The sequence below is a fragment of the Leptidea sinapis genome, chromosome 26 (genome assembly GCF_905404315.1).
Source record: "Leptidea sinapis chromosome 26, ilLepSina1.1, whole genome shotgun sequence".
Lineage (NCBI taxonomy): Eukaryota > Metazoa > Arthropoda > Insecta > Lepidoptera > Pieridae > Leptidea > Leptidea sinapis.
The window spans coordinates 1,503,539-1,647,717 of NC_066290.1; the positions used below are offsets into that span (position 1 = coordinate 1,503,539).

The 144,179-nt window shown below is 34.7% G+C and overlaps 1 protein-coding gene across 2 annotated transcripts; it reads right to left on the minus strand.

Annotated features, from left to right (window-relative positions):
- Window positions 1-6,854: 6,854 nt before the first annotated feature.
- LOC126972297 (putative autophagy-related protein 11) lies at window positions 6,855-62,790 on the minus strand. Of its 2 annotated transcripts, none has more exons than XM_050818952.1 (12): window positions 62,592-62,790; window positions 61,693-61,815; window positions 59,856-59,955; window positions 58,231-58,328; window positions 47,975-48,114; window positions 46,893-47,067; window positions 36,913-37,095; window positions 34,782-34,932; window positions 31,570-31,741; window positions 10,344-10,476; window positions 9,299-9,429; window positions 6,855-7,067 (listed from the first exon to the last, which is right to left on the minus strand). In XM_050818952.1, the coding sequence occupies exons 1-12, from the start codon at window positions 62,670-62,672 to the stop codon at window positions 6,872-6,874; spliced, it is 1,683 nt and encodes a 560-aa protein (XP_050674909.1). In that variant the 5' UTR covers window positions 62,673-62,790; the 3' UTR covers window positions 6,855-6,871. The 2 variants fall into 2 exon arrangements, with proteins under 2 accessions (XP_050674909.1, XP_050674910.1); XM_050818953.1 differs by lacking the exon at window positions 62,592-62,790 and adding an exon at window positions 60,868-61,018 and having other exon boundaries at window positions 61,693-61,764.
- Window positions 62,791-144,179: the final 81,389 nt, after the last annotated feature.

The following is a 144,179-nucleotide window of genomic DNA, read 5'->3' on the forward strand; positions in this document are numbered from 1 at the left end:
AACACAATAATGCTTACACATTTCTGCTTCACGGCAGAAATAGGCGCCGTTGTTGTACCCATAATCTAGCCGGCATCCGGTGTAAAGGAGCCTCCCACTGGTAAATTGAACTACAAGAACGTTGGAGATCTGTTAAAGCAATATATGAATTGGGGCACCTTGTTGAGGGTCTAGGGTTCTAATTACTGCTTGATGGTAGAAAACGATGATGCAAATAATCTGCACCTAAACAGTAAAAAAAGAAAGTGTTTACGGATAGGATATCAATGATCAGAGATTGGAACTTGTGGACACTACTGTCTTCTTGGGTATCACGTTAGGTAAAAAGCTTCAGTGGGGTCCACATATTGGCCAACAAGCAGATAGACTCAGCTCTGCGGCATACGCCGTTAGAAACAGCTCAGAAAAAGAATGCTGGGAGAGTTTCTTGCGCCGCTTCTTCTGTCTCAGAGCGCCATTTGTTTCCGAAGCGGTAGTAGTATCTAGTATATTAGAAATGATATCAAAAATAATTCTAAAGGAATAAATTTTTAGAAAATAAACGCTTTTTATGCCTTTTAAGGCATTGAGTATATTTTGACGTAAGAGCAAGGGTCGGCATAAACCTAAAACTACTTGCCCTGCGTTAGTGTAAATGTTGACTTAAAAGAAGAGCAGTTCTTGCCACTTCTTCTCATTAAACCTCAACCTTTACCGAAGTGAATATGGCCGAATACGCTCATAAGAATCTGCAGAATAAATTGACGAACATTGTAACTGTGGCTACCGCTATTGATTGGAGTATAAAAGAAGTGAAAGCGAGACAGCCCTAGCAGAGTGCCAACTACGTCTTGTAAGAAAAGTTAGCTGCTTGAGAAAAGTGACCTCTTGAACAATAAGCATTTAAAGTTACGACCGACATTTCCTTTAATATTAACGAAATAAACGTAATTGGATCGCGCATAAATTCGCAATGTCGTGCTTTAAATGTTTATTTTAATTAAATGTTTTAGAGATGGCCGTTCTAAGATCCTTTTGTCCGCCATTTATAGCCTGAATCGGATTTTTTTTGACGAGAGAGATATTTATGGGACTAAGCTGTCTTGCTCGGCTATGTAACGGTATAGTCAGCTCGGTCAAAGACGGTGATGTAGCCGTCAATCACTCAAATAATAAGTCTAGTCAGCTATGAGTGTCAGTCTATTATAATCAATTGTATAATTATACTAGCTGACCCAGCAAACGTTGTATTGCCGATATTAAAATCGCGATAGAAAAGTAACTGTTGATCGTAGATGGGTGAAAATTTGAAGTTGTATGTATTTTGTAATGCTGACTCATAATCAAACAAATTAAAAAAAAATGTCGAAAAAATTAAAAAAAAAATATTCGTGTGGGGCATTTAGGGGGATGAAAAATAGATGATGTCCGATTCTCAGACCTACCCAATATGCACTCAAAATTTCATGAGAATCGGTCAAGCCGTTTCGGAGGAGTTAAGAGTTTAACATGACACGAGAATTTTATATATTAGATTTCGTATTATTAACCACGTCTTGGATATCTTTTTACTCCTTTGTCTGGTCATTTAAGCACCAAATTAATTACTTCTTTTGAAAATCGTATTCCTGATTGTTGCCATTATAAAAAAAGCAACCAAAAGTTGGAATCAAGGTAATTTTTGATTTCCATAAGTGAAATTATATCCTACTTTGAATAAAAAGATTTTATGTAAGTATTTTAAGGAACTTTTCGATGTAAGTATTTCAAGAGTAGCGATAACCGATTACAACCATCTAACGGCTGTTTTCAATAACCTATCCATCCTTAGTTTAACTTTCTAGAGGTAGACAAATCTATCCTTTCACGCTTACGTACATTTCAATAACCTATCGACATAAAGCATTGGACTATAACTATATTGGACATAACTATGGATAGATAAGATCTTGTCATTAAACGGTGACAGCAATGTATCCGTAACTAGAGATATTTTATTGAAAACGGCCGTAAATTAAAAGGGTTCTGACAGAAATAGTACAATTATTGCACTGGTCACTTAGGCATCTAAACAATTTACTGAAGCCATATATCTTAGCCGTTTATAAGTAACAAAAAAAAAGGAAAATTATATAAAATATTAGTACCTAAAGTTTAAGCGTAGATAAGAGGGGGTGTTATGGTAAAAATTAAAGCAATTAAAAAAATAACATCAAATAGCCATATTAAAATATAGGAACGGGATACAGTTAAAACAAAGGGACTTAATAATGCTAAAATAATTAAGAAATTAACATAAAAATATATAAATATAATAAACATATAACAACAATAGCCTAGGCCTCTAATTTATTTTCCCCAGAAGACAACTCTATACACTTAAAAACATTTGGAGGTGAAACACCTGGCTGCAATATGTATTTATTAGCAGCAAATGAAGATTTTTTTAACATTTAAAAAGTGCAGTCAAATTTTACCTGTTTTTATCAGTTTAGTTTTGTTCAATACTTAAATTTTTATTATAAATCAACGAAATTTTTAAAAGAAATAATAAAAAGGTAATATATAATATTAAGAGCAAATCGTTCTAAGGTGAAAGAAAAATGTGGGAATCCAATTCTCTATATAATAAAGTCTTTATGCCACCTAGAGCGTTGTGCATTACATACCACTTGCATATAAATCCAATTTGTGATTAGTTTTACTTGATCCGCTTCAGTGTATGTGAAAGCTGTGACACAGCATAGAAACACACAGTTACTAGTTATGGGGATACAGTCCTAAGCATGTTCATAATGAAGCAATGGGTATGTTTTTTTCAAGTAATTGTGACACAGTAGATCAAATTTGACTTACATAAAGAGTATTCATAAAAAGTTTGAAAAAATTAACCTAATAATAGTTGATCACAGTCATGTTATTATAAGACGTTATTGATAAGGTTTATAAAAGCTGTAGATGAACAAGCCTCATGGCTTAAATGTTAATAGCTGACTATTCTTGCCTGTTTGAATAAGAATAATAATTACAAGAAAAATTTATTTCATGCCACACACATAAAAATACAATCCAAATACTTAATATATATTCCTAATCCTAACTTAACTAAATATGCTGTGTGGCAAAAGAAAAGGCCGATGCTCAGCTTGTGCTGTAAACCAATTCTGGCTGCAGCGCTGATTTTCAGCATTTACCTTACCTTAACTGTCGGAGTGCCAGTAAACAATTTTTAAAAAAGAAAAAATAAGACACATTAAAATTCATATAAAAATTATTTTGTGAACATATATTCGTAAAATACTATAAATTTAATGAATGTGATAGAACCAGAAACATGTTTATATTAAATAGTGTACAGTGTATCTGCGACTAAGGTTGGTTATTGTACTCGGTATATATGTTTTTATAAGATTGTTTAAATATAAATACTGTTTTCGAATTTGCACCGTGATAATTTAATACAATTAAAAATAGTAAATATACATTTCCCTCTCACGTTTGTCGTTATTCTTAATACAGAATGTATGTAAAAAAAAAGTGACGGTTCTGTATTTTATAATAAGAGACAAGGTATGAATACTGCGGGTTATGTAATCTACATAAATCTATAAGCAAAACAATTTTTTTTTCTATTGATGAATCTTTATGTGTTTGATATTATTATAAAAAAAACATTTCAAACACAAACCTTTGAAAGAAAATGTCTTACGTATTGACATATTAACATAACACTGTTTCACAAGCAGATCTCAACACAAAGAAATTATATATGTCAGTTTTTAAATTGTCAAACTGATTTTCATTTATCTGTGGCATCATTGAGGATCGACACGTGTCGATACATCGAGTTTAATTTATGAGAAGGTCGAGGTTGCACTTCGTCAAGTCCAGGGTTAATTACATTGCGATACCGCTTTACACTTACGAACACTTCTCGGTAAGCGAAGTAATACTTTAATAAAGTCCGTATTACAAACTCGTCCAATACGTGCCTAATATAATGTGATGAAATGTATTTTGCCATTTTCTTCATAATCCAAGACAAATATTTTTTTACACGCTTTTTAAAAGTTTCACCTGTGTGTATGTTTGTTTGTAACCGACTCATTTGGGCGCGATTATTAAACAGACAGATTTAGTTGAAACTTCGTAGATTTATCAAGGACCGATGACAATACATTAAATTGATAACATTATTCCATTTTTCAATTTGCAAAATAAGATTTTTTAATATAGTTTTCATTTATCGTCTAAAAGGCAGGAATTGATGTTAATTTTTTAATATTATTCACTATTTTTAATTCGGTTTTCTATAAAAAGCGACTATTTTTATTCACATTTAAATAGCCTGAGAGTGGTTGCTCAATTTCTATTCATATTATTAAGAAAGTCATTTGTGCTTTTGTGCCTATCAACATACATAATATTATCCAAAATATATTAAGAGAAAAACAGTTAAAATATTTATTTCTTTAATTTTTTTTTTATTGATTCTTTTATGGTAGCAAAAAGTTGATATTAATATTCGCTGCTTTGCCCTATAACATTTATACCATGGGACATAATACTATGAAAACAAGTAAATTAGTCGTGCGTTTGCAAATGAAACTGAAACTAGGTGGGCATGGACACCTTTTCACCGCAATAACAGGTAAAAAATATAGCAAGTACGAAAATCCACCCAAATGCAAATTACGTAAGCGCCATTTAACATTTTTTAATTTTTTTAAGCTAAGAAAATATTATCTTGTAAAGTTTGAGTAAAACACAGTTGTTACAATACTGTCAAACTTAATTAAATTCAAATATTGCACTTAAATGCAGTGAAATGCTAAAAACATCTTAAATATTATATTTATTCGTACGTGTATTTCATTTTTTTTAATTACGGCAAATGTCGCAGGTATATTGTCAATGCCGTGATCATAATCACCAGTGAAATTATAAAAAACCGGAAGTTGGTCAATCGAATTCTTTTCTTACAATTTATGTTTATATATATTTATTTTTATATTATTCTTATAATGATATTTTGACAATTTTACTGATCGATAGCTTATGAGGCCGTCTCTGATTGGTCTGTTTCTATCTGTTATGCATTAGTGTAATCAACAAATTATTATCTTATTGAATGCGCCTTTGTTTATTAGTAGGTCACAAAAACAAATTTAGACTGTTGACCACAACGCACGAGCCGAGCGTAGCGGGCCGCGGATGCGACCGGCGAGTGCCAGAACCGTATCGACCCATGTTCACTAGTAGGTCCTAAAAACTAATTTAAATAATAATAAATTGTTTGTCCTAAACACGTATTAATATTTATAAATTGTTTGTTCGGTACCCGTATTAATAGACTCAGTCTATTTTAATTGTATTTCGATTCTATACTGAATATCTTTTTTTAATGAAAATAAAGAAGGAGATGACCGTACATTCAGCTGATGGTAATTGATACGCCCTGCCCATTACAGTGCAGTGCAACTCAGGATTCTTGAAATACCCAAAAATTCTGACCGACATTACAATTGCGCTGGTCACCTTGAGACAAAAGATGTTAAGCCTCATTTGCCCAGTAATTTACTAGCTGCGGTGCCCTTCAGACCGAAACACAGTAATGTTTGCACATTACTGCTTTACGGCCGAAATAGGCGCCATTGTGGCCATTGTATCCATAATCTAGCCAGCATCCTGTGCAGAGGAGCCCCCCTCTGGTAGACCTCTCAGCAGAACCCGTAATAAGATTCTTTTAGACGGTAGTTTAATATAAATTTTCGTAATTTTAAGTTAACTGACTTGCCACCACAATAATTTCTACATGATAATTACTTGTCACCAAGCTTATATTTTGACTAACATCACCAGTTATTGATAGATGGTGCGTAATTCTTCGCGGAAAATTCTTTTTTACACCTCTAAAATATGTCCCTACCTAGAATGTTTGATCGTTTAAGAACCAGCGCTGGTCTTCCGTTAGGCAATTTAGTGACCTCACAGTAACAAAAACAAAAATAAACTATTAAACTTCTATTGTAGTTATAAACTTATAAAGTAACGGATAGTTCATTAAACGGTCATGTCATCCGTAATGAGGAGCTATTGTATAAAAACTTGTAAACTCTGGTAGTTGCGATCGGAGCAACTACCAGATGCCTGCCTGCAACAGCGTCTATTAATATTAGTAAATAAAACGAGTAATACTTTATAAATAATACAAATCTTATAATTATATTTACGGTTACATTAAATTAAAACTATCATTACGCGTATCAAGAATATTTGCAGCATTTTCACGTTGGATAGCTAGGTTGAACTGTTGACCGAAATAGCTGCCAGCGCTTGGGTGCCAATACCCTATTGAGGCGAGAAGATAGTATTTTGTGTTGTCTTGACACCAAACGGCACAAAGATGTAAGACTTACTGAGATCGACATATTTGCGTCTTCGGCAGTCGAAGCAGCTCTCCCAGCACCAACTGACGTAATTTGGGCATGAGAAGGAGCCAGAGCCACCAGCGTCATTCCATCAGAACGCCATCACTGGCGAAAGATCTGTTATATTAAGAGCGGCAAATGCCTTGTAAAGTAAATGAATGAATAGAACAATTATTATGAAGTAGTAGTAAGGTCACACACTATCCAACCTATTTCAGATTTTCAATTATTTTTTAGAATCAACTCCAGGGTGTGCGTAGAATATATTTCTACTTTTTATGGGAGTAAAATTTGTTCGTACTTATTTACAAAATCATCTCAAACGCTGTTTTCCGCGATGTGTTCTCGATCATTTTTCTTCTATCTTAAGTTGGTTTCATGTGCCACCAGCCTTTAATATCTTGTTAAATTAAATTATTCAAAAAGAAAAAGCAATAAGCCAATGTTTCATCTTTATTAAACTATAGGTTCATGTATCTTCTGGCGAGGATAGCCCGGCTTCGCGGCACCCGGCAGTCTACGAGCTGGTGCACGCGGTCACTCCTCTCGAAGGCAGGGTCTGTAGCCAGTTCCCGGAGGGCTGCAAGAGCCATGGTCTTGTTCATCGGCACCTCCGGGGTCTCCGTAACCCTAGACATCCACCGCGCTTCCACGCAACTGTAAGCAGTTAACAGAAAGCTTCTTCAAAATTCACCGGATTTGTCATTTTTAAAGATAAAAAAATATTTGGTTTAATAATGCTTTCAAATGGAAGGCTCAATAGATAATGAAAGTTTATAAAGATCATTGGACTATTGCAGACTAATACTGGGAGTATGCATCACTTACGGATGTCAAATCTTACAGAATACACTTACAATGCATCATCGAGAAAAGTTTAATATTGCCAGAGTGTAATGGATAGGAGCATGATAGACATTAGGAACAGGACAGAGTAAGCCAAATAAGAGCACAAACAAAACTATATGATAATGTTTAAAACTTTCACCGACATGGACAAGTGGAGCAAAACTTACTTAACTAATAATTTGCTGGTGAGAGCGAATGAATTGCGTGATCTTGGTCTACATTTGGACAGAAAGTTGTTTGGGTCATATATTAGTATTATAAATCAAAAAGCTTACAAAATACTAGGTTTTTTTATGCGTATCTCTATCTCTTCAAGATTTGAAGAGCCCACAACTTTTATTTTACTATTTTACTCTCTGCTCTATTCTTGAGTATTGTTCTTCATGTTGGAAATTTCAATAGAAAGTTTTAATTAAAATTATTGAAACAATAAATGACAAATTTCTGCTTCACTTATAGCATTAGAATTCTTCTGTAGACTACATTATCAAATACTTAAACAGTAAAACAATCGAAAAACGCCGTGTTTTAAGAGATTTTAATGTTGTTTGCTGCATGATATTATTGATACTGCCCCGCAAAGTGAATTTTGCGTGTCACAGATTAGATACACGAAATAAACTTCATTTTGCAATACGTTAAGTCAAAATGAAGTAAGTTTAAAATAATTCTATATCTGGTACATATAGCAAATTTAATTTAGAAAGTTGTGAATTAAATATTATCTTCTAACTTCAATATTATAACTTAACTGCTATCGGTTGTATGTATTTTGCTGCTTTTAACTTTTTCTACGACTAAACTTGAGCCATTGTTAATCAATGAAATTAATAAATCCTTAAAGCCTCGCCTAGTATCGGAACACTGGGTCTCGAAATCTCGAGCGATTGCCAATTCCATGGCCATCTGGAGGGCAAAGCCAAACTGGCTTCGAAGAATAGGCATCTGGGCGTCATCAATAGAGCACGTCAATACTTCAAGCCGGCCCACATTCTAGCGCTCTACAAAGCGCACGTCTGGCCACACATGGAGTATTGCTGTCATCTCTGGTCTGGCGCACCGCAGTATCAGCTCGATCCATTAGACCGCGTGCAACGCAGAGCAGCTCGAATTGTCGGGGACACTCTGTGAACGGCTGGATCACTTGGCGTTGCGTAGAGACGTCGCTTCAGTGTGTGTCTTCTACCGCATTTATCACGGGGAGTGTTCCGAAGAGCTATTTAACCAGATTCCTGCAGCCAAATTCCACCTTCGCTCGACACGCCACAAGTTAGGATATCATCCCCACCATCTGGATGTGTGGTGGTCCTCCACAGTGCTGTTTTCAAGGAGCTTTCTTCCACGTACTACAAAGCTGTGGAATGAGCTTCCTTGTGCGGTGTTTCCGGGACGATACGACACTCCCAACTTCAAAAAAAGCGCGTACACCTTCCTTAAAGGCCGGCAACGCTCTTGTGATTCCTCTGGTGTTGCAAGAGAATGCGGGCGGCGGTGATCACTTAACACCAGGTGACCCGTACGCTCGTTTGTCCTCCTATTCCATAAAAAAAAATGTTATGAGTTCAATAAACGTTTTCATTTTCATTTTTAACTGTATAAGTACTTAATTTCTTATTTTGTTGTACCACTCAGTTTCTTTAATATTATTTTTTTATTCATTATCACATCATGGTGGTAAGGTTTTATTATGTATTGTGATGTCTGGGGAAATTTGCTTAATTTTAGAATTAGTTTTATATGTTTCACAATGTAATTACTTAATTGTACTAGTTATTTCAATGAAAAACTAATAAATAATTAAATTGTTTCTAAATTATAATTGGTTAGCCTCTCTGGGATAATTCCTGCATGACAGCATTAGGGTTGCAGCTGGAGATGATCTCCCAGTACTGGATAACTCCAAATAACTTTCAATGTCAATTTGAAGTCAATTAACAAGCAGTTGTGTTAATATTAAAACTTATAAGCCAAACGTGTAAGTTACTATTCCAATGAAAGATCTTCGTGTTAAGTTTCAAGTATGTACTACTGAAACTCACGATGGACAAGGGTCCGCGGGAACCAGCAGGTTGATTGGTATTGGAGTCCAAACGTTGGCTGGTTGAGGATGGACCGTGTACTTCTTCAGGCGAGAGCCACTCTTGTCTACCTTCTTAGTAAGGTGCCTCTCCTGTTGAAGACAATGTTATATTGTGCATTATAGAAACACCGGTGTTTAAGAATTGTAAAATTATATAGAACTTATGTTAATGTTTATTATATCGCAAGCATATAAAACAAGTGTGTTTTTCAATCTTATCTATTTCGCAACCCTATTACATCTCGAAAAATTCTGGTAAGCCCCTTGTCAGTCAGATAAATAATTTATAATTAAATTTTAACAGACTACTATCGGTAATGATTTTATGCACAAGATGTCGATGTGTTTTGGATGAAAAGAAAACAAGAATATCTAGAGCTTACAAGGAGGCTCTAAAGTTTTAGTACCTTTCGCAACTTCATACCTGTGTGAACTGACATTCTTTATAATAGTGGACATTAAGCAAAAAAGAGAAGTAGACTTCAATTAGAAAATGATTTGGTTTTTAACATTTCACAATAGCATCACGATTTGACGAATTTTCGAAAATTAAAGAAGGGCATCCGAGGTACTCATAAAAATATGTAGCGTACCTTGCCTTATTCTTTCTGCTGGCGACTCCCCTAGTCAGGGTTCGCGACCCACACACAGATTGCAAAACACTGCTAAAAAGATATTCTAATATCAAGACGTCTGTAAGGACGTATTTTTTAATTGGTAAATGTGTGAATGTGACAGATAATCGTTTGCCTGGATTTGTAAATCAAGAATGCCCTATTAAAATGCAGATTCAGGATAGATTTTTTATATGACATTTTTGTCCTTACTTTTGTTTTGACATTGTTGTTTTGGTACCTTACATATTTCGTAAAGGCCGGCAACGCTCCTGTGATTCCTCTGGAGCAGGAGGAAAAGGGCGGTGGTGATCACTTACATACACCAGGTGACCCGTACGCTCGTTTGTCATCCTCTTCCATAAAACTAATTTAATATATAAAACTTACATAGTAGTAGGTGATTTGGATATATTCTTTGATCTTTTCTGATATCAATCTAAACGTGAGGTCGAGCTGGTGAAGTGATGGTTGTTTATCACCTAGCAAATTTGTGTACGGCTCCAAGGAACACTCGAGATATCTGCAACAAATTTAATGAAATCTGAGCTATAATAGCTACAATTTGTTCTTGTTATTTGATTTTGACTTAATTGAAGAAAATATTAACTTAGCAGTTTTGTTTTGTCGTTGCCTACAACAAAGTCTCGACATCTAGTCACAAAATATTATATTTAAGGGTTGTCATAAAAATATTCTATAAGATGACGTCGGAAAGCAATTTATAGCACAGGTTAAACGCATATTTAAATTATAAAATAATCATAATTATTTGAAAAAATATTATTAATTCACTAGCAAAACCATGTTGAAGCTAGCAACTAATTTCGTGTACCTGACACGCCTGGTGGGAGTACCGATATTCCATGGAGCGAACCGGTACGACGCGGGGAGTAGGGGTACGCCACTCTCATTCAATGCTGCTACGCCAATGAAAGGCGGCGGTTAGCACTGACTGATTTTTTGGAATTATATAGCAACTATCTATAACACAATTATACCCAACAATACCAAACCCCATCAATGCTCTTTCTAGTAGCGTAGTAGTTGGCTCACTGAAAGGAGAATAACTTTGTGGTCAATAAACACGTTAAATTTGTGTTTAAGCATGCTGAAGTGTTTACGGTTAGTATTTAATATAGTAGATATGATATACTAACTGTTATAGGTAGATAAATATACGCCAAGAGAGTAAATGTCTGTATTACATTATAGGCGACATACAGTGCCTCAATTCGTAATTAAACTCCTCAAAAAAGCAAAGGAGTCATGTAGAGTTGTGAGTGAAACAAGAGATTCAAGCTAAGACTAAGAAAGGCTTTATAGCAGAGTTGAAGACTTTACCTTAAACACCGCGAATGCAAAGAAATAAAAAGAAAAGTCTACAAAAAACTATTTATTTTGATAATAATTTGTTTATCCATATTAATAATATCACAAGTGAAGACCTGGTAAGGAAATTAATTTTTTGCTATACTCTCTTAATGAAAATCAATATAGGCTTTTAGGTTCTTATCTTTTTTATATTCTTATATCAAATGTACCTATTTTGGTAATAGATAAAAAATTTCACTCTATAGGGAGATTTTTCAAAATTATTTATCTCTACATGTTTCCCTCTACCTAGGACTTGATTATGACATTTTATCTCATACAACTAAATATTCATCGGAGGTGGTTTAAGGACCCGCGGAATGTTACTTTCATGGAACAATGGCAGTGAACATTCCCCTATTATCATACAAATCTATCCCTTGTCAAATCTTTCCCCAGCCTTTAAATAAAGATTATCCAATGCGACGTGGCAGGCTTTCTTCTCTGCTATTGAACAAAAATAGGCGTGTTACCCTTTATCAAATCAAGCAAATGTCATGTATAGATTAACACAAAACTAGTGGAGACAATAATTTTCCTGCGCTGATAATAATTTTCCTTAAAATAAACTTCCAACAGTACAAATGTAACTCCTTGGTGAGCTAAATGTACAGAAGCAGAAAAAAAAATGGCTGAAAAAGCTTAGATAATATGTCATTATAAAACATTATTACTTATAAAAAAAAGCTGTTATGTATTCTCTTGTATGGTAGGTATCCCAATTATCTTACGACTTCCACTAACACTTCTCTTAAACCAACGTTGCACACAAGGACTGAGGAATATGGGGCTTTTGTTATTAATTATAATTTAAAATTCAATAATTTTAATAATTTATTTACTTATTTTATCTTAGTTATGTATTAATTAAATCTGTATTAATTAATTGTATTATTATGACATTTAAGTGGGCCATAGTAGCCAAATAAAGAATTTTAAATATATACACAAATTGGGAAAATATCTAAAAGTTCGAAAGGAAAACTCTGTTTTTTTTTTAATAAGAGGTGGCAATCGGCAAGAGGCTCACGGGTTGGGGAGTGGTGAGGCCGCCCATGGACATCCGCAACAACATGTGTCAAGAGATGCCTTGCCGGCCTTTATCAATCTATCTATCTATGGAGAACTCCAAACTGAAATACCTTTTATACGATGGTTCTCTAAATACAAGATTTCGCATAAACTAGTAATTTCAACAGCTTGCCGCTAACGCCTTAAACATGCAACCATTAATATGGCTTAACTCAGAATAAGGGATCACTCTCTTTGTGACTGTGTCCTAGATGAGGGAAATGTGGCCTATATTCTTTAGTTGATCTCTAACGCATTCTTCTCTGTATAATATTATAACCAGTAATTCCCCGACGTACTTCCGTGACATATCTATTCTCACTGGAATTTCATTAATTTTTATATGTTTAATGTAAATATAATATAAAAATAACATTTAAGTGATAATTAACATATCTAACACCACCATAAGTAAATCGCGAACATCTATCTTAAGTCATTTTCTAATGCCTCAAACTGAATGTACATTACAAATGGTAACTATTATAAGACCTCTAGTTACACTGTCTTTTTATTAGAATTTATTTGTAAGTGATGTAAGTATGTACGATAACATACTCACTACCTAGTGGCTAAATTGTGGTTACACTTCCGCATTAGCCACAATAGAAAGAATAGGAAAGCAGGCGTGAATGTATGTAGGTACATTACAAAAATGGTATGGGTGTAGGTGGTGAGATGTAGACCAGCAATATAAATACCATTAATTACACCTTTTTATAAAAACATGTACGAGCTAAAAACGTAATCCTAATCGAGAAAGGCAATCACTTAATTCTTATCTAGAACTTTCTGTCGGGATATCTAATCTATAGCTTCATCTGAAATGGATTGAATCGTACGTGCCGTACGAGCGACGCCGTTTTATAATTACTTTCTAAATTAATGAAACTTAGTTATATATTTATTATTGATATAGAAGAGTGTAGGGCTTTTGGCAACAGTGAACGGTGTTCGGGCTAAGCTAGTAATTTTTACAAGTCCATTTGTCAATCATAACTTTTTAAACGATTATGGTATTGAACACCGAAAAGAGCAATTCGAGCAGTCTATAAAATGCGTTCAAGGGATTCATTGAGAGAAAAGTGTAGTAAAATAAATATTAGGGCAGTACACTGCCAGTACATATACGAGAACCTCCTATACGCTCATAAAAATATTAGCCAATTTAAAAAGTATAGTGATGTACACACAGTGTCAATACTCGAAACAAACAGAAACTCGCAATTCCATCTACTGGGCTCCGTAAAACTGCTAAATCTATTAAAGTGGATTGTGTTATATTTTATAATAAACTCCCAAATGAAATTAAAATAATATCTGTTAAAAAAAATTAAAGTATCGTATTAAAAAATAAATTAACACCTAAGGCCTATTATAATGTGAAAGATTATTTGAATAATAAAGATAGATAGAATTAATGTTCTAAATTTTGTTAATGAATATTGTTATTATCATTTGAATGCTTTTGTAACTTTTGCCTCCTTCCTAATAACATCCTGCCTTGCACTAAATAACTTATAAAGTTTTACAGTGAATAAAGATTTTTTGACTTTGACTTTGATATACTAATTTGTGGCGTGTTGTGCAAAGGTGTAATTCTGCGGCAGGAATCAGATTAAACGTCTGTTTTTCGGTACACTTCCCAGTCATAAATGTGGTAGAAGACATACAATAAAGCGACGTCTCAACGCAACGCAAAGTCATCTAGCCATTCACAGAGTACTGGATCGACGACAATTCGAGTAGCTCTGCGCAAATGGTCAAAGCTACGGCTAATGAAATTACTAAGCTAATGAGACCTACCATGTTTTGACTTAATGGTGAGCGCAATAATTACGACCCTACTCTGAATATTGTACAGAATTCTGTATCACTGACCATCAAGTCGACTTCTTGCTGCTTTCCTCAATTTTTACCTCAAGCAGAAACAGCAACAAGCTCGACAAATAAATTCGATGACAATAAAAACTATTCGTACTCCAGTACGATTTAATATTATAATGAATGTAAAAGAAAACTATTTAAAAAGTAAGTATTTCTGAATCACAAGTACATTTTAAACGAGGTTATTACGCGACGTCTTTGTGCCGCTTTCTCATATTTAAACCTCAATTTAAATATCATTTTGATATTCTTTTGTTATAAGGTACACAGTCTCACCACAGTTTAGAAAATTATAGTTGGCCAGTGCCACAAATATAAAAGAAATTGAGCTTTATTGTGTACCATTTACGTTCGAATCGATTACTGTTTTGTTTGATGGTGAGACGATATTCTCTATCATATGTTTTTGTTTGTAAATTGTAATATTATTAATTTTTCAAAAAGATCATCGTTCAAGTAATATTCAAGTTACAAGTACAATAGTAAGGCTTCCTAGAATTTTGGGTTCAATCAAGAAATCTCACGGTAATGTCTTGCTCGTCTTGTCACTTCTTTCTCATAGAAAAAGCTAAGAATGAAGAATAAAACTTTTTCTTAACTGTTTACAATAAATAAAAATAAATTATCAATTGAACATTAAAAATAACATATATTTGTGAATTAGATAGATATTAGATATAGCAAATATAATTTTATAAATAAATAGAGTTTCTTTAATGTTTACTTTGCACTTTTTATTTTTCAATGTCTGCGGGAGTTATAAAATATGATACCGTATTTTTTTATTTGGTTTCGGGCAACTAAATAACATATTGACCTACTCCGGCAAATTGTCTCCACCAGGCTGACGATAGATTTCTTATAAAAATATTGATTTCTTTATTTCTTACAAAACACACACATAAAAGACAATTAATATATATCTTGAAATTAATTTATTAGTATTAATCTTAATTAATAATTTTAATACTTATATTAATTTACTTTTTTTTTCATTTTTTGACTTACTCATGTAAGCCTTTCAGTTTTTGGCTTTTGAGTATTTTTGTTGCGTCACTTTGGATATATTGTAATTGAAATGATTTGTAAAACAACTAAAATGTAAATCTTGACTTAAAAGAGTGGCAATGAGTTTCTTGCTACTTCTTCTCATTAGCTCAACCCTTTACGAAGTAGCGGTAAATTCAATAAGAAACAATATTTATATATTTTTTTTGACATTCATAAGTGTCATTTTTGTGACCTACATGAATAAAGTGTTTTTGAATTTTGAATTTTATGCAGTAGTGCAAGTTAAATTTGTAAGTCTTTTATTGGGCGATGTATAAGGTTTTATAATATTATGATCAAAAGCAATAAGCCTGGCCTGATTTCATTGGTTGTCTAAATATTTTATTTTATTAAAATAAGTACAAAAAAAAATAAGTTAAAAAATCAACAAAATGATAGTTTCATGCGCCGTTTTTTTCAGTGCTCCATTTGTTTCCGAAAGTTTTTTTTTGATGTCATTTCAAACGCTACCAGCGTTCTATAGTTTATATATATATTTTAAAGGAATCAATTTAATAAAATATATCTAATTTATCTGTGGTTTTTGGATGAGGCTAATGTCGGTTGTTTTGTTGGCTGTAGATCAGTTTGTGGAGAGGTGAGTATTTCTCTTTTTCGTTTATTTTTAGCATTAAAGTTTTCCATGACAATGAGCTTGTCGTGTACTATGTAGGCGGAATTCCCCTTTTTCCGTTCTGCCAGAAGCTGGCCCAGAATGGATAAGAATGGCGAGAGAGAGAGAGAGAACGATGGAAGTCTTTGGAGGAGGCCTATGTCGAAGGACAAGCTGTTAAGAAAATAGTAAGCAATAAGTTAAGGATATATATTTAGAAAATGTTATTGTTAGTAACAGCAATAAAGGCTTATTTTATTTATTTATCTAATTTATACCTAATAATCAAGAAAATAAATGCGTTATCTAAGCAGAAAACAAACAAAATACAATATTTGTTTAATTTGTACTGAGTACGGTTTCACATTAGCCTTAAAAGCATTATTTTGCTATGTCTCTCTTGGTTTAAGTAATATTAAATAAGAATTTCAAGCAAACACTGAAAGTCTACCCGCCGGATATCAGCTGAACTGGGCGGGACCGGAGCGAGTTGATAGACGTGCTGCAGCCAAGAAAGAATAATGTATCAGGGATTGTATTCAATATGGAGCCAGGCCAAACAACGCCTCCCAACTTGTACTTTGCGAGCACTAGATATTATTAATATCACGTATTAATATTACTACTAAGTAAGAATTCTAGTATTTTTAATGGTTAATCGAGAAGACCGCTTTCCATTCACGTCCACCTTTTGTAATCTACAGTTTCTACATATCGAATGCTGTACTGCTATTGTGTGATAGTGAAATTCAAACCAATGAATCGTGTTCATCACAATCGCAATCTTTGAGTAAATCACAAAAGACGCCAAGTGCATCTCGAAACTCCTCCCATATATTATGTGTTAGGTCAGCATTAAATGTTGATCAACGCCCATGCATAAAACCAAACTATTTTAGTCTACAGACAATTATTATTGAAGAAATATAAAGCAATTTTTAATTATTTATTTAATATTCTTTTTTCGAAAAATTTACTGAAAATGTTTTATTTAACATTAAGATTCAGTCTAAAATATATTTTTTTCTAGGGCGTTAACGTCTGGCATTAGGATCTGCATTTTGGATACTTGATATCTATTTACCTGAAATTGTAGTGATAGGGTTTAATTATCACGAGGTAAAGTCACGCCATCTTTATTTCACCACGGCAATTGAGACTTAACGTCTTATACCTGATGGTGACTAGAGCAATGCAATGCCCCTTAGAACTGAAGGTTTGTTTAAAAGTTCTGACAAGTTGATCTGTATTTAATTGACTTGCCATCAGGTGAGCCTTGTCTTGCTCATTTCGTTGACGTGTACGCGCTTTTGTTCTATATGTAGTTATAATAAGAGATTTCTGTAACGAATTAAGTTTATTATGCAATAAAAGTATAATTATAATAATTTGTGCACTTACAAAAAAATATATGCGATATAGTTATATCATGCTACTATGGATGCCAGACAACGATATATTTGTTGTAATATGTGTACATAAATACTAAACAGCAACACACAATATGACTTGGAAATATACATGCATATTCATCATATAATATTAATCTACCAGGATTCGAACCCGGGACCCATAGCTCAGAGTTTAGGGTAATTAGAGATCATAGAAATGATTGAGTAACTAAATGGCTATTATGACTTGAAATTAGTATTTCTTAATTTTCATTAAAATAGGGGCTCCACAGGGTTAAAATTTAGGACCTTTTCTAATCCTAATTTGTTTTAATTATGGCCCTTAATTCTCGCTAAGTATAAATATTGAATTGTGTTGTTTGCTGATACATGCACACATAATTCACTCTTGTCTTAGAAAGTCGCTGTTCAACAAAATTTGACGATGTAAAATACCATCTAAGAAATATCCCTTATCCATGACTGTGTGTGTGCCCTCAATTCTATGTGACTTCAGTTACCAGTGCTACATCTGAAGACAAAATAATTCACCAACCACAGAGTCTACAACTTCGGGTTTTGAACACATTGTTATTGCACCACCGGTTTTTATTGTATTAAGGACGCGTTTACGAATCCGACAAAAATAACATATTTTTCGGTAGAGTTTGTGATGAAATGAAACTAAATCTAACAAAACTAAAAGCGGGAAATATTTGCTTTAAAATTTTGATATTTTATGTCGTAAAAACGATTATCCGTTACCTCTTCACACAAAATTGACGAAATGGGGCTTCATTCAGGATCAGTTTTCTGCTACTAGTTACATAATTTTGTCTCTTAAAAATTACGTAAGGAAAGCAGATATAATATTTTCAAAAACACGGGAAATAAATTAGTGAATATGTTATAAATAATCTCAGAAAAAAATAAAAATGAATCTGATAAGCATGAGCTTTAAAGTGTGGTATTAAGGGCTATTTTATTTTGTCCCTCCGTACGCATTGCACAGAGAGATCTATCGAAACAACGTCAGTCCGCGCTAGGCCGCCGTCGTGGGTAGACACTGTGTCGGTGGTAAGCAGCAGCTCGTACTCGGAAAGATCGCTGTACAAACATGAATATTGTTTATAAGCTCTACAATACTGTCTTTGATTCTTTTCATATTTTGTACGCAGTCAGATTTTAAAAAAATTATGTTTCTGTATTTTTATCAAGAATAAGTGATTTATTTTAATCTCTAAATATAAGGTCTATATTAAATCGAAATCCAAGATGGCGCCTATGAAATTTACCAACTTCTCTTCATGGGTGTCATTTTCATGGTTTTCGGGGTCAACAATAACGAATATCGGGTCAAAATCGAAATCCAAGATGGCGCCTATGAGTTTTACCAACTTCTCTTCATGGGTGTCATTTTCATAGTTTTCGGGGTCAACAATAACGTATATCGGGTCAAAATCGAAATCCAAGATGGCGCCTATGGATTTTACCAACTTCTCTTCATGGGTGTCATTTTCATGGTTTTCGGGGTTATCAATAACGAATATCGGGTCAAAATCGAAATCCAAAATGGCGCCTATGAAATTTACCAACTTCTCTTCATAGGTGTCATTTTCATGGTTTTCGGGGTCAACAATAACGAATATCGGGTCAAAATTGAAATCCAAGATGATGCCTATGAATTTTACCAACTTCTCTTCATGGGTGTCATTTTCATGGTTTTCGGGGTCAACAATAACGAATATCAGGTCAAAATCGAAATCCAAGATGGCGCCTATCAATTTTACCAACTTCTCTTCATGGGTGTCATTTCATGGTTTTCGGGGTCAACAATAACGAATATCGGGTCAAATTCCTGCCGCCGAATTTCACCTTCGCACGACATGCCACAAGTTACGATATCATCCCCACCATCTGGATGTGTGGCGGTCCTCCACAGTGCGGTTTTCAAGGAGCTTTCTTCCTCGTACCACGAAGCTGTGGAATGAGCTTCGTGGTATTCTTGAGCTTGTGCGGTGTTTCCGGGACGATACGACATGGGTACCTTCAAGAAAAGCGCGTACACCTTCCTTAGTCTAATGATACCTATATATTACATAAATGTAACGTATATCTTCCTTAATCCCGCATTATTTTCAAGAGACCAAGGGAAATGTCATGTATCAAACCTGAATCTAACTTTCAAAGACCTATCCAACGATATCCCACAAGGTATGTCTCCAGTATTTTTTTCAACTCCACTTTTAGGGGAGGTGTCCTCAGGGGGGAAGCTACGTCCAAAGCACCAGACAACACAAAAAATCACGTGCGTACAAAGTACACATGTCAGAAGTGAAACTTATTTGTGAAAACCAATTTTTAAATCTCGTTTATATTAATAATTATCCTAATCTGTTCTCTAAACCAATTGATTTTTGTCAATATTAGAAATTATTAGATGTTTTACTAATTATTATTACTCATTAAACCTTCACGATACAAAGCTAGTAGGGAAGATGTTCTACATACTCGCGGCCGCGCGCTAAACCTGCATGATACAACGCTAGCAGTGAAGTTGATTTAGTTCATAGCGGTACCGTCTGCTTCATGCTATATTCGAATTTTCTCACTCTATCTCAATCAGACTCAATCTCCCTCCCCTCTTCTTGGATAAAAACGTCTTTCATTTTCGTGACACATTATTCCGTTTCATCCGTAAAAATTTTACCCTCATGCGGGCAAAGACGTTTCACTTCAAAAATGATCCCAAATTCGTTCTCTGTGCCCTCGAGAACCTCGGATTCGGTATCCATATTGTTGAAATCATAATTTTGCGCGGCGGCCATCTTGGATTTCAAAAATGATCCCAAAATCGATCTCTGCACCCTCGAGAACCTCGGATACGATACCCATATTGTTGAAATCATAATTTTGCGCGGTGGCCATCTTGGATTTCAAAAATGATCCCAAAATCGTTCTCTGCACCCTCGAGACCCTCGGATACGATACCCATATTGTTGAAATCAAATTTTTGTGTGGCGGCCATCTTGGATTTCAAAAATGATCCCAAATTCGTTCTCTGTACCCTCGAGAACCTCGGATTCGGTATCGATTTTGTTGAAATCATAATTTTGCGCAGCCGCCATCTTGGATTTCAAAAATGATCCCAAAATCGTTCTCTGCACCCTCGAGAACCTCGGATACGATACCCACATTGTGGAAATCATATCTTTGCGCGGCGGCCATCTTGGATTTCAAAAATGATCCCAAAATCGTTCTCTGCACCCTCGAGACCCTCGGATACGATACCCATATTGTTGAAATCATATTTTTGTGTGGCGGCCTTCTTGGATTTCAAAAATGATCCCAAAATCGTTATCTGCACCCTCGAGAACCTCGGATACGATACCCACATTGTGGAAATCATATCTTTGCGCGGCGGCCATCTTGGATTTAAAAAAAACAGCGTTTACTGCACACGACGTTATGCGACAGAATTGCCATCTAATGTTCTAATATTTAACTACTAAACGATTACATCAAACAATTATCAAAAATACATAGGTATTAAAAAAAACAAAATTCAAACTTGCTAAAGTATCAAATTCATTTGATTCCCGCAATTAACTTTAATTTCGCGTATGTGTTTGAGCCGTGTCAGTGTTGTGGTGCGATTCGATACCTCTCTGTTTTGAGAACGCGTCCTTAAATGCTGAGGAAACGCCTCTAATTAGCCCCTATTATTTATTTTTATTTTTGAAAGCTATGAATAGACGCGGCTTGTGCAGGGAAAAAACGAATTGGACACTTACGAATCCGAATAGTTTTTAAATTATTCCTTTTATTGATGTTTGAGTATTTTCGTTGCATCACTTCACATAGATTGGAATTAAAATAATCTGTAAAACGTGTAAATGTTGATTAAAAACAGTGCCAAAGATATTCTTGCTACTTCTTCGTAGTATATCTCAATCTTTTCTAAATTGGTGGTAAATAGTAAAATATTTTGACATTCCTAATTGTCTTTTCTTAGTTAGATTTATTTTTACCTAAGACGATTATTCCACCGAGAAAATTATTTTAATTACGTTTTTAAGCTAGTGTGATATTTTGAATAAAATGAAAGAACCAGATATTTTAGTAGTTTTGATAGAAAAAAACTGAATTATATATTTTCAAAACATCTTCACATAAATCTTTGAATTGGCACTGCTTCCTTTAAAAAGCCTCAATTAATAATATTTAGGGACTTTAGCTCGGCAATAGATAAGCATTCAAAATAATTTCTCAACGAATTTCTTAGTATAAATCTTTAATTCAAAGTCAAATTAGTACGCAAATGATAATTCAATTTCCATGATATATTTCAGTGTAATTAATTCAGCAATTTGATGACATCACGTCAGCAGGGACCAACACGAAAGGCGTTGAATGCCTAATGACTTTGTCATGAGTTATATAATTAACTGCCTAACATGGTCCACATTTTGCTATATCTTATTCCTTCGAAATTGTCGAATTGTCTATTTTAAAGTTCAGCCCTCTTTTTTATTATTTCACTCTCCTAGGGTTACATTATGAAAATCCATAGCATTCATTTTTGAATAGTAGCAGTTACATGAAATTTCATACTTCGTACCATGAAAAATGATGTATTCCATACAACCGTTTTCCTCTTATTTTATCCCCAGCGTGAAATGTTCTGTCATTAACGATATCTTTGTGCAAATTTGTAGCCTCAATGGATCGGGCAGTCAGTCAGTTCTTCAAGTCAAATGCTAGGAAATTGATTTGAAATGTCCTTCAAATCTAAACAAATTGTTATGAAGGTACTTCTATTAAACCTACATACGCTTGGTATATGTTTTTTTTGAATGTTATATTAGGTCCTTACATATGAAATTGGCGTATTTCGTACTGGCCACTTTAATCACGATGTTCTCCTCTTTGGTAAGGAATTCCAAATTCAAATTTGTACATCTATTTACTCATGTATTTGTGCTTCGATGACCGTCATTCATTTGTTTTTTTCTTCTGTTTTTTTCTGTTTGCGTCACTCATTTTACAAAATGGAAAACTTAAAGTATCGCATTATTTACGAGTACGAGTTCTACCGTGGCACTAGTTCTGCGGAAACGACTCGAAGGGTGAATGATGTGTATGGCGGTCATGTTGTAAAAGAAAGTTTTCGTTCTGGAAATTTCGACCTGCAGAAGCCCCGTGGACGGCCTGAGACCCAATTTGATAATAAAGTATTGAAGGCTATTGTGGAAGCGGATCCATCGTAAACCACGTCCGAGTTAGCTGCAGGCTGCGGTGTTAGTGATAAAACTGTTTTAATACACTTGAAGCAAATTGGGAAGATTAAAAAGCTTGAAAGGTGGGTACCTCACGAATTGACTGAAGCAAACCGGCAAACGCGCGTCGATAGCTGCGTTACATTACTGAACCGGCACAATAATGAAGGTATTTTAAACCGAATCATTACTTGTGATGAAAAATGGATTCTTTACGATAATCGGAAGCGCTCAGCGCAATGGTTGGATCGTGGCCAGCCAGCCAAATCCTGCCCCAAGCGAAAATTACCCCCAAAAAAGTTACTTGTAAGCGTTTGGTGGACTAGTGCCGGTATTGTTCATTGCAGTTTTCTCAAATCTGGCCAGACTATTACGGCTGATGTCTATTGTCAGCAATTGCAAACCATGATGAAAAAAGCTAGCGGCTGAACAACCTAGGCTGGTCAATCGCTCGACGCCACTGCTACTTCACGACAACGTTAGACCACACACTGCACAACAGACGGCTACCAAATTAGAAGAGCTTCAATTGGAATGTCTAAGACATCCTCCGTACTCACCGGACCTTGCTCCAACAGATTAGCATTTTTTTAGAAATTTGGACAACTTCTTGCAAGGGAAAAAAATTAACTCTGGCTGGTCAATCGCTCCACGCCACTGCTATTTCACGACAACGCTAGACCACACACTGCACAACAGACGGCTACCAAATAAGAAGAGCTTGCTCCAACAGATTTCGAAATTTGGACAACTTCTTGCAAGGGAAAAAAATTAACTCTGATGGGGCAGTCCAAATCGCCTTCACAGATTTTATTGATTCCCGTCCGACTGGTTTTTTTAGTAAAGGGATCAATGAACTACCAATGAGATGGCAAAAGTGCATAGAAAACAATGGTTCATACTTTGATTAATTAAATATATTGTATTTAAAAATATTCGACTTCTTGTTCCTCCCATACAAAACGCCAATTTCATATGTAAGGACCTAATATATCTTTGAGCGAATTTTCGACAACTTCAAAACGTCGGATTAATTCAAATAATCTGTCCCCTTATCCTTATCGGGATCAGGGTTTCCGATTTTTTAACATCCCGTTGTGTCTTTACTGATTTGATTTGATTTGTTGCCGGCCTTTAAGGAAGGTGTACGCGCTTTTTTTGAAGGCACCCATGTCGTCCCAGAAACACCGCACAAAGAAGCTCATTCCACAGCTTTGTAGTACGTGGAAGAAAGCTCTTTGAAAACCGCACTGTGGAGGACCGCCACACATCCAGATGGTGGGGATGATATCCTAACTTGTGGCGTGTCGTGCGAAGAAATTTAACTTACCGAAAATTGTTTTCTAGTTTTTAGTTTGGCTATTAGATTATTATTATTATTTTTGATTATTATTCGGGGTCAACAATAACGAATATCGGGTCAAAATCGAAATCCAAGATGGCGCCTATGAGTTTCACCAACTTCTCTTCATGGGTGTCATTTTCATGGTTTTCGGGGTCAACAATAACGTATATCGGGTCAAAATCGAAATCCAAGATGGCACCTATGAATTTTACCAACTTCTCTTCATGGGTGTCAGTTTCATGGTTTTCGTGGTTCAACAATAACGAATATCGGGTCAAAATCGAAATCCAAAATAGCGCCTATGAATTTTACCAACTTCTCTTCATGGGTGTCATTTTCATAGTTTTCGGGGTCAACAATAACGAATATCGGGTCAAAATCGAAATCCAAGATGGTGCCTATGAATTTTACCAACTTCTCTTCATGGGTGTCATTTTCATGGTTTTCGGGGTTATCAATAACGAATATCGGGTCAAAATCGAAGTCCAAAATGGCGCCTATGAAATTTACCAACTTCTCTTCATAGGTGTCATTTTCATGGTTTTCGGGGTCAACAATAACGAATATCGGGTCAAAATTGAAATCCAAGATGATGCCTATGAATTTTACCAACTTCTCTTCATGGGTGTCATTTTCATGGTTTTCGGGGTCAACAATAACGAATATCAGGTCAAAATCGAAATCCAAGATGGCGCCTATGAATTTTACCAACTTCTCTTCATGGGTGTCATTTTCATGGTTTTCGGGGTCAACAATAACGAATATCGGGTAAAATTCCTGCCGCCGAATTTCACCTTCGCACGACACGCCACAAGTTACGATATCATCCCCACCATCTGGATGTGTGGCGGTCCTCCACAGTGCGGTTTTCAAGGAGCTTTCTTCCTCGTACCACGAAGCTGTGGAATGAGCTTCCTTGTGCGGTGTTTCCGGGACGATACGACATGGGTACCTTCAAGAAAAGCGCGTACACCTTCCTTAGTCTAATGATACCTATATATTACATAAATGTAACGTATATCTTCCTTAATCCCGCATTATTTTCAAGAGACCAAGGGAAATGTCATGTATCAAACCTGAATCTAACTTTCAAAGACCTATCCATCGATATCCCACAAGGTTTGTCTCCAGTATTTTTTTCAACTCCACTTTTAGGGGAGGTGTCCTCAGGGGGGAAGCTACGTCCAAAGCACCATACAACACAAAAAATCACGTGCGTACAAAGTACACATGTCAGAAGTGAAACTTATTTGTGAAAACCAATTTTTAAATCTCGTTTATATTAATAATTATCCTAATCTGTTCTCTAAACCAATTGATTTTTGTCAATATTAGAAATTATTAGATGTTTTACTAATTATTATAACTCATTAAACCTTCACGATACAAAGATAGTAGGGAAGATGTTCTACATACTCGCGGCCGCGCGCTAAACCTGCATGATACAACGCTAGCAGTGAAGTTGATTTAGTTCATAGCGGTACCGTCTGCTTCATGCTACATTCGAATTTTCTCACTCTATCTCAATCAGACTCAATACCCACATTGTGGAAATCATATCTTTGCGCGGCGGCCATCTTGGATTTAAAAAAAACAGCGTTTACTGCACACGACGTTATGCGACAGAATTGCCATCTAATGTTCTAATATTTAACTACTAAACGATTACATCAAACAATTATCAAAAATACATAGGTATTAAAAAAAACAAAATTCAAACTTGCTAAAGTATCAAATTCATTTGATTCCCGCAATTAACTTTAATTTCGCGTATGTGTTTGAGCCGTGTCAGTGTTGTGGTGCGATTCGATACCTCTCTGTTTTGAGAACGCGTCCTTAAATGCTGAGGAAACGCCTCTAATTAGCCCCTATTATTTATTTTTATTTTTGAAAGCTATGAATAGACGCGGCTTGTGCAGGGAAAAAACGAATTGGACACTTACGAATCCGAATAGTTTTTAAATTATTCCTTTTATTGATGTTTGAGTATTTTCGTTGCATCACTTCACATAGATTGGAATTAAAATAATCTGTAAAACGTGTAAATGTTGATTAAAAACAGTGCCAAAGATATTCTTGCTACTTCTTCGTAGTATATCTCAATCTTTTCTAAATTGGTGGTAAATAGTAAAATATTTTGACATTCCTAATTGTCTTTTCTTAGTTAGATTTATTTTTACCTAAGACGATTATTCCACCGAGAAAATTATTTTAATTACGTTTTTAAGCTAGTGTGATATTTTGAATAAAATGAAAGAACCAGATATTTTAGTAGTTTTGATAGAAAAAAACTGAATTATATATTTTCAAAACATCTTCACATAAATCTTTGAATTGGCACTGCTTCCTTTAAAAAGCCTCAATTAATAATATTTAGGGACTTTAGCTCGGCAATAGATAAGCATTCAAAATAATTTCTCAACGAATTTCTTAGTATAAATCTTTAATTCAAAGTCAAATTAGTACGCAAATGATAATTCAATTTCCATGATATATTTCAGTGTAATTAATTCAGCAATTTGATGACATCACGTCAGCAGGGACCAACACGAAAGGCGTTGAATGCCTAATGACTTTGTCATGAGTTATATAATTAACTGCCTAATATGGTCCACATTTTGCTATATCTTATTCCTTCAAAATTGTCGAATTGTCTATTTTAAAGTTCAGCCCTCTTTTTTATTATTTCACTCTCCTAGGGTTACATTATGAAAATCCATAGCATTCATTTTTGAATAGTAGCAGTTACATGAAATTTCATACTTCGTACCATGTAAAATGATGTATTCCATACAACCGTTTTCCTCTTATTTTATCCCCAGCGTGAAATGTTCTGTCATTAACGATATCTTTGTGCAAATTTGTAGCCTCAATGGATCGGGCAGTCAGTCAGTTCTTCAAGTCAAATGCTAGGAAATTGATTTGAAATGTCCTTCAAATCTAAACAAATTGTTATGAAGGTACTTCTATTAAACCTACATACACTTGGTATATGTTTTTTTTGAATGTTATATTAGGTCCTTACATATGAAATTGGCGTATTTCGTACTGGCCACTTTAATCACGATGTTCTCCTCTTTGGTAAGGAATTCCAAATTCAAATTTGTACATCTATTTACTCATGTATTTGTGCTTCGATGACCGTCATTCATTTGTTTTTTTCTTCTGTTTTTTTCTGTTTGCGTCACTCATTTTACAAAATGGAAAACTTAAAGTATCGCATTATTTACGAGTACGAGTTCTACCGTGGCACTAGTTCTGCGGAAACGACTCGAAGGGTGAATGATGTGTATGGCGGTCATGTTGTAAAAGAAAGTTTTCGTTCTGGAAATTTCGACCTGCAGAAGCCCCGTGGACGGCCTGAGACCCAATTTGATAATAAAGTATTGAAGGCTATTGTGGAAGCGGATCCATCGTAAACCACGTCCGAGTTAGCTGCAGGCTGCGGTGTTAGTGATAAAACTGTTTTAATACACTTGAAGCAAATTGGGAAGATTAAAAAGCTTGAAAGGTGGGTACCTCACGAATTGACTGAAGCAAACCGGCAAACGCGCGTCGATAGCTGCGTTACATTACTGAACCGGCACAATAATGAAGGTATTTTAAACCGAATCATTACTTGTGATGAAAAATGGATTCTTTACGATAATCGGAAGCGCTCAGCGCAATGGTTGGATCATGGCCAGCCAGCCAAATCCTGCCCCAAGCGAAAATTACCCCCAAAAAAGTTACTTGTAAACGTTTGGTGGACTAGTGCCGGTATTGTTCATTGCAGTTTTCTCAAATCTGGCCAGACTATTACGGCTGATGTCTATTGTCAGCAATCGCAAACCATGATGAAAAAAGCTAGCGGCTAAACAACCTAGGCTGGTCAATCGCTCGACGCCACTGCTACTTCACGACAACGTTAGACCACACACTGCACAACAGACGGCTACCAAATTAGAAAAGCTTCAATTGGAATGTCTAAGACATCCTCCGTACTCACCGGACCTTGCTCCAACAGATTAGCATTTTTTTAGAAATTTGGACAACTTCTTGCAAGGGAAAAAAATTAACTCTGGCTGGTCAATCGCTCCACGCCACTGCTATTTCACGACAACGCTAGACCACACACTGCACAACAGACGGCTACCAAATTAGAAGAGCTTCAATTGGAATGTCTAAGACATCCTCCGTACTCCCCGGACCTTGCTCCAACAGATTTCGAAATTTGGACAACTTCTTGCAAGGGAAAATAATTAACTCTGATGGGGCAGTCCAAATCGCCTTCACAGATTTTATTGATTCCCGTCCGACTGGTTTTTTTAGTAAAGGGATCAATGAACTTCCTATGAGATGGCAAAAGTGCATAGAAAACAATGGTTCATACTTTGATTAATTAAATATATTGTATTTAAAAATATTCGACTTCTTGTTCCTCCCATACAAAACGCCAATTTCATATGTAAGGACCTAATATATCTTTGAGCGAATTTTCGACAACTTCAAAACGTCGGATTAATTCAAATGATCTGTCCCCTTATCCTTATCGGGATCAGGGTTTCCGATTTTTAACATCCCGTTGTGTCTTTACTGATTTGATTTGATTTGATTTGTTGCCGGCCTTTAAGGAAGGTGTACGCGCTTTTTTTGAAGGTACCCATGTCGTCCCAGAAACACCGCACAAAGAAGCTCATTCCACAGCTTTGTAGTACGTGGAAGAAAGCTCTTTGAAAACCGCACTGTGGAGGACCGCCACACATCCAGATGGTGGGGATGATATCCTAACTTGTGGCGTGTCGTGCGAAGAAATTTAACTTACCGAAAATTGTTTTCTAGTTTTTAGTTTGGCTATTAGATTTAAGTACGTTTATTTGTTTTTCAAGTGATTTTCATTATTGTAGCACTAGACATAAGCGATTCCTTGTAACTAATTCTAGTAGGCTTCACAAGATACATAATAGCTTGAAGGGTAAATGTATAAACTTTTATAATAAAGTCCCAGCTACTGTTCAGGCATTATCTATTAATAAATTTAAATGTTTTATTAAAAAATGGCTCTGTCGCAAATCCTACTACTCCACAGGTGAATATATAAGTGATCCGACAGCCTGGGACTAGATTATGATTATTTTATAGCAATAGCAATGACAGTACAATATTGTATATTTTATTAAAAAGAGCGCGAAAAAAGAACGTTGGGGGAGTTTCTTGCCCCGCCTCTTCTCTCTGAGAGCGCCATTTTTGTCCGAAGCGGTAGTAGTATCTAATATATTAGAAATTACATCAAAAAGAATTCTAAAGGAATCAATTAACGGTCATTGTGTATAAATATATTTGTTTGACTTGTTATTAATTACTATTTGTACGCCACAGCATGCGGGCAAGGAATGGAGAACTTTTATTGTAATTTGAAACATCTATGTATACCCATGACTACAAATAAATGATCTTATCTTATCTTATCAACTGTGAGAAAATAAATGCCTTTTATGCCTTTATGCCAAATATTTTTGTTCACTATGTGACATAATATACAATATATATGTAATTCACATATACTACAATGTTTATCATATTGTCTTTTATTTTGTTATAGTCATAAAAATAGCCCTTATCTATCTGATGTTAAATTTCCAATAATATCTTAATTAATGACTAACTAAAGTACCATGCTATCCGCTCACTCTCTACAATTCTATCAACGATCCATAAATCTTACCAAAGCTTTCATAGTAGATCAACAGTAACGATAATTCAATTGCACGATGTGTTTCGGTGTAATTAATTCATGAGTTTGATGACGTACGTCAGCGGTGACCGACGCGGCTTAATGACTTTGTGATGAATATAATTATTATCACTGATATAAATGTTAATTTTAATTTTGTGTATCAAAATTCAGAGTCCAATCCTACAAATACTTGTGCATCGAGGAAATAGTTCAATAAATTAATATTAAAAATTGATTATGATTTTAGAAAGAAAGAAAGAAAATATTGCCGAGCCTAGTATTTTACTCTTACCCCCTTATTCATAATGGTCCGCTAACTTTAAACAGCCGCTTAGGAGTGTTTATTCTCATTCTGACTTAGGTCAATAGAAGAAGACAGAGTGAGAATTAGCAATGCTTTAAGTAAGCAGACTATTATGAATAAGGGGGTTATTATAACAAATTGAAATTCGCAGACAGAGAAATGATCTATTTCTTATTTTATGTATTTATTTTCGGTTTATGCAGTTATCTCAAGTACATACATCTCTATCCGTCTATCTGACAATGCGTTTATAACTAGCCTGACCTAAAATATTGTTACAACTTAACAACTCCTAATATTTTTTTAATAAAATTTAAGAACGCATTTATTATGTTACAGACTTTGATCATTTCCCGCCATTTCCCTCGCTTCTGGGATTAATTATACACATTATATTTGTAACCAAAATTGACGAGCGATACGGGACTCGAACCCGCGACTCAACCAACTGAGCCAACCGTTCGAGTAACGCATTGTTCGTAAATCTTGTTATTTCTTGTTTAACCCTCAGGTTGTGACTCCATCTACAGGATCTACTTTACAGTTGATAACCTGCTCCACCCCAATAATTGCATATTAGGAAATTGAGATGTCGCTCTTGCTAATCTAAACAATGTGTTATTTTTAAAATGATATCCATCTCTTCTGGGATTAATTTTACAAATTAAATTTGTTGTTAAGTATTAAACTTTAACACTTTTTTTCTTTTTAGCCAGAATTCGCTGAATTCATCCTATGACATGAAGATTCCCGCTAGATCTCTTTCGGGTATTGTCAAAGAAGACCTGAAGCTTGTTGCTCCTCGTAGATATATAAGCTCTCTGTAAATCAATCCCTACATTTATAAGTACAGAAATATCGGTTCGACCTCTCTAGCTCTAAAATTATGCCATTGCTGACAAAACCAGTGAGCAAAATTCCCTATTAGCTCACTCAGTGAGAACAAAATAAGTGACAATCCTGAGCCTGGTGAAGGATTTAAAGGTACAAGAAACAAAATATGCTCTCATCTGACACATACAACTTTGAATCACACTAGCGAAAAAATACAAGACGTAAGAATTTTTAATTTTCGGTCAGTTTCATGGCATGTGAAGGTCCTGTCAGCTTTTAAGAACGATCAAGGAGTGAGAAATGAGGAATACGACATAGAACGAAGCGAAGTTTCTCCGAAGATCCAAGGGATTCAAGCAGTATCGGTTGCAGTCAAATGATTCGAGCTGATACTGATCTTCACCACAGATTATAATAATAATATTTCATATGTGGCTGACCCGCGACTAATAGAGTGCTGGACTAGAACTGGAAATTTCGAGATCCAGTATTCCAAAACAAGCTAAGGCATTAAGGGCAGTGTTGTCAAAGAACGGTGAAACGATAATCTTTCTACTTCCATTTCTTATAAAATTGCTTACCCTAAAATTTTGGAATTATTCCATTTGTACTCTTTTGATTAAAGGCTTAAATCATTCTCGCTTACATTTTAGATATGTGGAATAAACGTTTAAAAGATATTTTAGTTATGCCAAAGTTGGTACTTCAAAAAACTTCTTAAGCTCACTCAACACTTTGTGCAATCAACTTACTTAAAAATTTCGTGAACGTTATCCATTACTCTATTGAGAAGACCATCCTTTTCTTTGTTCTTCTGCCTTGCTTCTTCTGTTTTCAATTTCTGCGTCTCCAACTGTTCTCGCAGATTTTGCAATTTCCTTTGTCTTTGCTCTTCCATATTCTCATTCCAGTCTTTACGGTCTTCTGTTGGGGTTAAATTATTATAAAAATAATAAAGTTACGATGGTTATCACTGAGACAGTAAAGGGCTTATTTAGTATCATTAAATACCAGTACCGTCAGCGTCAGAAAGATAGCGATAGTATTCAAAAACATGGCAACCCTCCGTCACCATATATATCTATTCACCAAAAGTGACCAAATAGATAGAGATGTACATCTCCAATGTTCATTCGGGGCAATACGGCCACCACATCTATTTCTGCCACAAAACAAGTGGTGAACTTATACTATTGCGTCTGAAGGGGTATTTTGTAGTTAAAGGGTAATTACAAGCACTTGCGACATAACATGTTAAGTCTGGTGAAGGATGGTGACATGATCTGGTATCTCATAACCCATAGGTGCGGCAACCAGCGTGAAATATTGTATCGTGCTTTTGATGCACCGATTATGAGAATTTAAATTATGAATAGACAAAATTATCTAAAATGGCGAAACAAAAAAAATAATCTATGACGCAAATCGATATCTTTTCGTCTATCGAAGACTGCAGTCGATACCTAATATTTTTTATTCAGTAAAAGTGCCTTGAAAAGGCTTTGGCACCATAGACCACATACATATGCTGTGGCAGGTTATATAGAAGACAGAGGAGTATAACCAGCCGCTATGCTTGGCGTTCGTGGACTATGAGAAAGCCTGTGATTCGATCGAGACCTGGGCGGTGCTTCAGTCTCTCCAGAGGTGCCACATTGATTACCGATATATCGAAGCGTTGTAGTGTTTTTTTTCTTTTTATGAAAATACGGGACGAGACGAGCACCACAATGCAGTGCCGCTCAGGATTCTTGAAAAGCTCAAAAATTCTGAGCGACACTACAATTGCGCTCGTCACCTTGAGACATAAAATGTCAAGTCTCATTGGCCCAGTAATTTCACAAGCTACGGCACTCTTCAGACCGAAACACAGTAATTTTTACACATTACTGCTTCACGGCAGATATAGGCGCCGTCTGTATGGAAACGACACCATGTCAGTCCGTCTCAACGATCAGATCTCGAAGCCTATCTGCAGCGGGGAGTCAGACAAGGCGATGCCATATTGCCCAAGCTGTTCACCGCTGCGTTGAAAGATGTCTTTTCGTTCTATGGACTGGGCATCAATATCAACGGCAAATACATCACTCACCTTCAATTTGCAAACGATATCGTAATCATGGCAGAGACCATAGAAGACTTAAGCCATATGCTCGATGGCCTCAATACAGCTTCCCAATGAGTAGTTCTCAAAATAAACATGGACAAGACGAAGATCATGTCCAATGTTCATGTTGCACCTACTCCCATAATAATTGGGATCTGTACTCTCAAAATTGTCGACGAGTACGTCTACCTCGGACAAACAATCCCGTTAGGCAGGTTCAATTTTAAATTTTTATCTATTAATAGTAATTGTGATGAATATATTTATCGAAAATGTACTTAAAAACGGCGTTCGATACGCACGTGCGGAATCGTCGTGAAGAAATGAAATACTTCCTGCTTTGTGAATTTGTACGTTCAGTGATTATGTTGAAATGCATTATTAATTTAATAGATTAGTACAAGCTTCATGAAGATAACGTGCTTGTTAGATTGTTAGAAAGCACAATGTTATGTTTCTAAGCCATCACATAGCGAAATGTGCACGATCAGGGGGATCAGTAACTATTTATATAAGCACCTTGATCTATCGATACACGTTGCGCTAGTGTTGGACAGAGAGATGGAATCAATATTTTCTTAAATATATTAACGATTTCATTTTATTGGCAGTTTTTTTTTGATAAGCTTTTGAATAGGCTTTACTCTAAGTTTTCCCCAATTGTGATAAAAAAAAATATTGACTATTCAGTCAATATTTTTTTTTTACATTCGTACCGAAATGAACTCACTGACCCCTATTTTTAGGCATTCGGTTGTAAGATGTTGTATAAATTAGCTAAATAATTTAACGAAAATGAAAAATTAGAACCTTTATTGCCCTAGTCTAAAGCTAGCATCTGCACGTTGTCTTGTTCTACTATTCAAAGCAGAAATAGTCACAGTTTATTTGTGTCCATATTGCTTTTAAACTTAACGAAAATTGCAGGTTCTTTAGTTATGTTATTAGTGTGTCCATTATTTTAGTAATTTTTCTGTTATTTTCCAGTACAAAAAAACTGAATGCATATTTGAGATCTCTTAACTATTGTACATAGCCCTATTTTTTGATAGCTAAACACTAGCAGTTCTTATTAATGCGACCAACCTGGCTCATAACAGATAATATGATTGAAACGTATAAATAATGTAATGAGTAAGTCTTAATAGCAATAACGTCAATTTTGTTAATAGTAAAAGCAAAAATCAAAACTAAATATGTAATATTTTTTCCTTCATCTTCTAACATAGGCGCTATAGTGCTTAAATGAGGCTCCAATCATGAACATTGAAATAAGTACATACTTGATAAAGAAAATAAACATTTTGTATTTGTAATTAAGATACTCTTAATATATAAAAAAAAAAACGAGGTATATGTAACCTTTAATCACACAAAGAGTTTAAACCTTTGCTAACATAAAATACAAGGTGTACCTACTGACCGCTTGGACAGCTAATTAGAAACAATTTATGCATCTTTGGTTCGTTCCATATTTGAATTATAAAACAAATTTCTTTCTTCGCTTTTTCTACGGTTTTGGCGGCAATTGTACATCAATATTTCTTAAGTCAGTAGGTGGTTGCATTGCAATGGTTCAAATACTGACAGTCAAATCGGTTTGCGAATGAATTCAGAATCTGTTGCGGCTACTGCGAATCCTACACAACAAGAACGCGCAACGTTTTACGCATTATTATACAAAAGGAATATACGTGTATATAAGTTCAGTTTTTTTAAGCAATTAACACTATAACGGTCCAATTTAACATACGATCCAAAATGCAGTGACGCTAGATTAAGAAAGTTATTAATTAATATCATAAGAGGATATTTATAACTAGAACAGACAAAAAAGCACCTCTTCTATATACTAACCAATATCCTGACGAATTTTTGTTAAATCTCGTCTACAGACATCGTTTTCCGCACAAATGTCTGTGAATAGCTTGTACATGGAGAAGTTGTTTTGTTCCACTCGTTCAAATTCTTCGATTATAGCGTTTATATCTTCTACCTTGGCATAATCCTTTAAATAAATAAAATATGTCGCTTAGATATTTAAATTTTTATCTTTGATTTTAAATATAGTCTAAAAATTACTTTGAATACTTGTTCAAAATACCTTTATAGTAGACGCATAAAACTGACCGCTTTTTTTTACGAAATAAAAAATTGTCAATGTACATTATAGCATACCATACCAGGTGCATGGCAATAATTGTAGTGCCTACAATTATTGCCATGCACCTGGTAAATAAACGAATTTGATTGACAGATTCCGGTCTGTCTTTTGATTGAACATATCGAGAATTGACATATACTACTAGCTGCCCCGACAGACGTTGTTCTGTAGATAGTAAAAAAACAACTGTTTTATATTTCAAAACATCAAAAATTATTTCGTAAATATGCTCCCTGTTGTTAGAATGAAATTGTTTCACAGCGGAACTGTCAAACCGTGCGTCACTAAATTCTCTCATAGAAAATATATCCATACAAAACAAATATTGAAAATAAAAATATTTATGGGTCCCAAATCGAAATAAAAACTACCCTTTCTCTCAAGTTGGACCAAACTGCACTCCATGAAGTAATCACCATTAAAATCCGTTCATTAGTTTAGGAGTCCATTGAGGACAAACATTGTGACACGAGATTTATATATATTAAGATTGAAATTAAGTTGGCAATTAAAAATCATTTCATCTTAAAACTTGAACTTCGGATATAATGTTAAGTATGACCTTGACTGTTCTACACGTTCGGTGAAATACACAATATAAACGAAAAAATTGGTAATTAATGAGAAGGTTTTCGATTATAGGTTTCCATTCATTTTTTCCCGTATTTTTGAATACTATCATTATCTTTTTCCTTTAAATATAAGATTGATCTAACGCGAATGCTTGCCGAATTTGAGTCATATTCAATATAAAGATTGATTTTTTGTAAAAGAAGATCTATTTATTACATATTTTTTTTTTTTTATATTTTGTAATTGTAAGTAGAGGTATTTGGTGAGTATTGCATAATATGTAGGATTATATGGATGTATTAGAATTATTTTATTGTTGTTTGTTGAGTTCTCGCTTAAATGCCTGCTTGTGGCGGGGACATGGGACGGGTCGTCCCCTTCCCTAAAATATGGTTGAGGGAGGCGATGGCTGGCTCATGCGTCATGCTCGTGAACGGGCGCTGCTTGTGGTGGCGGGATGATCCTGTTGCCGGGGACTCGGTTTCAGATTCTTTAAAGTTATTGTGTATACATATATATGTATGGATATATACATGTTTATTTATTTATAATCGCTTATAAAATGCTCACAGAATACCTTTATTGATTTATGGTGTATGTGGATGATGCAGCTACTGTACTCAATAACTTTTGTATTAATTTACATTTATTTTTTTTTACTTACTCGTGTAAGACATTGACTATTTGACGTTTGAGTGTATTTGTTGCATCATTTTACATTTTACATATTATATTGTAATTGAAATGATCTGTAAATCTTGATATAAAAGAGTGGCAATGAGTTTCTTGCTACTTCTTCTCATTAGCTCAACCCTTTACGGAGTAGCGGTAGATTCAATAAGAAAAATATTTTATTTCTTTCGACATTCATAAGTGTCATTTTCGTGACCTACTTGAATAAACTGATTTTGATTTGATTTATTTATATGGCACTATTGATCATGCAGAAAGTATGAAAGAAAATAGAAATACTGCACAAAACTATTGAGTGTCTATGGTTAGAAATATTGGGAAATTAATGGGTCTCGAAAATATAACAGATCAAGCGTACTTGTAATAAGAATGCTTTGTAAAGGTTGGTTGACAAGCCAAGGAAGCAAATATGGTCCCTTGTAAATAAATGATAAAAAATAACATAATATCCATTAAATCTTTGGAAGATACCCAGAATTTATGTTGTTTATGAATTGAATGTGTATAAAATGTTTGTTATACACATTTGTCTTGTATAATTAAGTTTTCAATACTTACAGTCACTTCGTTTAGTATTTTCACATGTCGGGCTATTTCAGTTTCTATATTTTCTTTTTCTTCTCTCAGCTGTTCTTTTTCCTTCTCCTCTTGTTTTTTATTAATTCGCATTACACCCTTTCTTGCTAAGAAGTTGAAAAGTTTCAATTCGTGATCGTAGGCTTTCTGTAGGCCTCGCATTTCCTGTTAAAATAAAATAATATATATTTATAGTACAGATTGTCGATAGAGATTTATATGCAGTCATATTTATATAGTTATAACTAATATTTTATACTATAGCAATATTTTATAAAGGGTTACAGGTTAGGTCGACCTATTCCCATTAAGTACGTATAGTTTAAATTGTTTCTGACTGATAACTATTATTTGATTTTTACATGTAAAACAAGATGCTTTGATGACCTCAATAACCAATATTGTTCGAAAATGAATCAAGTCGTTGTAGACGATTAAAACGTATAAAAAGTAATAAATGCCCAGAGATCCTCGCCATTGTCGGTCTCCAGTCCATGGCATCTGCTCAATATGACACGGGAACTAGCAGAAAGTGCCACACCACCACATGGCGTGTCTCTATCTCTGCGTAGAATACTCCAATTTGCACATTCAAGCTCAGAAGTCTCCACAGAGCCATCAAGTAATGTTTCCGTAGCGGCTACAATATCACAATTATTCATTGCTAAATTATTCCGCCACGTACGCAATTTCGTTTTCAGACCGCGGACGTTCTGATAGAAGATTTTAACGGTTTTATGATGACTACGCTGAACGAAAGGGCTGTTTCTTGCCTCTAGTAACAGGAACCTTGGTAGCGTCATTGATTGTTGCCTTCTGGTGGGTAACCCAAGCCTTAATTCTGGTGTTTATGGGCCAGGCTTCAGCTGAAAAGCATACCTCATAAGCTGCCACAGGTATACCAATCTTGTAGGACTTATATTCTCGTCTTGGGTTCAACTCCTGTACTGTACAAGTACCGGTGGGGCAAAGCTGACGAAGATACTCTCTTACATCTTCAACACACGACTCCATGTTCCACAAGTGCATGTATTTACGAGGCTCCACTGCTTTGAGATTTGTACTAGCTGGACCGGCAGTACCGCATAACGAAGCTGGGCGATGACTTTTCCTTACAACTTCTATCCACTGGTCATCATCAGGGTCGTTACAGGAAGCCGCTGGAACATTCGAGTCATGTACTGCTGGTTGCGATACTTTTGCATTAGCCTTATTGTTCGATGGACAATGAGAAGGTTTTGGTGGCAAATGCTGAACTTTGCTGCAAGCTTTACCATGATAAGATTCGCGACGTTTCCTGTTCTTTTTAAGATTTGCAGAGTGAACAACCGTGGCAGTGCTAGGCTCATATTGTAGCTGCTCAGTAACACTAACAAAATTCTGTCGTGCGAAATTTATGTTTGCGATACTATTGTCTATTATTCGCGATGTGTACGCATCAAGCTTGTTTCCTAGAGTTGCTAATACAGACACAAACTTGTCAAGACGATCCTTTAACTCAGTGACTTCTTTCCTTAAAAGATAAACTTCGCGAGAAAGTTGATTCGTATCATCAGTTTCGAAGTAGGTGTCATCCGTGCCTTGCGAATCATTTCCGACGGGGTTCTTCTTTCGAATAGTTATATTTGAGCTATCCATGCTGCTAGTAAAGTTGCTGAAATAAATGAAATGAAAAAGAAAATAGAATAAAAAACAACAAAAAAAAATTAAAGATTCCGGTGGCTCGATCGCCGTCCTCCGGGTATCAAAGTGTTACAACTAAACGATTGAGCTAACAGTGACTTGGATGTCGGAGTGAAAAATTCAATTGTATATGGTTTATGACAAATTATTGTCAGAAAGTATTGTACACAATCGTCTTTAGTATCAATAACGAAACGTACAATTTAGAAGTACCCTCGCTATTATTTACTCACTTGCGAACATTAATTATTTTAAAAACTGAGATTAATCCACGATTTTTGCATTGAATTAATTATAACGCACTTTTGTTACTATTAAGGCTTCACTTTAGACACAATTCAAGCAAATTCTTTGACTTTAGCCACTTAAATCGAATTAAAAATGTTGAGAGCGATGTACACGTTACACGGCATGCAAGTTAATCCACTACTAAACTACTACTACATAATATAACTACGTTTCATCAGCTATCTAACGAGATTTAAGGTTCTATCAAGAATTCATAGAAAAAACTTAGTTGCGAGCCCGCAGGTAGCACTTTGAATAGTCCCTCGCGAATAATTGTTCTTTGAGTTTTATGCGGTGCGAGCGAGACACCTTACGATTATTATGTGTGTGTGAGCAAAATAATGCACAAAAGCCAGTTACAACACGTTTTATATTTGGTTGATAACTTGTTATTGTTAGTCTGCTTAAGTGATTTGTCAAATCAATCAGAAACGCTGTAACTTAATGGGAATAGGTCGACTTAACCTGTAACTCTGTGTACGTTGAGAAAAACTACTTTTGGAGATAATTATTTGTCAACTACATGATTGTTTTAATAAATATAAGTACTAGTAATAAAATAATAAATAGGAATACTACACTGCTTCGCTTCACCTAAACAAATACAAAAAATAAAAAATTTCATTTGACATAATATTTAAAATATATTTTTGTTCATTACAAAATTTGTAACTGTTAAATCTTTACAATAAGTAAGTAAGGACTTGTCACAATAGGACAGCAGAACTGTCAAACTGTGCTTTGGCGAAAATAGAGGACAGCAGTTCGCCGTTATTTTTTTTTGACGTGTTCACAGTTGTCACAGTCTATCTAGACGTATAAATTATCCTAGGAGTGTTTTTTCTTGATAAAATTTATTTTGTGTCATTTTCTGTACCTCTCACGCACATTGAGTATAAAAATAGAATTATAATATTAAACTCACTAAATAATATTCACTAAAATGTTTCACATAATCCGAGCATCCCGTGACGGATTACATATTTTTTGTAAATTAAATTCAGAAATTTTGGATACTGTTCTCGTGGGCCCTAAAATTATAATTTGTAATTTGTAGGTTGGTGTATAAAGTCCATTATGAAGTCACGTGCGCCCAATCTCCAGCCACGTAGCCGCAAACCGAGATCTTACCTGAGATAAATCATCAAACTTCCTAACAGTATAATTTACAAGTAGCGATAGTACTTTACAAACATTTTTGTGTAGTTAATAGAAAGGCTGTGAATAATAATATAGTTGGAGCAGTAAAATCCTCGAATGGCGACCACGTACTGGAAGACGCAGTGTTGGTAGGCCCCAAACAAGAAGGACCGACGATCTGGTCAAGATTGCCAGAGTACGTTGGATGAGGGCGGCACAGGACCGATCGTAGTAGAGATCCTTGGGGGAGGCCTTTGTCCAGCAGTGGACGTCTTCCAGCTGATGATGATGATGATGAAGAGACATGCTTATTATGAGAGAATAGCTTTACAAGAGTTTAGTCATAGGGACTGCCGATAGACATGGAAACTGAAACCACAAATTTATAAAGTTTTTTTTTGTTTTCTGCGTCGTGGTAATTTTGGTTGCATATATCTGCTCAAAGAGTCATCGTCGAGAGCCCGAAATTTATGAAAAATTACTTTGCATCAAACTCTCTATTTATTATTGATATCTTTTACTCAGACGTCATGTCTCTTAAGCCTGGTGAACTGGATGCCACTCTTTCCACTCAAAGACTTGGCTAGCTCGTTGGCATGGGTTGTTAGTTTCTCCTGGTACTTCAGGGTAGTTTGGGTTATTTCTTGCGAGACAGTTTTAAAGCCGACGTCTTGGTACATGTATTTATTTATATGTGGGATACTGAACATCAGTGCCGGATTAAACACGAAGCAACAGTAGCAATTGCTACGGGTCCCGCGTGAAAAGGGGCCTCGCATATTTAAGCCTTCTCAATATCTCTGCCTGACTGTATATTTTTGAGCGAATCCCCTTAACATGTGGTATATTAAATTTACTTAATGTCAGAAAAACGTGAAACTACAACTTTTCCTACAAAGACAATCCACATTAGACACTTGGTAACCGACTAGTTCCAAAGATCAAGGGCTCTATGAAAAAATTTGCTATGGGCCCCGCGCTTGCTCAATACTGCTGAACATGGTTCTCAATGTTTTGTTCTGAAATCTTTCTGGTATTTCGATATTACTACTACTGGCAGTTGTATACCGTATGTCCTTATTGGTTTGAGTATTGTTTTATAAATAAGCAGTTTATTGTTGTCATTTAATTGTGAGTGAGGTCCAATTAGCCAATTAAGATTGCTTAGTTTTCAGTCAAGCTGTTTTCTTTTAGTACAAATGAGTTAGTCTCCTGTCTAAGTGCATTCCTAATTCTTTGCGTTGTGTTCTTGTGGTATCATTTTATTATTCAATTTAACAAGGGGGCAAGTCTCTCTCCTGAGGGTGCGTGTTACGTGAGCTGATTTAGTTTAGTTAACTTTTATTCTCCATCTTTTAAACCACCGCTGTATATCGTGAAGGTGGGCTTGCAGATTATGTGAAGTAGTTTCTGGATTGGTGTGCGTTGACATCAACCATCTCATCAGCATACGCCGCAGTTGAAGTGTATTTATTTGTTGGTATATCTGCTGTGAGGAGGAGGTACAGGATTGGATCGAGAATGCTACCCTGAAAAACACCAGATTTTATTCCATGGTAGTCTGAGCAGTCCTCATTAATCTTGACCTGAAAACTCCTTTTATTAAGGTATGACTTAAGTATCTGAAAAAAGCAGTGTGGAAGCGTCTTTTTAAGTTTATACATCCTTATGTAATCCAACATGCCACACCTTGTCAAATGCCTGGCTCATACCAAGAAAAACTGTTGAGCAGTATAGCTTGTTTTCTCGTGGACTTGCTCGATGTTACCATGTCTTTCACGGAACCTAAATTGGTGGTTGGGTAGTAGTGTGTTTAGGGGTTCCTTCATTCGATTGAGGAAAATCCGTTCAAAAAGTTTTTCAATAACTGGCAGCAGACTGAGAGGTCTATGGGAGTTAGGCTCATGTGCAGGTTTGCCTGGCTTTGTAACTTTACGTGTGCGACTTTCCACTGTCCTGGAAAATGTTCTAATTTCAGACAGGCATTGAAGATGTGCACAAGTTTCATGATTCAATCTATATATAGAAAAAAATCACATTCGTAATATGTGATTTTAATTATAATAAATAAATAATCTACTTTTATTACTTGCTGAGGGGAACGCTTCATTATCATAGATATATTTATACTATTAGCGTTAGCAGGTTTATGATTATGGTAACCCAGTGTTGGTAGCGCGTCCGACTTAAACCGTCGGTGCTTGCTATAAAAGGTGTTTATTAATTATTTTCATTTTCTTTTCGAACAAATACTGTGTCACGGCATTCGCGCATTGTGATGAAATAGAAATATATTTATTGACCATAGGGAGTGACAATAACAACATATTGCAACAACACTTGGTAAACATCACGAAGCTACAAGCCCTGATGAGGGCTTTGACGTGGAGAGAAGAACTGATAAGAAACTCCCAGTCCGTCTTTTTAAATCATATAATAACTTCGCCTACTAAATATAATAATAATTTTAGGTTGCCTGTGCAGAACCAGACAAGACCCATGCATCATTATATTCTATATTATAATCTACTATAACTTAGTCGAGTTAGTAAGTCTTTTGTGGGGCGATGTATATGCTTTTACAACAAGATCCCAGAAAATGTTCAAAACAAAGGTGTTACGTTATTCAAAAGAATTGTTAAAAAACGTTTGTGTGGTAAAGTTTACTATAACATAAATGACTTTCTTAATGATACCACAGATTGGGAATGGAGCGACCGCCCTCAGGCTATTAAATAATAAGTTTAATTGTACAATGTTACTTTGTAAATGTTACTTTAATTGTAAAACATATTTTTGATGAAAAAAAGACCCCGATGAGTTTGTTGCGCCCATTCTTCTCAGGCCTGAGGCATTCACTTTGGAATGGGTAGTAGTTTTTTTTGACTTTCAATAAGTGATTTCACATCCTATTTTGAATAAAAATATTTGAATTTGAATTTGAATATACTATAGCAAACCTTCTTTGTCAATGTCTTCTTCTGTTTCAATGAAGCATTAATTTTTATTTTGAATATTTGGTCAGTGAAGTTTAGTATTTGTCATAGTAATGACTAATGTTGAACTCACTTAGTCTCCCATAGTAACCAGCTCTACTTTGAAATATAATCAAATTGTGACGAACACTTTATATTATATGTATATACAGGGCGTCCCAAAGTTATGGGACATGAAGGGAAAATACCTTAAATATCGTAGATAGGGTATTTTACTGAATGAAGACAAATTATAAATTATTATTAAAAATTATAATAAAAATTACTTGCCTCGTCTGGGACTCAACTGACTTAAATGTGAAAAAAACACCCCTACTTTTATGATGCCAATCGAAAGAATAGCTAAAAACTAATAACTCTTCGTAACATAGTATTTTAAAAGAAAGGAGCAACGTAAAATGTTTGAGTCAAATTTCAAGAAAGTTATTTATTGCCGACGACGACGTCCGAAAAGTAGAGATATTATCATTCCATAAATAGCATTGATTCATCTACATATCATAAAAGTAGGGGTGTTTTTTGTACATTTAAGTCAACCGACTTAAATGTACAAAAAACGAATCCCAGGCGAGGCAAGAAATTTTTTGAAAATCTTTGAATGCAGAATTACTAACTTTTAAAAATAACATAAAGTCTTCTTTCAGTAAAATATCCTATCTACGATATTTAAGGTACTTTCCCTTCATGTCCCATAAGTTTGAGACATCCTGTATACTTGTTTTGTTTATTATTTTGCAGTAGACATATAAATATTGTATAAAACGAATATTTGTATTGAAATTTTGTAACGTCGTTTGAAATGCCGCAAGTTCGAATTTTAAAAGCAGTCCACTATTTTTTTTAATGGAAGAGGTGGAAAACAAGCGTACGAGTCACCTGACGTTTACCTTTCATTCTTTTCTAACACCGCTTTTGAAGGTACCTATGTCGTATGAATGTCAAAGTTATACATTTTACCATTTATCGCCTTTACAGAAAAGTTAATTTTAATGAGAAGAAGTGGCAAGAAACTGATTGCCACTCCTATAAACCAATTTTTAGAGCTATCTACGTGAAGTGATGCAACAGCATAATAAATCTTAAATATTAATGCATGTTTAATATAATTAATTCCGGATACCATAATATAGCATGTCATTTTAACAACGCAACAACCAATATCTGTCATTTAAAAGCAGCAAACCAGGATTTCCTTTGTCTCTGTGTGTTATAAATAGTTGATAAGCTCGGAACTGTATTATCACCCGTATTGTCATTAGGTGAAGCGCAGATCGTCATTTCAGATAACTCACTAAATAAATTACTCGTTCAAATATTCAAAAACTAAGTTAATTACGTGTTGGCACGCAGGCTCCTCCGAATAACATTAACTTACTTAGTTTTACTTGCATTTTATTCGATAATTATAACATGATTATATACTTAGACTGGCCATGAATACTGTTACAATTAAAAATAAACAAAATATTACATTTGAATTTGGAATCTGTCATTTTTATATGATTGTTCGTTGAGTTTTCTCATTTTGGCGCCACTACATTGTACAATATTTTGCGATATTATACTGGAGTGGGTGAGTGAGTGACAAAGAAAACCGAATCGCTGTGATTGCATTACGTAAAGTAGGTTTGGAGCCAAATGTAATATTTAAAACTCTCCATACAACTCTTGGTATTGGTAAAATGTTTGTGTACCAAGCTATTAATAGGTACAATGAGACCTCCTCTCTTTGTGACAGAAAAAGATCTGGCCGTCCACGTAGTATTCGTACTAAAAAGGTAGTTAAAGCAGTAAGGGAAAGAATTCGAAGAAACCTGTCCGAATGCAAAAGATTTTATCTCGGGAGATGAAGATAGCACCTAGAACCATGTCGTGTATTTTTAAAGACGACTTAGGACTTGCAGCCTAACTTGCAGCTTGGTTGAAAACGAACGTTTCGAACTTCATCAGAGCTGAAGCCTGGCCGTCGCGTAGTCCCAATCATAATCCGCTGGATTATGATTTATAGTCAGTTTAAGAGAGTACGGCTTACTCTAAACGCCGCTGCCGTGAAAATTTGAAGTCCCTCAAACAATCCGTACGAAGATATTTCCCATGAAAAGTGTGCGAGCTTCTATTGATAACTGGCCTCAACGTTTAAAGGACTGTAATTCAAGCAATTGAAAACCAATTCGAATAAGCTGTTTATATTTTAAAATGTTTTAAATGAATGTATTAAACTATCACACTGTAAAAGTAATAAATGTTATTTGCAATAGAATTTTGTTTCTTTATTTCAGTATTTATGGCAAGACTAGTATATATTTATTATGCTTGCAATTTAAATTTTAAATCATACCCCACAAAAGAGGAGAAAAAAATGGATTCAACAACTTCAAAAACATGAAGATAAAGAATAGATTTTTTCCATCCATCCAATCAAATAATGATTGGTTTTTAGGAAGTTTTTAAATCCATTGAGCGGCTGAGCATTTTTTATATGATTCGGTAGAGCAATCAACAATTTGATAGCCGTAGCCACAATCGAATCAAGAAGAAAAGGTAGGTAAAGCAGTATGGCGAGGAACACATAAAACTGTTGGTCCGTGCGTTATTATCCTTTCTAAAGTATTAATCTCAGATAATCTATAAATACATCTAGATAGACTGTAGTAGCTGTAGTGAATAAGTCGAATAAAATAGCGGCTAACTGTTAGCCTCTATTTTCATCAAACGCACGAATAGTAAAACAAAGTGATTGACGCATGGCGAGTGTAAGGCGTGTCTCGCGCACTAAAGTAATAAGCCTGGTCTATGTATCATGCGTTGCCTTACAGCAAGTGGATCTAGACGTGACCGTGACCTTCTTATGTATAAAAATAAAATATTGATAAAAATACTTCTCAAGTACAGTCGTTGTGAGCGAAGTTCATCACCACGCATAAACCTACACAGGTTTCTGTGGCGCATCTCTGTCTTAAGTTTTCATTGTACCTTTTTCTAATATGAATAAAATAAAATAAAATCGATTTATTTTTGATTTTTTGTGTTATGAGTCATTCGTTTGTTCCAGTACCACAGAGTTTGTAAAACACCAGTTCCGCATATAATTAATCAAATGTTGTACACCAGAGATAACCTTACGTTGTAAGTCAGTAGGCTTCATGGGCATCTTACTGCCAACTACGAGCACAACGACTTCTACTGCTTAATTTTACTATTTTCAATCAAACCATAATATTTTTACTTTATTGTTTTGCTTTGTGTCATTCAGTTGTAAGTCTCCTTGTTGATATCTTTACATTTGTGCATGAATATTGTTGGTTTGCCAAATAAAATAGCATTACTAATTGTAATTAATTTATTTTAACGACCTAAATTTTTTTAAAACGATTTAAAAATAAACTTGGCATAAAGTTGGCATACAGCACGACACGCCATAAGTTAAGATATCATCCTCACCACATGGATGTGTGGCGGTCCTCCACAGTGCCCTTTCCAAAAAAAAGCGCGTACAACTTTCTTAAAGGCCGGCAACGCTCTTGTGATTCCTTTGGTGTGGAAAGAGGATGTGGGCGGCGGTGATCACTTAACACCAGGTGACCGGTACGCTCGTTTGTCCTCCTTTTCCATAAAAATATAGGTTTAAGTTTTATTTTGTTTAATTTTATATAAAGAGTGTTATTTATTAAGTCATGACATGTAAATATTATTTTAATAGTTTTATAAAAAAGAATTAAGAAGTTGTTTAAAATATTTCATTTTCGAGTATGCGAGACATAAGGTCGAGATTACTTTACATTATTTTAGGTTCCTATCGATTTTGTGTCTCTATCAAATATTCATCGCAACCTTCGTAGGAATTTATTTAATTACCTGCATTTGCATCATTTGATCAAGCTTTCCTTTCTCCTGCACAGACTTGAGCTTGCTAACCCACTCGTCACGCTGATCGTACGCGACGGTTGATGACTCGAACAGGTCTGTCAGGAACTTCTTGCCCTTTTTAAGAGCAACCAGCATCTTCGTCCAGGATTCGTTGAACAGCGCCCTACGATAGTTCAGGACGATATTAAGGCTTTTCGAACATACGTTTTTACATCATAATTGAAATTATATGAACAAATACTTTATATACAGTTATACTTCTTTTGGCGCGTTAGGAAAAATTATCAGAGTAAATTTACACGATGCGCGTGCACACCGTCACGCAAATTCGACACCCTGACGTTAGCTGGTCAACTAGACCGTTTGTGTCATACTTCAGCTACCGTAAGCCTATTGTAACTCAAATGTCTACTGAACCACAACCAATGGACGAGAATAAAATAAATTTCAATATATAATTTCAATTTAAATACACGTTTTAAAATAAAAAAAAATGTCTCTATTTGTATAAAAATAATTTAATGATATTTAATTACACTATTATTTTATTATGCTAGTTATTTATCTAAATTATGTGATATTATAATATTTTTATTGGTTGTATTTAATGCCTTCTTTATTACAATATTTTTAAGGATTTTGTTTTTTATGCCAAATAAGAATAATTTCTTGCGTCCGTACATAAATACACACACACATTTACTTATTAATTACAGATTGATTGTATTCTGAATTTAAAATTTGAGTTTACAAATCTGTATTAACTATATGTCCCAAACTCCGGAAATCTATACGTATTAACTTGGCATACCAAGAAGTAATGGAGAAGATGTGATATCTTCTATAATACATTTATCTTAAAGTTTAAATATTAATTTTAAATCAACAATCGTATAATCTAGACTCTTGAAATAATTCTTCTTCTTTTAAAATTTCATATATTTAATTCAGTGTTTTGGATTTTAATACGTTAATTTGATGGTATACAATCATTGCCTCTTGAGTTAAGGGTACTACATGATCGTTATACGATGGACCTATGTGGGGAGAGCTTGCTTCTAGAAATTAACCTGTCATTGAGCATGTGCTCGATTTCCTGTCGGATCTTCTGGTTCTCATAGTGCACGGTGTTGAACCGACGCATCGCAACTTCCAGCTTGTTTTCCGTCGAACTGAGCCGGTATATACTTTGTTCACGCCGTTCTTCCAACTGCAATGATATCACAATATTTTTTATACTATTTGAAGAGTGTAAGATGGCCTTGATACTCAAGTTATTTGACGCGTTATAAAAAATTATTATTTATGCAACTGTTGTGTAATAACGAATGTGGGTGAATGTAATAATAGTATCACATGACTGTTTTAATACCTAATTATCAACAGTTTCATACAAGACTTTATCTACACCCATAATATGAATCCTCGGACCGAAAAGATTCTGAAACAGTTAGCTTACTGCTAACATTAAAAAAGCCAGTTCTAGTTACCATTACATCATACAAACGGGTGTTGTAATTGTAGGCTTTTTTAATGTTTGCAGTAAGCTAACTGTTTCAGAATCTTTAATATAGGATTTAAAGCATGGATGTAGATAAACGTTAAGTTGTTTCTATAATGTAACGTTTATCTTTAACGCGTCCGTCAAAATGACTACAGTTGGCACTGTGTCTATTGTGAAGGCTGCCGAAGATGCCGAACGGCGGAAATAAGTTTTCACGAGATATGCCTTGCTCCGTCAGTTCTGTAGGCCTGAAAGTTTGATATGTTGTTATCGAAGCGGTCGTACATAGTGTTATTAAAACACTAATGGTCTTATTACAAAAAAATAATTTAAACATGGCTTAGACACGTGTTTTGCTAAACGGTGACCTAACTAAAACAACGTCAGTGACCTAACAACAACGACTTCTAAAATGGAGTTTACCTTTTTCTATTACAAAACAGTGTTTATAATAATAATAATAATAATAATAATAATAATCATTTATTTCAGGCATAACCCATAGAAAATACAAATTAAAATCAAAATTACAATTAAATTACAACTAAATCGAATTAACTAACCAAGCAAAAAAATTAAATTAAATAAATTACAAATTACTTACTTATATTAAATATCTTATTTTCTATTTTTATTAAGATGGATGTCCATCCATCTTTTGAAAATATCGTTATTATATACATTGTTAGAGACAGTCATCAGAATTCCGTTGGTGGAGCGTCTCATTCGATCCCAAAAAGAAGCAATTCGTGTGCGAATTATTGCGAAGAAGTCGGGCACTCTCGCTCTCGCAAACATACTTGCAGCACTGCAATACCTTGGAAGTTTCATAAGAGCTCGATAGGAATCATTATATTGCACTCTTAGTGAACTTAAGGTCTTGTTTGAATAATTACACCACAGTTGGCAGGTGTACATACACAGGCAATAAGTTTTAAATAGTGTTGTTTTCACCTCATTGCTGCACTTTGCAAACCTTCGTGCTATCATGTTGCTACGTACCGAGAGCGCCCTTCGCTCCCTCTCAATATCGCAGTCATCTTTCAGATCTTCCGTTAAGATATGACCTAAATATTTGAATTGATTTACAATTTTTACACTATTCTCATTCAGATATACCCCAGGAATATTTTCTGGACCCTTTCCAGATTTAAATACCATAAACACGGTTTTATTAACATTATACTTCAATCCATGACTGTTAGCATAATTTTCGCATATTGATATTAATTTACGTAACCCTTTGATCGATGGACTCAGCAGGACCATATCATCAGCGTAACTTAAATTATTGATGCATATATTTCCCACATGACAGCCTATTCTGGCCCTCCTGAGTTCGACGATCAAATCGTTGATGTAAAGATTGAACAGATCAGGAGAAGTCAACCCTCCTTATCTCACACCGCAATCTAGTCTGTAGCCACTAGATAGGGTGTCACCCCATTTAACGCAGTTTATTTGGTTTCCGTACCAAAATTTTAATAAATTTATGATCTCAGTAGGAGCTTTCGTAGCAGAAAGCTTTTTCCAAAGAATGTCATAATTGACCAGGTCAAAGGCTTTACTTAGGTCAAGAAAACATGCATATACCGAGGTTCTACGTTCTGTATAATAGCTCACACAACTCTTTAGTGTAACGATAGCTGAATCCGTTGACAAACCTGGTCGGAAACCAAATTGTGCGTCATCAATATTGATAAATCTTTGCAATACCGGGTGAATTAGACGCTCCAGAACTTTACTAATAATTGTGCCAAGCGAGATGGGCCTGTAATTTGCAGAATCATTTAAATTGCCTGTTTTATTTTTAACGATAGGAACTACTAATGTTTTAGTTAAAGAAACCGGTAAAAATTCATATTTTATGCATAGATTAAAAAATGTACATAAATGATGGTATACTTTATCTGTACCCCACACTATGTGTTCGACACTAAGACCATCATGCCCAGGTGACTTACCGCGTTTAATAGATTTAACTGTATTTCTAATATCTTCAGGCGTAAACTGTATAAAACAACCGGAAGAATCTAACTCTGACCTTGGTACTTTTTTGGTGTCAACCACACAATTTGTGGTCAGGGGTTTGGCTCTAAATTTAGTTTTAAATATGTTGGCAATATGTGAAATTTCTTTAGACCCATCTATGGATACCGGCCTACATTCCTTACCCTGTAGTCTTTTGGTTGCATTCCAAAATTTTATAAAATTGTTTTCTTTCTGATGTGTTGCTAAAATATTCATTTTAATGGATTCTTCGTTTTGCTGGCTCCATTTAAGTTTATTTTTGAATTCCCTTCTACTTATTTTCATTTTCTCGTAAAGCTCCCCATTACTAGGTTTTCCCGCACTAACCCAGGTTTTAAAATATAATCTTGCTAACTGATGACTGTCTCTGACATAGTAATTCCACCCCGTCACATGTTTTTTTTTAGTATGAAGGTGCGTCGGACGCGAACTTATTAATGCTGCCTTCTGCAATACATCAACGATAAAATTGTAGTACAGTTCTATACTCGAGAAGTATTCTTTATAATGCGAACAAGTTTTATGACTATTACAATTACAGTGAAATACACCTGGGAAATTGTCAAAGTGTTCATAGCAATACTTTTGATATTTATTTATTTGCTCATTACTACGTGACCCCCATTTTACCTTCACTAAACCATCATCACTGCCAGTTACCACCGCAGGTACAACATTTTCAGGGATGCAACATGTAATACATATGGGATAATGATCTGACCACGTCACATCGTATAAAATCTTTACGTCGGTTACAGTTTGTGACGCTGCACAAGTAGTGAGACAGTGATCCAGCCAGCTCTGAGAGCCGCTGGACTCGCTCATAAATGTAAAATGATTTGACTCAAGCCCTAAATAATTAATATCAATGCATTCCAATTCCATATCTTTACAAAATTTTATCATTTCTCTGCCGAAATTAGCCGAAGGGTGGGAATTAAAGTCTCCCAGCACATAAGCACACTCTACATTCGACTCTTCAATTATTGCACTAATCTCACCAAGACAATCTATGAACTCCGACATGTTGTCCGTGTGGTCGACGGGCATAAAGACATTAATTACTAAAAATAATCTTGATCCCATATGTATCTTTACAGCCGCGATTCGATTACTACTACATTCAATCGGAGTTACTGCGTGTAATTTATTATTATTCCATAATATTGCAAGACCGCCGTAAGGCCGACCTTTTAACATTCCTACGGATGTATCAACTGACGATTTGGCAATACTACTAAAATTTTTACTTATCTCATTGACGAAATTAAGATCATGTGGAAGGAGCCATGTCTCTTGAAGAACTACAATATCAGCTCTTATAGTTAAGTTCTTAACACATTGAATCGATCTTTTGATCGATTTACAGTTATACGATATAATAGAAAATTGAGTTGACTTATGGTCCATTATATTTCTTATTACTATTTAGTTTTTCTACCTTACCTTTCGGTATAAAGTCTCGATAAATTCTAAATTTGATCCCCTCTGGCCAAAAGTCCGGTTTCAGGAAGCGATCTAACTTGTTTTTACTTACAATAATTTTATAAGATGTGAATTGCGTTTCATTTTTTTGCGTTAATAATTCCACTTTCACACACTCCTCACCCATGTCTTTAATATACTCCCGGATGTCATCTGCCGAGGTCGATTTATTTACTCGAGAAACATACACTGCCGATGTTAAATCCGCCACTCTTAACTTGGTAGAAATCTGAGCTGTACCACTTGAGTTAACGAGCTTCTTTCTTTTTCTATGTTCCACTAGAACAAAGTTGTCATTTTCGGGCTTGGAAATATAACTTGGCTTTTTAAAATTCGTATTCACCGTTATATCTCTATACGATGGTGTATTAGTAGGGGTATCCAATGCCTTCATGGCGGTCACACTTGGATCGGAGTACGAATCCCTCAGAGTACTCTCAACACATATAGTGCCATTGGTTTTATTATCCGGCGCACATGGAGAAAACAAATGAACACTAGAAGCCTTAACAGATTTCTTAGAAACAGATTCTTGCGAGGTATTCTGTTGTTGTTTTTGATTTTTAGGGTCGCTATCATTGCGTTGAGATCGTTCACAGCTACTTTGTTCGGTTTGCAAGTTAAATTGCAACATACGTTTTACTTGTTCAATTTCTTGTTTCAAGTATTCAAAATCAGAATTCGATGTAAACTTGTCACTATTCAAAGATGTCGCCTTAATATTGGCTACCTCACTCTTTAATATTGACATTTCTTTTAAAAATGTAGTCACATCTATGTGATCAAAAGTAATTGGTGGTAGCTTGTTAAGATTTTTTGCCACAAATGTAGGCAAGCAATCCGGATCGTATTCTTTTATTAGTTTTATTATATCCTGTAGGCCCTTTTGTTCCGAGCCATCTCTCCTCCGCATGAATTTTTTTGTCGGTGCTAATAATTTGTATGCTATCAATCGCGCAGACTCGATTTCATCGCAACTGTATGCACTTAAACATATTTGTATGATACCCGTTTCTGGTAAAGTATCTATTTTATTACTCACAAAAGCCAATAGTTCATTTACCACTAATTTGCATTCCTAACATTGCACAGTATCACAAACAACAGTGTTATCACTTCCGCGACTCGCGGTATTGCGGGTAGGTGAACGAAACATAGGTATCGCGTTCGCAAAACAACCGTGCGCTGCGGGCAGCTGCGAGCGGGGTACTGTGTTTAGCTTGTGTTTAACTAAAACATCGTTAAGTATAACATAAACTGAAGTGTTCAGGAACAAAAGGAACAGAACCAAAGAGAATTTAAGCATTACGTTCAACGGAACGCAATTTTTGTCAGCTGTCATCTATCTGTCAATATATAATCTAAATCTTCTTTATGAATATAATCCATCCGTTATACACACCTTAGACAAGCTTTGACTCATGCTTAAATACAAGCAATGTCTATAAATTGTTTAACGCAAAACAACAGAAATACAGATTTGTAATGGATTTTTTAAAGCAAGTGTTCAACACATGTTTAACTTTTTTATAATAACACAATAAACTTTCTACAGTACGCCAACTGTGTCATGAACATTCTACAAACTTATATTCACTTGTACTCCCATGAAACTTCAATTAACTTTTTAATTGGCGGTTGTTGTCAATGTTATCATGTCTAAGAATTCTTTCAATTGTACACGTGCCTATTTATTACTCGCCATTCCAAAATTGTGTCTATGAATTTCTTATCCCTGTCAAATCTCTACAACACGATTTCCTAAAAATTCCCCTCACTAACCTAAACTATCGACAAACATTTTAACTTATTATAATTTTTTTTGTTTCTGTTGGTTTGTTGTTACAAGAAATAAAATTAAACATATATTTGGAATATTACTGGAATAAATAATAGTAAATGCGTTTAAGGGCCGTTTATGCACTCCGAGCGCGCTCAATAGATATGGCGAACGAACGAATGCTTACCTAGTTCCTCGCCTAATTAATGAATTACCCACTGATGTACGAAACTGTATTAATCCTCGTAATATTAAGAAAAAACTGAAATCATACTTTTTAAGTCACTTAAAATAAATATATTCACACAATTTATCTAAGTGGTACTAATGTTCTGTAGTTAATGTACCTAGATTTAACTCTTTGTTGGCATATATTACAAGCCCGTGTGGTTTTCTGATACTAGCTTTAAGTATTTTCTTTATAAACTTTAATGTAAATAAATAAATAAAAAAAAATGTTTATTCATATATATAATTTTGAGATAATATAAAAACAAAATTTCAATAATTATAAAAGATATAAAAAATCTTATCCATCTCATCTAATTAAGGAACATAAGTTCCAGTGGTTCCAGGTGACAGAACAAACCTGAATTATTTGTATGAAATTCACTAAACATTTGACAATTATCCGCTGACCCAAAGTAACTAACATGTTGAAGACAATCTGGACAGGCTATATAGCTGCACCGTATAAGTTTGTTGGCTACTTACAAAACACTAACATGGAACTCAATAGAATAAAAAGATTATCCGAGCTATATTCTACAAAACCTAAAAATAACTATAAACAATTAATATAATTTTAAAAAGCAGCAGAGAAAATAAATTGTTAAATAGTTTAAATTCATTATGTCCCAAGTCCCTGTAACAATGTTTACAATCTCCACACATTCGAGTTTTCAATTACAGTTTGTTTCGAGTTGAATAATTAACTTCCAGACAAACTGTTAGTTAGAAAAGCAAATCGAAATGAGAATTATGTATTTACGGTATTTACAAACATCATAAAGGTATTGTACACTCGCCTCAACTTCGCAACAGTGTATTAATAATGCTATTTTCTTTTGTATCGCGTTGGATTACATTTTTGATAAGAACAGAATCAAAATTGATTAAATAATTTTCTTAGGATGAAGTTGGTTTATGATGGCAAACATTATTATAATAAAAACCCCTAAAAGCATGTCGTATAACAAATACTGTATAAATGATACGAAGCTTACGCCGAGATTTTACTTGTGCTTTGCGAAAATGTGAAGCTGTAATGTTGATGGTCAAGATCTTCTCGCTGTATTTAACGACACCCGTTTAGTGAAACTTCTCTTCATTTTATGGACCTAAAATTTTAGTCCAGCTGTTTAATGTTTGTTTCATAAGGTGTCGACTTCTAGTTTTCATAAAATCCGTCTACTGTAAGTTTTTGTTTATCCCAGCAATAAATGCAGGTCACTGAGATGAAAATGCTGCGATGGGTAGACGGTGTGACAAGGCTGAATAAAATTAAAATATAAGTATATCTGTGGATATTTTAAAGAAGCTGATATACGGAAAACCGTCTGCGCACGGTTTGGCCAGGTAATGAAGTAATGAAGACCATATGACTAAAGAAGTCCTGACTATTAAAGAAGGTCAAAAAGAGACTGAGGACGTCCACCGACTACTTGGAGAAGAACCATTCATGATGATATAATGTTAACCATGGGCTTAACACCAGAAATGAAGCAAAATTGCCAAGAGAAGCGTGAATGTATAAGAAGGGCTGACCATCTATAGGATACAGCTAAGGGGATAATTGTGTAGTTGGAGGACATGGTGAGTGACGCCATGTTGCCGAAATTCGACTTCAGCAGCAACTTTAGTATTAAAAAAGAGAGCACTGATTTACTTGGAAAAAAGGGAGCCTTGAATGGATCTGAATTTGGCTGTGGAATCTCAGAAGAGTGCCCCAAATTTGGCCAATCTGTCAACTTGGGAAATCTTGCTTCCGTTTTCCGAGTCGGAGGTATACGCCATAATAGACTGTGCGGAAACCATACTAATACAGGCTACGTCGGTAAGTGTATTAACATCCACACAGATTGTCACTTAACTGTGGCTATCACAGTGTGATCTACATTGGTCGCAATGAAAAAGGACTAGACTGAACTGTAATAAAGCCGCTTTACAAACCATAACTTTAACCAGTCGGGGTACGACAGCGGAGTCTTGTTCTTCCGTGAAGCAGTAGGATGCATGCATTATTGTATTGTGATTTGAAGGACGCCGTAGGGAAACTACTAGGCTGATGAGACTTATCATCTTATGTCTCAAGGTGACGAGCGGAATTGCGATGCCACTCAGAATTTTCCGTTCAATTATATATTCTGAGCGGCGCACCAAGTATAACAAACCTAGTTTAAGAAGAGGGGGGAAACCGGCAAGAGGCTCACGTGATGCTTAGTGGTGAGGATAATCTATGAACCAACACCAGGGGTCAAGAGATGCGTTTCTGGCCTTTAAAGTAGTATACTCTTTTCTTGAAGGTCGTAAATTATGCTTATTTTGTATTATTATTATGCTCATTAATGCTTGCAAAATACGCAATGGTGGATTGTTAGATGTAAATGTGATTTAGCACTTTGACGTTATGTCCGGTGGTGGAACAGCTTATTTACCATAGGGAATGATAATAACATAAAATCAATAATACTTGGTAGTCGGCATGAAGCTACAAGAAGTTCGTAAAGAGACGATAAGAAACTCCCAGACGCAGAGAGAACCCACACCTCTACGCAACCTCATAGAATCAAGCTGATCGGAGATGACTAACGGCCGCTCGCTTAGTGGAAGTAAGGTCTCACTCTTTAAATAAATAATTATTGCACTTTACTTTGCTGGTGCATGGGATTTTTTAATCATAGTCAACTGACTTTAGTGTGAATTATAAGAAATCAATGTGCAAATACCTTTTCCAAGCCTATTTCCAACCAGCATTAAACAAGATTTATTACACTTTGACTTCGCATAATTCGTAATCGTTTCACACGAAACATTGAGAATATATTAACAGTACATTAAACCTATAAAACCCTGCTTGCTTTGTTGAACAATTGTTCTGTAAAGTGTGAAAAAGTTTGATATATTACGGACTTTTGTACCGCTGCGGCTAAAGGATAGGTACTTTTGGAAAACGTGGACACCGCTTCGTTGGACAGATATAACCACTGCAGTAAACTTTTTAATATTTATGCAAATATAATATTAGAAGGGGATTTTTTCAGTGTTTAGTTATGCCTGTATTCTATTTACTAAAATGTTGTGCTACAAAAATAGACTAAACTATTTATTATATTTGATTAGTCCCTCTACAACTCAAGCATTTTTTCATTTTTTGTATGTTTTACTTAATGTGTGACATTTAAAAATGCCTATCATAGTCTAATTGAAATAAATATTTTTAATTTGAATCGGATTCAATAAAAATGGTGGTATTGTCTGCGTATGAATTATTACTAATTTTCAAAGTTAAAAGAAACGACGTAATTTATATGAGACGAAGTAAACAATGCTCTATATGTACTAATTGCCATAAAACTAAATATATTAAAAAATTACAAAAAAGTAGATGCGAATGTTTTGTTGAACGGAAAGGTGGTAAAACCAGTTCTTGGCATTACTCCTGATTCAAATTACAGCTATAAAGATAAGACACTTAACTGACATAGATATGGTGCGATTCGTTATTTTCATAGTATTATATCCAATGGTATATCTTATGGGGCAGTGCAACCGCTATAAATACAATCTTTGTACTGCAGAACGCGCTTTTCGCACTTAACCTAACCTAGGTCCTAAATAATAGTCCTAATAATAATGTACAAAGCAAGTGTGTTACGAAATTGAAAAGAATTTTTAAAAACGTTTGTGTTCTAAAGATTAATATAACATTAATTACTTTTTTAATGATACCACAGATTCGGAATGAAGCGACAGCCCTCAGGCTATTTAATAATATATTTTATTGTACCATATCACATTGTATCAATATTTAAAAAAAAAAGCCGGTGAGTTGTGGCTTCTTCTCGTGTCTGAGGCATATTTATCGAATTGGTTTTCACGTTAAGTAAAGGTTTTTAAGATCTCTTTTAACCCTAATTTTCTCATATTATTTCAAAGCAGGACAATGTTTCACAAAAACTAATGGAAGGCCCTCTAAGATCATTCCTGGATCTACAAAGTTTAATAAGCCTGACTTAAAAATCCTATTCATCTATAACATAGGTTCTCAACGTGGGCGATAACGCCCCCTTGTGGACGTTTGAGACTTTCGGGGGTGCAGTAGAAGACCCAGAGAAAATTAGGGGGCATTGAGATGGCGCAGATGGGGCGTGGGTAGATAAATAAATATAGTCTAAAAAGGCACAAAAATACACGAAAATACTCTCGAAAAAAATATTCTCAAAGTGGGCGGTGAGCAAAATAAGGTTGAGAAACTATGATCTATAAGAACACTTAATGGTAATATGCTGTTACATAATACTCACTTGGCCATTATTTTGGTTCACAATCTTCTTCAGCTTCAGTAGTTGTTTCTTCTTGCGTTGCAAAAGTTCATCAGCTTGTGACATTAAAATAATGCCCTCTGTAATTGAACATAAAGAGGAAAGTCAATCGTCATCTCGTATGCAAACAGAAAATGGGGGACGGTATACATACACCATCATGTGACCTTTCAATACTAACACCTAATTCTAGACTTCTTACACTCTTTTCTTTTCTTCTTATTAGATTTTTCTATGATAGAGGTGACGAGACGAGTGAGTGGACCTGTTTTATCTGATAGTAAGTGATGCGCCCTGCTTATTACAATGTGGTGCCGTTCATGGTCCTGGATTGAACCCAAAATTCTGAGTAGCATCGAATCAATATCAATTTTATAATTTTCAAACAAATACACTTAGTTTACGTCAACACGCTCAAAAGTTACTGAAGATATGGCTTTTTTTTCAATCGAGAATCAAGAAACCAAAGTCAAATACCAGATTTTAACTCGTTTACTTAAAACTGAATTTTATTGAACTCAGTTTGAAGTGTCACTGAAATGAACTGTCGGGGCTAAATAGCAGAGTAAAAAAGGGTGGCAATCGAACCAGCGACCTGTTGCACGATAGGGAGATACATATACCACAGTTCCACCACTTCTTTCACACTTGTAAGTCGAGTTAGTAGGTATTTTGTGGGGCGATGTATATCCTTTTACAACATGATCACATAAAATCTTCAAAACAAAAGTATTACGATATTCAAAAGTATTGTTAAAAAACGTTTGTGTGGTAAAGGTTACTATAACATAAATGACTTTCTTAATGATACCACAGATTCGGAATGGAGTGACCGCTCTCAGGCTATTAAATAATAAGTTTAATTGTACATTATGCACATTTTTTTTTAAAGTAAGAGAAAAACCCGCTGAATTTGTTGCGCCCATTCTTCTCGGCTCTGAGGCATTCGATTTGGAATGGGTTGTAGTTTTTGAATTTCAATAAGTTATTTCACATCCTATTTTGAATAAAAATATTTGAATTTAAAACATATGCAAAAATATTTATATAACAAGGCATCCCTATGCAAATTATATTAGTCTGACGATCAATTCAAAGTTATTGCTCATATTAAGATAACTATTTGAGAATTCTATAGACTTAATTTACATCATTCAGAAATTCTTCAAGAAACAAAATAATACACTGTTTGTCGAGGTTAGGACGGGTTTACATTATTCTGAGGACCTAGAAAGAGTATGACACAAAAAACAATTAAAGTTGTAATAAAATAAACTGGCTGATTAGACACAAATCGAACTCTTTGGTATCATAGTGCTGTTCATTAACTTCTGTCATTTGTTTATGAGTGATAGACGTGATTATTTGCGATAATTTCAACCCACACATGCATTATGCTAAAGTGAACCATTTTTGGTTTCAGGTTTTTTTATATTAAAAAAAAAAAGTAAAAATTGCACCTTCATAAATTTATTTAAAAAAAGTATCCATTATTAATTGGCCTATTTTACAAGGCACATTGTGTTACCTTTATTGTCGTTTTTTCAAATATACATACCTATAACGAGCACGGCAAGCCGGAGTTAATATATGTATATAAAGGTTACCTTCGCATTCCATTTTCGTTTTCGTATGATACAGCAGACGTTTCTTCACTAATTGTTTCATCTTTTTATCTTTCTTCTTGTTTGATCCAGATTTAGCTATCTGTATTTATGGAACTCAGTTAATTATAGTTTGATACAAATAGGCTGAGAAAAACATATATCAGACATGAACGCTACTAATGCAAATGATACAAATTCAAATATAAAATAAATAAATAATAAATATTAACACACTTTTACACAATTATCTTGCCCCATACTAGGCATAGCCTGTACTATAGGTACAAGACAACGATATATTTAATGCAATATACTTACTTAAACATACATAAATACTTATAAACAACCATGACTGAGAACAAACATCCATAGTCATCATTAAAATGTTTGCATCTATCGGGATTCGAACCCGGGACCTCTAGCTCAGTAGGTAGGGTCACTAACCACTGGGCTATAGGGGTCGTCAAATACTGCCCCTGATTAACTGCCCATACAGATAATTGGTTGGTCTTAAATATTGATAGAGAAATAGACAGAAGAAGCGTGTTAAAATTACGTTTTTGAACAATATTGTTTATAATCCATTTAATACAACTATATATAGAAGTGGTCCATCCTCTTAATAAGCAACGATGAAGCATTTTGAATTAAATAATACGATATATGTTGATCTATGTTAGAATAAATTTCCAGTTTAGTTATAATAATAAGTTCTATTTAAAATTTAAATCTCTAAAGTTTAAACGAATTAATCAATTTTATCAAACCACACGTTACAAGCTAAAATGTCCTGCCACCCATACGGATTTCTACCACGCGTCAACTGAACCACGACCCAGGACTAAGTTTTACAATATCTAATTATATAAAGTGTCTGTATATAATAAATAAATAAATATCGATGCCACAGACACCACGGTGGTCCATTCCGAACTAGTACGTCAGCTGTCGAATTTGTAGAAAGAGCCTTATACATATTATACACATGAAGAAGATAATGCCAACATTTCACCATTGATCAATTCAGGGAGACACAGATATCGAAGGTGGTCCAGAACTCCAGAACTCCAACCCTCAGATCACGCATGTCATATTTAACGAAAAGATGGCTGGAGCAGATATTCATTTCACAATAGTTCTTCTCTCGCTTGTATCTAGGGATACTAATATTACACAAATAAAACTGAAAACAAAATTTTATGAACGATGCGGGACTTGAATCCGCGACCTCTCGCGTTCCGTGCTAGCGCTCTTTCCAACTGAGCCAACCGTTCGAGTGACGTATCGTTGATAAAATCTTGTATGCTTTGTTCAACATTCAGGTTGTGGTTTCATCTACAGGATCTACTTTACAGTTAATAACCTACCTTAATATTAATATTGTAGTTTAGGTCGATAAATGTAATGTATTCTATAATTATAAAATTGGCGGTCCTCCACTGTGCGCTTTTCAAGGAGCATTCTTCCACCTACTACAAAGCTGTGGAATGGGCTTCCTTGTGCAGTGTTTCCGGGATGATACAAGCTTCTTTAAGGGCCGGCAACGCTTCTGTGATTCCTCTGGTGTTGCAAGAGAATGTGGGCGGCAGTGATCACTAAACACCAGGTGACCCATACGCTCGTTTGTTCTCCTTTTTCCATAAAAAAAAATATAAAACACAGATGTTAACATTCACGTATAAGACATGGGTACAATTAATATAGCGTGCAGATTCACATAAAAGCCCTCAAAGCTTGTGGTTCCGGTGATCATCATCACAAACCATCAGGTATAATAATATAAGATCTATTATTCTCCTCTTCCATTCAAAAGTAATTTTCGCTTTTCTAACATTACCTTTAAGTCTAGCAATATATTCAAATATTCCTTTTTTAATGTCCTCAATAGTAGATCTTGTCTTCTGAATTGGGGATGCACTCCCATACATCGATTTTGTCTGTCTATCTGTATCATACGGACCTGCAAGAGACAGACATAGTTAGAGCATTGTATTACTTTTATTTTGGCTATAATATTAGTTATACGTAAAGCAATATGTTCATATATATATGTTCATATATACACACATACAGTACTCCTGTCTTCCAGTACACTAGTCCTAAACTCTTATTATTAGTAACTAATATTACTAAGGCATATTATATTAACGTAAATACAGACAGGCGGAATGTGCATAGCTTCAAATTATACCACCTGTTTGTCGAACCCAATATCGTGGAGATCTTACGGCTTACGGTTCTGCCTTTTCTCGTACTTCATGGATGAAGACCATGCTTGTCCTAAAAGGTCTTTCGTTCTAATGCTGCTTCCATATCACTTTGTCGCTTGTCACAGGGCATTGGGCCTATAAAGTCGCATTATGGTCTCTATTTGGTAAGACCGGTGTAATGTAGGAATACAGAGAACCGCGAACGGTCTTGGAAGATAATCCTGGTGGTCCCTAGAAGCCTGGAAGGCCCAAACTACGCTTGCAATACGACGATGTGCAGGACCTTAGGAACAACGAGATAGGACAATCTGGAACTGGCACAAAGTACCAACCAACAAAGACCAATTTTTCTACTACTGTACTAGTTTTTTCCTGACCAAGTTAAGTCCTAATGAGCTGTAGTGTCATGATAGTAGTAATATTGATATTAATATTAATAGATTGTGACACTGTGAGCTTAAATAATTTAACTTCAAAAAATAGCCTTCAACAAAATAATCATCGTCTATCTTATTGAAAATATTACTTGTCTTTGAAGGTGGTAGTGTTCGTCCTCCATCTTTTTCAGAACTTCCATATCGTTTGGTTCGGGGCTTGAGATTTCCATTGTTGTTATTTTAAATGTAATTTTGTAAATTTCTCTAAATGTGTCCACGATTTTCTAAGCCATCTAGACTATTGTGACACAAGTGCGTTTTACAAGTCAATAGATGGATATCGTTACTTTTCCATTAATATTATCTATTCTCAATACAATATAAATTATTATATAAATAAATATTTGTGATGATATAGATTCATATATTTAGCACTAAAAGCCTGTTAAGACTAGGCTGATGTTAAAATCGAGTATAAAGTAATTTGGTAGCAAAACGACTCGCTACGGCCTAAAAAGTGTGTGCATTGCTGTCGTGTTTAATACGTAAGTAAGTGTTTTGGAAGACTAACGGGATGCAATGCAATTAAGTGAATTATTAAAACTTAATAAGATGGACAATATTTTAAAAGAGGTAAATGTATAGTAACAGTGTATTTAAAAATAAACTCTAAAGTGCTTCACCTTTTATAAACCGTTTCTGTAGCACTAAGGTGCGCACTTACGTTATTTAAAAAAGCTTTGTGCTATTTTTAGGGGCTTAGGCACTGTCAATCAAAGGCCAAATCATTTTATTGAACTGGTCTTTCGTTTTTTGAAAATATTTATTTTGTGTAAGATCTAACAAATCGTTACTAAATCAACCCGTTCCTTTTACAATAAATATTGTAATTTTTAGATAACAGTATTTTTTGGAATAAAATGATAATTATCAGACATTATACTGTTAATAAAGAAATAATGAGATTTGTAGTAGATAAATAAAGAGATCACAAAATAATATTGTGAATGTTAACATAACTATCTTATTAATCTGGTTAAATCGAAAATGGATAAACTAAATCAAGCTCTTTTGACGTGAAGATAAATTGAATACACAGTTATTACGTGTTTACAAGTCTAGTCAAAGAAAATTAACTGCTTTTTGAATATGAAAGCATTATTTACGTCTTTTATTATAATTGCGCGAATTATATTTGGACTGTTTTTATTTAAATTTCATGTCTGTTTCTTAAAATGGTACACAAAACTACTACTACTAACTAATACTTTTATTATTAATATTCACGATACAAAACAAATTATATAGCCTAAACACCTAGTCGTACTCGGAAAGGTCAGATCGGTAATTATAATAATTTTGTTCGATGGACAATGCGACATACTATCGAATATGGTTCGCTACCAGGAGGTCTACTCGCAAAATCGACAACGATACATTCGGAACGATACGATAATAACTCGAATATATCGCACCTCCCCTACTCTAACAAATGTTCGTATTCCATATCGTTTATCGTAACAACATCGTAACCATAGACTAATATTTTGATTTTTTTACGATGTTAGTGTGAATGAATTATGCGCAAACTATGTATAATCTGTGCTATGTCGCTGTTATGTGTCAAAAGTCAAAACATAGCTTAGGCGCTCAGGCGCCCACTTACATTACTTTCTACGTATAAACGGTCAACAAAATGACTTAAATTACTTGGTAGTAAATAAATCCTGTTGAATAGTAAATCACATATAATTATTTTAATAATATTTATTAAGTATGTTTATTGTATGGCAAGTATACACGTTGAAACGATAATAGCAACGACAGCTTATAAGGTGTCGTTGAGATTATCGTCAAAATGACGTTTGATTGTTTGTCGAATTCGAATATTCGTCTCTGACATTTTCAACTAATAGTAGGGTTAGGACCGATAATATCGAAAACTGTTTCGTTCGTTCAATCATCGTTTTGACATTGAATACGATGTAACTAAGAGAAGGATTCGACACGACTAATGCCACGATATATCGAATATCGTTTTTAGGAGTAGGCCCCCAGACCGCGTCCGATGGTTCGGCCGTAACAAATCCGATCATGTGTTTAGGCTATTAGTCAACTAACCAAGGTGAGCGTGCGCGGCGTATTGAAAGCTCATTGGTCAGAAAATAAACACAACATATCATAAACAATCGCTATTGGCTATTATTGATTTATATAAGATCTGCACTTTTTACTGATGTGATGTCTAGAAGCGTTGGGCTTTTTTTAGGCATCTGCAAGATATAGAGTCATCTGTTGTTGCATCAACTCATTGGAAAGAGCGCTCGCACGCAACGCGAGAGGTCGCGGGTTTAAGTCCCCCATCCTTCATAAATTTTGTTTTCTTATTTAATTTGTGTAATTAACCCCAGAAGTGAAGGTTATCACTTTACAGAAATAACTAATTGTTAAAATGATTTTTCTTTCTTTCTTTCATCATAAATGTGAAATGTTATAGGCAGCATGTACCCAGTTGTTGATTCTACTACTACTGTATACCCATTCCGAAACCACCACCACTACTGACATTATTGAAAAATGTATTAAAATATGGGTAGAATATGTAAATACAATTTTTATATTATGACCGTAACACTTTTTCCTAACTTAAATTAGCTCGCGAAAAACAAATCCTCGGAATATCAATACAAGTTACATTGGAATCAGTTATAAAGTATATTATCTTGAATGTAAATCTCAATTTCCGTGTATAATAGTTTGAGCGATGGCTTTGAAATCTCTTTAGACAGCGCGTTTCAATGAGTTTCTCTAGATTAATAACGTTAACTAAACGCGATATGCTTAAAGTACGGTCACACATAAGTTGGTGCTTTCTTCAGACTTACGGTGGACATCCGTTGTTTAATTTTCAGCGGCATCTTCACAATCGGCTCATTGGAACAGACTCAGAGCTGTTCACGGGATCTGTATCATGCGCAAACCACATCCAAGGCGTCAAAGCTTCTATGGTCTGTCTACTTCTTCCACGACTCCGCCCCACACATGAGGTGTTTGAGCCATTTACAGTTTTGTCCTATTTAGTATATTCCGATCTTTCCATATCTTTTATATCCTTCTCACCTTGCTTTACTATATAAGAAGCAATTTCTATATACGAGTATATTGTATAGACAATTTTACTTTTACAGATTTCGATTACAGTAAAACTACTGAATCAATGATATTATACTAAATTACGATTATTTATGAATAACTTTAGATTAATACTGTTATGATTGAATACAATAATTATCTTGTTTTTCAATTGGATAACGTATAATGTCTTTGTTCATAGACAAAGCTCCTTCTTAATCTTTCATCACCATTAACTTAAAGTTATTGTCTATCAGAAAGTTCTGTCTGTTCTACAAACTTCCGAATATAAAACGTCTACTTGCATGTTATGTTACGGTGCAGTATGAATTAGTATATTATACGTTATTGCCGGTTTTAATAAATAAGCATTTGTTTAGATTTTTACTATATATATTTTTAATGGAAATGGAGGATAATCGAGCATATATGTAGGGTTCACTTGATGGTATGGGGTAGTGATATTTACACGTATACACGGCCGTGTAGCGACATGGCCTCTCGCTGTTTTCTTGACGCAAGTATGATTTCTTGTGGGTTTGAGTGAGGAAATTGAATATCAACAACATAGTAGGATCATCTCCCCATAACTTTAGCAATATTATATGATTATAATACACCTAAAAATGATCTATGGCGTAGAAAATAAAAGATGAAACGGCTGCAATTAATAGCAGTTAGCCATTGAATTAGTACTTTGCTTTATTTTTGGTTTATGTATACAAAATTTGTCATGGTTATTTCATAAAATGTGGCTGGTCTTGATAGTTCATCTGTTAGAGAAACGCATCAAACATTTTCCAAAATATCGCGCTGAGCCAAAAAAGGTCCTGAAATACGCGCCCCTGTATTAACATCAGTTAGGAATGCTTTGTGAAGGTCGCATGTCCGGAGTAATAACTATTTAGAGCCGGCTGATACTGTTTGATTGGCGGAAAAATAATGTTGGTCATACGTGTTTCAGGCATGTGAAGCTGTGAGTTAGTTCGTTAATTATTCAGCAACACCTACCGTAAATACTAGATATACCTTTTATTTTATATTTACACATTTTATTGTCCGTACCGGTGTGTCCGTCTATCACGGTGTGTCCACTACGGTAGGACTATTAAAATTTCAAAAATATAGGCTTCTCTAGTTCTCCTTAAAAAAGTCTGAGAAAAGTAGAGATTATAACCTTTTACCACAGTATAAATACATCTACATACAAATATGTCTACTGTGTTTTTAGGAAGATGATTTGACGAAAACTATTATTTTAATTGTGACTGTAAATTTGTAAGTAAGTCGGTGACCATGGTACGGAACACTTCGAGTGTGAGTCCAACTTGCAGTTGGTTGTTTTAATTTTTTAATTGTTCCAGAGGTTGGTTGTAACATAAGAAGTGTCGAATGTCGTCGGTATGTGGTTTATCCTGTTAAGTTGGTTATAAATATCTTGTGTCAGATTTATTTCTCGCTCTGTAAACCATGATGCATTGTAATTTAAAATGTTTTGTTAAACCTTAACCTCTATTTTTGATAATACTGCGTTATTATAAGTGTTTGTAATCCAACCTATAGATCTCATCATAGCTGAAGGAAATAATAAAAACCAGCATAAGAAAAACGCAGACTTTAATGTTCAATCAATTGTAATGATTTTATAAGTTTCTCACGAGACAATAAACATTTAAAAAGGCAAAGTTTCAAAGTTAAAATACATTCATTACGTAAGTATCTATGCGGTTTTAAGGGTTCCGTAGTCAAATAGCAAAAAACGGAACCCTTATAGATTCGTCATGTCTGTCTGTCTGTCTGTCTCTCCGTCCGTATGTCACAGCTACTTTTTTCCGAAATTAGAAGAACTATACTGTTGAAACTTGGTAAGTAGATATACTCTGTAAACCGCATTAAGATTTTTACACAAAAATAGAAAAAAATACAATAAATTTTGGGGATTATACCCCATACTTAGCACTGAAACTCAAAAATTTTTTCATCAAACTCGACAACAAACACGTATGGATAAGTCTTCAAAAATGATATTGAGGTTTCTAATATATTTTTTTCTATGCTGAATAGTTTGCGCGAGAGAAAAAAATACACTCTTATTAAAACATCGATCAGAGTTACAACGAACTACAAGAAATTTTATATTATACTAGCTGACCCGACAGACGTTGTTCTGTATATAATAAATAAAATAATGTTTTTATATGAATTTGTCAATAATATATGAGGCGTATAGTTGCAAAATGCTCTAAAACGATTCTAGGAAAAAGATGAGAAAGTACTTTTTTTGTTTTATTATTTACTATTCCAGAATACAATTTGTATCTGTTAACATTTTTACTGTAGAAAGCACGGCAACACTAAAGAAAAAAATAAAATCGTCAATATAGTCAAATTAAATAAATAAATAAATAAATAAATTTGATTATAGCGGATTTGAAACTCATCGTTCATTATAGTGGGATTTGAAATTGACTCGTTACGTTTTAGGGGACTTTGCAAGCAACATAAAATTAAACTTCGATGGGTTTATACATCGTTCATTGTGTATAATCAGGTTTATAGGATAGGTAACAGTGGTTAGTATAAGCATTATATTTAATAAAAACAAGTGTGTACATAAGAAATTAACACTTTTTATTAAAATTAATTTGACAAGACAAACAGGTAGTTACAGCAAAGTATAAAAAAATATTTTTTTAACAAAATGCTTAAAATAGAGTAATAAACTTTGTAATAATACTCTGCATAGTTGTTATAAAAGATTACACATAACTATTATTTTCTGTAAATCCAGATTCACACAAGTCAGACATAGTAGGACTTTCAATCATATTTTCCGGTTGTTCTTGTGCTCTTTTTTTAACTATTTTATAAAAAGTTAATGTCTCCAAGGTTTCCCAATTATCACCGAAATGCATTTTTAATAATTTCAAAACATCGTGAAATTTGGCAGCATTCGGGATTATTTTATTAGGTTGAATAATATCAGGTTGAATCATAGTTATTTTTTTCCCTTTTTTGGTAATTGTCATTTTTGTGTTGTTTTCTGCCCGATAGTTAACTTCTCCTTGCACTAATACATTTTCAGTCATAATCCGGGTAATAAATATTCGTTTACACTTCATAAAAGCAAAATGCCAACTAGTAGTAGGCTTTATAATATTCTGATAACTAGTCTTCCAGTCATATACAGGAATTGATGCCAGATCTGTACATTGTGTATGTTCTTGCAATACGGACACATATTCAGTTGGTGATGTTATAACTTCCTTAGTTTTTATGACCTTTTCAATTTTAGCAAAAACCCTGTCTGGGGGAATAAACGAGTGGCCAACAATAGGGTAAATTATTTCTATTCTTTTAAGTTGCCTTGGTGCTTCTAAGTAAAGCCATTTACCGAGCATTGAGATCATGCCGGTGTTCTTGTTCTGTCCAGAACATCCATCAGATATTATTCTTAATACCTTAATATTGTCCATCAAATTGTTATTTTGCAGAAAGTTGTAAAAAGCACTAATTATTTCATTACTGCTTTTTGCATGGGTTGTATCGTCCCAGTAATAAGAATAAACGTTACTTGGTGTCAATTTTGCCTTCGAGTTCCCTGCTACAATAGCAAAATGGTAGAAACTAAACTGTCTACTGTAATAAGCAGACTGATCTGGTAATTTAGGAAGTGCTTGGTTCTTTTGACAATCGAAAGATATTGTCAAAAGCCCATCAGCTTCTTCTTGAAGTATGCTGTAGAATGCTTTATATTTCAATCTGTGAATACGTTTCTCAATAATTAATTGGTTTTTATTCGCTACATCTTTCTCTGCTTTCAATCTTTCGCCAATCTCAGTACATGTTGAGCATACATCGGTTCTGGGTGTTCCGAAGCTGATGTTGTAGTATTTGTTAAAGACATTTCTAAAGAACTGTTGTTTTACTTGCAAGTCTGGTTCACGAGATTCATTGTATATGCGCCACATTTTACGTATGTTGAGTTCTGCCGAAAGATACACTCTATGCATATTTTTGGATCTACAATAGTGACTCTCTTGGCCTTTGAATGATTCTATGAACCACTGAACAGACAATTTTTTAGCAGTTAACTTATACGTATTTCTGTCCCCACCCCGATTTTCTACGGGCATTTGACCCCCACTTTCATAAAATCTTTTTAAAACACCCTGGATCCGATCTTTCTTAACTAACAGAGCCCCCATAAATGTTTTCTGACATACTGGAGCTTTAGCACCTTTATCTCCTAAAATGTAGTATTTCATTGCCTTTGTTCGTTTATCATTTTTCTTCCTTTTTGCTTCCTGTATTGAACTAAATTTCAAAATAAAATTATCCACACCATCCCAAGCCAAAAAAAAGTTGCATTTCTAGTAACCATTTAACATACCTTTTTTCACGTGCTACTTCTCGTTTCCACTTAGATTTTATAACAGGACGTTTCCTAGACTTGCCAAGTTCAGATTTTTTAACAAATTGTACTAATTCATCCATTATTTAACACTAAAAACACAATATTAACGTACGTTATTCTCCACAATCACAACAGAAAGCGCCATATTGCGAATGAATGAATGAAGTGCTCTGATTGGTCACTTTGATTTTAGGGCCTTTTGAAAGTGAAACATACCGTTATAGCGGTTTTTGCAACTAAACACGAATTAGCTTTTGTAAATTGGTACGGTTATAGTGGGATTTGCTAGGAAGTTTTCTTTTTATTTCAAAGAGAATTTAAAATACTAGCCGTTGATTTAAAAAAGCCAATCTATTAAAAATGTTGTTTTAGGGGGTTTTGCAACTATACGCCTCATATCAGAACATCAAAAATTACTTCGTAAAATATGCACCCAGCTGTCGTAATGATATTGTTTCAGAACTGTCAAACCGTGCGTCAGTAAATTCTCTCATAGAAATTATGTATGGACACATAAAAGGAAAAACATTTGTTGTTTTTATTTAATTTAGCAGCATTCTCCTATTTATTGACTTCCACAAATAATTCAAGACCTAAATTGGCTAAATCGGTCCAGCCGTTCTTGAGTTTTAGCGAGACTAACGAACAGCAATTCATTTTTATAAATATAGATATAGATTACTTGCTGCTACGGAACCCTTCATGCGCGAGTCCGACTCGTACTTGGTCGCTTTTTAAAAGTTATCGGAATGAATTAAAAATGAAAAAATATAGCGGAAGTGTCTATTTGTTTGTCAAATGATAGAAGCAACAACTAAGTTTGTTTGTTTTTGACGTGATAACGTGTTATAAATCGACGAACGCCGGCTGCACGCACGATAAAGTGTCACGTTCTGATTGAGCTGAGCGTGTAAGAGAGAGAGAGAGCGGGACAAGCGATAGAGAGACACGATCGACCTAGCGTTCGGCTTGTGACGCATCTTGTTCTTTGATTATAGAATAAAGTAGCATCGGTCGGCGAGAGCAGTTATGATAGATTATGTTACAGTTAAGATAAAAAAAATTATAATTGTTGTGATGTTTTGTTAAAATTTAATAATATACAAAGATCTATATATCATTACTACTATATGTCTAAACCTATCTTTGAATTGTGTCAGTCCTCGGCGAGCGGTTCGTCACATAAGATTATCGTCCGTAAACCGACTTTACAGACAACCAATTTTTGTAATTATGATTAATGCCGTGCAAAATTTGATTTAAATTCTGAAACCGAGACCAAAATAAAATCTTCGATATTTGTTTCAATTTCAATAAAATAACAATAAACACTAAAACACATAAACACTTCGTGGAACATAAAATTTGTAAATAAATTAACGAATGCAGTTTCGGTGAGAATTTGTTTATTTGAGTTTGGAAATCTTAAAAAAAGACAAACCTTCAACCTATACGTTTCGAAATTTCTTTTCTTGATTTTGATATCGAAATTCTCCTACTGATAAATGAAACGCTCTTAAACGTCATAAATTTAAGCACGAATTGGCAACAATTAACGGGTATGTAAATGAAGTCCTCGCAAGCGTCGCCGAGTGCCTCCAAGTGCCTACACTACAGCAACAAGCTTAATGTGTTTGAATTAAAACTTCCAACAAAGAGCAAACTTGTACTTAAGTGCCTCAGACTTAAATAAATTGTTAGATGGAACGCCCGGGTGTGATGAATCAACAGTAATATTAATGTGACAATATAAACAACGTCTAACGTCTATACATACTCCAGCAGTCTGTGAGGATCTGGCCCAATATGGAAATTTACCTCAACTGGAGCTAGTTCAGATCTAACCATTTGACAGAGCTGCTCGAATCGTCGCTTATCCAGTAATCTGTGAATCATCAACTTAGAATAAACTTTTTTTTCTTTTAATTCCTTGAAAACCGCACGCACTGTTTTGTGAACTGAAAAAAGGGCTGAATTCAGCGTCAGTAATCAGGCCAAGCAGTTGGGAACACTCCCCGTGAAAATGCAGTCGAGGATCGCAATCAGGCGATATCTCTATGCATCAAATTAAGGGCTTCTTTTTTGCTATACAACTTAGCATCAGAGATGATATGAAGACCATGAATTTTAAAGATTTTGTTCAGGAAATGAAAAACTGCCATTGCCTTAAGGACTTATAAGGGTTCAATCGGGCAATTATTTAAAAATCTATGAATGCAGTTTAAATTGTTTTTTTTTAAATTAAAATAAAGACTTTTTATACGCTTTATATTAGCTTCACCTGTATGTTTGTATGTTTGTAACCGACTTCTTTGGGCGCGATTTTGACTTTAAACGGCTAGATTTCGTTCAAACTTTGTAGATTTATCGAGGACCGATGACATTACACTAATTTGACTAAAAAATTAAAAATAAATAATAGTTAAAAAAAACTAAAAAGCACGCTTTATATAAAATTCAACTAAAAAATAGAAAATAAATTAAACATTGAAAATAGTGTAAAAAATATATATATATATTTTATTGTAAAAAAAGCGTGGGGTGAAAATGTTTTTTTTACACGATTTCCAATTTAAATTTATTTTCTATTTTTTTTTTTTAGTTTTTTTTAACTATTCTTTTTTCATAAAAATGAAATGAATTTTTCAATGCAGCAATGAACGTAAGCACTTAATTGAAGAGTTCCGTTACTTTGCCATGGATTCCGTAATCAGAACATAACCAAACTCTCACCAAACTATCTTTGCAGTATATCCTTTCCAATAAAAATCATCGAAATCGGTTTCATTCAATTTGCTATACGAATGTATAGCAAATTGAATAAAATTTAAAAATCGGTTCACCCAGTCGAAAGTTTTAAGGTTACAAACATAAAAAAATACCGACGAATTGAGAGCCTCCTCCTTTTTGAAGTCGGTTAAAAATGTTACGTCTTCAATATTTAAGGTGCTCCCCCTCCATGTGGCATAGCCGTGGGACGCACTGTATACATATCACATTTCACATAATATCTTACGCCAAACTAGGCATAGACTGTACTATGGAAGACAATGATATATTTAAAAAAATATACATAGATAAACATACATGTAACGCTTATAAGCTTTATAAACGTTTCCATACCTTGGGAATGGAACGATTGCCATCAGTCTATTAAAATTTTCAAATTCAATTTAAATATCCTGATGAATATCTTGCGCCCGTTCTTATCAGGTTTGAGTCAGGTCTCTTATGAATAGGTGGTAGATTCTGATTTTATAAGATGTTATTTTTAAGTCTACTCTTAAATGAAAAGATTTGATTTTGTATGTTATGATAAGCTGATATGACCGCGTATCACAATATGGTTGTACGCCTGAGAAAATAACAGCCATACATGGTTCGGATAATATGGCGTGTAGTACGATATTTGAGATCATCAGTAGGAATCAGCTTATAGAGCTTTTTAGAAGGCGTTTTTTTATAGTAAATGATAAGAGACGGTAGAAGTGAACAAAGAGGGGCCATCTAAAGTACCACAAATATCCCAGAGCACTGGGTGGCCGACAATTTGTTTAAATTGTCGAAATCGAAGGACAGAATTAAAATAAATTTGTGACCAAAACTTATGAACGCCGTGGGACTCGAAACCCGCGACCTCTCGGGTTCTGTCCGAGCGCTCTTCCACTGAGCTAACCGTTTGAGTGACGTATCGTTCGTAAATCTTGGTATGTCTTCTTCAACTCCCAGGTTGTGGCTCATCAGGAGGTCGCGGGTTCCTATCCCAGAAGTCATATATAATAATATAATAAATATATAATATAATATTGACACACTTTTTTACACAAATTATCTTGCCCCAAGTTAAGCATATATATAGCCTGTATTATGGGTTACAAGACAACTATATATTTAATACAATATACTTACTTAAACATACATAAATTCATATAAACATACTTATAAACATACATAAATACATTTAAACATCCATGACTCGGAAACAAATATACATATTCATCATATAAATGCTTGCTCCTACCGGGATTCGAACCCGGGACCTCTAGCTTAGTAGGTAGTATCGCTAACCACTCGGCTATACAGGTCGTCATATCACTTTAAGATAACAAATTGTTTAGTACAGTAGAACAATAGAAGTAAAACAGAATGATATTGATCACTACGACTGTGTTAATTGTTGATTTATTTTATTTTCTGTCGAGTGCCAACCAGCTCGAACATATACAGCTCAGTGATCAACGACCCCGCCTACTCGATGTCCCGGGTTCGAATACCGGTAGCTACAAACATTTATATAATGAATATAGATGTTTGTTTCCAAGTCATGGATGTTTATATGTATTAATGTAAGTTTAAGTAAGTATATATAGTATAGTGAACCCTAGAGAGCTATTTGTAGTCTTTGTTACTTTGGATTAAAAAAATTAAGAGTTATATTAAAATAATTTGAAGTAATTTTCATAGTTTTTAAGGATTATATATCACACGGATGAGACTGTGACTCTACCACTTGGGTGTCGTTAAGGACCTCAACTTCGTCTCCTATATACAGATTCCCAAAAAAAACACTCCTTGGTGAACAATCTACTATTATTGCAACTTTTTCGTCCTCATATACGTATAAATGACGCGCTTTTGGCCCGTTCTTAGGGAAAGATAAAATGTTGACTTAATATTATAAGAATGATATTTCTCTAATATTGTTATCACATTTCGTTTGAAATGCTGCGTCTATAATATTCAGTCAGTCTGAGTTAAGTATCTGATGGTAAAGAGAGGTAAAGTTTATGAATACTTTGTTTGTTTTTGCGATGTCTTCGCGTGTAAGTATGAGGCATTTGTCGTGTTGATTGCTATAACAGAATATATTGGAACGTTTTTCAAGATATTATTTAAGAAAAAAAAAACTTAACTACATTTTTTTTTATTTAGAAGTTCATTCTGATTAAAACACATATGTTGCACATATTGTCAATATCAGCAACATTTTTTGCTCTTAATAGGGTAATAATAACTTAATATATTTTTCATTACCACACTAGAAATAAGGGAGTGCTTGTAACTAATTCTAGTAGGCTTTATAAGATACACAATAGCTTTAAGGGTAAATGTATACACTTTTATAATAAAGTCCCAGCCACTTTTCAGGCATTATCTATAAATAAATTTAAATGTTTTATTAAAAAATAGCTCTGTCGTAAATCTCCACAGCTGAATATCAAGTGATCGGACAGCCTGGTACTAGATTAAGATTATTTTATAGAAAAAGCAATGACAGTACAATATTGTATATTTCATTAAAAAGAGCGCAAAAAAGAATGCTGAGGGAGTTTCTTTCGCCGCTTCTTCTCTCTCAGAGCGGCATTTTTTTGCGTAGCGGTAGTAGTATCTAGTATATTAGAAATTGCATCAAATGCCTTGTATGCCTCTTATGCCTAACTAGTTTACCGTCCGGAAAAATGGTATGACGCGCTCTCATGGTGCCATGCACGCTAGATGGCTAACATAGTGAACATTACTGACGTGGGTGTCTTTTAATTATTATTTAACTCTATATTTAAAATCGTTTTTACTAATTATAAATATTTACCAAGATGTTTCATATCTGCGGGCGTTCAAAAAGTGGATGAATTATAACTTTTGTGATAATGTGGTGGTTCCTGCGGCTCTTACAATAATATTGATGGCAAACTGTATACAAAACGATACAAATATCTCTATTAACAAAAAGAACCGTATTAAAAAGATATAAGCTCCACACTAGTACAATGTGTATTGCAGGCTTCCCAAAAATATGTTTAGAAACACGAACGTTCTGTTGAATTATCCCCACCGTGAAATGAATCCAACAGACCGTCTATGGAACGATTTAAAAGACAAATTGGTGCTCTACAGAAGGACATTTTACTCAAATTTGACTCTTTGCTATCTATAAAACGAAACTTAAGAATAATTGCTATCCAACGCGGTAATGTTGCCAGTATTCTTGGTACGCTTCCACGTAATGATAGTTTTAATTTTATGTAGTCGTAGTATTCTAAATATAGTTATAAGATTTGTTTTGTTGGTAATTAATATAATTTGGATATTTAATTCTAGGCTTACGTACACAATGTTTATTATCAAGAATAATTTGCTTCTAGAGATCAATATTTTGTTGCATAACTTCTGTAATTTGCGGAGCGTTTCAACAATTTGAGGAGGAAAAGTACATAAAAAACATTTCAATAAAAATAAAACAAACGACAGAATATCAAATAACTGATTCGCTTTGTTACTAGTAAATTGGATGCGTTTGTACTTTCAACAGAAACAAATTGGAAGTACAGAGAAGTTAATTGATAGGAGCAACATATTTAATGTTCTTGGTTTTTTGTATAACAATTGTTGATTGTTTAATATCTGTCAATGGACTAGATTGAGACCCACTTGGTTATTATGATCAGCGCTGGTGATTAATTCAACTGTAAAGTATTATTTCATCATCATCATTTCAGCCGGAAGACGTCCAATGTTGGACAAAGGCCCATATTATTTAGGTAAACTCAAAAACTAATAATATAAACAATTAACATGATGGAAATAAAGATGATTTCACCTCATTAAGTCATAACATACGTACTATATTTTCACTGAGTGACAAGGAAAATATGCTATTTAGAAAAATAGAGATATCAACGCAAAATGCAATAATTTAATGAAATTATTAATGTAATTTAAATGATTAATTCCCGTGTAATTTTGTACATATGTGTTTTGCTGAAATGTTATATATTTATTACATTTTAGCAACCCTTCATGACGTTGGCAGGATCATGTTTTCAGGAGGACTTATTTAAATAACCAGTGGGAGGCTCAGGATGCTGGCTAGATTATGGGTACCACAACGGCGCCTATTTCTGACGTGAGGCAGTAATGTGTAAGCATTATTGTGTTTCGGTCAGAAAGGTAAAATTACTGGACAAATGAGACTTAACATCTTATGTCTCATTAAGGAGACCAGCACAATTGTAGTACTGCTCAGAATTTTTATGTTTTATAAGAATCCTGAGTGGCACTGCATTGTAATGGCTGGGCGTATCAATTACCATCAGCTGAACGTCCTGCTCGTCTCGTCCCACATTGTGATAAAAAAAATGTGTAAAACTTGCGTTAATCAACCATAATAATATCATCATAATACTATTTTATTTAGTTCCTGTACTATCAAATTCGTTCAATAATGTGCCACCGATAGAATTTCAATTTTAATTTCATAAATATATAATAATCTGCAGTCTACCCTTATATTAGTAAGCGGTGGTTTTTAATTATCCGGAATATACTTTAGATAGTGATCTCTTTTCAATTACCACAAAGGCCATACATACTCTCAACTCAGAGGATGGTATTGTGTCATGGTATTGAAAACGTCTATTTACTACGACTATGTGCATTACATATATTTTTAGGAAATACGATCAAAAGGGTTTTTATAACATTTGACAAATTTTAATACCACCAACTAAGAATTCACAAGCAAGCCAACATCTAATTAATTAACTTTTAAATGAAATACATCAATCTGTTAAGTTTCTAAGAATAAATTTTAAATATCACAGTGACTAATATTCAAACAGAAATTGGGCAGAGTAACGACCTAACTAGTCAACGGTTGCAGCGGAAATGTGTCGACGTTTTTTTTTGTGCGCCCAAACAAAGGGAAAGGGCTATCCTCCGGGATAACGACGGTGGTGAATGCTCATGAATACCAACGCAGCCTAAGTCTGCGTTGCTTATGTGGGACTCACGTAAAACCTAGGTGCCTACCCACTAAACACCACCTGGGGTTGGCTTTGAGCAGGTGCTCTCTTAGCCTTCATCGTAGGTGACCTTCTCTTGGGGAGAGAGAGGCGCAAGCGGCACTCCCTATGGATAATCCTATCCGCTGAGATAGTGTCGACGCTACGGAGACATCACCTTTAAGAGACGTCTTCACCCCGTCCACCTGTCTCTGCCTACACTGTAAAACCGTTAATTAGATCGTTAAATAGAGAACCTTTCCGGGCGCTGGTCGGCTTTTTTTTTGAGAGGAGTAAACCGACTAAAATCTCCTCTATGCTGTTAGCCATGTTTTTACAGCGACATAGGACATGGGCCGTGGTGGAGGCCGCAAAGACTACGCACTAAAAGTCGCGGGGCGTCTTCTAAGTAGACTCGAACCTCGGACCGGCTGTGTGCTTGTGGGAAGGAGAGAGAATGAAAATGAAGATGAAAGATGAAAAGATGAGAAGAACACACTCGCCGGCGAGTGTGGTGATGTTTTGTATAATGTATGTAAGTGTGTAAGTATATCGAAGAAGCTGGGCGTCATCAATAGAGCACGGCAATACTTCAAGCCGGCCCACATTTTAGCGCTCTACAAAGCGCAGGTCCGGCCACACATGGAGTATTGTTGTCATCTCTGGTCTGGTGCATCCCAGTATCTGCTCGATCCATTTGACCGCGTGCAACGTAGAGCAGCTCGAATTGTCGGGGACTCAGTGCTCTGTGAACGGCTGGATCACTTGGCGTTGCGTAGAGACGTCGCTTCATTGTGTGTCTTCTACCGCATTTATCACGGGGAGTGTTCCGAAGAGCTGTTTAACCTGATTCCTGCCGCCGAATTTCACCTTCGCATGACACGCCACAAGTTAGAATATCATCCCCACCATCTGGATGTGTGGCGGTTCTCCACAGTGCGGTTTTCAAGAAGCTTTCTCCCTCGTACTACAAAGCTGTGGAATGAGCTTCCTTGTGCGGTGTTTCCGGGACGATACGACATGGGTACCTTCAAAAAAAGCGCGTACACCTTCCTTAAAGGCCGGCAACGCTCTTGTGATTCCTCTGGTATTGCAAGAGAATGTGGGCGGCGGTGATCACTTAATACCAGGTGACCCGTACGCTCGTTTGTCCTCCTATTCCATAAAAAAAAACTGTGTTAATGAGTGTATGTATGTATGTTTGTATGTATGTAAGTAGTGTAAATGTTTGTGTGCATGTATGTTTGTGTTTGTGTCTGTTTGTGGAGTGTGTTTGTGATTGTGTAAGTAGTGTATGTCAGTCCGTCAGTCAGTCCGTGTGTGAGTGTGAGTGGAGTGAAACGATTACAGGACGAGGACTAACGTCTCGTCGGGTATCAAAAGAATGTGTGGTTGCGGGCCGCTGGCCATCGTCAGAGTGACGATTGCCAGTGGTTTGCGGTGGTTGACCGCGCCTACGCCTGCGAAGGTGGTGTGTGCGTGTCTGTGTCGGTGTTTGTGTGGGTGTCGCGTTCGCGATGGTGATGGCGTCATCAGGGTCTACCGTGACGTGCCTGGGACATCTTATTGGGTTGAGACTATGGTGAAGGGGGGTGTACCCACATGCCTTCCTAACCAAGATATTGGGATGGTAAGGCGCCTTGTTAAAGAAGCGTCCCGAGATCTCTTTAAAGTGTTGAGCTATCGTCGGAAGCTCTAGACCGCGGTGAAGATCTACGTTTCGGATGAACCACGGGGCTCCGGTTGCCATGCGCGTGAATTTATTTTGAACTACTTGCAAACGACGTAAGTAGCTCGGTCGTGTGCGCGTACACGACGCTTGCGTATGATAGTATGGGCAGTACGATGGTTTTGTACAGCGTCACTTTGTGTTTGATTCCGCTCAAATTTGCTTCGCCCACACACAAGTAGATAAAGGTGACTGAGGACAAATCGGGCTCTATTGCATACCGTATCAATATGTTTCTTGAAGTTCATATTGCTGTTGAACGTCACTCCTAAGTATTTGTGATCCTTCACCCACGGTATGGGTGTTTCATACAATTTAATAACGTCGGTCGGTTGTTTTTTAGCGCGGATGCTGTTCGCGTTACCGAAGAGTACCGCTGCACTCTTGGTGAGGTTCACTTCAATCCGCCATTTTCTTAACCAGTTGCCTAGTTCATCGACGGCGGCTTGAAGCACTTTAATGTTTTTTCTCAAGGTTGAGCGGTTGGAGCCAAAGTAGAGTGCCGTGTCGTCAACGTACTGAGCGAGCTGGACACTGGGATGTCGCTCGTGCAGAGCGAGAAAAGAGTGGGAGAGAGGACTGAACCCTGTGGCACGCCAGACCTGATGGGTCTGGGTGAAGATAGGGTGCCCTCTACTCGATATCGAAAGAAGCGATAAGTAAGGTAGGCTCGTATAATGCGCACAAGCCTGTCTGGCACTCGGCAAATGAGCTGTAAGCCGCCGCTCCACGGTATTTATAGCAACAGCTGTGACTTCACGAACATAATCGCAATATAAAATAAAAATTAATCTGATAGATCCTGATAATATATAGTATACTGGTCCAATATACTCATATAAAAAACAATCAAACCACAGCATTAAAAAATACATACAACTTCAAATTTTCACCCATCTACGATCAACAGCTACTTTTGTATCGCGATTTTAATATCGGCAATACAACGTTTGCTGGGTCAGCTAGTTATGTAGAAAATTGTCCAAAACAAGAAATAAATGGTATTCCGTTGCAGCAAGGTCTGGTGAGTACGGAGTGTGACGAATTTCTAATTGCAGTTTCTGTAGAGTTAAAACGGTTTCTCGTACTGTAAAACGAGCAATAATGGTGAAGATCGATTCATGAGTCGGGTTTGTTTCACTGCTAGTTTTGCCATCATTGTTCAGAGTCTGGCACAGAAGACATCTGCCGTTATTGCTTGTCCAGATCGGAGAAAGCTATAGTGAATAACACCATGCTGAGACCACCTAACAGTTACCATTACCTTTTCATTGGTAAGCTTTGCTATAGGACACTGTTGTGGCGTTTGACCTGGGATCATTTTTGGCTTACAGTTATCGTAAAGAATATACTTTTCATCGCATGTCATAATTCGCTCCAGTATTCTTTCATTTCTGTATCGATTCAACAAGGTTTTCTTTCTGCATATCAGTCAAATCATGAGGCACCATTTTTTCATATTTTTTTATTTTATTAATTTGACGCAAATGTGTCAATATTGTTGGTATGGTAACGTTCAACCATACCGCTACTTCCTAGGTAGTTTGGCTTGGATCGGCTTCTATCGGTTTTCCACGTGGTTCGTTCTTCAAATCAAAGTTTCCATCACGTAAGCGTTTAAACTGAAATCGCACGGTGCGTTCATTAGCAGTCCCCTCTCCAAACGCAACATTGATATTGCGAGATGTTTTTACCGCGTTAGTTCTGCGTCGAAACTCGTATTCAAAAATCACTTCAGTTTTCTAGTATTTATCTTTCTTGTCTAAACTGAATAAAAAAAAAACAACTGAAAGCCGATAATCGAATGATGCACTTTTTTTTAAAAAGAAGAACTACATAGGTACCATGTGAAAAAAGTTTTACTTAAAAATCTCAAACTATGATGGTACTCAATCTATGTCAATTCAAACTACCTTTACAATAAAACGGCAATTTCATACTTAACCCCTTTTAACATAACTAATATAATATATAAAAATACAACAAATAATGGTTATTGAAGGCTTATCCAAAATATCTGTCACTTAATCTATATTTCTATAAAAATTCAACACGGAAAACTAACAGTCAGTAAATCAAATCTTTTTCAATATACAGTTAGTCCATTTAGTTAAAAACTGTACCCCACCCACCGACGTGCAATAGCATAACTTTCGTAGAGTGCCTACGTCATACGTGAAAACTTTTAGTTATAATGACGTAGGCAGCGCTACGTCTAACCGAGCCTACTACGAAAGCGTAGCGCTACCTCTAAGCCATAAATAACTATTAGAAACGAATATCGGTAATTGTTTTTTTTTTTTTGCATTTTTATTGTTTTTAGGGTTGCCAAATCCAGAAAGTTACCTGTAGGATTACTAAGTTCTTAGCCTGTCAGTCTATTACTCAGGAACTTGTTGGGAAATCAAATTGAAATTAACGTCAAATCCTTATACCAGTAAACCTACAGTTAAATTATCAACTTTAGAAATCAACCCAACCAAAAAATATAAACATATAAATCAAATCAGAAAATTTCGTGTAAGCGTGATTTGAATCCCTAGAAAGATCAATCATTTGCTTCTTTCACTTGTTTTTCCAGGATTAGGCAGATTTAATAAAGTAAAAGAGAACATTATATTATTGAATCTATAATACTGATCATCCAAGTCTTTTTATTTTTTCACCGTTATATTGTATGCATGTATAAATAATTGTACAATAAAGTATTTATTGTTTTTTATATATAACAGGGAATAAACGGGCATGAGGCTCACGTGATGGAAAGTGGTGAAACAACCACCCATGGATATCCGCAACACCAGGAGTCAAGAGGTGCGTTGCCGGCCGTTGATTGTGGCATTCATACCGATAATCACAATTAGTAAATACAACCTCCTTTGTAGTAACAAAAGAGGTTTTATTTACAAGCTGATCGAGAGCTAAACAAATATGTTTCGATAATAATATAATAATACTAGCTGACCCAGCAAATGTTATATTGCGTTTAAATAAATAAAAAAAATCCCATTAAAAATTTTTGGGACATAAAAAATTTATTACGACCAGGTCCTACCAAGTATACATACAAAATTTCATAAAAATCTATCAAGCTGTTTTCGGAGGAGTATGGCAAGTAAAGAGAATTTTATATAAATAGATATAACGTCTGAAATATATAATTTAATTCAAACACAAACTTTGCTCATATAGGACGACAATTGATTGCAGTGCACAGAAATGGAAGCAATTCTATAAGGACGCTAAAATATTAATTATATTACACTGACCGAAATTAGGTATATTTACAAGAAAATCCTTAACTGGAATCGAATGATAGATCTTCTTAACTAGTCACACTACGTACAAAACCAAACAATCACACTTTAATGGATTAAAACTTATTAGATGTTTGCGTAAAAGTTACATTTTTATTTTAGTTAACCCGCCAACTCCACCTCCGAGGAAATAAATGGCGCTAAACTTCATAATGACAATTATGACAAATACTATCTTTGACTAACTTCACCTGCAGTCCCCCTGAAAACGAGATCTGGAAAGGTCTTGAAACGTCGGGTTAACTAAAATAAAAATGTAACTTTTACGCAACAATCTAACGTAAAAACAGTTACAATTACACGTGTTTTAAGCCTTTAAAAGGGTTTTATTTAAAGTGTAACAAGCGCGTTAATCATAGAAAATACTTATATACTGTGCTAAAATAATATTTAAATTAAAGCACGTACACCTTACTCAAAGGCCGGAAACGCTCCTGTGATTCCTCTGATATGCAAGAGTGTTGTTGCAAGAGTAAATGTTTGAAACAACCAGTACAGAACCGGTAAACTTGCCTATAAAAGTTAAAAGTAACAAAGTAACTTTTCTCCCAACCGCACTAAACCTAAATGTACTCCTTGGTGAAGTAAAATAATAATAAAAGATGCATCACTAACCTAATTCGTCACTTCGATTGGTGTTAAGTTTTAGTAGACCCCGAAAGGCGAAAGGAGGTTTCACGCAGGCGCTACTTCCCGCCATTTTCTGCTCTGAATTGCCAGATCCAAAAGAAAGAATGTCGGGAAAATTTTCTCGATTATTTCTATTTCTTTATTTAAATTTAAGTGGCAATATACTCTTTAAAGGCTAAAAAAATACCATATCATATCCAGGTCACATACAACCAATTACTCAAAATAGTTTTAATAAATATTTATAGTTGTAATAAATTCAGCTTAAAATTCTTTGAAATTACTTCGTTATGATTATGGTATTTCGAATAAATATTAAAATATGTTATTTATTTACACAATTTTGGAGTAAATCGATTTATATAAACGCATGATGTTTTTGAGGCATTTAAATGATTTCATCCAGGGAATGCATAAAATAGAATAGCCATTAAAGATTTAGATAGAAATATAGACTGTTATTTGGATGACTAAAAGCAATATTATCCCGAAATTAGGGTGATCCATACAGCAGCCCTATATTCCCCGATCTGTATTCCCGATCACCATTCTCAGTAGTCAGTAGCTACGGAGAGCTTGCCGCGCGGCTACGTGAAACACTTAACCGCGTTTTATCGTGTTTCAAATAAATAAAAAAACGTTGTTCATTTGAAATGTTTGTGTTATTACTTAGTGCAAATGTGTTATTCATTTTCAATGACTGACCGGTTGGTGCCACGTAAGTAATTATTTTAATTTAATCGGTATGTTTTCACGTTTCAGTCAAAATGACGGATTGAGTTTTTTGGGAAGGATCCTTTTGTGCCGACTTGAATTAAGATCGGACTCTCATACGGTTTAGAGGTCAAATATTATTAACTGAATACTTGAATACATACTTTGCTTAAATACTTTTAATTTAAAATTACAGTTAAATTCCCAAAAAAAGTTCGTTACGGGAGCTTTGAATTAACATAATTTATTACTGTTTTGATTTGAATTTTGAGTAATTCAATTACATTAACCGAATGAGATACGATGGTAGAATACAATTAAATGAAATATTAGCATTCATTCATTCATTTTAAAAGTTATTTATATTAATTAAATATTATAGAGAAAGTACATTACTTGACACAGCTAAAGAAATAACAATCTTAAATTTAATACATTTCAACGGCGAAAGTGCCTTATAGAAACAATGTGTTCAATAAGTGTGTTTTAACATCGGACATTTATAAAATTTATAATAAAAACAGATATTTGATATTATAATGTATAACCTCTGGAGAGGTAGGTAACACTTGTTTACAAAAATATTCAAAATGTTAAGGTTAGTATTAAGCAATCATTAATTTATTACTTATGGCAAATGTAATAATTAATATTAATCCCAATAATTAATTAGAGGAAGGTTGAAAATAAAATACTTGTAACGATTTGTTGAAAGCGGATATTAGTTTAATTAATTAATAAATAAATAATTAATACATAAAATATTAGCATTGCTTTTATCAATTTGTATGAATTTAAATAAACAGAAAAATTGCGGGATATAAAAAACAAACAATAAGGAAAAAATCATAAAGCCATGTATTGAATATACATTTGGGTCACATCTACACGGTCTTATCCTCAATATATTTATTTATTTTGGATAAATTTTGCTGGACAAGTGACAGATTTCTAAGCTAAGCCAATATTTATCCGATGAGTGTGATTTCTATTTTGACAGTTTTTTGAAACACCATATTTGTTATGGTGTCAAAGTTATATGTATACGAGAGCTTAACTTGATAAAGCGAGTGTATTTAAGTATTAAGATTATAGTAATATGATTTATAATTTTTGTGAGTCAATAATATTAAACTATTCACAGTGTTTATATTTTGACACTATATTTCTTTGACAGTTTAAGGCAGATAAATACAGAAATGATTATTGGTATTTATAAATATATTTGCTTCAAATTCTAAGATAAACCTATTTAACTTTAAGGATTGTATTCTTATTATTCAATAATTGACAATTTATCAGAAATTAACTAAAAGTATTATTAATAAAATAGTTTTGATATTAAAAACGATTTTTTATTTTAATGCACTAAAATTCTTTGAAATTACTTCGTTATGATTATGGTATTTCGAATAAATATTAAAATATGTTATTTATTTATACAATTTTGGAGTAAATCGATTTATATAATAATATATATCGATTTACTTCATTACCCATTACATATGTATAATAAATATATACATATGTAATTTATAAATACATATAGGTACATATACATATGTTTTCCATATATTTTACATATAAAAAAGAACATTAATTAAAATACTTTAAAAACACTTAGACCTTGTAAACGTTATCTGTGTCTATCTTATTCTTATCAACACTAAACAAGAAAAGAACAATACAATATATTATGTACTTTCTTTTGAATAAAACACTTTTTTAAAGGATTAAAACGCGTGTAATTGTAACGGTTTTACATTAGATGTTTGCGTAAAAGTTACATTTTTATTTTAGTTAACGCTCCAACTCCACCTCCGAGCAAATATATGGCGCTAAACTTCATAATGACAATTATGACAAATACTATCTTTGACTAACTTCATCTGTAGTCCCCCTGAAAACGAGATGTGGAAAGGTCTTGAAACGTCGGGTTAACTAAAATAAAAATTTAACTTTAACGCAACAATCTAATGTAAAAAAAAGTTACAATTACACGCGTTTTAATTTAAGTTGTAAGCCTTTAAAAGTGTTTTATTTAAATGTGTAACACTCGCGTTAATCAAAGAAAATACTATGTACTTTCTATGTATCTTATATACTGTGCTAAAATAACATTTACATTAAAGTGCGTTCCAAAGGCCGGAAACGCTCCTGTGATTCCTTTTGTGTTGCAAGAGAATGTGGGCGGCGGCGGTCACCAGGTGACCCGTCCGTCCTCCTTTTCCACATAAATGATTTGAGTTCTCTTTAGTACCAACTCCGCCAATATTTATCCCTAAACGATTCGACACGTGTTTCACCTCTACACGAGGCATCCTCAGGACGTGTTGTCTCGCCAAAATCTGGCACGAGATATATTGGCGGGGTTGGCACTAAAGAGAACTCAAATCTTTTATATAATTATTATTGTTAAAAAATATTTAGTTGTCGTTAAGGCGTTAAAAACTGTAAATTTTGCAATTCAAAAGCAATTCCTTATACTATATATGTATATATTGTATATTTTGAAATTTAAACATAACCCCCTTATTCATAATAGTCTGCTAACTTAAAGCATTGCTAATTCTCACTCTGTCTTCTTCTATTGACCTAAGTCAGAATGAGAAAAAACACTCTTATGCGGCTGTTTAAAGTAAGCGGACCATTATGAATAAGAGGGTTAGTTTTGAGAAAAAACATTCTGCATACATATATAGTCAATAATATAGTTAAATTTTTTTTGTAGGGACTTAACTGAAACAACTAAGTATATACAGACCTCAATTTTGATAAAACCTAACATTAATTTGCAACAAACACTCTGAAAAGCTTTTCATTTTAATTTAAAAAAAGTCAATTTTACTTGGGATTCACAAGTAAGCCCCAAATGATTTGCAAAACAATTTTAAAATAAATAAATAAAAGCCTTCCATGGCTCTTTTGGCAAATTTAGTTGTTTGTGTCGCGAGTAATTGTGTAGAATTTAATGTATTAAATTAAATTAATTAAATCTACTTGAAATAAACATATTTTCGTATATCTTTTATATTTAAAAAAATCTACGAAAAATTCCGCATTGACTACAGAAAGTCTCTTTCTATTGTCTACTTAGGTGATTGCACCTAAAAGGTTTTTCATCTTTAATCTACATATAAAGGTAATGAGATATTAATATTATTATTATTATATAAATATTCCTTGGAGTACAATGAGCACACACTATGTAGTTGAAATAAACTTTTATAAATTGAAATAATTATATTTCAGCTTGGGTGCTCAGAAATAACACAATATTTGTATATCAGATACATAATAGCTTTAAGGGTAAATGTAAACATTTCTATAATAAAGTTCCAGCCATCATCATTTCTATCGCTATAAAATAATCACAATCTAGTCCCAGGCTGTCCGATCATTTAGATATTCAGCAGTGGAGTAATAGGATTTACGACAGAGCCATTTTTTTATAAAACATTTAAATTTATTTATAGATAATGCCTGAACAGTGGCTGGGACTTTATTATAGAAGTGTATACATTGATCCTTATAGCTATTATGTATCTTATGAAGCCTACTAGAATTAGTTACAAGCAATCCCTTATTTCTAGTGTTATAATAACGAAAATCACTATTAAGAGTAAAGCACTTCAGTTTATGTCGTGCTTAACGACTTTTAGTTAATCACAAGCTAAACACTGTTTTGTAATAGACAAAGATAAACTCTATTTTAGATGTCGTTATTGTTAGGTCCATGACGTTTTTATAGTTAGATAACTGTCTAACAAAACACGTGTCTAAGTCATGTTTAAATAATTTTTTGTAATAACACCGGAAATATTTATATATAGTTACACGTCGTTTGCAAATATTGTAAGGCTACAATATTTCATTTACTTATAGTCAGGGGCGTGCATATCATATAGGCAACTCAAATTCAAATATTTTTATTCAAAATAGGATGTGACATCACTTATTGAAAGTCAAAAAACTACCATCCATTCCAAAATGAATGCCTCAGACCTGAGAAGAATGGGCGCAACAAATTAGGCAGTGCCTACCTCGCTATGAATCTAAATAAAAATTGCACTAGTGTTAATACTAATTTATTGTAATATGGTTCCGTTATTTTATATAGAAACTTTTATTTAATACCCACTCATAAAAAATTTCCTTACGCTTCACACTAAATACCAACGGTTAACAATCTTTTCATATTCCAAAGCTCAACTACGACTAGTTAGATCCACAGTGCCTACCTTACTAAAAACCAATGCACGCCACTGCTTATAGTTGAACTGATGTGTTATTGCAAATTAAATCCATTTTGAAAGTAATTCACATTGTAGTAAAATGTGCCCCACAAGCAAATATCATGAAATCGTAGATATCTTGTGATACATTAGGATAGGATCACCTCATTACACTCATTGGATAGGTAATGACAAAAGATTCCTGCTGATAACAAGGCGGTTCAACCATAAAAGCCGATTTGCGGCAGATAGAGACAATGAAAATCGTTCTATATCTAATACGATACTGCTACCGGGATCTCATCAGTGGTTTTTGGAGAACTGTTTCAAAGTTTCGAGATCAAATGTACCTTATGTCTATCCCTCTATATTAGAATATATATATATAGACTTAGTTGGCCCTTTAAGGCTTTCATGGTCAGTATAGTATAAACTACGTTACTTCACCTTTCATCAGTGGGAGGCTTCTTTGCACAGGAAGCCGGCTAGATTATGGGTACCACAACGGCGCCTATTTCTGCCGTGAAGCAGTAATGTCGGTCTGAAGGGCGCCGTAGCTAGTGAAATTACTGGACAAATGAGACTTAACATCTTATGTCTCAAGGTGACAAGCGCAATTGTAGTGCCGCTGAGAATCCTGAGTGGCACTGCATTGTAATGGGTAGGGCGTATCAATCACCATCAGTTGAACGTCCTGCTCATCTCGTCCCTTATTTTCATTAAAAAAACTTCTAGTCACGCCCTGCAATCCTAATAAAGGCGAATATTAGATCTTCCATGAAGTACCTAATAGGTCACCTCTGGAAGAGTATTCCGTAGTACATGCTCCATTCGACCGCATACAATAAAGCGTGGTTAAAATAATCTCTCTGCATCTTTTACCAAACATGTCTGTGATACATATCAGTGTCAAACGGGTCGAGCTGATACTGGGGTGCGCCAGACCAGAGATGACAGCAATACTCCATGTGTGGCCGGACCTGCGCTTTATAGAGTGTTAAAATGTGGGCTGGCTTGAAGTATTGCCGTGTTCTAGTTATGATGCCGTATTGAATTTTGTGATTAATTTAGTATATATTATGAGTGTTTGTGTAAGTTCTTTATATTTTATAGTCTCCTTCTATGTATGGGTTATTATAATTAGTGAAAAAGTGTTGGTGTTTTTCTGACTAAGGTATTATACCCAAGTTGCATTCACATTTGCATACGCTAAACATGTAACACATGCCTTATATCTATTTAAATTTGTATGTTCTACCAATTATAAGATAACCAGTGAAAACATATAAAAACGCGTTCACTGTAGGAGAACACATCATTCAATAACAATAACAGTGAAAATAATTTTACTATAAAGAGACTTAAAACTACTAAGTATCATATAAATAGGCTTAATGAATAAGATATTATAATTACGAACAAAAAAGAACCAAAAGTTTTTGGTATAGTGAGAAGTTAATCACTAATTTATTGGCCAGAGCGTCTCTACATTTTTTCACAAAAAGTGAGAGCCTGTCACAACCAATGTTCAGTGTTGCTTTGTTATTTACACATTCATTGTATGCGCGTGATATACGTGCCATTGGAGCATTCAGTCCAAGTTCCTTGGAGTGTTATTGGTTTTAAAGAATCATTGAGAGCAAAATTTAAAGGAATTAACATCTTGACTGTTGCTTCTCAATATATTCTTGATAATGTATTGTATATTCATAGGCACATAAGTGAATTTGCCAGAAACTGTCATAACCATAATGTTAACACCAGGAACAGACATAAACTTATGATGCCTACTACTCGGCTAGGTCGAGTTAGTAAGTCTTTTGTGGGGCGATGTATATGCTTTTACAACAAGATCCCAGAAAATGTTCAAAACAAAAGTATTACGTTATTCAAAAGAATTGTTAAAAAACGTTTGTGTGGTAAAGGTTACTATAACATAAATGACTTTCTTAATGATACCACAGATTGGGAATGGAGTGACCGCCCTCAGGCTATTAAATAATAAGTTTAATTGTACACTATTACTTTGTAAACATATTTATTCGATGAAAAATAAAAGCCCCCCTGAGTTTGTTGCGCCCATTCTTCTCAGGTCTGAGGCATTCATTTTGGAATGGGTGGTAGTTTTTTGACTTTCAATAAGTGATTTCACATCCTATTTTGAATGAAAATATTTGAATTTGAAAGAAAGTACATAGGTTGCGGGGAGGTCTCCGAGGAACATTGAATCTACTCAACAGTTCATTGTCATCTATTTTTCCAATGAAATTATGAACAGTGCAGCGACCTATATTCGATGGATGCGTCAACAGTAGTTAAAACGAGATCAATTGATTAACAATAAAATTGAGAAGTGGGTTACTGCCGACGTGAGTGTAACGACGATAAACTATATGTTTGGGAGTTTACTGCAGCTTCTTGTAGTAAAGGTATTTATGCATTTCCAAAATTATTTTGCAAGTTCTTTATTTATTTATTTATAAAAATGAGAGACGAGATGAGCAGGACATTCAGCTGATGGTAATTGATATGCCCTGCCTATTACAATGCAGTGCCGATCAGTATTCTTGAAAAACCCCAAAAAATTCTGAGCGGTACTAAAACTGCACTCGTCACCTTGAGACATAAGATGTAAAGTCTTAATTGCCCAGTAATTTCGCTAGCTACGGCGCCCTTCAGACCGATACACAGTAATGCTTACACATTACTGCTTCACGGCAGAAATAGGCGCCGTATTATAAGCATACATCGAAAAAAGACCTCTGAAATACATATGAAGTCCTAGTACATATCATCAGTCTGCCACGTGATTTCCGTCGCTGTAATCCAAACACCAGGATTATATTTCACTGGGACACCACGATTGCGCTACCAGTCGCCACTACCAACATAATGTATACAGCTTCATAGAAAGTAACCACCTGGTGTCCGTTTGGTGGCGCCACCAGCTCGGACGCGTCATGACTCTGATGTAAGTACGGTGTCTAGTTTGGTAGCTTATGTTTACCTGGTATGAGTGAAGTATAAGGATACAAGATAAGACACGTGTCTTCCATTCCTTTAAAACAGATTACTTTCTCTACTACACCCTTGTTCGCCTGGTACCAATAATAACGAGATTAACATAGTCTAGCGTGACGCTTCAGTCTCATTTAATACCCAATAAAATTTCTCAGCGCACTTTAAGAAGTTTTCACTTCAAAAGTATTGATGCGCATTTTAATCTATATTAACTTCAAATTCAAAATAGGATGTGATATCATCACTTATTGAAAGTCAAAAACTACCACCCATTCCAAAATGAATGCTTCATGCCTTTTTTTTCATCAAAAAATATGTAAAAAAAGTAATATTGTACAATTAAACTTATTATTTAATAGCCTGAGGGCGATCGCTCCATTCCCAATCTATGGTATCATCAAGAAATTCATTTATATTAACCTTTATCACACAAACGTTTTTTAACAATAATTTTGAATAACGTAATACTTTTGTTTTGAGCATTTTATGGGATCTCATTGTAAAAAATCTTTTATGCCATTCGTAGAAAAAAGCACACGCTCACGTCAAAGACGCTATTCTCCAATTAATAGATTGATGTTGAGTTATAATGCTATATATAAATTATCACATAAGAAATGTATTGGTGTCATAACAACTACTGTTAATAAAGAAAAGGATAAAGAAAAAGATAAAAAAGTTGATATTGATATATTTTCAGACCATATTTCGTCATTTAAACGGAATTTATTTCATTTATATTCATGATTTTTTTTTGTAAATTATAGGCAAAAAGTATATTTTATTCAAATAATTAATAAATACTGATAAGTTTAAGTCTGTTTTATATAATTGTGAAATGATGCATGTTTTAATTATTATATAATATTATTGATCTCTTATTCATTTACGTTTAATTCAATTTGTAATATTCCGATAATGTTTGCATTTATTTTAATTAAATATGTTTGTGTCTATGTTTTTGAAATGTGTGTAACACCTATAATTAAGTCAACACTTAGAATTTATTATTCATTGTAATAATGTTATTATACTTTTGTTAGTGTTTGTCTTGTTGGTGTTAAATAAATAAACAAATAAATAAATAAAAAAAAGCATATACATCGCCCCACAAAAGACTAACTCGACTTAGCCGAGTAGTAGGCATTATAAGTTTAGGTCTTTTCCTGGTGTTAACATTATGGTTATGACAAGTGTGCTGTGATCGAAGAAAATACTATAAGGAATCTTTACTAAATTGTCAGCTAGCTCCTATGAAGTTCTCACAAATATTTCAATGTCAACCCTAGATTTTCCAAAATAAAACAAATCATTGTAAGAGCATTAATGATGTGATGAGTGAACGTGATCACCTAATACCAAGTGATAACCTAGCATGTTCGCTGATTGCTCATGAAAATGGTGTCATCTTATCTCAAAGACTATGTTTTGACGGGCTGTTGACGTCAACATCTCCTATTTTACGTAAGAAAAATAATTTATGTTCCGAACAGTCAAGACAATATTTAGTTTTACGACCTCATTATTGTTTCTTGAGTACTTGCGTCGTAAACTATACAATTTATGCAATAATCGTTACAAGCGATAATCGTTCTAAAGTTGGCAACTCGCTTCCGAGATGTGGATTTATAGTTGGTTAAATATATTTTTGACGTCACCTGTATGTATGAAAGGAAAAAAATTTTTATCTTGAATTGAAAATATATTCACAAAATGGCAGTTATAGAGACTGCCAAAAGAAGTGAAAATTTAGAACTTTTAGTATTAAAATTTAATTATTAATTTCAATTTATTTTTAAAACTTATTTTCAATAACATGTTAATAAAAAAAACACTGTTTCAACAATGCACAGTATGTAGGTATATACTTTTCACTAAATCCATTCAATTTCACTTACCACTAATGTTACACAATACGTCAGCTATATAATTATAGATATTCTACTATAAGCATTTCGGTGACGCGAACTAACAAGATTTCACCCATTAAAGTGTCTAATTATTTATTTATCGCGTGCGCCATCGTGAGCATGTCGGTAACGCGAACCCATAGGATTTTCCCCTATCAAAAATTGTACAACGCGGCTAAAGAATTTTGCACTTCAATAATTGAAAACCTTCTACTTTAAAATCATTGAAAATATTTAGCACTTTAACATTTAGATTGAACACTTATAGACTCATAAATAGCATTTGGATTGGGTGAGTTCATGATGATTAGCTTCAAGGGGATTTAAATAATCCATTCAAACCAACGCGAGATCTAGGGCTGCTTGATAAACTAACAGTATCTCTGGTTGAAAGCGAATAAAGCTTACTTATCTATGGAGTGTGATCATCTACACTGCAAGAGAAACCAGAGAGAACGTGCGGCTAAATGACGCTTGGTAAACGTGGCAGTTATCTAACTGCCTTATTTAACGGTTCGATTTTCTCTTTCATATTGAACTGGGTTTTTTTTTATGTAGTAAATATTTCTAAAAATGACACGGTCCTGATCAATAAACAGCAGTACAATATTATTTTTTTATGTTTATTTAATTGATGAATAAAGAACAATGCATGTTAAAACATTAATTGACTACTACTGCTACTAATATTTCCTTAAAAATCACAGAAAATAAATAGTATTTAACCATTATTTTGAAAAATGAAAGCAACTTCAAGAAATATAAATAATCTGTTATGAGGAATTTTCTTTGCAATATAAAAAGTCTTAAACAGAATTCATATTTCATACTATATATAAATATTATTTTTATTGCTTCAAATTATATCCATTTCTCCAATTTATTACTAAATGTGTTTGTAAATCGTACTTGTAATAAATGAACTCTCTTACGCTTATGTAAATAAAAACTAATTTTAGAGATGAATCTGGACTTTTCTATACATTACAAATTAAGTACAAATCCCAAATTGTATTATTCGTAATGTAATGTAATTTTAATATTATTTTAAGATAGTATTTTTCATGAGATTATGTGACGACACGAAAAAATAATTTAATCGGATGGTAAGTGATTCGCACTTCCCTTTGCAATGCAGCACAGGATGCTAACAAACTTAAATGTGGGTGAATGCTTAGTCTCATTACGCCAGTAATTTCACTGCGTACGATATGAAAATGTTGAAAAAACTAAAATTATGGAACAGAATATTTCATATTTATCTCGACACCTATATCCGTAAACTCGTTTACTCTTGATTCATCAGGTTTTGAGCTGAAAGTGTTTGCGAGTGAAAATTGTACGACGCTATTGTTCCAGGCATCGCAACACTTGCTTCAGGAAATCTACGTGACTCGTATCTCATACATGTTGTCGCACCACTCATATTGTTCTGGCAGTTTAACAAGTCTATGCAATATGGCGGGATAATCCTTCACATGCGATCTAGTGCCCAAAATAGAACAATTTAAGTGTACATATCAATGGAGAGAAGGTTTTTTTTCGGTCGCTCTGCGAATACTACTGATCTGAACTGATCGGAAAAGTACTTATACCAAAAGATGCAGCGTGCTTCAGAGAAGGTTTTAGTTTATATGTTGGTGATTACTTATTCGGAACCTATATTATTATTAACTTTAGAAATACCTTCATAATATTCGCACAGCAAATATGTAATTTAGTCAATGATAATTCAAACAATGAGCGGGGTACTTAATTTATACGGCAAAATGCTTGCTGTATAGGCATTAAAAAAACGTTCATTTTAATTATAGTCTATTTTTCAATAATATATTTTTTTTATATAATAATAGGCTGAATTTTATTGTGCTAAGTTATTTTTTTTTTAATTTGTTCTTTCCCTTTTATTGAAAAGGTGAACAAATGAGCATACATACGGTCACGGGACATCAAAACAAATGATTAGCGGAAATTATAGAACGTTGAATAAACCTACATATGAATTGAACAATACACACGGGCGGGTATCGAACCGGGGACTACGTGGTGAGAGTCATTCGACGCTTGTACTTCGTTGTCAATTACAAATTTATATATAAGTTGTGACATTAACGAATTTTAATTAATCCACCCGAGTCCCGAACAGAGCAATATAGGCTTAATTTTTCAACTCGTCTCGTACTTCATTGGCTTTGAGCCGAGTATTTGTGAGTGAAAATTGTAGAAGAGCATTGTTTCCCGCATTCCGGCACTATTAGTTCATTGCTACGGCGAGTGACGTCACAACTATGACGTCACATTCCACGACCGTAAACCGTTACAGAGTGCAACCTAAATTATATTGGAAAGCGTTGGAATAGTTAATATTCCTATAGTTACAGGCCATTTTAAATTATTTATTCAAACGAATTATAGTTTTAAAATAATTTATGTTTAATCAGTGGACTATTACACATCCTTCTTTAGTGTGAGGTCATAGCCACAGTGAGAGCGGGGTGCCTCAAAGCTGAAGGCTTTGAGGCACCCCGCTCTCACTCGCACTCGCTCGCTCTCACACGCAGCTCCAGACAGAGGGCCTACCCCACTTGAGCTCCCTGAGGATACCCTTAAAGGTTATAAAGGCCCATAGGAATAAAGAACTCCGATTATCAAGAGAATAATACTTCTAAACCTTTGCACCTACTGGCTCATCACAACGAATCTGGTCATCACTAGGACGTGCGTCTGACTGCATGTAGGGGCACAATAGATATACAGATTTAAGTGCGACTTTCCCCAATAATATTATTATAATATAACTAGCTGACCCAGCAAACGTTGTATTGCCGATATTAAAATCGCGATACAAAAGTAACTGTTGATCGTAGATGGGTGAAAATTTGAAGTTGTATGTATTTTTTAATGCTGACTACTCATAATCAAACAAAAAAAAAATCAAAAAAAATTGTGTGGACCCTTAACATTTATGGGGATAAAAAATAGATGTTGTCCGATTCTCAGACCTACCCAATATGCACTCAAAATTTCATGAGAATCGGTCAAGCCGTTTCGGATGAGTTCGGTTCCGCACACCGTGACACGAGAATTTTATATATTAGAAAAAGTTTAATTTAATATGTCTTATATAGTATATTCAAAACAAAGAAGAAATAAATGTAAATAAACAGTAGAAAATTGATTGTAAAACTTTCTTGATATAAAGGTAGTGAAGGCAAGCCGCACATATCTTGTTTGGAATAACATTTTACTATCTATAAAGCTGGAACAATAAAGAAACGATATGTTTTGGACCTTGATGTGGTCGGGGTTTGATGGCTTAGACTTAGATTCGGACTTTTATAACGAAATCTCACAGAGACACTGAATACATACACAATCTTAAGGAATATATTTTTAATAATAGTAAGACAAAGGATTTATAGCTTATAATCCCTACATATAAAAAGGCATAAAATGCATTTATTTTCTCAAAATTGATTCCTTTAGAATTCTTTTTGATGTCATTTCTAATAACTACTAGATACTACTACCGCTTCGGAAACAAATGGCGCTCTGAGAGAGAAGGAGCGGCGCAAGAAACTCTCCCAGCATTCTTTTTTGCGCTCTTTTCAATAAAAATATACAATATTGTATAGTCATTTCTATCACTATAAAATAATCACAATCTAGTCCCAGGCTGTCCGAGCATTTAGATATTCAGCAGTGGAGTAATAGAATTTACGACAGAGCCATTTTTTTATAAAACATTTAAATTTATTTATAGATAATGCCTGAACAGTGTCTGGGACTTTATTATACAAGTGTATACATTTACCCTTAAAGCTATTATGTATCTTTTGAAGCCTACTAGAGTTGGTTACAAGTAATCCCTTATTTCTAGTGTTATAATAATGAAAATCACTATTAAGAGCAAAAAGGTGACGATTTTTGTGAACGTATATTAAATTTTCATAAATGCTTAATGATTCCAAACTATAGAAATTTAATGACACTTTTTGGAGCTGCACACATGGATTGATCGGGTGGAAAGGTTTCGGATAGTTATTAGGAAATCCATGAAGGCTAAAGCAGGCCTCCCCGCTTCACTTTACTTTGCTAATCCGCCTATCACAAGAAGTCTTTTCATTTTTCGGGTTAATATATACTAAGTCTGACCATACATACTGTTACAGTTAAAAATAAATAAAATAATATATTTCAATTTGGAATCTGTCATTATTATATGATTGTTCATTGGGTTTTCTTATTTTAAATTGTTTATATTTATATATTAAACTAACACACTGTAAAAGTAATAATGTTTGCATTTGAAAGTTTTTTTTATCTTTGTTTCAGTATTAAGGACAAGACTAGGTTATAGCCTATGGCACTATAACTTATTATGACTTTCTATTAGTAAAAGAATTTTCAAAATCGGTTCAGTACCACCTTACAAACTTTACCTCTCTATAATAATAGTGTAGATTAGTAACATATTATTATATTATTTATTTTAGATTAGTTAATTTTGGAATCGGTTGTGTTTTTTGGTAAATTTTTTTACTAGGCAAAGGAGCTTATGATCTTATTATTTTTTCAATTTTGAATCATAGAAGTTTTTATTCTTTGTATTATATTATGTTTTGTTTCAAGCGTACCATATGGCCTGCATGGTTAAGGGTACTATCCGGTATACATTCATAAAAAGTGGCACAGTATTTTCTTTAATTTACGTAAACTTCTTAAACGTGTAACCACAAGAATTTTTTAAAGTAAATAATTGCGGAAAACTATCGTTCTTTAACTCAACATTTCACGTGAAAGAAAGCTAAATTTTCAATTGCTGTTACTTATAGTCCGGGAGATGGTTGTAAGCCTAAAATACTTTGTGTAAGTTTGTAATGAAATAAAATATATGACAATGAAAACTATTGAAATAGAAAATACCGAAATATTAATTAATAAATATATTTTTACGAGTTATCAAAACGATGAATGTTGAAAGCCTCAACCGGAGAGTTGAACAAGATATATCAAGATTTATTAACGTTACGTCACTCGAACGGTTGGCTCAGTAGACGAGCGCTCGCATGGAACTCGAGAGGTCGCGGGTTCAAGTCCTGCATCGTTCATAAATTTAATTTATGTAATTAATTTCGAAAGTGACGGTTCTCACTTTAAAAAATAAATTCTTAAGTTTACACCCAATATGCAGTGCTATATTAAATGCTTAATAAACATGCCCAAGCAGCTTGCGCAGTTTAGCACATTACTAAGATTCTGTAGCAAACTTAAAAATTTCTCTCTCTCGATGATTGTTATATTAATAAAATATGCATGTTTCTTGCGAAAAATTTCTGAAATTACAGATTTACCTGCATGCATAACTAACCTAAATTGATGTGACATGGAGAAATTTAAAAGAACTAAAAAATGGATTGTGACATCATCATTATCATCTGATAGCTTGCAAGCCCATTTATCCCCCCATTTAATAATAGAAGCAGTAGTACTACTCTACATTTTTTAAACCACAATAATTGTGAGACCATCCCGGATATGAAACTGTAACTATTAGTTTATTTCTCATATTTTTTTATAAAAACGTAGTTACTTTTATTATTTGACACATTATATATGTATTATATTAATAATGATGATTGTCGGTGTCTCATGTCTTAACATTAAAAAAAATATTTTTTAACTAATGCATTTTTATTGTACATCGCCCTCCTGACCTATAATAAGTACCTGCAAGAACTATTCTCACATGACTACACCCATAAAGTGAAGAATTTTAAGCTTTGTGAATTTTTTCCCTTGAGAGCTCTGAGCTTAAGGTTGAAAGCGGTTTTCATTCGTTCAAAGGATAAACAACTCTAAACTTAAGTGATATGGGTTTAAATTATTTGGCGAATTAAAGGGAACATCGCATAATTTGCTGATTACGTACCTACTGGCCAAGCGCGTGTCGGATATAACGTTAAAATTTTACACAATATAGTCTAAACGATTATTAGGTAAACAAAAGTTTTTTGCAGAGCGTTAAAGCTCTGTTTGTTCAATGATGTCACGATGATTTGAATACTCTGCAGCTGTAGTAATTTTAACGAGCAGGTCAAATGACAGGCTTCCTGTATCTCTAACTAAAATAACTATATTTTAGATTTTTAGTTCTCCTCTTTTTTTATTATGTGAGCCACCTGTCCGTTTGGACTCTCAAATATAAAAAAAAATATATTTTTATCATTTTCTATAAGTTAGCTGAGCCGTCAAATGTAGGCTGTCAATACAAATATTAAATCCATAAAATAATATAATTTTGGGTGTAATGTTACCTTAAATGTTTCACTTAATCTCTATTTCATTATTCAAGATATGTGTACACAATTACAGTGCGGTAAACTAACTTAAGTATTCAATTAAACAATGAAAATTAACGTATTTTTTGGACAAAAGCTTAGAAACTTCGACCCTTGTAACACCCAACTTGTTAAACTTTCGGGATGTGTGCTGAATTGCCTAGTGCCTAGCTTAGTAATGTATTATATCGATAAAATTATGTACACGTGATATTTTAGTTAAAAATAATTCAATGTATGACTGGTGAGATAATAACAATATTTAGAGAGAGTACTCGGTACTCGATTCTTATTCTAATAATATAATTAAGTTAGGTACTAAATTTTCCAACAAATTTCCTTATAAACAAATGAAGTTTAGATACTGCGTGATGTTTTTGTTAGTTGAGCGCAAGCACCGACAGGTCTATGTGTCCACCTCCCCCTGCTTCCCACTTACGCTCCCTGGAATAAAGAGTAATAATGCGTCCTCGCGTATGCTTTGTTTGATTAAATAATTAAATTTTGATGAAGTTATAGTAATGGAAACACTAAAAGCCAATAAAACATTGTATTATTTAAACCATATTTATATCTTACCACTAAGCAAAACCAGTATGTCAGAATGACGTCTGGACACATAACTGTACTACGTTCTAACCATAGATATACATTTTAATTTCAATTAAGTTATAGTTTAATACAGAGACAGCTCATACCCTCATTTCTTTTAATAACAATAAATCATTTAATTCAGATTACAAGACCCTTAAAATAAATACACTATAACATAACCAGACAATACTAACTCGTTACAATGCTATTTTTTTCTTCATATATGATCACAAAATATGACGTTCTGGAGTATCGTTAGTGTCTCATTGGCCATGCTGTATAAGCTAAATACATAATATGTTATAACAGAGTTTTATGATATAAAAGAAAAACAAATTCAGATCATCATCAAGTAAAATAAAAGCATTGTTTTAGTCATATATGAGTCCAAAATGATGGCAAAACGCAGCTCGAGTAGCGAGGTATGTTAACATCAAGGGAAACTTTTATCTGGCTTGCAAAATATTGTATGTAGACAACTTTCAGTTAAAATAAAGGTCATCAGAATTATTTATTATTGATTTACTATTTATATTTAATTATTTTAATTTCAATTAAGTTATAGTTTAATACAGAGACAGCTCGTACCCTCATTTCTTTTAATAACAATAAATCATTTAATTCATATTACAAGACCCTTAAAATAAATATCTTCTGAGTATTATGTATCGTATTGAAATGTTTATAACATTTGTTTCTTGAAATATTAATAAAAACAATTGTAATAAAATCCAATTGATATATCAATATAAAATTAAAATTAATTTTCAATTTAATATTAATAATTGCAGCTATCGATAAAATCGTCCATCACTAAAACAACGGAACGTATCAAACCCAGACTATATCCATAACTACCTAGTACTTACTCACAATTACCTGAAACAACTTTCATATATTAACTTAGCAGACCCAATACCCGTGACTTTGCTCACGTTAACTCATATAATATTTAGGTTTAGTCACTGTATGGTATACATAAGGCCGTAACTCGTAGTACATATTGTAAAATGAAACAAGGCTTACTACTGAAGCATTTCAGATGAACTTCAGGTAATTTAGCTTCGAAAGCGAGGAATGCTTTAGCTATGCTTGAAGTATTAACACGTTCTACGTGTATTTGAGATTAAAACGTAAATCTTTTATGAGGCAAGTGATCACAAACTTACATATCAATAATTTTATACTTAGTCTCGCCATAAATACAGTTACAATTAAAAATAAACAAAATATTCCATTTGAATTTGGAATCTGTCATTTTAATACGATTGTTCATTGAATTTCTTATTTTGGTGCCAATACATTGTACTTACAATATTTTGCGATATTAAAATGGAGTGGGCTAATAAAGAGAATCGCTGTGATTGCATTACACAAAGTAGGTATGGAGCCAAATACGCTTGGTATTAGTAAAATGTTTGTGTACCGGGCTATTAATATTTACAAAGAGACTTGCTTTGTTTGGATCTGGCCGTCCACGTAGTGTTCGTACGAAAAAGGTGGACAAAGCAGTAAGGGAAATAATTCGAAGAAATCCTGTCTGAAAGCAAAAGATTTTATCTCGGGAGATGAAGATTGCACCTAAAACCATGTCGCGTATTTTGAAAAATGACTTAGGACCTGCAGCCTATAAGAAATGTACTGGTCATTTCTTAACTGATAATTTAAAAAAGAATAGGGTGGTAAAATCGAAACAACTCCTGAAGCGGTAAGCAAAGGGAACAACAGAAAAATTTTGTTTACGGATGAAAAGAAATTTACAATTGAGCAACATTTTAGGAAGCTTCCCAATTTTATTTTATATTTTTATGGAAAAGGAGGACAAACGCGCGTACAGGTCAGCTGCTATTAAGTGAAAACGACAGTGACTGAGCCTTAGTTTTATTAAAAAGATATCAAAACGTCGGCAAAAGTGTATTAAGATACCATTCTTGTGAAGGTAGTGAAGCCCCTTAACAACACCATGTTCAATAACCATAAATGGTACTTCCAGCAAGAGTCGACGTCGGGTCATAAACTCGGTCTACGCAGTATCAGTGTTAGTAATTTACGTCCTGTCGTTTGCTGAGAACCTTCCTTTTTGCAAATCGTGCTGCTGCCTCGTTTTTTATCATTCTAAGTTATTAAAATAATCCTTCCATGTTTTTAAGCATTAATATCCCTTTCATTATTGTTTTTTCACATTTGTATTGTTTTTTTTTTCTTTTATTCATATAATGTTAATTGTTCAAATAAGTCGAGTGTGCATGGTCGCACCATGGAAGATAATCGTTTAATCATTACAAACAATTTAAAATAAATGTATTGATTCTAATTTATTATATAAAAATATAACAGCACTAACAAAAAGTGCGCAGTCTAAGTTTTCTACACCTTAGGGATCAAATCAAAATCAGTTTATTCACGTAGGTCACGGAAATGACACTTATGAATGACAAAAAAATAAAAAAATATATTTTTCTTATTGAATCTACCGCTACTTCGTAAAGGGTTGAGCTAATGAGAAGAAGTTGCAAGAATTTCATTGCCACTCTTTTATATCAAGATTTTATCTTTATATATATAATTCTTGTGTGCGTGTGTATGTCACTGAACTCCTCCTCCTCCGGCTGGACCGATTCTAATGAAACTTTCTGTGTGTATTCAGGTGGATTCAAGAATGGTTTAGATTCACAATTGAACTACCTCCTAAACGGCTGGACCGATTTTGATGATATTTTTATGTGTTCCAGTGAATTTGAGATTGGTGTGTGTCTTCAGGTGGATTCGAGAATGGTTTAGATTCACAATTAAACTACCTCCTAAACGGCTGGACTGATTTTGATGACTTTTTTGTTTGTTTCAGTGAATTTGAGATTGGTTTAGATTCTCAATTCCACCCATATAATATAATTCTCCTGCTCATGTGTATGTTAGTGAACTGCTCCTAACGGCTGGACCGATTTTTCAAATTTAAAACATGTGTACAGGACAACGTCTGTTGGGTCCACTAGTATCTTATATAATCATTACATTTACATCGATTTACAAATCATTTCAATTACAATATAATATGTAAAATGTAAAATGATGCAACAAACACACTCAAACGTCAAATAGTCAATGTCTTACACGAGTAAGTCAAAAAAGTAAATGTTAATTAATACAAAAGTTATTGAGTACATCAGCTGCATCATCCACACACACCTTAAATAAATAAATGGATGATATAACAAAACTATAGTATACAGTTTGGTAAAGTATAGTTTATTATCAAAGCCTGAACATAATGTATGAAAAACTATCATCTCCTGATTCACCCCCTTAGGCGATAACTTTCAAATAAGTTTCTGGAAACTGTTTTATTTGTAGCTTTATAATTTTTAAGAATTTATTTGTAGGAATTAATTAACTTAATTGAGAAGTAAAAAGAAATTTTGAATACATTTTTCTTATTTCTGTTCAATGTTTTTTCAGAGAATTTTTATTATTTTATTAAGTTAAATTTAAGTATCTAACTTCACGTTTCAAGTAACTAAATACACTAAAGTCCGTTAAAAGAAAAGTCCGTTAAATAATCAATGTCAAATTTCAAAAAAATATTATATTTAAATGTGGCTCGCGTTAGTAAAAACAAACTATGAACTCAGAAAACTAACCAAAGTTTAAGAATTTTTTTTATAACAATGTACTGAGGTAAAAGATAACCTTGAAAGTTTCCTGCAGATTGTAGAATAAAGGGACTATCTGTCATATTACAATTTCGTGATTAAAAAATATAAAGTTTTTCAAGTCGGGTGCTATAAATAAGTTAGAACTTGCTTTGTAGGCATAAATTGTAAAGGTTAATTGAAAAGGGTTGGCCAATTAGGGTATAATTTTAGCTGCAAGGTAGTAGTATTATTTACTTCAAAGACTTTAAACATTTATAAAGCAATAATTAAACAAGTGTACTTAAAAGCTTTAAAATAAGTTAAATTAAGTTATACCATCTGCAAAGTTAGAGAAACATGGGGATCAATTAACAATATTGTCATCTAAATATATGAAGCACAGAGAAAATATAATTAATATAAAGGTCTTGATGAGAAAAAGCTTAAAACAGTAGAGGGATAATGTCTTGTGCCAGACTTTGGCAAGCAATCTCCTGAGGAGGCCTTATACTTAATCCTGAGGATGCCTTATACTTAAATACTCCAAGCCAGTCCACATCCTAGCGCTGTACAAAGCGCAGGTCCGGCCACATATGGAGTATTGCTGTCATCTCTGGTGTAGCGCACCCCAGTATCAGTTTGATCCATTTGACCGCGTGCAACGCTGAGCATCTCGAATTGTCGCGGACCCAGTGCTCTGTGAACGGCTGGATCACTCGGCGTTGTGTAGAGACATAACTTCATTGCGGTAGAGGACAGCATTTATCACTAGGAGTATTCCGAAGAGCTGTTTCAACTGATTCCTGCCACCGAATTCCACCATCGCACGACACGCCACAAGTTAGGATGTCATGCCCACCATCTGGATGTGTGGCGGTCCTCCACAGTGCGGTTTTCAAGGAACTTTCTTCCACGTACTTCAAAGCTCAGGATTGAACTTCCTTGTGCGGTGTTTCCGGGACGTTACGAAATAAGTACCTTCAAAAAAAGCGTGTCACCTTCCTTAAAGGCTGTCAACGCTCCTGTGATTCCTCTGGTGTTGCAAGAGAATGTGGGCGGCGGTGATCACTTAACACCAGGTGACCCGTACGCTCGTTTGTCCTCGTTTTCCATAAAAAAAAATGCCTCGTGTAGAGGCGTAACATGTGTAAAATTGATTGAAGACTAATCTTAGCGGAATTTACACTCAAGAAGGGTCACAACATTTGAATAATTATGAATTTCCGCAAAATAACGCCTAATTCATTAAATAATATACTTTGTTGTGTTCCTTTAATAATGTTGTTTCTGTATTTAATTTAGTTACAGCCAGTTATTTTATCACTCTTTCCATATTTCTTATGAAATTAGCTCATTAAATTATTTCTGCATAGGACAATGCTCTTATTTCTAGAAACTCAGACAGACACAATTTTTCAATGTCTATTAAGTTAAACTCATTAAAAGGGAGTGGTAGTATCTCATGCACTTACACTAATCCTGATTTATTCAGCTTCTGACCAAGGTAATCCATTTTGACCGGATCTTTTAGGGCTTGCAACCACTGATAGCTATGCGTAGCTTATACAACATTGAGAGACTTTTTTTTATAATTATGTTATTTAAATGTATAGTAATATATAGTTAAAAGAACGGTGGGTTTTTATTACAGCACATAATAAAATTACATCATGGCGAGGTAAATAATACAAAACACAACAATTTTTATTCTTTAATTAATATATTATGATTGCGCATAAATTACTCTCGTTAATTTTGCTTTGCCTTGTCGTGGTGTCTTAGTTGCATTTGCCCGAACTAGCACTATGCTATGTAAGCATAGCGAAGCAGCTCAGACTTATTCAATACATACAAAATAAGGAGTTCAGTGCGTCTAAAGAAGTTTCAATAAAGAAATGAGAACCTTGAAATTAAACGCTACTTCCTTTATGATCCACTTGATTCAACAGAAACAAATTAGCATTAAGTACCTACTTTAATTTGTAAAATATTAATTTCTCATGTAAGTGATAATAGGTCTTTATGAGAATAAAGTTACTTAAACCTAAGAATATCAATAAAATTTTTAAATTATAATTCACACGTTCTTGTTTCTATTTATTTTATTTTTGTATTTCACACTCGAAGAAAATATTATCAGTGGTTTTATCGAAGGAAGCACTTTTGATGGTAGCAGGTTACGACGTGTGATTTATATTTACTTAAATTTAAATGAAAAATAAGTTAAAGGTGTGTTGAGAAATTATAAAGCTGGAAAAAGGCCTCCCCCAAAGAACTCCATGACGATCGGTCATGCGCTGCCCTCATCCAACGTATTCCGGCGATCTTGACCAAATCATTGATCCATCTTGTGAGGATTGAGTAGCTACCATCTTTCGGGACGTGGTTGATTGATTGTGTAGTCAGATTGACTAGTGCCGTAGTATGTTGATTGGGGTTACAACCTACGCGAAGTTTATTGTGACATGTTATGACCATAGAGTGAGTAGTGATGTACTGATTTAGTGTTGTTCACGGCGGACGTGGAACAACACAGCCTAGTGAAACTCTCTAAGAAAAACATCATTAACAGATTGACAGATGACGGCTATAATCCTGTAAAAAAGGAGATCCACTACGTTATAAGCAACTATTTGCTGGATTATACTTCGTGGCCAATCGCGATACCATAATTACTACAATTTCAAACTTATGTCAAATGACTGCATGTTTCATACCAAATTAAATTTAAATTTTTACTTAGGCAGTCCCTCCTCTTATTACGTAGTATTTACATCCCCTTTGGAACAACACGTAAATATGGAGTATTAGTACATCTATAAAATAGATTTTTAGCATTATTTGTGGGAACTTTGACCTTAAAATAAAATGTAAAACACTCTATATTTTTTTGTTTTTAAGTAATACGAGAACTGCACTAAAAGTATCGGGAATGGAATATTTCCACTGTTCCTGTCACATTAAAATATTTTTAATTGAAAACTCCTTGGTTTAAAAATCGAATATCATTTATTTATTTAAAAAAAGATTCTCGGTCTTGTCACAAGGTCTTTTCAAACTTATTTAGTCGTTGAGAAAATGTAATTGACTCGAGAAAATTCTAGAGCGATGTTTTATTATGACTTTCGAAGTGGTTTAACACAAAAACAGTGTGTTCACCAGATGATTTCTGCATTTGGTGATGAAGCCCCATCCAAAACCACAATTTATCGCTGGTTTGCTGAATTTCAACGTGGACGTGTCAAGCTCAGTGATGATCCCCGTCAAGGTCTTCCAAAAACTGCAGTCACCAAAGAAAACGTTTATGCTGTGCGTAAGCTGATTGAGGAAGATCGACATGTGATATACCGTGAAATTTAGGCAACTTTAGACATTGGCATGAGTGAAATACAAATTATCTTGTATGAACAATTAGGTGTAAAAAAGTTGTTTTCCCGATAGATACCGCATTTGCTCTGTGAAGAGCAAAAAGCAGCTCACGTTACTTGGTGCGTCAGAACTCTCGAAAGATTCCACGCAGGATCCTCAAATGCTGTATACAACATCGTATCAGGTGACGAATCCTGGATATACGCGTACGAACCCGAAAAAAAAACCAGTCACGAGTTTGGGTGTTCGAAAATGAGTTAAAGCCAACAAAAATTGTTCGTTCACGGAGTGTTGCAAAAAAATGGTGGCCACGTTTGTCTCCAAAACCGGCCATGTTGCGGCTATTCCTCTTGAGGGACAAAGAATGGTTAATGCAGAATGGTATGCTAGCATTTGTTTGCCACAGGTCGTTTCTGAACTCCGTAAAGAGAACTGCAACCGCCGCATCATCCTCTATCTCGAAAATGCGAGTTCTCACACCGCGCACAGAACAAAAGAGTTTTTAGAGCAAGAAATCATTAATAATTATTAGACCATCCGCCGTACAGCCCCGACCTAAGCCCTAATGATTTCTATACTTTCCCTAAAATAAAGAATAAATTGCGTGGTCATAGATTTTAATCACCTGAAGAAGCTGTGGACGCCTACAAAACGGCCATTTTGGAGACCCCAACTTCCGAATGGAATGGTTGCTTCAATGATGGGTTCCATCGTATGGAAAAATGTGTCAAATTTCGCGGAGAATACTTCGAAAAGCAATAAATACATTTTTAAATAGTAATATTGTGTCACTTCCTTGATTCCCGAAATTTTCAGTGCCGCCCTTGTATTTGATACTTAAAATACTTTTTAGCATTGAACTTTGATTGCTTTATGTATTAGATGTAGAACCTTAAAAACTAATTTGTTTAGCAGGTATATAATAAAGCTATTGTAAAAAGTCATTGACTTAAAAGTGTGACCGTTCAGTTTCTTGTAATGTTCTACACCGAGATCTACTTTTAACGAACATATGGTAAATACAGTAATTTAATTTGTTTAAATATTTTTAATCACGATTTAAAAGCGATTAGTTGAGGCCTCTTTGAATAAAGTTTATTTAACTTTGACTATAGGATGATTTCGATATCCTTTAGGATACGAAAGTGAAGTTTAAGTTATTCTGTACTTACGAAGTGATTTTTATTTTGAATGGACCATACGGCTTTATAATTCATAAAATGGAACATAATACGTGTAATCAAATAAAATTTCGGATTCATACCATAATATTATAGCTCTTGCTGCACGCGAGCCTTATTGGTTGACCAGTGACCCATCAAACGATGCTGATTATTCGGTATCGCTATATCCGAACCCGGCTAATACCATGAATGATAACTCGGCCTTTTTCCAAAGACGTCTGTTTCAATCTCTTTTTTAGAAAAGTATTTTATCCAGCCTCTCAAATACAAACTGAAATTACGTATAAACAATACTCTGTAATCTGTTATCGTCCCTCTGGTTTAGACTGTTAAACTGAATCTTAAATTATCTTATTAATAAGTATTTTATCTATTATTCGTCAATCATTTCAAATTAATACATCGTTATTTTTATATTGTTGCTCTATTTGCAAAGGGTACGGAAATATAGGGCGATAGCTCTAGTTCGACCTCGAACCATAATAAAAAAATCGTGTAAATTTTTCTAAAAAGTCGGCAACGCCCTGGTGTTGCAAGTGAATATGGGCGGAGGTGATCACTTAACACCAGGTGACCTCGTTTGTACTTCTCTTCAATATAAAGTCGATTTTACGTGTGTAATATATAGTAAATGTAAAGTTCGGATTTCAATAGAGTAAATTAGATGATTATGACATATTCTTTAAAATTTTATCTTTTCTAAATAACAGGCGTTAATGTTATTACAAAGATTGTGACAAAGTATTAATTAGTAGTTAATCAAGTGTAGTTTTATTCAAATTGTATTTTGTTAATGTGTGTGTTTTTGAGCGTGTAGATTCTGTAACAGTGCAGATGAAACCCCGCTACACATTCTCTCTGAATGTGGTCCTTTAATGGGTAAACGTAGCATCTCTTTGGGAAGTCCAATTCTTCAACCACTTGAGATACGTGAAGAGTGAGCTGACCTCACTGCAAAAGACATAATAAGATTCATTAAAAGATTCAATCTTAGCAGTGAGCTATAGTTCAAATTCAAATATTTTTATTCAAAATAGGATTCAAAATCACTTATTGAACGTCAAAATCTACCACCCATTCAAAAGAGACTGCCTCAGACCTGAGAAGAATGGGCACAAGAAAGTCAGCGGGCTTTTTTTTAAATATAAAATATGGATTACAATGTAAAATCGTACAATAAACATTTATAATTAAAGAGCCTGAGGGTGTTCGCTTTATTCCCAGTCCGTGGTGTCATTAAGAAAATCGTTTATGCTATAATAACCTTTCCCACACAAACGTTTTTTAACAATTCTTTTAAATTTCGTAACACATTTGTTTTGTACATTTTCTGGGATCATATTGTAGAAGTATATATATCGCCCAACAAAAGACTTACTAACTCGACCCAACCGAGTAGTAGGCATTACAAGTTTATGTTTGTTCCTCGTGTTAACATTATGAATGTCACAGTTTCTAGAAAATTCCTCAATGTGCTTATGAACATACAAAACATTATCGAAAATGTATTGAGAAGCAACATTCAAAATATTTATTTCTTTAAATTTTTCTCTTTATGATTCATTAGGACCTAGGTTATAAATCGCGCGAATAGCCCTCTTCTGCAGCACAAAGATAGTATTAATATCGGCCGCACTGCCCCATAACAATATACCATAGGACATAATACTATGAAAATAACTAAAGTATACTAATCTCGCCGTATCTATGTCAGTTAACCGTCTAATTTTCTTAACCGCATATGCTGCAGAACTAAGCCTATTCACCAATCCTTCAATAATTCAAGTTAACAGTGGCTATCACAATAGATCACATTGGTCGCAGTGAAACAGGACTGCACTGAACTGAATAAAAGCCACTTTATACAAATGATTTAAGTTTTCTTTAGTGTTAATTCCGCCAATATTTGTCTTTAAAACAATTCGACACGTGTTTCGCCTCTACTCGAGGCATCCTCAGGACGAGTTGTCTCGCCAAAATCTGGCACGAGACTCCGAGAGATTCAAGACTCAAAGTAACGCCAAATTCAATAAATTTTCTTAAAAGCCACTTTATAAACCATAACCATACCATATCGTGTTTAATTGTTTATTTATATTGTACACCCTTAAGTTATGTAATTACAATTGTAATCTTATAGTTATTGTAGAATTAAGAATCTTGTTTGTAAGCCTTAAAAAACTAAAATAACACCGCATTCAGTAAATATCTAAACGTAATATGGCGTTAATATCACACGTGTTATACACGCAGTGCTTGAACCTTGTTTTAACATAAAATCAAGTGCGTAATTCAATAACACAAGTTAGCCCATTGAGCACCAACATAAATATAGATATTAAAGCGAAAACAGCGCTGTATTTGTAGTCGCCTGTATTTGAATAGCTCCCTTGTTGTAAAATAGCCCAAGAGTGCTTGAAAATGTGAAGTTGCTTTACAAGTTTCGCGACTTTGTAAGTGGTTAAACAGACATTATGGATGGCTATTATAACGTCAGCTGTTTGTGTCCGTTTCTGGGACAATCAATGATCACTTAGTAATGCTACAGATTGGCGGGATTATTAAAAAGCTTAATAAATATAAAAATAATAAGCATACCAGAAAGTTGAAAGAGTATGTCGCTGGGCATTTTTTGTACCTTGAGTTTTTGTCCTGTCCTCTGTCTGTTTTACGCCTTTAATTATTTTTTTACACATGTTTACGTGAAATTATTTTTTGTTTGAAGGAACATTAAATAGGCTTATTATTTTACTGCTTTAATAACTGTTACATATTTTTATGAATAAAATAATTAATTAGTTAAATTGAAAATACCCCTTTTATAAGGGTGTCTTACGACAAGTTTTGTTTTGTTGTGTTTGGAGCACTGTTTATAAGGCCTATTTATAAAGCAAGTATTAATGTGATGTCATTGCATTGATTTTTAGTCCTATTTCTATACTGCAATTATGTTACGCCATTTTAATGTAAAAGATCTCAGTAGATTTTTTCTACTGAGATCATCAACTACATTATGAAAACAAAAGGTATATACAAATATAAAATATTGTAACTCAATGGAACATTAAGATGCTCAAGCTGAGACAAATTAATAATTTTAAGCAATAATCAGTTTGCTTTTTATGAGAACTTTCAAAAAATATAATGTTCACATAACTTAAATAACAAGAAAACCCAGAACTATCAATTAGCTGTCAATAATTCTCTTTCGTCAAATATTGTCTTTGGTATACACGCCATATCATAAAAATTGAATTGACTTTGGTACAGAAAAATAAAAAAAGCCGCCCTCTTTTGTGCAGAAAATATGGGTGAATGAGCATTTTTGAAGATATTGATATTTGACACAGTTTGACATAAATTATCTTGCCCCAAACTAGGCATACCCTGTACAATGGGTTGCAAGACAGCGATATATTTAATACTGAATGAGCATTTTTGATATTGACATTTGACACAGTTTGACATAAATTATCTTGCTCCAAACTAGGCATACCCTGTACAATGGGTTGCAAGACAGCGATATATTTAATACTGAATGAGCATTTTTGATATTGACATTTGACACAGTTTGACATAAATTATCTTGCTCCAAACTAGGCATACCCTGTACAATGGGTTGCAAGACAGCGATATATTTAATGCTGAATGAGCATTTTTGATATTGACATTTGACACAGTTTGACATAAATTATCTTGCTCCAAACTAGGCATACCCTGTACAATGGGTTGCAAGACAGCGATATATTTAATACTGAATGAGCATTTTTGATATTGACATTTGACACAGTTTGACATAAATTATCTTGCTCCAAACTAGGCATACCCTGTACAATGGGTTGCAAGACAGCGATATATTTAATGCTGAATGAGCATTTTTGATATTGACATTTGACACAGTTTGACATAAATTATCTTGCTCCAAACTAGGCATAGTTTGTACTTAGGGTTGCAAGACAGCGTTATATTTAATACATACAGAAATATATAAGAATATGTTATAACATAAATGAGTAGACTACTTAAAAGCTTGTCATTAAAACAAACAGTGGGAGGCTCCTTTGCACAGGAAGCCGGCTAGATTATGGGTTCCACAACGGCGCCTATTTCTGCCGTTAAGCAGTAATGTATAAACATTACTGTGGCTGAAGGGCGCCGTAACTAGTGAAATTACTGGGCAAGGTGACGGGCGCAATTGTAGTGCCGCTCAGAATTTTTGGGGTTTTCAAGAATCCTGAGCGGTACTGCATTGTAATAGGTAGGGCGTATCAATTACCATCAGCTAAACGTCGTGCTCGTCTCGTCCCTTATTTTTATTTTAAAAAAAACTAGACCTCAAAGTATATATGTATATTAATAATAAGTCCAATTATAACTGTAGACATTATTCAGCAGTTTTGAAAATCGTTTCAATGAAACCATTATAATATTATTTACTCATAAATACAAGCAGACTTGCTCCACAAATGGTTTCACAAAAAAGATTGTGTATAATAACGAATAGAGACAGAATTTTTAGTACGAATTGCGAACAACAAACTCTAAACGACTAAAGTTGTCTCTTTTGCTATAAAGCTTTTCAGAGCAGTTAAATAAACAGAAACACAACAGTGAAACATTATTTACAATATATTTGAAACATTTCTTTAATCAATCGTAACAATACTCTGCTTTTGGTCTATTTAAAATGCCTGCTTTAGGTATAATGCACTTTATATACCCAACTTCATGTCTTTAAATTATAAATCACAAAGTAACTTTTACTAAAAATCGTTTACGATTAAATGAATGTCATCATCATCATCAGTTTTGCAAGAAGACGTCCACTGCTGTACAAAGGCCTCCCCCAAAGATTTCCACGACGATCCTGCGCTGCCCTCATCCAACGTATCCAAGGGATCTTGACCAGATCATGGGTCCAACTTGTAGGGGGCTACCAAAACTACGTCTTCCATTACGTGGTCGCTATTCGAAGACTCTACTGCTCCACCGGCCATCTATCCTTCCAGTTATGTGCTTCGCCCACTGCTACTTCAGTTTCGCAATCAGCTGGGCCGGTGACTTTGGTTCTCTTTTGGATCTGCTCATTTCTGATTCGAAATTAGAAAATTTTAATTTCGTTTAATAACAAATTAAATTGCTATTTAACGTAAAAAACTAATAACAACTAGGTGATATGGGAGGGGGGGGGGGGTTAATTCTATTAATAGGGTAAGGCTTTATTTTGCGGAAATCTATCGCATCGTTTCACAAAATCACAATTGAATGTTAAAAATATTGATATTTTTATACCAAGCTCTGTAGTACCGATCGGTGGCAGATCACACCCCCTTCGATGCGTCAGTTAAAGTAGCATCTGACTGCAAAAAACAGACGTATCGAACTTGGGTTGCGGCGCTGGGCTCAAAGGATCCGAACTACAAAGTTCTGAAGAGGAAATATAACCGTGCCTCCAGAATTTTAAGCGGCAAATCGCACGTGCGAAATCGAAGCACGTCGTCAAAATCGGCGAGCAGCTTTCCAGTTACCAGACCGGAACACGCAAGTTCTGGTCATTGTCGAAAGCTGCTATTGGTAACTTCAACCAGCCGTCTCTGCCGCCGTTGCACATGAGGAATGACACCCTGACCCATACGGCAAAAGAGAAAGCCGATCTCCTATGCGCTTTTTTTGCCTCCAACTCGACTCTTGACGAAAACGGAAAAACACCGCCGACCATCCCACGGTGTCAGAGCTCTATGCCTGAAGTACAAGTTCAGACAGCAAACTGTTAGGCGAGCTCTGTTTTCGTTCGACGTCAGGCAGTCGAGCGGGCTGGATGGCATTTCTGCAATAGTGCTTAGAACGTGTGCCCCCGAGTTGACGCCGTTGCTAACGCGTTTATTCCGGCACTCATATACAAAAGGCGTAATCCCTGACTCATAAAAGTCAGCCCTTGTCCATCCGATCTAAAAAAAAAGGAGACAGTTCGGATCCGGCAAACTACAGGCTACTACAAACTATAGCTATTACCTCCCTGCTCTCCAAAATCATGGAGAGCATAATTAACCGCCAGCTCTTGGTATATCTATCGAAACCAAGGGGGAAGGCCTGGCAGTTAGCCTGTATATAGCGAAGACCTTTGATCGTGTATGGCACTAGGCGCTTCTCGCAAAACTTCCATCATTTGAGCTTCGCGAGAGCTTCTGCAAGTGGACCTCCAGCTTCCTCACTGGGCGCAGAATTCAGGTCGTTATCGACGGTCATTGCTCGAATTCCAAGCCCGTGAACGCTGGAGTGCCCCAAGGCTGTGTGCTATCTCCCACACTGTTTCTTCTGCATATCAATGATATGTTGGACACCACCAATATACATTGCTATGCAGACGACAGCACGGGCGATGCCATATACACGGGCCATGCAGGTCTCTCTCGGGAAATCGTCGACCAGTGCCGGGAGAAACTTGTGTCTTCTATCGAGTCCTCTCTTGAGAAGGTTGCAGAATGGGGAAAATTTAACCTTGTCCAATTTAACCCCCAGAATACTCAAGTTTGCGCGTTTTTAAAAAAACCCCATTTGTCGTATCACCGCTCGTCGACGACACTTCTTTTACAGCCTCGCCTAGTAGCGGAATTCTGGGTCTCGATATCTCGAGCGATTGCCAATATCGCGGCCATCTGGAGAGCAAAACCAAATTGGCTTCGAAGAAACTGGGCGTCATAAATAGAGCACGGCAATACTTCAAGCCGGCCCACATTCTAGCGCTGTACAAAGCGCAGGTCCGGCCACATATGGAGTATTGCTGTCATCTCTGTTCTGCCGCACCCCAGTATCAGCTCGATCCATTTGACTGTGTGCAACGCTGAGCAGTTCAAATTGTCGGGGACCCGGTGCTCTGTGAACGGCTGGATCACTTGGCGTGGCGTAAAGACATCGCTTCATTGTGTGTCCTCTACCACATTTATCATGGGGAGTATTCCGAAGAGCTTTTTCACCTAATTCCTGCCGCCGAATTCCATCTTCCCCTCGACACGCCACAAGTTAGGATATCATCCCCACCATCTGGATGTGTGGCGGTTTCAAGTGCGGTTTTCAAGTAGCTTTCTTCCACGTAGTACTAAGCTGTGGAATGCACTTCCTTGTGCGGTGTTTCCGGGACGATATGACATGGGTACCTTCAAAAAAAGCGCGTACACCTTCCTTCAAGGCCGGCAACCATACCGTCAGGTGACCTATGTGTATGCACATCTATCCTACTCTTAGTCTTAACTAGTCGAATTAAAAAATAACTACAAAAATAAATTATCTGCAATTCCTATAATATTTGGCCGTACCAGTTATTTAAGTGTCTAGTCTCTCAAGGCATTTCATTATTAAATTGTCTTGCTGGAGGAATGCATTGTAATGCACCTTATGGCGGGACATCGGGCTATATAGTATAAATAATAATTATTCATTAATGGAAATCTATTGCGGACAGCCGTAGGATATGAATTATCCAATTAATTAAGTACATATTATTACGGTTGTATCTATTAGGGCTGTTCCCAAAATTGTTTTGATGGTGTATAATGCGTCCTGCGTGAACTACTAAAGTAACATTTTGTTCTGTCTTATGCAAACGTCTGTATTTTAATTTATAGAAGATCTAGATGATTCGGTCTATGGTGAAAGATCGATAGAAGTCTGTTTGAAGTTGTAGAAATGTATGTTTCAGAAATAAAAGATCGTATACGAGTATATGCGGGAAACGCCTTCATTTCGTATATTACAGACAAGTATTAAATGTTCTATACTTTTTGAATGAAATATATTTTTAATAAAAAAGCGGCCAAGTGCGAGTCAGACTCGCGGATGAATGGTTCCGTAGCAGCAAGTAACATAATATATAGTTATATATATTAGGGAAAATGATATTAAATTATTTAAAGGGGAAAGGCAAAAAATCTTTTCTCAAAATCATACAGTGAAAATGAGCTCTCATCATTTATATGTATTAAAAAAAAGGACGTACTGGATCTCGTTCAAACCAATTTTCGGTGGAAGTTTGCATGGTTAAAATTTTTGAAAAAATAGATATTTTTTTCATTTTAGAAAGAAACCTCAATATAATTTCTGAAGACTTATCCATAGACACCACACGTATGGGTATGATGAAAAAAAAATTTTGAGTTTCAGTTCTAAGTATGGGGAACCCCCAAAATTAATTATTCTTTTTCTACTTTTGTGTGAAAATGTTAATGAGGTTCACAGAATACATCTACTTACCAAGTTTCAACAGTATAGTAGTATATTTTTGGAAAAATGTGGCTGTTACATACACGGACAGACAGACAGACATGACGAATCTATAAGGTTTCCGTTTTTTGCCATTTGGCTACGGAACCCTAAAAAAGGACAATTCAATTAAAATACATAATTTATATCTCTGATTGATTTTGATTGCTGCCACTATTAAAATACTTGTAAATCTATAAATATGTGAGCATCCACGTCTGAGTATTTCTGTAGTAGTGAAACAATTTTAATTAGAAAAGTGGGTCAGCCTGGCAGAGTTTAGATGTACAAAAAGCTAAGTTGAAGCAATAGAGCGGAAAGTAGACATTATTAAAAGTTCTGCCGCACTTTTATAATTAAAGGAACGCATAGTCCCTTCTAAAGTTCAAATGATTTGTGGAGTTCCTTGTGAATTTTTTCAAAAGTTTCGTCACTCGACCGATACCCGGGAATGTATGAAAATGTCATTGAGTTTGAATGGAAGAAAAGCTGTGGAGTGTGAATTGATAATTCTGACTTTACGAGTGCGCCCAAACTTTTATTTTAAAATCAGTTTCGCGGCGTTTTCATGTAAAACTTGAACGTGAAATTGTGCGTTTCTTATCGCATTAAAAGAGTGTTTTAAAAATTTATAATTTTAATTCTCTTTTTTAAATTTACATACTTTACTTTAAAATTTTATGCATACAAAATAAATTGATCTCATGGAATTTTAAGGCGAATAAAACAATATTCTATTATAACTTTAAAATATATTTAAATATTATATCTAAGAAAGGAATTCTGAAATATAAATATGCTGTTTATATTATACATAATATATTCAGAATAAATAAAATCTTCTTTGTTATTAATTTATTCTAAAAAGAAGGGACAAACATAAAACTTAAATATTGTCTCGTGTTACGTTAGACTTAACTAACAAAAAGACAATACATACTATTCACAACTGATAAAATCACTGAAAGCCAGTAAAGGACGGTACAGAATTGAATATATTTTAAATCTTCTTTAAATAAATTTTAAATTAGATTCACGTTATAAATTTTTAGGATTGAAGATGAAATAGAGGAATAGGAAAACATTTAGTGAAAAATTCAATGTAAATACTGTGCATTGTTGAAATAGTGTTTTTGTATGACTTGAGGCATAAAGGGATTTATTTTCTCAAAATTGATTCCTTTAGAATTCTTTTTAATGTCATTTCTAATTACTACAAGATACTACTACCGCTTCGCAAACAAATGGCGCTCTGAGATAGAAGAAGTGGCGCAAGAAACTCTCCCAGCATTCTTTTTTTGCGCTCTTTTCAATAAAAATATACAATATTGTACAGTCATTTCTATCGTTATAAAATAATCACAATCTAGTCCCAGGCTGTTCGATCATTTAGATATTCAGCAGTGGAGTAATAGGATTTACGACTGAGCCATTTTTTTTATAAAACATTTAAATTTATTTATAGATAATGCCTGAACAGTGGCTGGGACTTTATTATAGAAGTGTATACATTTACCCTTACAGCTATTATGTATCTTATGAAGCCTACCAGAATTAGTTACAAGCAATCCCTTATTTCTAGTGTTATAATAATGAAAATCACTATTAAGAGCAAAAAGGTGACGATTTTTGTAAACGTATATTAAATTTTCATAAATGTACTGACAATTAACAGTCATAATATTTATTTCTTTAAATTTTTCTTTGAGAGACTGTCTATAACCATGCTGATATATAGCACGAACAGCTCTCTTTTGCAGAGCAAACACTATATCAATGGCAGCAGCATGACCCCATAGTAAAATACCGTACGTCATGATGCTGTGAAAATAACTGAAGTTTACTAATCTAGCGGTCGCAACATTCGTGTACTCTCTAATCTTTCTAACTGCATACGCCGCAGAGCCGAGTCTATCTGCTAGATGGACAATATGTGGATCCTACTGAAGCTTATTATCTAACGTGATACCCAAGAAGACCGTAGTGTCCACAAGTTCCAATCTCTGGTCATTTATAAGTACCTCGTTGGTTTGTACCTCCGCTGTGTTTGGTGTAATGAACCGTAAACACTTGTTTTTTTACTGTTTAAGTGCAGATTATTATTATTATTCGTCTCAAACCAACGCACTATCTTTGAGAGTGCATTGTTTACCTCGTCATCAGTATCTGCATGTCGCTTCACTTTAAAAATAAGTAAAGTATCATCAGCAAACAATACAATCTCATGGCTATCATCTACCACAAACGGTAGATCGTTAATATATATAAGAAACAAAAAAGAACCGAGAATAGAACCCTGTGGAACACCTATTCCCACAGGTTTACCCCAAGACCGTTTGCCATTTACATCTACTATCTGAACTCTTTCGCTTAAATATGATTTTAACAGATTAAGGGCTCTTTTTTCACTCCATAATGCTTTAGTTTTAGGAGTAAAGTTTCATAGTGAACGCAGTCAAATGATTTGGACAAATCACAAAAATGCCCAAAGCATCCTGTGACTCTTTCCAGACGTCAAAGATGTGTTCAATAAGTCTAATATCCGCATTAGCCCCTAGTGAAACCAAGTGAAACCAAATTGATTTTTGTTCATTAATTTACAAAAATGCATTTGTAGCTCTTGAAGCAAAAGTTTTTCAAAAATTTTACTAAAAACACGCAGCACTGAAATAGGTCTGAAATTAGCAGGGTCAAAAGAACTGCCCGATTTAAACAAAGGTATAACTTTGCTGTATTTCATGAGGTCAGGGAACACACCCTCATCTATGCATTCATTAAAAATTATTGCATCTATTGTATCTATTGTAGAATCACCGTACAGAACAATAGTGAGTACAAAATAAATATACTAATATTTAAAAAAAAATGGAATATTATTCTACATCCCCGTTTATTTTATTTTGGTGTTTGAAAATTTAATATTGCTTAAAATTATTTTAAATCTTCGTAATACGAACACACGTTCCTCTTTCGCTCGCCTATGTCGAGACTCGAGTTAGTCACCAAAGAGGATGTAAATACTACGTAATAAGAGACGGGACCGAAACTTCGTAAACGAACTTTTAAATGAAGTTTCGATAGTGTTTCTCTATTTTGTTTTTGGACACATCGACGAAGTTCAGAACAACAGACAATAGTCGTGAACGTATGGCGAACGTCGGATTAAAAAAATGTTAATTTTTTCACTAATTTCAAGAGATTTTTTGTGTAATACGGCTTTATTCACGAATCATCTGTGTGGATACCTAGTAGTTTTTATTACTAGTTTCCGACCATTCGGAGGTCCACTGGCAAACACGATCGTCAAACAGGGAGCTCAGCTTGTGGAGCCGTTCCCGCCATATCTACCATATATGAGAGGGGTAACGGATCCAATTGGACACCTGTTACGACGTAGATTTTTCATCAGGACAATTTCCTACCCTACCGCAGATTGGTAGGCTACTACGATCTTATAAGGATCTCCCGATCCTCTGGAGAGCCCTGGCGTCTAATAAATTCCATGCAAATGCGGCAAAAAACTACATTGGTGAAACGGGACGCAACATAAAAACCAGACTCACTGAGCACAGTGTACGAATTGGACAGCAACACCTCGGCAGTGGCAGAGCATGCGCTAAACTCCAACACGTCACTTTATATTAGGTTCCATAAGATGAAAGTATTGGCTCATGAAAAAACTTTGTGTCTCGCAAGCTGCTGGAAGCCAAAGAAATCGACCGTCGATCTAATTTTAATAGAGACAAGGGTTGGGTTCTGCAACAACCTACTTGGAAACACTTGTCGAAATAAGACCCATAGTGCCGATGATCACGTAGTGGACATTGTGAGTACATTCTGTGCACCCGTGGTCACCACTAGTGACACAGTGTCAGTGATACCCTACGCATCATCACAACCGGCGACCCACCTTCATCTTTCCCATTGCAGTTCATCCTCTGTCAATTCGGGAATATTAATACCCTGATACATAAATTTTATTCTGTAATTTCCTACAAACTCTAAGTCGGGAATTTCACTAATATTAAATTGAATGCATAAGTGGCTTCGGTTTCTTCTACGTTCTAAATGATCTTCACATAGAGCAGCCTCAATTAAAATCATTATTTAAGCCAGTTCAAATAAATTTGCAACAAAATCTATACCAACGAAAATCAAAAGGTAAATTCCGAACAAACAGCTGTCATATTCGAATTTTCATTCGCAACGTGTATGAATTAGAGTAGGTTTAGATAATCAAAATGTCCAATAATAACAATGACGAAACTTCGGAACGAATGGAACCGTAGTACGAAACACCCGAAACTTCAATAAATACTTCATTTTTCGTTGAATAAAAGTAGACCTACTATTCAGTGCACTGTCCTCAAAAAAGTCCAACATGCCTTAAAATGATTTTCACGTCAAAAAGTTCGACTCAAATATGATGTTATAGGAAATCGAGTCCCAATTTGAGTACTTTGATGATCTCAGATTAAATAGTTGTATCTCATGTTTGGCTTCGGTTTCATAGGTCAAAGGCTTAGTTTAACACAGATAGCAGGAGATAGAGAGAGAGCAAAATGATCATGTAAAGGTTTGTTGTTGTTTTAGATATGAAGCTCTAAAAAGGTCGAAGTAATTGAAAGCTCTACAAAAACAACTTTATCCAAGTTTCTCATTAATTACAGCGACCGTACCTACTTACAATTGAAACTTACGCTAGAAACAAGCTACTGGTATCGCAAAAAAATCTCCACATGTTGTATGTACAATGTGAAAGACAAATTGAGGATATGAGGGCGATAAATAAAACTGGCAATCTGTGTTATACGGTTTGTCTTTGTTACCTTTGAATCGAATTTTAAATTTAAATAATCGATTTTAGGGGTTGATTTGAAAATAGAAGCACGTATTCTTTTAGGATAGGTAGAGTTAAACAATATGTTATGTTTTTAAAGTAATAACCCTCACTTCTAGGATTAATACACAAATAAAATTTGAAAAACAAAATTTTATGAACGATGCGGGATTCGAACCCGGTATTCCGTGCCAGTGCTCTAACCAACTGAGCTAACCGTTCGAGTACCGCCTCGTTATAAAATTCTGTTTGCTTTGTTCAACTCTCAGGTTGTGGCGTCATCTACAGGATCTACTTTACAGTTGATAACCTGCTCAACCCCAATATTTGCATTCAAATTCTTCTCATGTCACTGTTATTCTGAATACTGTAGTGATCAATTGTCATTAGGCGATAAAGATCGGTCTTTATATTAAAAAAGAAATTGAATTTAAATAAACTAGTTTAAAAGAATTAAAACCCACGTATTCATTCATTATATACACTAATAATTTATATATGTTTTTTTTCTGTATGAAAGTTTTTGGCGACTCTTTTTTGTGATTAGAAGTAAGGAAACGTTAAGTTAAGACTTGCTTCGTACATCACAGTTCCGCTCTGGATTTTTGAATTGTGTGCGATAATAATTGCTCTAGCTGGTATGACCAGCTATCTTATCAGATGTATATCATCTTATGAGATGAAGTGGCTCCGTAGTTCAGTAATGGCTACGGCGCCCTTCAAACTATAATAATATTGAATATAAGAATCATAATAATAATATTTATATGAAAATAAAATGATCCCGGCGCGAGAGTGAGTCCATTGAGCGCCTTATCATGCAGGGTAAAGTGGAGGGCACCAGAGGACGAGGAAGGTCGCCCATGCAATGGACCGACCAAATTAAGCCTGCTGTGGGCAGTCCATTGAACAGGTGCACCAGACTCTCGGCCAGCAGGGAAAAGTGACGAATGCTCGTGAGGCGAATGACATCTGCCCCAAAAGATTTAACTTTTGATGACCACAGCCACTCTGCCAAGAGTGTCATGAAGAAGAAGAATATCTTCGGTCTAATATTATTACAAGTACCTACTTACTTCTTAATATAGTTAAGAAAGGTTTTATTAAAAAAATGTTTTACAATCATTCTTATTAAAACTTCAAAAGTGTCCTGTAAGCGGAAGTTAACAGCCTGCAATTAAAACCTTCTCTCTGCAAAAAATAAAGGGCAGATTACACACATAAAGTCAATCTATATCAACAAAGGATTAATTTAGTTTAGAACAGAGCCTCAAAGTTACTTATTAAACGTTGAACGGAGTTTCCCTTTGAGCAAGTTACACAAAAATCTAATCCAATTGAGTCCACTTTTTACGGAAAATCCGCTTCAAAGTTAGACGAGATATTGTCAATATGTTACATGCAAGGTTTTAGAGATTCTCACTCAACTATTTTTTCCAGGTTTATTAGTTTTTCTATGGCTCTGTAAAGTAAAGGCCTGTTTTTAAACGATGAAGTTAATTCATATTTTTCACTAGAAATATCTTTCTATGTTCTGTGATCTTTTGACAAACATTTTTTTCGCGCCTATTTCTGCCGTGAAGCAGTAATATGTGAGCATAATTGTGTTTCAGTTCGAAGGGGGTCGTAGCTAGTGAAATTAATGGGCAAATAAGACTTAACATCTTATGTCTCAAGGTGACGAGCGCAATTATTGTAGTGCCGCTTATCTTATGTACTTTTTAATGCTGAATATTTTGAAATATTTAATTACCCAATAGTGTTGAATATTCTCATCAACTACATGACGACTCTTATAAAATCTTATAATAATCTTAAAATAATCACAATATAGTGTTTCGTTTTAAATAATATTAAAAGCGTTTATTGCCTAGTAATTTATCAAATTTTAGATCAATGTTATTAAATATTACATAAAACTGTTTGGTGAATGATTTTGTAGAAGGAATAAATTGATGTTTAACCCATCAATGCTCATATAAAAAAGATAATAATGTAACATGATCTCTCTGATCTTTCCATTCTATGTAATTTTATTATATATTGTCGAGTACACACGGGCAGCGGAGCACATTTTGGAAAATGTAAAGTTTTGTACTACTTCTAGATTTTTAGTTAATTGGATTATATTTAAACTGGCATGATTCGTGATTTTGTTGGCGTTAAATTCATATCTCTCTTGGGAAGCCTTAAAATTTTCGGGATAAAATATAAAATACATTTTATTCCTTCAATGCAATAATTTTATGACGATAGGTTTATCAGTTATTGGACGGAAGTGTAAAAAGTGAGTGTGTAACTACTAGACTAGAGAACTGAATGAAAGGACAAAATATAGAAGAAATCACCGTTCGCGTAACGCTAGCGTTCGTTCGTAACGCTCTCGTCACGCATTCACCAGCTTACTTCCCAAGTCAAGCGTGCGTAGAGAAGTTTCACTTCAACATCAAAATCACATAAAAAATAATTCTAAAGCAATCAATTTTGAGAAAATAAATGCCTTTTATGCCTTTTAACAAATAAACATACTCACAATAGAATTCTAAATAGTAGTTATAATTGTATTAGTAAACGATTTCTGGCAATTATGTATGTATGATTTTATCTTTTTAAGTAGAACTGAATTGACGATGTTTTTATATCATAAAATTTTAAAGATGCCAAGAATTGCAATTCTAGCTGTTTAAAACTTTATCAAAGCGTATTTCCTCACAAAAAGTACAAAATTATTTGTCAAAAAATCAGCTTTGTGGAGATGATGAGTGCTTCAATAAAAATGGAAAAATCCGAGCTTTATAGAGCAATGCTGACACAAGGCTACTGCGCTACAATGATACAAAAGCAGACTTACAGATGGAGCATTTGCTTATTTAAAAAAATTGGAATATACTTTTTTAACCAAGTAATACTAATTTATTTATTCTGTAAACAGCATTTTATATTATGTATATCTGTTATTCTATTCATTAGAATTGTAAAGAGTGAAGTGAATAAATAAATATTAAAATATAGCGGACGATGGTAGCAACATATTCAAGTGATGAAAAAAAATTGTATAAATTTCATTAATCCTGCTACGTGAAATTTCAATAAGTCATTTCATATCCTATTTTAGATAAAAATATTTGAATTTCAATTTAAGCTTCAGAGAGGCGAATTTCGTTTCGAGGTGGATTTGTGAAACTTACCTTTGTAAACAGCGGAATCAACACTAAAGATCGCCACTTGCAACATCTTAAATTGCAATGGATTTCCCCAATATATACACAAAAAAAATTTAAAAGATTTCATAATTATGGTTGTATTTTTACATTACTTTTTTGTGTACAAGTTAGATTTTTATTATTATTTATTTATTACATCACCATGGCAGGTTTATATTTTCAGTTTTAAGGCCATACCTGTAAATAAACTAAAAAATAAATACCTAAATATCACATGCCGAAATATATATTAATCAACTGCAGACTGTCTATTTTATTTATTTAGTGTAATGTTAATATTTAGTTAAATTAAATAATTAATAACGCGCTATATAGGAATCGATTTTGAAAACCTGATTCTTATAAAGGTCTAACTATAAAGAGGCCTTCACAGTACGGTATGCTTTAGATAATTATATTTAGTGTTACTACTGATACCATAGTGATGATTCCGCGTTATTACACTAGTTTATTTTTTTATTGCATTTATAATTCATCTTGAAAATGAATCATTATTTGTGAATCTTTTTGGAAATAATATTTACTCACATAAGAGTTAAGAATTAGTGCAACAAATATTACTTTTGTGAAACGAAAACGGTAACATCACCAATCAAATAAAGCTGGTTGTTTTTTATAAAAAGTTTTTTTTTTAATACATACCCAACTCCGTCTAAATATATTATCTCGATACTTACACAGTACACAATATTATAGACGATTTACGGGACAGATACGGGTAATGTTTGGACATACTTTGGTTCGTGAGGATTAGTTAAGGATTGTTTTCGTATTGATTCGAACATTATTAGAGGACCTGTTTTCTTAGTTATAAGTTGTAGGTATATGTATACCTATTATGTTCAAGCATTTTAAAGGCATGTCCTCACAATATTTTGAAGTATACAGTGTGACTGGTGAGTTACTAACTATAACTACCTAAACAACTTAACTGTTGCTTCTCAATATATCCTTCATAATGTTAGTATGTACATAATTATAATGTTAACACCAGGATCAGACATAAACTTATAATGCCTACTTCTTGGCTTAGTCGAGTTAGTAAGTCTTTTGTGGCGATGTATATGCTATAACAACAAATTAATAAATTAAAAATAATTGTTAAAAAGCGCTTGTGTGGTTATAGTTACTATAGCATAAATAACTTTCTTAATGATTCCACAGATTGTGAATGGAGTCACCGCCCTCAGTCTATTAAATAATAAGTTTTATTGTACGATATTACATTGTAACCATATTTTTAATGAAAAAAAAGACGCCTGAGGTTCTTGCGCCCGTTAATCTCAGATCTAAGGCATAGTTTTTTGATTGGGTGGTAGTTTTTGACTTTCGTGATATATTATGTACTATTTTGAATATAACTATTAGAATTAGAATTTGATTTTAAATAACAGCACTCGAGGACATGATATTTGGCAATTATTGTGGATACATGCTAAACGCAGGGCGCGCATGTAGTTAGTGGAAAGGCTGACACACGGACCTATCGGTGCTTGCGGTTAATTAACGAAAGAGTCACACAGTGCGTTGGTGTATCCTTATGTCATTTGTTTATACGAAAATATATGTAAAAATTAAGTACTTTATTTTATTACATAATTATAATAAGGCATACTGTATAATAGGCTGAAATCAGCGTTGTAAAACGAACAGCAGTCATGTCCCAAATACCACAGCGTCCTTGATGCTACGATTACTGAAAATTTGACAAAAAAGGCAGTTAATGGAGGGGGGTAGACCACAGAGGTTTAATTGGCAGTCTGACTGATTAAAAATTTAAAATGGTTAATATGTTGCGTGAAAGAGAAGATAGAAAACTTTTTTTTACGCACTGTAGGTCCTTTTTGCCTAAGGAAAAGTATCTATAGATATCGCACACATTGAAAATTGGACAGTTGACAAATTGAAATTATATCGAACATTTTTCTTTACGATTATTTGAAGATTTTTAAGATCAGCAACGCATTTGTGTTTTTTCTCTTTTTCAATTTTTCTTTTACAATCTTCAGAGATCTTTCTTTTTAATCAATATAATGATTGTTATTTGCATAATTTCCCGTTATTCATTAAAAACTATGCGAGTAAAGAAAATTTTCTTCTTCACATAAATTTATTATATACCATTTGTATTTAACGTTCTAAAAACTATCCTCATTAAGTTAGTATGAGATTCATGAGATTAACACTGCCTTAATAATTCTGTCAAATATGGTCGTGTGAACACGGCATAAATTGTCGATCTACATTAAGTTTACAAACACACAAAAATTATCAAACTTCATCAAACATGCGTATGTAAATATGTATTTACTTGCATAAATTAGAATATATTATATTGTTGAAACTCGAGCTATTGTCGCAACGAGACTTGCGTATGCAAATACCTTAATTACATTGTCCTATGTAATATGAATATATATGTAATTTGGATGTATACATAAGAATGCTCACATCGTACGTGCGTGAAGTTGATTTTTTAGAATCCTTATAGAATGAATTCATTTCTCTTCTCTTTTTTTATTTATTTAAGATGTACCAACAATAACTCAACTTAACATAAACAATTGATTTGCACTTACATACTAATTCTAGGTTGGTTATTATAATTAGGTACATTCAACATTTTAATTATGAAAAAATTAAGTAACTTAGTAATAAATCTTAATTCTAGAAACTATACAATGTAAATAATTATAAAGTGGTAAGTGTGAAATTACAAAAATAAAAGTAAGAATTAATAAGTCATTAACAATCTAATACAAACTATTATCAACCGTGGTCGTTATTTTTTCTAAAACTTTATTTCTAAATGACTTAAACGTGTCGTGAAAAATGTCAACGTCATGAACATTGATATCATTGAATGTTGTAGATATTATTTTTCTTATATTTTATTATATTTTTCTCAGAAATGCGTGGAGATATCACGTTGAAATTTTCATAATAACTAACGTCTGTTCAAGATTTATTTGAAACCAGATTTGTGACATCTGTAAATCAAAACAGCATAACTTTTGAGCATTTTGATCAGATAATTAACACACCAGTCTTTAATTAACATTTAAACTTCAGGTTGATACCAGCAGATGAATTTAACTACAACGCAAGTAGTTTTCAACAACTTTTTTTATAACTTTTTGTTCTATGATGAATATTTTATTTCATTTATTATTCACAACAAAGCAAACAATAAAATTTCTGTATCTAAATACCACGAAAACCCCTAAAAGGTCTAAGAGGTAAGTTGTCATGTATTTATACACTAGGTACTAAGAAGCTTAATTCGTTAAGGTTTTTTTTAAACAGAAATCGTAGATTATATTATATATATTATATGATCATCCTAATATTAATATATTTCACGACACCATTACATAGAGACGATATTTTTATTTATTGTGAACTTCGTTATTAGTTATTTAATTGAGATAATTCTGTTTTTATATTCCTTACTATTAATTTTTAAAATGAAAAATTTATTACATCGCCTCTATTTCTTCGCCCATCTATCGCATAGCGCATTACAATCGGCTGCGTGTACCGATTGTAGTGGGTGTGAAGTATATCATTTGTGCTTTCAAGTCAGTTTGGCCTCGCGGTCTAATGTGCCAGATTTAAGCTCAGAAGGCCTACCATCAACTTTTAATTAGCGATGCGATTCCGATGCAGTTCAGCTTAGGTACCTAAACTGAATCGCCTGAAGTGCCTTGTACTGAATGGCGTTTGGATCGCTTATGTAGAATGAATGAAATAAATTTGTCTGTGGTCCGCGGTGTGAGAAAGAGATGATGCTCTACAGTCGGTGCATACTCTCTTACTCGCACCATATGCGTTGCGTTTCGAAACCTAAAGTTATATGATTTTAGCGGAAAATTCTAAAAATACCTTTTAAAATTAAGATTTATAGCGTTATTAAATAATAGTTATATTAATATATCATATAGTTCTTTGAATTACAAATTAAATGTTTGCTTAGGCGTTTTCGTAAAAATAACGAGTTACGAACGCACCTCTATTGATGTTTGATTTGACAGGAGCACTGAGTACTAGCCCTACTAATAGCCCAGGCCCTTACTGCCTCGTCTTTAGTATTTTCATTTTCGGTATTTATTTTCAGTATTTTGTTTTACAAAAAAGTCCAATAAAGTATTCTTATCTCATCTTTCTTCAAGAAAATTTTCCTTTTCTGTATGTTTTCACTATTTCTTAAAAGTTATTAACAACACGATTCACTTTCCTCTAAGGAAGTAGCAACTTTTTTCGAATCGCTTACTTTGACACATAAGCTATGCAGTTTAGGTTGAAATATTACCTCATGGTACGAATGAATGAACGAACTAAATCGGTTTGCGATTCAATTTCTTGATTTGACTTCAAACTAAAATTGATAGCTCTAATGGCGTCGTGGTACGTAATAGTAACGTAATGCAGTTCATTTTAGGTTGTCAATTGAATCGCAATAAGAGCTTATGGTAGGCCCGAGAGGGAGAGCAGGTTCGAACCCCACATCTGACAAAAGATTTTTTATTACTTTATAATTTTTATTTAATGAATATGTAAAGCATAATTTATAAAAAGTTTTTTTTCTTTGTTGATATTAATTTGTTATTTTGGGAGAAAAATTATCACCTTCATGGTGGTTTCATAAAACCACACAATTGCTTTTTTATTTATATTATATATTGCACTTAATAAAGCTTAACTTAAACCTAATATAGCCTTATTGTTGTTACAATAATTAATTAACAAAAAATAAACGGCCTCAGAAAAACTATTTTAAAACAATAGATATAATATGCAATGAAAAGTAAAAAGATAATGTAATATACAATCTAATTAATCTTATTCTAGTTACAATTATTTTTATTTTTGGAATCCATGTCCTCCCGCCGCGGCCCCATCTTCGCCTCTCGCCTTGTCACGTTGCGCGTGCGACACACTCACCTACAACCTTCCTACAACTATCTATATAGTTACAAACCTACCCTGGCTGACACCGAAGGACACTAGCTTTCAAATAAAATAAGAATTAATAAAATCGGTTCACCCAATCGAAAGTTCTGAGGTAACAAACATAAAAAAATACCTACGAATTGAGAACCTTTTCCTTTTTTGAAGTTGGTTAAAATTAGTATAAGTTTTTTTACTGTAAAAATAATATTCAAGTAAAGATTGAGTATTTCCAAACAAAAGTAATAAAAATAGCAACGATATCATAATAATATCCTTTGTATAAGAGATGTGTAATATCTCATTTCACATCGGTTAGATAATTCACCAATATTGGCCATAATTAGGTCTAAGCTGTTAATTAACGATTGTGGTGCGATGTTTCGTGTTCATTCCATGAACGTACGAGGTATAATATAGTTATAATATTCGAGGAAATAGAAGATGTTATCAGAACTAACTTTATAGATGCAATACGAGCGATCAATATACAAAATCGAATATGTAGTTTACGTAGCAATCTGTCCTTATATTTAACGCGTTTTCCAAAGTGTTTATTTTAAATAATAACATCTCATTACAAAGGCAATCAAATTGGTTAGCTTCTTTTATAGATAAGTCGATAATAACCATACAAATGATTTAAGTTTTCTTTAGTGTTAATTCCGCCAATATTTGTTTTTAAACAATTCGACACGTGTTTCACCTCTACACGAGGCAACCTCTGGACGTGTTGTCTCGCCAAAATCTGGCACGAGATTGATTAACACTAAACAAAACTTAAATCATTTCTATAATTATGGATATCCGCAAAGTAACGCCTACTTCGATAAATTTTCGACAATAACCCACAAAAGGATAAACGGATGTATAAGTAGTGTAAACAATTATTTTTTTCATTTAGTAAAAAGTTGATATTATTATTATTTTTTAAATAAGAGGTGGCAAACGGGCAAGAGGCTCACGGGATGGGGAGAGGTGAGGCAAACAAACGCCCGTGGATATGTGCAACAACAGGTGTCAAGAGATACGTTGCCGGCCTTTATGATCTTGAAATCAGAAATTTGAATATTATTTACGGCAATGAGACTTCAATTATATTATATTCACGGCAGACACGGCAGACACGGCATGCAAATGTAGTTTATTGAGGTGAATACTTCTTCATGCACTTTGGGCACTTTTTGTAAAGAGGAAAAGTACTGCATTCGCGTAACATGAACGCCAAAGAGATAAAAGTATATATAATATTTGTATATAAATATTGGTATTTTATTATGATATTATTACATATAAATAATGTTGTTATTATTAATGAAAATTGTTGAAAGTCCCATTGTTTAAATATTATAATTGCCCTGTGCTGCCCCGGGGCGTAAAGAGAATAGGGTAGTCCCAGGTCCAAGGGTGTCGTAAGAGGCGACTACGGGCTTTTAGAAAGGAGAGTCACGCTGCTGTCTTATGACGTCAGCACAATCGGGCCAGACTCGTCCGGGTTACTTACCACACTCGCACAGAATACCGGCGTGAAGTAGCGGCCTAGTGCCGCTATGTTTCGCATAGGTTAGTGTCGAGGACCGGAGGCCATTCCCCCCCTTCCTTCCCCCCCCCCAACAAAATATGAGAGCGGTATTTAAAGAGAAATTACCCCAGGAGGGTACCGGCTCTTGTAGAGCCGGAGAATCATTCCGCGAGCATTCGCGCTCGGGCTGCCCCTCGTATTCTGGGGAGGGCACAGTACCGCGTATATCACAGGACAAACAGGGCAGCAACACCACGGCATCCCGCTCCACGCTTAATGTGGACTTTTGTAACATCCGGGGAATTCACTCCAACTTAAACGCCGTCCACCACCACCTTGAGACGGCGCAGCCAGCCTTGTGTTTCCTTACGGAGACGCAGATATCTCGACCTAGCGATACGTCATATTTAACGTACCCCGGGTACAAAATTGAGCATAATTTCATGCCTCATGCCGGGGTATGTGTGTACATTAGGGAGGATATCTGCTGTCACCGTCTCGGAAATTTTGAGGGTAGGGGCCTGTCTACTCTCTGGCTCCGCGTAGATTTAGAGGACCGCGTCCGCATCTATGCGTGTGTCTACAGGTCCCATAGTGGTAACGCAGAAACGGATCACCTCATGGGCTGCGTTCAAGCGGCATTTGATGACGTGCTTGCTCAGATCCCCTCCGCTGAAATCGTAGTCTTGGGTGATTTCAACGGGCACAATGCCGACTGGCTTGGATCACGTACCACAGACTACGCAGGGCGATCTGTGCATAATTTTGCATTGGCGTATGGTCTGTCCCTATTGGTTAAGTCGCCGACGCGGCTCCCGGATGTGGATAGACACATGCCGTCCTTATTAGATCTTCTGCTGACTACACATCCCGATGATTACCAGGTCTCTGTCGACGCCCCTCTCGGAACGTCCGACCATTGCCTGGTCAGGAGTGTAGTGCCTATCCGACGCCAACGTCGCAGACCACCAGCGAACCGCCGCGTTTGGCACTACAAGTCAGCAGATTGGGATAGGATGCGTTCCTTTTTTGCAGCCTACCCTTGGGGCAGGGTTTGTTTCCCTTCGGATGATCCTAGTGCCTGCGCCGTTGCAGTAGTCGATGTGATACTGCAGGGCATGGATATTTTTATACCAAGCTCTGTAGTACCGATCGGTGGCAGATCACAGCCCTGGTTCGATGCGTCAGTTAAAGCAGCATCTGACTGCAAAAAACAGGCGTATCAAACTTGGGTAGCGGCGCTGGGCTCAAAGGATCCAGTACTCATCAACTGCAAAGTTCAGAAGAGAAAATATAACCGTGCCTCCAGATTTTTTAAGCGGCAAATCGCCCGTGCGAAATCGAAGCACGTCGTCAAAATTGGCGAGCAGCTTTCCAGTTACCCCACCGGAACACGCAAGTTCTGGTCGTTGTCGAAAGCTGCTCTTGGTAACTTCAACCAGCCGTCCATGCCGCCGTTGCACATGAGGAATGACACCCTGGCCCATGCGGCAAAAGAGAAAGCCGATCTCCTGTGCACTCTTTTTGCCTCCAACACGACTCTTGACGACAACGGAAAAACACCGCGGTGTCAGAGCTCCATGCCTGAAGTACAGTTCCGACAGAAAACTGTTAGGCGAGCTCTGTTTTCGTTGGACGTCAGGAAGTCGAGCGGGCCGGATGGCATTTCTCCAATCGTGCTTAGAACGTGTGCCCCTGAGTTGACGCCGGTGCTAACGTGTTTATTCCGGCACTCTTATTCAAAAGGCGTAGTCCCTGACTCATGGAAGTCAGCCCTTGTCCATCCGATCCCAAAAAAAGGAGACAGTTCGGATCCGGCAAACTACAGGCCTATTGCTATTACCTCCCTGCTCTCCAAAATCATGGAGAGCATAATTAACCGCCACCTCTTGGTATTCCTTGAGGATCACCAGTTGATCAACGAACGGCAGTACGGCTTTCGCCATGGTCGGTCGACTGGCGATCTTCTGGTATACCTAACACATAGATGGGCGGCGGCTATTGAAAGCAAGGGGAAGGCCTGGCAGCTGGTCTGGATATAGCGAAGGCCTTTGATCGTGTATGGCACAAGGCACTCCTCGCAAAACTTCCATCATTTGGGCTTCCCGAGAGCTTATGCAAGTGGACCTCCAGCTTCCTCACTGGGCGCAGCATACAGGTCGATGTCGACGGTTATTGCTCGAATCCCAAGCCCGTGAACGCTGGAGTGCCCCAAGGCTGTGTGCTATCTCCCACGCTGTTTCTTCTGCATATCAATGATATGTTGGACACCGCCAACATGCATTGCTATGCAGACGACAGCACTGGTGATGCCGTATACACGGGCCATGCAGATCTATCTAGGGAAAACGTCGACCAGTGCCGGGAGAAACTTGTGTCTTCTATCGAGTCCTATCTCGAGAAGGTCGCGGAATGGGGTAAGTTGAACCTTGTCCAATTTAACCCCAGAAAACTTAAGTTTGCGCGTTTATCACAAAAAAAAACCCATTTGCCGTATCACCGCTCTTTGAGAACACTTCCCTTAAAGCCTCGCCTAGTATTGGAATACTGGTTCTCGAAATCTCGAGCAATCGCCAATTCCGTGGCCATCTGGAGGGCAAACCCGAACTGGCTTCAAAGAAACTGGGCGTCATAAATAGAGCACGGCAATACTTCAACCCGGCCCACATTCTAGCGCTCTACAAAGCGCAGGTCCGGCCTCACATGGAGTATTGCTGTCATCTCTGGTCTAGCGCACCCCAGTATCAGCTCGATCCATTTGACCGCGTGCAACGCAGAGCAGCTCGAATTGTCGGGGACACAGTGCTCTGTAAACGGCTGGATCACTTGGCGTTGCGTAGAGACGTCGCTTCATTGTGTGTCTTCTACCGCATTTATCACGGGGAGTGTTCCGAAGAGCTGTTCAACCTGATTTCTGCCGCCGAATTTCACCTTCGCACGACACGCCACAAGTTACGATATCATCCCCACCATCTGGATGTGTGGCGATCCTCCACAGTGCGGTTTTCAAGGAGCTTTCTTCCTCGTACTAAGAAGCTGTGGAATGAGCTTCCTTGTGCGGTGTTTCCGGGACGATACGACATGGGTACCTTCAAGATAAGCGCGTACACCTTCCTTAAAGGCCGGCAACGCTCTTGTGATTCCTCTGGTGTTGCAGGAGAGTGTGGGCGGCGGTGATCACTTAACACCAGGTGACCCGTCCGCTCGTTTGTCCTCCTATTCCATAAAAAAAAAAAAAAAAAATATGTACCTGTTCATATGTTTATATCTTGAGTTTTAGTTTTATAACAATAATCATTCCGTTTAATGTAAAACAGTGCAATAAAGAAATCATTAGTATAATAATAATATGTCGAAAAAATAATTTCTGACAAAAAACACTTTCACTAAATACATTTGCCTGCATTGCAAACCAAAAATTAATGTTTGCAAATTTGTGAAGATAATATGTTATTTGACATGCAGTCCTACGACTGACAATTGACAGCGTACGGGTCACTAACCATCACACAATACTAGATAAAGAACAATACCATAACTCAGTTGAAATTGTCTGGGAGAAACACTTGGGTTTGTACAAAACATTGACTTATACTCCCCGTAGCTACAATGTAGGAGTGTCACTTAATAATTTGACTCATACACAAGGCACTTGTCTCCCAGTGGGATAGTATAGGTATAGTATCCCCCCATTCTACACTCTTTTTTTAAGCCTTACTCAATCCTTTTCAATTATATTTCAATTGAATTTAGTGAATTTATCATTCATACCCTCCAAATCTGTGAGGAAGCAAATAGCCCTTTGCTTCCCGGGCCATAAAAAGAATAGGGAACTCCTAGACCCCAAGGGCGTCGTAAGAGGCGACTTAGAGCATTTACCAATGGGAGGCTTCTTTGCAAAGGATGCCGGCTAGATAGTACCACATTAATGTGTAAGCATTATTATATTTCGGTCTGCAAGGCGCCGTAGCTTGTGATATTACTGGGCAAATGAGAATTCACATCTTATGCCTCAAGGTGACGAAGAAAATTAGTGCCCCTTAAAATTTTCGGGTTTTTCAAGAATCTTGAGCAGCAATGTACTGGGTAGGGCGTATCAATTACCATCAGCTTAACGTGCTGGTCATCGCGTCCCTTATTGTCAAAAAAAAAATAAACTTTCGTTATATCTTTGGGTTAAGAAAATAAGTGCAATGTATTAAACCTTCCTCCTTCCTTAATGATGCCTTGGCGAAGGAATTTGTTTTGAGTAATTATATAGTTCATGATTTATTTTTCATATATTAGATTATATCTATATACTATCATGATAGTATTTGAAAAATTAATCTTAGAGACCAAATATTTTACGATCAAGCTGAATAAAAATAGTGAAATACTAACGTTAAAAGTAGCTAACTTAAAAAGATTGTCATTACAATATGTAATGTCCATATTAGCTCTACATAAATTCTCTTTACAGAGCCAAATAATCTCAGTATTTTCTACATTTTATTAAAGCAGGTTCGATCGATTTCTTAATGTGCAATTGTTAGGGTTCAGCAAGTTAAAATATATGCTGTAGATGGCGCCACAACAGAAAAATTTAAACAAACATACCAAGGTTTATGGATGATGTGTCATTGGGATTTTGCTAAGCGGTAAGAGCGTGGGAGGCGTAATCTCCAAAGGGTTGGTTTCCTGCCTATAACTTTGATATATATTATTAGATATGTTTATTATTACTATTATTTGTGCTGACTGAGTTTTTTTCTTTTCCAGGTAAGAGACTCTCAAAAGAATATCGTAAGTAAAATTGTAATACTAAATTGCAGTTTGACAATTTATTCATTCAATGTTTTAATTGAATTTATGTTGAAATTTGTCTGAAATAAGAATAATTAAGGCTCACAGTTACGATATTTAATTAGAAGCCTCCATAGAGGTTGAGGTTATCATGTCTGGAGTAAAATGTCACCTCTACTGACAAGAGCATTATGAAGAGTTTAATTATATGATTAAATCTGGCGTATTTAATTAGCCCTTTAATTTAATATAATTAAGCGTTAATTAACTGGATGTTAGCAAATGAACTTTGTAAGCATACTTCACTGAATATTAAGTAGTAGCTTAGCAACCTGTTGTTTTTACCAATTAAAGATGATTTTCAGAATACTTCTAGATCAGATTCATAATAATAATAAGCCTTCATATTAATATAATAAATGACCAATTAATTTCCACAGAACAGTTAAACTGTTGAAATGAACAAATTAATTAATTAGAGCAGTTTAAATTACTGGCCTATTGAGACTTAATGCTTTCGGAAAATTCTAAGTAGCGGCTAGACAAATGAGACTTAACATCTTATTTCTCAAGGTGACGAGCGCAGTTGTAGTGCTGCTCAGAATTTTTGGGGTTTTTCAAGAATCCTAAGCGGCACTGCATTGTAATGAGCAGGACGCATCAATTACCATCAGCTGACCGTCCTGCTCGTCTCGTCTCTTATTTTCATAAAAAAAAAAGGAAACTTGGCGTTGCGTAGGGACTGTCTTCTATCGTGTGCCATGATAAGTACAGGGAGTGTTTCGAAGAGCTGTTTCACCTGATTCATGCCGCTGAATTCCACCTTCGCAAGCCATGCCACAAATAAGGATATCATCCCCACCATCTGGATGTGTGGCATTCTTCCACAGTGCGATTTTCAAGGAACTTACTTCCACGTAGCAGTGGGAGGCGATGCAGTCATATGTGAGCATTACTGTATTTCAGTCTGAAGGGCACCGTAGGTAGTGAATTTACTGGGCAAATGCGACTTAACATCTTTTGTCTCAAGGTGACCAGCGCGATTGTAGTGCCCCTCAGAAGTTGGGTTTTTCGAGAATCCTGAGCGGTACTGCATTGTAATGGGCAGGGCGTTACAACTACCATCAGCTGAACGTCCTCCTCGTCTTGTCCCTTATTGTCATGAAGAAAACGTACGACCTAGCTGTGGAAGGAGCTTTCTTCTGCGGTATTTCCAGGACGATACGACATGGGTACGTTCAAAATACGCGCGAACACTTTTTTAAAGAGCCGGCAATATCATGTTATTTCTCTGGTATTGCAGGAGAATTCGGGCGGCGGTGATCACTTAACACCAGGTGACCTGTACACTCTTCCATAAAAAATAAATATAAGCGGCTTGGCATTACAGTGAGTAACGTGTATCGCTAACCATAAGGTGCATGTCTGGCACCTTTGTCATATCTCACAATAAAAAACAGAGTGTTTAACGTCTGTAAGAGCTTTAATTACACACTCACCGAACTATTCTCATGTCCACAGAACTAAATTAAACTTGTCTCCAGCATATCTTTCGTGGACACATGTTTGAGAAGTTTCCAGAACAAGTAACGAACAATGGTTGTTCAATTAAGACCGATAACGCCAGGCGGGACATTAATTCGAGTCCAAAATAAACGCAGCACCATTACTCACTTCCTCCATTAATTGTCCACGGCTGTCTGCAGAGCCGGAAATAGGTTCTTATTTCGGAGTTAAACTGTTCTCTGTATCAGAAAGGTTGCTTGACACGAGATACACTAGACTTAATAAAACAACTGGAAACGTCAAGGAAATATTGTGAGTGAAGTGATTATAACATAGCTCGTAGTGCTGTATGTCAGCAATATTATAATATTTATTATTTCGGTTTAAAGACATTTATTCTCATAATATTTAACATAAAATCACTTACATTGAATTTTACATAAATATACGATATAATATTACTTTAGGTTTCTATGAGTAAGCATGCAAAACAAACAATTACAAAAAATGAAGTTACATAAAAAATTCTCAACAAAAGAACTTCAACATATTTTATATTTATCCGGATTAAGAAGGACTGGATGTGGCTAACGACTTATAAAGATTGTTGAAGTAAACAGTAATATTGATTACTTAATGTGTTAATAAGCGCTACCAACGTGATAAAGTACCATAAGACATCCCAATTAATAATAACATTTATTTAACTACTGACTGTGTTAGTAATGTTAATTTATATAATCATAACTATAATTAGAAATAACTATAATAGAATATAATATTCAGATCCTTAGTTAACTTGATTCGTGTAAGTTAGTTGGCACTACAGCAGTGCCAACTGACAGTTGGTAGCTTCATCAATATAATTATGATTCTAAGTGGAAAATATAAAATACAGATATAACAGTTTATATTATTATGTGCGCTTATATTACCAAGCCCTTATCGTATCATTATCAAGCCCTATCGATATAATTGAGAAATAGGTATTTGAAAAATTATAGCCATCGCGTATTTAATGTATTAGCATATGTGTTAATAATGCAAATAGTGGGACAACTACTTTGTAAAACACAATGTATTTTTTTTTCCAAAACTTACTTCCTAATATTATTCGTAGAAATGCCTTAAACAACACCAACATAGCTCACAAGAGAGAGATTAATAAATAAGATTTTCATCACTTTGCTTGTTCTGACTGATCTGTATTTATTTATTTACTATATTTATTCGTAAACTTTCAGTTATACCCAAAGCGTTTAGAAGCTAGTTAAATAAAATACATATAAAGTCACAAAATTTGATTTTAAATTATACAAAAAAATTCAAGTAATATAATATAAATAAAGATCATTATATTAAACGTCGACTTGAGCTCAAATATCCAAATGAACGTTACATAGTCTATCGTGATGGCTCAGTTTAATTAAATACCCATAAATAAAGTGCTCGGCGTCCCTAAATAAGTTTTCACTTATAACGGTAAATCTATTGACTGTACTGTACTGATAGAAAAAATACATAACTACCAGTTATGAAAAGACACTAACAGACTTCAAACAGGTAATTGATTAACTGAAATGTTAATGAATTAAACTAAAAAATAATTAAAACCAGTTCAGTTGACTGTCAGTAGAAAGTTTGTCGTACAATTCGTTCCAGCAATGCAATTTATCACTGTGATAGACATATGCCTGCATTAGCAATCGTTCTAACTGAAGTAGAACTATGTTCTGTCGCCCAATAGTCAGTGTTGAATGCTGAAAAAGGAAGGTGAAGTGAGTTAGAGTATCTATAAACGAAACAATTTTGACAGATCTTTGTGAGAAAACACAATTGAATAATCAGTTTAATGGGGCAACTTAGACGAATGTCATCTCAACTGATATCCATGAAATTTAATACAAAGATAGAATAGAGCCTTGAAAAGGACATAGGCTACCTTTTGTTGCGAAAAAATAAATGAAGGGGTTGAAGTAGAGAATGAAAGTTTGAATGGAAGTTCGACATTTTCGAAGAATCCATAAAACTTTGTATTTAGGCACTATCCCACGCGGAAGCGGAAAAGCTATTCGTTAGTCTCGCTAAAACTCGAGAACGGCTGGAACGGTTTGGCTAATTTTGATCTTGATTTATTTGTGGAAGTCCAGGCAAGGTTTAAAAGGTGAATAAATATGAAAATGCTCAAAATTAAATAAAAACAACAATTTTTGTATTTCCTTTGATGTATCCCCCGTCGTCCGAAATCAAATTAAAAGAATAGTTTAAAATGAATAACTAATTAGAATCTTTGTATCTTTCTAAGGTTTTCAGGAGGTAAAAAACAAACTTAATTCTAGCTACCTATAGTTATTAGAATAACTACAGATGTTAAATATGATAGCAATACATCGTTTGCTGGGTCAGCTAGTTATTAATAATTTTATTGACTTTTTTGATGACAATCATCTTTACACAAACAGAGAATACCAGTTCCATAATATGATAGCTTGTTTAAGGAAGAAGTAAATATACGATTGGTCACGTGATGTTGAGTGATCACCGCTGCCGGCCTCTAAGAAAGATTTATGCGCCCTTCTTGAAGTTACCCATGTTGTATCGTCCTGAAAACATCGCGCAAGGAAGCTCACTCTTATGTTTTGTTGTACGTGGCAGAAAGTTCTTCAAAAACCGCACTGTAGAAGAATGTCACACATCCAAATGGTGGGATGATATCCTAGATAGAAAATATATTACAGTATTGTTGTATAATGTTCCTATTTTCAAGATACGATGTAAACACTCTAAGAACTCAAATATAAACAAGTATGATATAAATTGTTCAAATCCATTTAGATGTTAAAAACTGTTAATTTATGCTATTTTCACGGACTCTAATTTGAATACTGTAAGTATTTTTGAATAAATTCTGTTTGATTTTGAATTTAAATTAACATTAGTTGAATTACTTTATGACTCTAGATCTGAATACATAACATATGCAATAACACCTGTCTTTATAAGTACATCAATACTCAATAAATATCAGATTGCCAAATGTACTACGCCATTACAAATAGATCCTTTTTACAACTAGACTAGAGTATTGTAGCGGCGCACCCATTATTAGTATTTTTGACATTGATCTGTACATTAACTATAAAATCAAATATCTTATTCATTAATCCAACCAAAATTTAATGTTATAACAAATAAAATTTGAAAAACAAAATTTTATGAACGATGCGGGACTCGCGTTCCGTGCCGGTGCTCTAACCAACTGAGCTAACCGTTCGAGTGACGTATCGTTATAAATTCTTGTATGCTTTGTTCAATTCTCAGGTTGTGGCTTCATCTGCAGGATCTACTTTACAGTTGATAACCTGCTCCACCCCAATATTTGCACATTGACTTGAGATGTCGCTCTTGTAAATCTAAACAATTATTATATTTTTAAAGTGATAACTCTCTTTTCTAGGATTAATACACAAATAAAATGAAAAACAAAATTTTATGAATGATGCGGGACTCGACCCACGACCTCCAGCGTTCCGTGCCGGTGCTGTAACTAACTGAGCTAACCGTTCGAGTAACGTATCGTTATAAAATTTTGTTTTTCAAATATTATTTCTGTAATAATCCTAGAAGTGAGGGTTATCACTTTAAAAACATAACAAATTGTTTAATGTTATAACTTTAAATGACGCTGGCAACTCTATTATAGGGTTTCACCTCAATCATCCTCATCGAATAAAGTCCTCAAAAAATATAACTACATTATCAAAAAGCCGACGCAGGGTTTGTTGCAAACAGCAAACATTACTTAAGGCTTCCTATTGTTAGCTCCGTGTCACGCAACTTCACCCCATTCCGGCCCCATTTGGCTGTTGACACTGTAGCAAAGAATACTTGGCTGTTTACTTATAAATGCTGTATTTACCAGGGAATGCTTTTTGTGGCCAATGCTGCGTGTGTGGAGTGAATTTCGTAGCCTTTTCAGAAATGCCCCTTGTCCAGGCATTGTTGGGTCAAATGAGAATCTTTCTTTTCTTCGATGGTTCATGTTTAAGACTCTTTGATCCGTATACTTACTTACTTTACCAGCGCAAGGCTCCTTTGCGGCGCCTATTTCTGCCGTGAAGTAGTAATGTGTAAGCATTACTGTGTTTCGGTCTGAAGGGCGCCGTAGCTAGTGAAACTACTGGGCTAATGAAACTTGACATCTTATGTCTCAAGGTGGCGAGCGCAGTTGTAGTGCCGCTCAGAATTTTGGTTTTTCTATTTTGAGTGGCACTGCATTATAATGGGCAAGGCGTATCAATTATCATCAGCTAAAGTCCTGCTCATCTCGTCTTAGTTACATAAAAAAAATTGTCATAATATCCAAGACGGTTCAGTTATATTAAACCAAATACACTTTATAACTATATTTTTAGCTACTAATTGAATGCAATATATAATAACAGTAAAGAGAAAATATTTAAAGAAATTGTTTAAAAATTAAGGTATGTATTTTATTTTATTTTATTAAGAATTCGTTGTTTTAAGTATAATTTCTGAGTGACTGAGTTTTAATCGGCAACTGTTAAAAATTAATGTCGTATTAAGTTAAAAAATAATTAATTGACAAAGTATGTACACGGCTCATATAAATATATTCAGAATCTGTTCTGATGTCAATTATTAGTGCTTTGTGAACAAAAATGGCTCTCTGAGTGAGAAGAAACGGCGCTGGAAACAATGACAAATGTAATTTATCAGTTATAATGAGTAATTCTATCCAATTTTTAATAGACGAAAAGCTGAGCTATTGTGAATCCTAGTTAGTAATTTCATTAGGTAACTAATGTATTTCCAATGATATTATTTTATTAAAAAAATTATTGAAGCCTACTTAAACGCCTACTTTACTTTGCGGAAATCCATAATTATACAAATGATTTGAGTTTTCTTTAGTGTTAATTCCGCCAATATTTGTCTTTAAACAATTCGACACGTGTTTCGCCTCTACACGAGGCATCCTCAGGACGTGTTGTCTCGCCGAAATCTCTAATATCGCCAAAGTCTCGTGCCAGATTTTGGCGAGACAACATGTCCTGAGGATTCGAATTGTTTAAAGACAAATATTGGCGGAATTAACACTAAATAAAACTCAAATAATTTGTATAATTATTTTATTAATAAAGCAAGGCTGCAGAATTAAATAAGAGTGACGAACAAGAGTTCATATTGAATGTACTCGCAGAGCCGTAAAGCTTTCAAACAATAAAAGTGAACAATTGCAAAAACACGACGCACACAAAAGATGATGGATTCTCACAAAAATCTATCGCTTCTTATTTCTATTGTAACTGTTTTGATGAAATGCTCGCAGCGATTCATATTTGATTTGGATTTCTTTTTATCCTAAATACATTTTCGTTTTTGCGATATTTATATCGATCTTCGTTATTACGGAACCTAAAAATGGTTTTCATGTTTATCAGTTCAATTTGTTATAAATAGAAATAATATTTCTTGACGTATAAACAATTTTTCTATACGTTTTTTTGAGTGAAAACTTATTTAGTGGCATTGAGCACTTGTATTGTGATGTGTATAAAATGTTAAACTCGCGTCAGGACATGTGACCTGATCGAAAATTCGTAAGGAATATGGATGAAAGTTGATTTTTCTGAGAGATAATCTTTTTATGTAAAAAAATTGTAATGGTTCGGTAGTGTCAATTTTTTTATGTAATTTAAATTATCATTTTTGTGTACGAAAGCCCAATAGATTAATATTGTATTTAACCATATAATTGCTAGTACTTTGATACTGATAAATAAAGCAATTCATGCGAGATTATTCCCTAATCATTCCTAAATATTAAAAAATGCACTACGTTAATATTCAAATTTTCACTTCTCCCGTTCCTCCCGGAGTGCAATCCGTTATTTTTCTCTCTCTGAGGGTGATTTGTTTCAGAAATGGCGGTTTTGCTTAGATTTTGCATACGTCAAAATAATTCTCAAATAAAATTTGAAAAACAAAACTTTATGAACGATGCCGGACTTAAACCCACGACCTCTGGCTTTCCGTGCCAGTGCTCTAACCAACTGAGCTAACCGTTCGAGTGACGTATCATCATAAAATCTTGTATGCTGTGTTCAACTCTCAGGTTGTGGCTTTGGACTAATTTGGAAATAATTCTATTGGTTATAACAAAATTTATTATGACTTACTTACTCTAACGAGCTCGTAATAATAATAATAAGGTTAAATATTTGAGAATTACAGTTTTTCGCATTTAAAACAAGTACAAAGCGATTACACATGGATTTTTTATTGTCTGCATTAATGTAAGAATACACATAATTAGCTAAAATAATGTGACTATTTTAAAAAGCAAAAATAAATTATCTAGACAGGTGCTTATCAAGTCAAGTTCATGTCAAGATAAAAAAATGCTAACAGGATTGAGAAAACATTATCAAAAAATAAACTTTAAGTTTTGTGTTCTTAAAGTGTTATTTTTATCATATTTTAAAAAAAAAAGACACTTATGCGCCGGCTTGTTATTTTTGTTTAACTAAACTAAACACGGACAGATCTTACAAGTTTATTTTAGACCCATTTGTTTTTTTAAAGCCTTGAATTTTAATCCCGTATATATATTTTTTTTATGAA

Bases quoted from the DNA above. Each gene is read 5' to 3' on its own strand.
- LOC126972297 (XM_050818952.1), bottom strand. From the start codon at position 62,672: ATGGAAATCTCAAGCCCCGAACCAAACGATATGGAAGTTCTGAAAAAG. The intron at 48,115-58,230 runs GTGAGTATTATG...ATATCATTGCAG, and splicing joins TGAACCAAAATAATGGCCAA to TTGGAAGAACGGCGTGAACA. The intron at 7,068-9,298 runs GTGAGTTTCAGT...AACTGCTTACAG, and splicing joins CCCGCGGACCCTTGTCCATC to TTGCGTGGAAGCGCGGTGGA.